Source organism: Arvicola amphibius, chromosome 1 (genome assembly GCF_903992535.2).
Source record: "Arvicola amphibius chromosome 1, mArvAmp1.2, whole genome shotgun sequence".
In the NCBI taxonomy this organism is placed as follows: domain Eukaryota; kingdom Metazoa; phylum Chordata; class Mammalia; order Rodentia; family Cricetidae; genus Arvicola; species Arvicola amphibius.
In genome coordinates this window covers 2,143,520-2,287,698 of record NC_052047.1, presented here as the reverse complement: position 1 = coordinate 2,287,698, position 144,179 = coordinate 2,143,520, and the positions used below count along the sequence as shown (strand labels likewise).

The 144,179-nt window shown below is 43.9% G+C and overlaps 1 protein-coding gene across 16 annotated transcripts; it reads right to left on the bottom strand.

Moving 5' to 3' along the window:
- Positions 1-54,173: 54,173 nt before the first annotated feature.
- On the bottom strand, positions 54,174-126,454 carry Znf644 (zinc finger protein 644). 16 transcript variants are annotated; one of them, XM_038324533.2, is made up of 9 exons: positions 126,195-126,453; positions 125,879-125,982; positions 125,149-125,340; positions 114,220-114,330; positions 98,405-98,465; positions 69,768-72,778; positions 68,988-69,593; positions 56,598-56,700; positions 54,174-55,506 (listed from the first exon to the last, which is right to left on the bottom strand). In XM_038324533.2, the coding sequence occupies exons 5-9, from the start codon at positions 98,446-98,448 to the stop codon at positions 55,314-55,316; spliced, it is 3,957 nt and encodes a 1,318-aa protein (XP_038180461.1). In that variant the 5' UTR covers positions 98,449-98,465; positions 114,220-114,330; positions 125,149-125,340; positions 125,879-125,982; positions 126,195-126,453; the 3' UTR covers positions 54,174-55,313. The 16 variants fall into 16 exon arrangements, with proteins under 16 accessions (XP_038180461.1, XP_038180472.1, XP_038180467.1 ...); XM_038324544.2 differs by lacking the exon at positions 125,879-125,982 and having other exon boundaries at positions 69,768-70,472; positions 70,572-72,778; XM_038324539.2 differs by lacking the exon at positions 125,149-125,340.
- Positions 126,455-144,179: the final 17,725 nt, after the last annotated feature.

Below are 144,179 nucleotides of genomic sequence, written 5' to 3'. Positions count from 1 at the left end.
CCCTTTTCTGGGGCAGAAGAGAAATCTCCTTTGCAGGAAACGTCATTTTAAAATGCACAAACCACTCCATTTCTCCTCCTGCTTTTGAACACCAACCACGAACTTATCCAGGATGCTGGGGGAGGGGTGCTCTCAAGGAGGGGGGCAGAAACTGGGGGGTGAGAAACAGACCCTTGGAAGACAGAACAGACAAACACTCGTGCTGCCCACTTCCCTCATTGCTTCTCGCCCTCCCCTGGCTCCACAGGAACCACCAGAGCCCCCTAGAAGCCTCTGCGTTTCTGCCCTTAAACGGCTCCTTTTCTGAGAAGGAACAAGGTCTGTTTCCCTGACGGGGGCCTCAGGTGCTCTGTTATTGCAACTTAATTTTGTCGTTGCTTCTTTTCAAAGATTACTTGGAATGAATTGTTTCTTTTGTTTACTATCCAACAAACGACTTCTGCTAATCTTATATTTTATCTCCCTAACATATGGAAAAGCTGTTTACTCTAGCCAATCACAATAAAGTGAAGAAAACCCCATTTTATGGAAAGGTATATATCACTAGTCTGTTGATCATTAAAGATATGATTACCCGTGGAAACCCTCAGAAGGTGGCACATTTATGCTCCCAGGAACAGATGGGGACACGCATTTTCCTTGCAAATACTTTTGAAATTGCTCTACTGGTAGCAGTATAAAAATGATATACAGATGCCAGGGCCGGCATGGCGAGGACGCGTGCACCAGATTTACACAGTAAAGCCTTCACACGAAGGCTGTCAGTTCTGATTGATCTCTACTATACCTTAGGAACTTGTTGACTAGGTAGGGAAACAGTGCGAATAATTCACGGCAGCCAGTCAGATAATTCACACAGCCAATCGGTCTGCCTCCCTTCCTGGCTGTGACATATGAGCCTTCCCTGCAAAGATGTATCATTTTCCAGCTTGAGCAATATTCAATGTCAGAGAGGAAAGGCATTAAAACCACACAAAAGGAGTCAGGCTGCTTGCTGCAGGACCACAAGTTGTTTTGGTAATGGGGCCAGATCCTGCTCTCTGACGACTCCTGCCAGAGTATTCGGGCCCAATTGTCATTATCATATTGATTAAAAAAAAAAGTTCATCATAGTGCAATTTTAGGTTTAATGCCAACAGCTCTGGAAAGAGCAAAGAATTATCCCACAAAAGCACAACATTCTCACCACAGGGACGTTTCCCTGTTCCAGTTCATTGATGGAGTTGATTAAGTTTAAATGAAGCAGACACTGGATGAAAGTAAGGGTATTGACCACTGGGCACTACGATCTGGGCTTGAAAGGACCTGATACATGCAGAAAAGCAAGATTTGCTAAATGCTCTAATCTTCAATCAAATCTTACATCAATACAGACAAAGTTTGGTAATGAGAGATTCAATGAAGCATGCGGGAGAAAGAATTAATCCTCTTGGTCTAAACTGGCTTCAACTTTGAAGCTTGCTCCGAAGGAAAGACAGTTATCTAAATGCTAAATAAGAAACTTATTGTACTTTTCATGGCATGCTAATCTTTTGTCTATTTCATCTCTATTATGTGTATGCTCATGGATTGCAGTTGTCATGGTGATTATATCTAGCCACACTCGAGGGATGGTGGTGAGGATCCAGGCACTGAGGTGTAGAGGACCCCCACGCAACTCACACTACAAAAGAGAGAGACAGAGAAGGGAGAAGTAGGCGGACACCAGACCCTTTCCAGGCCTTTCTTCCAGGACTAAGAAGACTGGGGTCTGAAACAGCAAGCAGGTGCCGCTACTATGGCCAGAAGAGAGTGGCAGAAAACGTCAGGCATCTTTCCTACCTCAGTCTGGTCCCCTTTTCAGGCTCCTCACTTGTAATTCAGAGCTTGCCTTCCCCCCTTCACAGATTCCCCTCCCTACAGCACATCCACCACCTGGGAGGAAAGGGTAACTGGGAATGAGACCAGAGAAACAGGACAGCCACCAGTGGCTGCTGGCTAGTGGCTGTGGAGATGGGGTGGTGGGGGGGATTAAGTCATCTGAGCCTGACCATCAGGGGAGTGGCCCACGGAGCCCACAGTCCTGGCAGGAGGTGGAAGCTACAGGGTCCCAGGTCCTTGGTGACCAAAGGTGACCCTGAGCCCTTTATGTGTTTTACAAAAGTTGCCAAATTAAGACAGGATTATAACTGCTCGAGTCATTGTCAGGGCTGAAAGGTTGGGAGCCTCAAATATGCCCCAGCAGTATTGATGAAAAGCTTAAAAAGTAATATAAGGGAGAAAGGAGCGCGGAAAGTAACATGTATAACTCTTATTAAAGAGGAGCGCCACAGCAAGGTTGTGAACTTGAATCACTGTTTGAACTTTAATTTGTTCATTAACAGGATTTGCCCCTCACTGCGAATGTTATTACTTCCCTTTGCCGCCCAGCAACAACTCTGGGTATAATGAAAGAGTCTGGCAAAAAGTTAAATGCCTGGTAATTAATTCATTTAATTGAAAGGGGGGCAGGGAGAGAAAAGGGTCCCCCTCAGAAGCAGACGGCAGGGCTGTAAGAAGGAGCAAGGCTGCCTTCTGATGAGGCCTTCAGCCAGATGAATGCCAGAAGCCCCTGAAGCCCCTCTCGCCAGTGCTGCCTGTCTCTGCACAGGGTTCTACCCACGGACTATTCTGGAGACAGGGTTCTACCCACGGACTATTCTGGAGACAGGGTTCTACCCACGGACTATTCTGGAGGATCTGTTATGGTGGCATGGATGTCAGAAATCCAAAATCAATGCGGCCTCATAAAATTTCCCATTAAAAAGTAGGGAATCTTTGCTTTTTCCCACTTCCTCCCTTGGGTCAGGCCCCTGATAGCTTTATGTTTCTAGATGAGTGGATGGGGACCGTGAGGAGCTGGACGCAAGCGTCCTGTTTGCATCTTCCTCTGCCCTGCACCATATGCCTTCTTTCTTCCTTCCCCTCCTGCAGATGACCTCAGTGAACTCAGAAGATGGGTCCCAAGTCCACCCCATTGCCCTCACTCAGCAACAGCCGGACCAAACCAGCTTGGTTTGCCTGTGATCTCACAGCCTGCGTTCTGTCACCGGCCTCCTTCCTGCACTTGTCAACCTCGGCACAAATGCCCTTCTCACACATCTCCCAAGGCACAGTCAGGCACCTCGGAGCCTGAGGCCACGCTCGGGGCACGATGCTGCCCTGGCAGGTAAACGAGAGGCCAGTAAAGGCCAGGTAATCAGCAGTAGGTCAGGCTATTCTTTCCTATTAACCGCAGTTAGGATTTCCTAATACCTTAAAAACTGAAGTCTGTATAACCAGCACAATTTTTTTTAGAAATATAATTATCCAACCTTGTATTCTCTCACCACAAAACTAGTATGGACCCAAAACAAAATAGCAGGGAGAGAATATGAGACAATAAACACAAAGTACATTAGAACCTCTATTTCCTCAGTTTGTGTTTTCAATTAATTCATTTCTTAACTCCTGAGAGAAAATGGGATTTTATCGTCCAATTAAATTAACACCAAATAAATTCATCAAAGTTGCTGGGATGGGTCCTCTCCCATTTATCCCAATGTGTCTTTTATAACAACACTAACCTTCAACTTCTGACTAATATAGTTGATTTTTCTCATGTCTTCCTTGAAGCTGAGGTACACAGACTCTCAGTCTGAACAGCAGAAAGGGGGAAGGGGCTTAGTTCATGGTTTTTTAAAAGGTGAAAACTACAGGGTCTATTTAGAATCTATAGCTTTCACCTGCTGCAGTGCCTAGACACTAAGTACTCTGCGTCTCCCACAGTTACAGAGATAGTCTGGTTTTACTCTGAACAACTGACACTAAACATTAGAAGACCAACCCTACCACCCTACCACACTGCTGGCCTCTGAACAGCACAGCAGTTTAAGGTGTGCTAACCCTGACCCTAGCCTATCTAGACCCAGACGACAACATGTGTGTGCAGGAAGAACTCCTTCCTCTCTCTGGCAGTCTTCGAGTCCCGAGGTGAACTATTCCCAGCTTCCTTCACTTGAAAGCACCCATGGTTCTGGTTGGCCATTTGCAGCTGCTCCAAGCCCTCGCCCATCCTTTAGGCAGCCACTCATCTGTCGGGTTGATCTTCCACTGCATTCCTACAGGAGGCAGTGCAGCTTTTTAAGAGCTGCTCTCCTTGTCCCTTGGAAGCATCACATAAACTAGTTTACTGAAGGTACCGGGCACTAGGTCCAAACACTCTCCCCTCTAATCCCTTCAGTTTAATGGGACAGGCACAACTATATCCCTAAGGCTACAGGACCTGAATCTCAGGAGTAGGTCTCAGCACTGAGCTAGGACCCTTTGGATGATGAGCCTGGCTTAAGAGCTCGTACTCTCCACTCTGGCTCTACAGAACACTGTGCTGTGTTCTGGTCACTCCTTCCGGTTGTTAGCTACAGTGCCCCTCACTTCCACGCTGTAAGGCTGAGCTCAAACCTTACACAAACTCAGACAGTCCCGTATCTGCCTTGATACCCTGGACCATCACACAAACTCAGACAGTCCCGTATCTGCCTTGATACCCTGGACCATCACTCTGCTCCTTGGCCAACTACTGACCTCTTCAGTATCTACAAGGCATCGCGTGGCACCACAGTTTTCTGCCTGTGTTATCGTTTTCTTTTAAACAGACTCCTCCAACCACAGCACAACCTTCCTGAGGAGACGACCTGGATATTTGTGAGATAGCGCCCCACTGTCCGAAGATTATAACAGTTCTTCTGTCAGTCATTCACTTGGTGCACATACTTGAAAGTACACACTGTCATTGTTACCAGTTTGTACACAAAATGAGGCTCAAAGAGATTAAGAAATTCTCCAAAGGGCTGAGCGATGGTTCAGTGTTGGAAGCACTGGCTGCTCCCAAAGGACCTGGCTCAGTTCCCAGCACCTGCATGCCAGCTCCTCATCTCTCACAGCTCCAGCTCCAGGGGACCCCACACCTTCCTCTGGCCTCATGGGCTGCAGGCACATGTGTGGGACACAAACACAGACAGCAAGCAAAGCATCCATACACACAAAACAGGATAACAATTAAAAGAAAGAGAAGAAATCCTCTGAAGCCATTCAGCTAGAGGGCAGAACATTTCACATTCAAACAGGAAGCGTCTGATGCTCCCTTGCTGCAGTTACTACACCGTGCTGGCTCAGACACACCACAGTGTGAGCTGATGGAACGTTACTGACCAACTTTAGAAAGTACCCTGTTAGGCAGGACCTCCTACTGACAATGGGTGCTGCTTTTGTTGTGCAGTACCTTTGATCCTGAAGCTCACGGAAGGGTGGGTGTAGACCAGGACACTCCAGGACATCTATTCTCCCCGCTTTCCTAGGATCCGAGCTCCAGGCTGGAACCCCAGACCCTCCCCACATCTGTACTGTGTTCCTATGGGACACTGGAAAGAGACTCTTCCCGTGGCATTATCGGTGTCTTCTCAGTACCCGGAGGGAAAGAAGAGAAAATGAAAGCAGATGATAAGATGTTGTGGGGTGGTTCGCTTTGCTTCATTATAGTGCTTGTTTGTTTGTTTTCTTTTTTGGTTTTTTGAGAGGGTTTCTCTGTTGCTTTGGAGCCTGTCCTGGAACTAGCTCTGTAGACCAGGCTGTCCTTGAACTCACAGAGATCCGCCTGCCTCTGCCTCCCAGAGGCCTCCTGAATGCTGGGATAATAGGAGTGTGCCGCCACCACCACCCGGTTCATTTAGTTTTTGAGACAAGGTCTCATGTAGCCCCAGGCTTGACTTCAACTTGGCATTTAGCTGTTGTGAAATATTTACTAATACTGTGTGAAGACGTGTGTGTCACTGTGATTGGTTTAATAAAAAGCTGAATGGCCAACAGCTAGGCAGGAGAGATCATCGGGCTTCCCAGGGAGAGAAGGGAAGAGGAGGAGGAATTTAGGTACACAAATTACACCAGGGAGGCACAGTGAGACTCCCAAGAAGTCAGACCATGGCACAGAGTGGAGGTAACCGAGCCACATGGCAGAACATAGACGAATAGAGACAGGTTAATTAGCGGTATAAGAGCTAGTTTGGGACAAGCCTAAGCTAAAGGCTAAACTTTCACAATTAATAGTCTCTGGGTCAGTATTTGCAGGCCTGCGGTCCAAAGACAGTCCAACAAGAAAACTTGCTATGTGTAGCCAAGGCTGGCCTTAAACTCCTGATCCTCCTTCTAGATACTAGGATTAGTGCTCCTGTCTTGCTAGTCAGTTTGTAAACAGAACTCTCATCTCTGTAGCGGAAACCAAGTGCTGTGGAAAGAATAACAATAAATGTTCACAGGCAGTCACCTGAGGCAACCTGTGGCACGCAAGCCGGCTTCTCTTTCTCTACCTCAGGGTGTGGCAGCAGGGCCTGAAAAACTTGCTGAGGAAAATAACCTTTGACAAGAAAAGAACAAGATCTAGACATCTCAACAGCTCTCTCTAGGAGATGGTTCCTTCTGTACTACTGACATCTCAACAGCTCTCTCGGAAATGGTTCCTTCACTACTGCTACAGGTCTGGACTTAAGGTATTAAGGAAGCTATTTGCTTTCCTTATATGTAGCAGGTCTTTTGAAAATGTGCAAAAAAACCCCCACCCTCTCAATATGACAAGCTATTGTGAGCCCAAGAAAGGAAGTACAGTGACTGTCTTGTGTTAGTCACTTGGCTCTAGAGTCCTTGATAAAATTAGTCTCTTCTCCCAAGTTCCTAAGGATGTCTCATCATTTATATTTTCTTTTAAACACCTGGGTAAACAAACCTTATCTCGACTTACAAAGCCATGTTCCAGCACACAATTGTGCACATCCACAGCACTTAATAAACTAACTAGTTCTGTTTGCTTCCTCTCACAGAGGAATAGACGATGAATATACTACTATATACATTTTGTCTTTCAGGAAAATCAGAATATGCCTCTAGTATTAGAACCGGGACATGATAAGGCCAATCTTCACTGCTGAACCAGGACTTTCTTACACCTGGTATTTTGCATTTCTTAGGGCTCACTTATTTAGGATCTACATGTGAATTTTGTAAACTTAAAGTCAGTAACTCCTCCATGAGAAAGAGATGGATTTCAAGCTATTCCTACCGAGTTTATTACCTTACCTATGAAGTGATAGAAAGTACAACATTTAACATTTAAAAGCATTTGGTTGACTCTTAAATCTTAAAAAAAAAGGCAGACATAATTCTCAGGGTATCTGAGAAGACTAAGGTCTCACACCTCCCATATGGGGTGGGGGTACCAGTTCTTCCCCTTTACTGCTAAAATAAGGCTGTTTTGTTTTCTTAGCAGGTAAACAACACATGGAAGTCCCACAGAGAGAAATTTAAAATTGCCGTTGTCAGCCTTATTCATTGGCTATCAGGTACACATTCCCACTATATGGACTGGGGTGGTCCATTTCCTAGCGGATACAGATAAAAGTTCTGACTTTCACATGGAGCAGAAATAAGGACATTACTTTTGTCTAAATCATGTTCGGAGAATCCTAAGCTCCATTTGGCTTTGGGCACTTACTTGTCCTTTCTCTGTTGGCCAATCTTCCCAGGGATAAGGGCACCAGCATTTGCAACACTCTGTTTAAGCAGAGAAGTTCCTTCATCTTTGTCTAGTACCCTCCACCTTCCCTGGTCACTGGATGTGGTGGTTTGAAAAAGAATGACCCCCCCCACCCCATAGGCTCATAGTTTGAATGCTTGGTCCTCAGTTAGTGGAACTGTTTGGGAAGGATTAGGAGGTGTGGCTTTGTTGAAGGTGTTTCACTGGAGGTGGACTTTGAGGTTCCAAAAGTCCATACCAGGCCCAATCTCTCTCCCTCCTTCCCTCCCTCTCCCTCAGCCTCACCTGCAACTTGCTGATCAGATGCAAGCTCTCAGATACTGCTCCAGCACCACATCTGCCTGCCTGTCTGTCTGCCTGCCTGTCCTGTCTGCCCTGCCTGTCCTGCCTACCCTGCCTGCCTGTCTGCCCTGCCTGTCCTGCCTGCCCTGCCTGCCCTGCCTGTCTGTCTGCCCTGTCCTGCCTGCCTGCCTGCCCTGCCTGTCTGCCTGCCCTGCCTGTCTATCTGCACTCTCCTGCCTGCCTGTCTGCCCTGCCTGTCCTGCCTGTCTGTCTGTCTGCCCTGCCTGCCTGTCTATCTGCCTGCACTGTCCTGCCTGTCCTGCCTGTCTGTCTGCCTGTCCTGTCTGCCTGTGTGCCCTGCCTGCCTGTCTGTCTGCCCTGTCTGTCTGCCTGCCTGTCTGCCCTGTCTGTGTCCTGCCTGCCTGCCTGTCTGTCTGCCTGCACTGTCCTGCTTGCCTGCCTGTCTGTCCTGCCTGCTTGTCCTGCCCTGCCTCCCTGTCTGCCCTGCCTGCCTGTCTGTCTGCCTTGTCTGCCCTGCCTGCCTGTATGTCTGTCTGCCCTGCCTGCCTGTCTGTCTGCCCTGTCTGCCCTGCCTGCCTGTCTGCCATGCTCTTCACCAAGATGATCGTGGACAAAACTTCTAAAGCTGCAAGGGAGCCCTGAGTTTGATGTTTCCTTTAATAAGTTGCATTGGTCATGGTATTTCATCACAGCAAAAGAACGGCAATTAAGACACTGATATTGGCACTAATCACTAATAAGCTCATAGCCCTCTCTATAATACTAAATAAAAGTACTGGACCTGAACTCATAAATATTCTTACTCAGTTAATTATATTTTTTCTTCTAATTATATTTGTATGCTTTTCTTGATTTCCCAGTCTCAGATGGAGTTGAATATGACTTATTTATACAACTTCTAAATTTATCCCTGGGGTTTGGAAGAGCAATTCTAAGTCCTTCCTTCAAAAGAATTAAGCTACTTCAAAGCCCTGACCACCCCCTCTTTGCTTCCTCTCCCCCATCATCCACACTCCGGTCTTGAAGATCCTCAGGGTGTAAAGTCAGCAGGTTAGGAGTCACATGCTTCTGTGCTTTTTGTAGTAGGATGTTATTATTTACAGCAATATATAGTTATTACTACATACATACTTTATGGTTTATATTATTCATAACAAACTTAAAAATTACAAATGGTCTAGTTCACAGTTTAGATCTACTTACAGTCTAAGGACGGCTGAGGGTCGTTTACCCTTGCTCTTCTATAGCTCAAGGACTGTATAATACCAAGGTAATGTAACATTGCAGTGCAACCCTAGTTTAGCTAGGAGATCATGATTTAAAAAAATAATCATGATTTAAAAAACTCAACCACATATTATAGTTTAAAAAATCATGCTAGAATTATGAACTCTTATAAAAATACAAAATCAATTAACCAGTCTTTTTTATTTATTTTCTACTTTTTGAAGATAGGTCCTTACTGCGTAACCAGAAACTCATTGTGTAGACCAGGCTAACCCCAAACTCGCACAGATACCCTGTTCCGCCTCCAAAGTGCTAGGGTTAAAGGTGTGTGTCACTACATCTGGCCCAACCAAAGTCTTCATAGTATAGCTTTCTGATGTAATCTGTCTCTACAGTATATAGCAATGCACTGCTATACATGTACATGACTCATAAATGAATACTTCATTGACATTGAAGACAACTTATAATTTCAGATGAGAACTTCCCTTCGAACTGCCCCTTGGTAACTACTCTCATGCCAAGGATAGCGCCATTCTTCAAACCATATTGGTAAACTAACCGTAGAACTAAGTTAAAAGCCACCCAAGAAAGCAATCCAATTGCCTTTCAGTTTGTTTTGGACTCAGATGGGACTACTCTGGTTCAGTTGTACACTTTCTCCTTCAGGCGCTAAAGGAAGAAATAAGTGACTTCTCAAAGTTTTTTAAAACAAGATGTGAAAGTTCGTGGGTGCCAGGGGAGCGCTGTAGATGTCTGAGTGACAGAAGCATCATTCTAACATGGTGGCTTCCAGCGCAGTTAGCTAAATAAGAGCATACCAAACTGTTCATGCACATTGTAAAAATACAGTTTACAGCCATGCCTTAGTTACAGACTTTCAGCACTATAGCACAGTATTAGGAATAAAATCATCCCTAACTTCTTTCATTATGAACTTAACAAAATTTTACATCAAGCACATCTTTCAGATTTCATACAAAATGTTTTGATAATCAAGGGTGACGTCACTGGTGAGCATGATTTCGAGCATTATCTAAGAAAAATTATAACTAAAGATTAAAGGAGCAAATATCCTGAGTATGCTTCCTATTTCTGCTAAACCAGTTAATTTTAACCAGGTGTGTGCATGACTAGTTAGGATGTGTTTTGTTTGCGTGACTTAATTGTATGCAATTCTTATTTGGAGTTGGGCTTAGAAAACAAAGTTAAGTGGCTTCAATTTTAACTAAAAATTTCGAGCTTTCATTTACATATAGCTAAGCAGACTAGCATACCATATAAGAAGGACCTTTTAGGAAAACTGTATTCTAAAATAGCTAAAGGAATATTATAAGCCCATAAGTCAGGTACATCTTTTAAACTTTGTTTACAAAGTTTGAGAAAGCAAAACTCACGATGCTGTAACGAGGACACAGTTGGAGAGAATTTTCTGACTCCTAATAAGTTTTATTCCCTTAGTGAGCATAATTTCCCATCGGTATAAATGAGAGATCACAGGTTTTAGTTCTTTAATAATAATGTTCCAGGAAATAAGGTTACATTTTAACAACTATTAAACGCTTATAGTGACCTTGCTCATTGGCGAAGCTGAGTGAAGAGTCTATAAGGACACTTAAAGAACAGCGTAGAGGGACGAAAAGAGAAACGTGCTGTGGGGAGTGTTCGTGGAGTTCACAGTAACCCCACCATTGGCATTCCCCAGGATTTGGTCCAAGGAAATACAGCTCTGACAAACAGGTCTTAAATCTGAGTTTAAATGTTCCGGCTTTTCCGGTTTTAGAAAGCATTTGGTATCCTAGCACTCTCTTATCTTCCTGTGGACTGTTCAAGAGGCCACATGACGTTATACCCGCCTGCTCCTTACCTGATATGAACGGAAGAAAAAGAGAAAGGCTCCTTCCTATGCGGCTGCAGTGAGTACACAGATAAACACCTACAAAATGGTAAGTGTTCCTACCTCCTTCAACAACTGGGAAGATGTCAACCAAGCACAAAATATTTTTAGTGTGTGAACTAAAATCTCCTCTGACTGATAGCCTCAGATGTTTCCTTATGAGATTCTGTGTCGAGAACTGGTTTATATATTATCGGTCTTTCCCGAATGCACTGATATCACATTTCATAATAGCGTGGTATGATCGACGGTTGTCGAAGTCACCACAGAGACATCTCTGTCCTAGCATGACGGTATCTAAAACAACAGAACAAAACCGAGCACCTGGTGAGAGGGCCGGTTTGGGGCGCAGGGGTAGACTGAGGGACACGCCATGGGAGCCTAAGGGACTTCTTGCAGAGCGCCTCCTGGGAGGTGCCTGGGACCGTCGAGGGTTCGCGACCGGAGGAGGACAGCAGGCTTCCCCAATTCCAGCCCCATCCAGCAGGTCTACTCCACTGTCACCACGTCTCGGTCCACACGCGAGCTGGGGTGGCTCAGCGGGCGACCCCGCGGTGGCCGGGGTCAAGCGCCCGAGGCGCAGGGGCCGTGGTTCCGGCTGGACCGACCCGGGTGGGTCCGGAGGCGGCTGAGGGCCCGGCATCCCCGAGGCAGCGCTCGACCCCACGCGCTTTCCCGCCCGCGAGCCCGCGTCCGCGACGCCCTGCTCCCCCGACCGCACGCGGGGCTCAGGGTGGGCGAGCCCCGCATGCGAGCACCCGCCCCAAGCAGGGCCCCGGGGGCCACGCTCACCTCCGACACCCGGCGCCGCCGCCTCCTGCAGCGGGAGACAGCAGCCGGGGAGCACCGCGCCCGGCCCGCCGGCCGTGCGGGGACCTCGCCGGGCAGCCGAGCTCAGCCGGCGCCGTCGCCCTGGAAGGGAGGCCTCTACTGTCGGGCCTCGGAGCTGCAGCGGGGGAGGGCGGGCGAGCGACGCCGTCCAGGCCCCGCCCTCTCGGAGGCCCCGCCCCGAACCCGCCCCTCGCTGCCCAGGCTCCGCCCACCAGCCGCCTCCACGAGGCTGCCGCCCCCTCCCTGCTTCTCAGCCCGCCGGGTGTAATCGGCCCTCTTCCGGAGATGAACGCGAAGCGACGTGGAAAGCCTTCCACCAAAATGAGCTGTGATATCCTTTTGATGGCTATAATTTATTCCAAATCGTCCCTGGACTGAAACGATCAATTAGCAGCCCGAAACGCACTGTGAAGTAAATTGTCACACACTCTATTACAGGGTGGTTATCATATATTTATAAGGTGTGTTTTCTGCAATCAGAACCAACAAGGTGTTGAGCGATCAGTCATAAACTCACTTCTTAAAAAAAAGGAGAGAGAGCGAGAGAGGGAGAGAGGCATTGTGTGGCAGAGGAGAAAAATCCTTATGACAGTTATCCCTCCCTCCCCTCCTGACGTTTCTCTTGGCAACTGGAAAGAGCAGCGAGGGCTCTGCACTGACTTCTCTGAGACCCACGCCACCAGGGGAGCAGTGGGGCCTGTGGGCTAGGAGGATGGTATCCCGGAGGAGAGGTTTTCTTACCGTGGACACCGCAGGCTCTTTCCAAGCTCTGGCAGAAGGGTTGCATTCCAACCACAAGCCTTCCTTCTTCCTCAGGCCTCAAGGTCCTTTAGGGGTGCTCAGGGCATGTGGAGTGCCCACTGTGGGAAACATGATATCCTGAATTGAAGTCATCATCAGCCATGAACAACCATGGCAAACAGTTCTACGAAAATCATAAGAAATGCTAGTTCCATCTGGTGGGCTGTTGACACTGGCCCAAACCATGGCCCAAACATATTTTCTTCATTGTCATTTTGAATTGTTAGAACTATACATCCACACATTCTGAATGTCCTTTAGCAAGCTTTCCAGCAGTCGTTAGGAACCAACTATAATCCTTTTTGGAAGGATTGTGGTTTGCATCAAAATAATATTCTTTTTGCTTGAAAAACAACTCTAGGCGCTCCTGTTGACAAGGTACCCCATCCCAACACTCTATTCAGTTATGGAACAAACGGCTGCCTCCAACCCTCAGGAGCCAGTCACCTGCTACCATGACGGCAGGGCCCAACCTTTCAGATAATGCTTTGGGGGTGTCCAAGCCCAGACAGTCTTGGATGCTCAATCTTTTCCCCCCAACAACAGACCAAAAACTTAAAATGATAATGGTCATTGATTGGTCTTTTCTTTTTTCTTGAGTTCATGGATGTCATCTTCCTGCCTCGCCCTTTCCAGTGCTGAGATTAAAGGTATGCACTGCCTAGGAAAAAAATTAAAATTTTAATTTTTTTGGTTTTTGCTTATTTGTTTTTGTTTTTTGTTTGTTTGTTTTGTTTTTGTTTTTTTTAACCGAAACTGTTTTAGTGGGCTAATGATAAAGAAAGAAAGCTGGGCATGGTAGCTCATACTTATAATCCCAGCACCTTGGGACAGGTAGAGTTAGTAGCCAGTCTGGACAATGTAGTGAGTTCCAGGTTAGCCTGAGCCTTTTTTTGGAAGGGGGTGATTTGCAAGAAAAAGCCACAGTGGGAATTCCCTGATCTGGGAATGTCATCTCTTCTTTCTTCCCAAATCCAGAATCTCTTTTTCAGGGTTAGTGCCTGAGCCCACACTGCTTTAGCTAAGGTCAGTGGTGGAGGAGGGACGCGTGGTGGGGGAAGGGGGTAGTGATGGGGGAGGGAGGGTAGTGGAGAGAGAGGCAGGGGAGGAGGAGAGTAGTAGTGGGGGAGGGGGAGTAGCGGTGGGGGAGGGGGTAGTGATGGAGGGAGGGTAGTGGGAAGGGGAGCAATGGGAGGGAGTAGTGGGGGGAGGGGGAGTAGTGGGGGGGGAGTGTAGTGATGGGGAGGGAGGGTAGTGGGAAGGGAGGAGCAATGGGAGGAAAGGAGTAGTGGGGGAGGGGGAGTAGTGGGGGTAGTGGGGGAAGGGAAGTAGTGATGAGAGAGGGAAGAGTAGTGGGGGAGGGGAAGTAGTGGTGGGGGAGAGGGAGTGGTGGGGGAGGGGAATAATAGGGAAGAGAGGGCAGGAATAGAGAAAAGGGAAGGAATGGAGGGGGGATGGGGTGGAGAGGGAGAAGGGGGAGGAATGGGGAAGAGAGGGAAGGCATGGGAAAGAGATGGTAGGAGTGGGGAAAAAAGGGGAGAGCCTATAAAACTCCAGAACTGCCTTCTTGGGAGAAGCCTTAAGTGGAAGGCAGAGGCCAGAGGCCCTTGTCCCAGACACCCAGCTCTGAGAGTGAAACGTGGCTTCCTAATGAACTTTAAATTACCAACATCGCTAAACTCTCCCTTAATAGACTTGTAAAGATCTGCTTGCTACCTTCCCCCCTTCATGTAGAATTTGTAATCAAGAGCCCAATTTTGTCATTTGGAAATACTAATTATCTAATCACGGCATGCTGCATAACGTACTTGTCTGCCCAATTAGCTAGGACAATTATTAAAATTCAGAGGCCTAATTATGTCTCAATTTAATGCTGGCAAACTTGCATACAGAGCAGTAATTAAAATCCTCTCTCTGCCTCTGCCTTTAGGGCACAGGATGATTAGGCCCTGTCAGGGGTGGACTGAACCAAACCAGTGAAGCGTATTGTGCGGCCTGACCCTGCATTGTTAAGTGTGTCAACATATTAACCTGAATTCCCTTCAGCCCCCACATAATCACATTTGGTGCAGGAAGAAAGGAGCTAAAACATGAAGCATTTTATTAAAAAAACATAAATTCTTTTTAATTAATGCGATGAGGGTTCTGGTGAATTCCATGCTTCCAAGTGCTGGAAGACATAAGACTGGCTCATCTAATTACTGGCAAATTTGCTCTTGTTAAAACTCCTTTAAAAAAAAAAAAAGAAAGAAAAAGAGAAACCTCATTTAATGAAAATGATTTTGGGGTAGAATATACTGGGAGGGGGAACCCAGCTAGTCGGCTTTCAGTAGCACAGTCGAATAGTAGCTTTGATGAGCTAACACAAGTAAATGTTGACTTCCAAATGGTTCAGCCCAAGACTGCAGGCATCGAGGGGCTATACTTTAATGGTTGAAAGACGTTAATAAGAGTGGAAAATTAAAAATCATAATATTGAAACAAATTCAAAATATTTATCTTTGGGATTCCTAAAGTTTGATATCTGAAAGCCAACCAGCATGAGGAGGCCTTCACACTGAAAAAGTCTACGATGCTTTGGAAGCCCCTCAGTGTCTGAATCCTGGACAGCACAGCCTGTCCCCTCTGCTGTCTTTATATACCCTGCTCTACAGTTTAAGAGACATACAAAGCCCACTGAGACTTCTGAGCTGTCCTCTGAATTCTGGGTTTCATTCATGGTGGCTTTTTTTTATATATTAAACAAATGAAGGTCAATAATCAATCTAGCCCTGAAATAGCTAATTTACAACAAGGATTTTTTTTTCAGTTGCTTCCAAACTTTTCAACACAAGATAGCTTCTAGAGAGTAAGACAGAGAGACAGACAGACCGATATGCACACGCCCTACGGCGGATTGACTGAGAGATGCCCTCAGTCTTTGGCATTTGAACACTTGGTCCAGAGCTGGCGGCACCATTTGATGAAGGGAGCACCGTTGGGAGCAGGCTTTGAGATCACTCCTGACTCATGCCGGTGAGGATGTGATCTCTCAGCTTCCTGCTCCTGGCTGTCATTCTCCCTTGATGTATGAGCTCCTATCCTTCTAGAACTTGAAACCCAAATAAACCCTTCATTCTGTAGGTAGCTGTTGATCATGGTATTTTATCATGGCAACAGAACTGTAAGGAACAGGCAGCCTGACCTAGCCAGAGCTCTCTAACTCGGTCTTGCTCTGCATCTTACAACCGTGTGATGCAGTAGGCTAGGCAGGGAAGCCTCCATTTGATTGCATAAGGCAGTTAAGAGACTTGTCCCATGCTTAACCACCCTATGTCCCGCTTCTGAATTACAGGCGAGGCAAGGCTAACCTAGCCATCCTGCCTCCCACTGCTTCAGACAGAGGGCTAGAGATTCAGGTATCAGGCAGACCTTTTAGTTTGGTTAAATATCTCCTATTGAGACTAAAGTACGGATGATGTTAGAGTATCCAATAGATAGAGCAGATGCAGCAGGCTTGAGGCCCTTCTATCCTCAGTCGATACCCCTTTGCAACATGCTTACTCAGGTTGGCTACACTGGTCCGTTTTCTCCCTTTTACCTTGTAAAAGCATTGTGTGTACATGTGGATGCATGTGTACAAATTCGTGTGTGCATGTGTGTGTGCGCGTGCACGCGTATGTGCACGCATACGTGCATGTGTGCATGTGTGTGCGCGCGAGTGTGTGTGCATGTGAATGTGTGTGCATGTGTGTGTGCATGTGCGTGTGTGTATGTGTGTGTGTGTGTGAGAGAGTGTCTTCTATCACTCCCCACCCTACTTTTTGAAACAAGGTTTCGTACTGAACCTGGCATTTATGGAGTCATTAAGAATAGTGTGGGGCTGGAGAGATGACTCAGCAGTTAAGAGCACTGACTGCTCTTGCAGAGGACCCAAGTTCAATTCCCAGCACCCACGTGACAGCTCACAGCCATCTGAAACTCCAGTTTCAGGGGACTTACCTCCATTTTCTGGGCACCTTGGGTATGACACACACATAATATAGTTACATACATGTAGGCAAAACACTCAGGCACATACAAAATTAAACCAGACTTTAACAAGAAAGACAGACAGAAAAGCTGGCCAGTGAGTTCCCATGATCCTCCTGTTTCTGCCACTCCAGCGCTAGGATTTCAGGTGTTCACCCCCACACCTGGCTTTTAACGCAGGTAGTTGGGACCAGGGCCTCATGCCAGCACGGTAAGCACCCCCTTACCCACTGAACATCTCTCCAGCTGTCTTCTTTCAATTTTTGTATCCTGCAAGTATGCCTAGCTTCATCAGACTCAGCAACAGAAGGTGCCTTCCCCAGGTCTTGCTCTGGATGCCATGTGGTCTATCCTGAGACAGTTCTGGCTGGTCCCTTCACCTTCTAACAAAGGTACTGACTACAGAGAAGTCATTACAGAAGCCACATGTCCAGAGCCAGGGCAGGCCCTTAGGTGCTTGTGCTAGCAAATCAGGGGGCTTAGGCTGGCCCCAGACCTCCCAAGGAGTGTGCCCTATGTCTTGACAGTGGCCTTGCTCTGAATCTCCTCGGATAGCAGGCTGAAGTGCAAATCTGTGTTCTGACTTGTCCCCGTGCCTGTCAGCATGTTTTCCTCCTGTCAGCAGCAATTGACTGGTCAGGCTCACCCTGTACAGCAATTGTAACAGCTCATTGACAGACCAGTGACCCAGCTGGACCTGATAATGGAAAACTATTGATTTTCGTGGGTTCCAAGAATCTCAAATGAACGACTGATGTAATGTCATCAATTGTCTCAGACTCTTGATAACCCAGGGGGAAAAGTTTCAGGGCTGCCTGGATTTCCTGATGATTGTGCATTGGGAAGAAGCAGCCTGTATCCTGGGTGGTTTTCCTGGATGATCCCCCATTAGTCCATCAGAGCATCTGCCCCAAGGCTTAGACATATATTGTCAAAAGGGGGTTAGCGGTGAAGTAATGGAACTGAAACCTTACACCTCACCCAGTAGACACCTGTGGAGAGACTGAGGGAGGACTGTGTTTGAAACAGGCATTTTCTTGGCTATGAGAAGAACGCAGGGCCTCCCACAGGTAAGCATCTTACTGATGAACCACCCCACCAGCCCCGCCCACTTGTTACAAACCTGACTGGGCTCAGGGGGAGGAGAAGCTGAGGGAAACCGAAACTATATTGCCTCTCCATGGTCCTGATGTACAAAATCATGACAGAATTATTGCCTCCGCTTGCCTTTGCTGATGTGCTTGAGGTAGAAAGGACATCTTGACAATTGTACAGCTGTGCATTTAAATGCCTCGTGTGGGTGATGGGAAGGCGGCGTTTCGATTTTCAATACTTTATTCTTTTATCATTTATAACCCATCCAATGGGCTGGAGAGCTTCCTGAGCCATCAAGAGCACCTGTTGCTCTTGCAGAGGACCCCGGTTCAATTCCCAGCATGGTAGCGGCTCACAGCTATCTATAACTCCAGATACAGGGAGTCCCATACCCTACTCTGACCCCTCGGTCACCAGGCATGCACATAACACACAGACATACGTGCAAGCAAAACACACACATTAAATAAATCAATTTTTTTTAAAAAAAAGCAAAAATAAAAACTATCAAACATTGTCTTATGCATTTCAAGGAGTCATTTATTTTTAAGCCAAATTAGCAATTTTTTCCCCAGAGGAAAAACGGTGGCAACTCCATCTTGTGTGCTGAGCTCTGATGGACAGAATGTCCACTAATGGCCTCTGTCAAAAGGAACTTCCTTTGAAAAGAAGAAAAGCAGGAAAACTATTGAAGCCATTGAGCCTCCGTGTTGACCCAATGCACTGAGTTCACAGTCTACTTGTCGTGAGGACATAACCATCTCATGGTCCTGATCAAATTGAGACACTGTAAGAAGCCAGTTCTAGGGGAGCTAGAGGAGCAGATCAGAGAGTGCGGAGATCACAGGCTCGCCTCCCTGGCTGTGGCTCAAAGCCTGTTGGAGAGAGAAGTCACAGTGGGGAGGCAGAAAACACAGACCTCAGGGTGATGAGCCCACGCCTGGCAGGGTCTTGTTCGCAGGACTTTGCTGTCTTCACACTCTGCTGTAATGGTCTCTCTTCTGATTAGCTTCACCCCTAAAACGCCACACCTGGTCTTCCAGCATCACCGAAACCAACACTGCTCATTGTCTGTCATTTTGTGAAGGCCTACAGGAGGAGGCCTGGGAAGAAATGAAGGTAGACAAAACAAACTCAGGCCACCTGGGCTGCTCTCGGCCACAGTCACTGCTGTGACAGTAGGTCAGAGGTCGAGGCTAGGTGATCCAGGCTCTGGGGCTCTTTAGGGCAGCACCAAGGGTAGACAGTAGGCTCAAGAGCCAGAGACACCTTCCTTTTAAATTGTTTAACTTCTATGGAGGTTGTTTTTTGGCAATTTCATACACAGACAAAATGCATTCAGGGGAATTCTTAGGATGGGCCTTTTTTTTTTTTTTTTTTTTTTAAACATGTTCCAGGAAGTTGTCCTGATTTTACTCCCAGCTTTATCTGCCCCAAGCCTATTCCTAAAGCAGTTGCTGGCAAGAGGAAAAGACTGTATAACTCTGACTTGGTTATTGGATCTCTGCGAATTCTCTGAGAGTAGGAGACACGGGCCTTTCCCAGACTACACACCTAAAGATCAACCACCATGGTGGCGGGAGGGCTCTGTTAGCAAGAAAGAAAATGGCCGTGTAAACTTGGGTCACTGTGTGACAGTGATTAGAAGTGATTGATGAGCAAGCCTGCACCACACAGAGAAGCATCGAAGTGCCAACACACTGCCTTGAGACCTGATTGGACCTTCCAGTTATAGATGGCAAAGGCCACACCAATGGCCACAATAAAAGACCAGAACTGCTCATCCAAGCCCTGACAACATTTTTAACCAAAGATTCTTAAGAGATAGTGCTGGGCACAGTGGCTCACAATGCTAATCTCAGCACTTGGGAGGCAGAGGCAGGCAAATCTCTGAATTCGAGGACAATTCCAGGACAGCCAGGGCTATGCAGAGAGACCACCATCTCAAAAAACAAAGAAATACCAACAAAAAGATCTTAAGAGATTGATGGTTGTTTTAAGGTTCTGAGATTTGGAGTAGTTTAGTTATTACATACCAATATGATGTGGGATTCCCCTCTGAGGGTGTGAATATGCTTTATTACCATTGGTTAATAAAGAAGCTGATTTGAGTCTATGGCAGGGCAGAATAGAGCCAGGCAGGAAATCAGAACAGAGATATAGAGAGAAAGTAGACGAACTCAAAGACCGCCAAAGGACACAGCTGTTGGAACTTTATCAGGTAAGCCACAGCCTTGTGGCGATACACAGAATAATAGAAATGGGCTAATTAAAGATGTAAGAGTTAGTTAATAAGAATCCTAAGCTAAGCCGGGTGGTGGTGGCGCACACCTTTAATCCCAGCACTCGGGAGGCAGAGGCAGGCGGATCTCTGTGAGTTCGAGACTAGCCTGGTCTACAAGAGCTAGTTCCAGGACAGGCTCTAAAGCTGCAGAGAAACTCTGTCTCGAAAAACAAAAAAACAAAAAACAAAAACAAAAAAAAAAAAAAAAAGAATCCTAAGCTAATTGGCCAAGCAATGTTTTAATTAATACAGTTTCTATGTGATTATTTCGGGTCTGGGCGGCCGGGAAACAAATGTACGGTCTCTGTCTACACCATAAGCATCTAAAACATACCAAGATGTGGGTCTAGATCAGGACAGTTTCTACACAGAGGCACTAATGGGTTTGCTGTCTAAGCCTGACCCTCAATACCTTTCCTCATATTGTGGTGACCTCCCAACCATAAAACTATTTCTGTTGCTACTTCATAACCATAATTTTGCTACTGTATAAATCATAATGTAAATATCTGTGCTTTCGATGATCTTAGGTGACCCCAGTGAAACTGTCATTTGACCCCCCTCAGGTTGAGACCCATGGGTTGAGAACTGCTGGTTTAGCCAAAAAGGCAGGGAAAGGGAGGTTATACAAGCAGCAAGCATGTGACAAATAGAATTGGTAGCTTAATGTCAGATGAAAATAAACTTTTAGACCAACACCTTAGTAATGTGTCCATAATAATAAAAGGGGTAAATCCATGAGAGATTTTACAGCTGTGTATCAAAATTAGAGTTTCAAAACACACCATGCAATAAGTGCTACAACAGAAGAGAAATAGAACATTTAGATTTTAATGAGAGATTTAGTAACCTCTCACAAGTAGGCCTTGCCCAAGTAGTTAAGAATGCAGGAGAGATGGATAGCACCATCAAGCCGTCCAGACGTGATTGACATTCACACAACACCGCGTACAGCATAATACCCATAATGCTCACCGTGAAAGAACATAAAATATGTCTCAATAAATGTGAATAGACTGGAGTCAACAGAGTAAGTTTCTTGAGTAAAATTAGAAATCTAAGATCTTTTTCAAAGGCCGCAATATTTAGAAATTAAACGGCAAACAGCTGATCCTTTGTATTAGGGTGTGTGTGTCTTGGAGTCAATCAGCCGAGGTTTAAAAACACTTCAAGGACTTTGCACACGTGCTGAACACACACGGAGAGAGACTGGGGTGTAGTTCAGCCGCTAGAGTCCTTGCCTAGCATTCATGTAGCCATGGGTTCTGTCCTTAGCACTCCATACACTGGGTGGTGGCATCACAGTACCAGCACCTGGAGATCTGAGGCAGGAGGATCAGAGTCTGAGGCATCTTTGCCTACAGAGCAAGGAACACGGGTGATGTGCAAATTCCACAGCATTCCATATTTTGAGCAAATGATGTAATATGGCTTTCGTTTTTTTAAGATTTATTTTTTGTTTTATTTGTGTGTGTGTTTGTATTGTGCCACATCAGTGCAGTATCCTTAGAGGCCATTAGAGGGTATCGATCCCCTGCAGCTGGAGAAATGGGTCATTGCCTCAAGTGCTGCTGGATGAACTCAGTCCCTAGGAAGAGCAGTGGGACTCTCAAGTGCTGAGACCTCTCTCCAGCCCATCTGTAACGTGTGTTTTAACAGAGTGACCGGACTGAACTGTTGGGAATCGGCCGAAAGGAAACAAGAAGAAAGAACCACAGCTTGTAAAGCCAGGTAGTGCATGACAGTGATTTCCATCGGGAGGTTAGGAGTGAAGACAGCAAGGAAGAATTGTATTCTAAAGGCTTCCTCTAGACTCTATGAGAGGTGATCTGTACACAAAGCAGAGCCGCTTAACCACATGTGAGTTTCTGGATGAAGTTGTGCACACCACGCTCAGCCACCCGAGAACCTCCCTGGCATCCTTTGCAGTCAGTGAACTCCATTCCGCCCCAGGCTATCACGGGCATGCTTTGTGCTCTTAGGTTTCTCTCTGTGTCTTCTCACATGTGTTAGTAGCTTACCTTTCCCAAACGCGATTCCATTGTTTGTATGAGCCACAGTCTGTTTATTCACAACTGTTAGTGGATATTTAGGTCATTTACAACTTTGAATTTCTAAGAATAAACCAACTGTGCACATGTGCACAGGTTTTTGTGCAGACACGTTTGCCTATTTTTTATGAAATAAATTATTATTTTTAATAATTTTAATCCACTATTATGGGATATCACGAGTCATGGTAAGATGTTTAAATTAACTTGACAAAATGTTTTAAAGGTGGCTATGTTGTTTAACATTCTTCTTTTTTTTCTTTTTTTTTGGTTTTTTCGAGACAGGGTTTCTCTGTGGCTTTGGAGCCTGTCCTGGAACTAGCTCTTGTAGACCAGGCTGGTCTCGAACTACAGAGATCCACCTGCTTCTGCCTCCCGAGTGCTGGGATTAAAGGCGTGCGCCACCACCGCCCGGCGTTGTTTAACATTCTTATCAGCAGTGGGAGTTCAACTGCTCCTTTTTTTCTTTATTCCAGGCACGGTGATGAGTGTGGTTCGGAATGACATACCCAGGACATTCCCTATCAGACCCTTCTCTAATTCCCTGTCCTTTCCATGCAAGTTGAATACCTGGACTCACTTTTAACTATATCTCTGCAGTCTTGTACATGCCCAGGACTGCTGGATATTATTTTGGCATATAGACATATTGCATTTGTCTAGATACCCCATTGGTGTCCCTTAGGTTGCACAAGTTTCAGGCTATTATGAGAAATGATATTGTGAAAAATTTATCTACAATGTTCTGTGTGAGTTTGTTTCCAGTTCTTTCTTTTCAGGGAACTAACAACGTGTTTCCTGAAGTGGAATTTTTTTCTTTTACTCCTACCACCAATATGTGAGGCTTCCAGGTTTTCCACATCCTTGCCAACACCTTTTATTATCTTTTTAAAAATTTTAATGTTTTTAAATTGTGTGCATTGCATGTGAACATATACCTCGCTACACAAATAGAACTTGCTTGCAGGGGACAGTTTTTGGGGGGAGAGGTTTGAGTCTCTCCTCTACCATTTGGTCCTAGGGATCAAACTCAGATGGTCAGGCTTAGCAGCAAGTGCCTTTACCCTGAGTCATCTTACACTGATTTTTAATAATTTTAATCCACTTTCCATTGTGGCATATAATCTTACATACTGCTCAAATTTTGCAAAGTATTTTGCTGAGATGTATAGGAGATATTGGTGGGTAATTTTAATAATGTCTTTAGAATGAGTTATAAAGTGTTACTCCTCTCCCTTCTCCTTGTGACGACTGACAATCACTGTCAATTATCCTTTGATGTTTGGAAGAATTCACCAGTGAAACCATCTGGTCCTAGGCTGCCCTTTGCTGAAATTGTTTTGATCTTAATAGTTCACATGAACAAATATGCTTAATTTATTCAGGAGCACAACTAGAAACAGGACTGTAAGCGTCATGGTAGATGGTGCTTTCAGGTACGCAAAGGGAGATGGGGGGATTTTTAGGTAAAATGAAGGGGGTGGCAGGAGCCGTTTGGAGCAGTAAGGACAGGTGTCATGGATGACATCGCTCAAGGACTGGCAGGCAGTCTCCAGACAGATGTTCTCACAGGAGCAACTGTTGTGCAAGGCCGGGCTCTGTCGATCTTGTTATCTCCAGGTTCTCCCGTGGTGCAGGATCAGTGGCGGTGATCTCTCATGGCTGATTGTACTGACTGAGCCTTTTCTACTCTCGCTACCTACAGTTTTGACGATGTTATTTAATCTTAGGCATGTTGATTTTCTTTGAGCCAAAAGTGATTACAGTTGTATTGACTTTCACATATCTGTGAATTTCCCAATTTTCTCCTGTTGCTGATTCCTAATTCTGCTCCTTTGTTGTTGGAGAATAAACCTTGTGTGACCTGTTGAGGTGTTTTCTGACCTAACACATGGTCTGTCTGTCCTGGGGGATGCTCTTGTGCACTTCAGAATAACATGTATCCTCTGTTGAGCAAAGAAGCTTTTGGTTTGCCTGTTTTTGTTTTTTGAAAGCAGCTCTTTGTAGGTGAAGACTGCTCGTTCATTTCCCAGTCACCCAGACTCAAATAATCACACAGAAACTATATTAATTACAACACTGCTTGGCCAACAGCTTAGGCATATTCCTAGCTAGCTCTTACATTTTAAATGGACCCATTTCTATTATTTTGCATTTTACCACGAGGCTCATGGTTTGTTAACTCTTGCTTCTTGGGCAGCTACATGGTGTCTGTCTCCTTTGGCAGCTACATGGTGTCTCTTTAATTCTGCCTACTCTTTCTCTGTATCTCTTCCAACCTGGCTATAGTCTTCCCTGTCATAGGCCAAAGAAATTTTATATATTAGCCAATAAAAGCAACACATATGCAGAAGGACATCCCACATCAGCTCTCACTGTGTAGCTCTGGCTGTCTTAGAACTCACTCTGTAGACCAGATGGCTTTCAAGTCACTGAGATCCACTTGCCTGCCCCTGGGTCCTGGAATTACAGGCATGTGTGTCCATGTTTGGCTTTAGTAGAGCATCCTGTAGACCTGTCAACTCAGTGTTGCTCAAATCTCCCATTTCCTTGTTGATGTCCTATGTTGCTGCTCTGATTTTGGAATGTGAGGTACTAGAAGTTTACAATCACTCAATTTTTTCCTTCTGTTCAGTTTCTGTTTCGTGAATTTTGAGATCCTGTTACATATGACCATGTTGTTTATGTTCACAACTGTTACTTATTCTTGATGGTTTCACCTCTTACTCTGCTTTGCCTTCATTAATGAGTTTTTGTCTTCAAGTTTAACATGTGACATTAGCGTATGCTCCCCAGACATATTTTAGTTATTGCTCCCACAGTCTACTGTCAAGAGAGTTTAAGCGCATACCATGGGCAGTATATAGTTGGATCCTGTCCTTTTATCTGCTCTGTGAAAGGTCTTCCTTTAGCGCTTCCTATTCAGTCTGAAAGCAATATAGTCCGTTTATCCAAGATTGTCCTGATCTCCCCTTTTACTCATTACGTGTGTGTGTGTGTGTGTGTGTAAGCCTGTGTTAGTACGTGTGCATCATACATGTCCAGGAGCCTATAGAAGCCAGGAGGGGTGACATCTTTTGGAACTGAAGTTTAAGATGCTTGCAAGCCACCATGTGGGTTCTGGGTACTGAAGCTGGGTCTTCTGTAAGAGTAGAAAGTGCTCGTAACCACTGAGCCACTCGTAATCACAATAAAAAAATTATTTATTTATTGTATATGTGTGAACGCCTGTATGTATGTATGTATGTATGTGAATCACATGCATATCTGGTGCCCAAGGAAGCCAGAAGAGGGGGCTGGATGCCCTGGAATTATAGTTATCGGCCTTTGTGAACCACCTGATATAAGAGCTGGGAGCCCAACCCCTTTTGCCAGATACAGAATTCTGGGGGTTAGCACTTAGGCTCTGTCTGTCACTGCACTGCTCCTGATCTCCACTGTTTCTGAGGACATATCAGATATTAGCGTGATGGGGACCCCTTGCATGTGATGAGTCACTTTTTTTCCTGCTGCTTTTCAGTAACAAGTTGCTTTGAATTTACAGCTTTAAGAATTGCTCTTGTGGATAATGATGTTTATCTGTGATGTGTGTGTGTGTGTCCATAAAGGGTCTGTTGTGTGGGTCTATGAGAATGTCTGTGATGTTTGTGTTTGTGATGTGTGTGCCTATGAAGTGTCTGTGATGCTTGTGTTTGTGGTGTGTGTGTCCATGATGTGTTTGTGATGTGTGTATCTATGTGAGTGTCTGTGATGTGTGTGTCTTTTTGGGTTTACATGACTTGGAATTTTTTAACTTTTTTAAATGCAGAGGCTAAATTTTCTTATATCAGTCTGTCCTTTCTGTCTTTCCTCCTTCTTTCTGAATTCCATGACGCTTTTAATGGTATTCTTTAACAGTGCCCCTGCAACATATTCAACAGAACCCCTTAAGTTTCTGAAGCTCCTTTCATTTTCCTAATTTTTAAAAACAATTTTCTTCCTCAGCTTCCTCAACTGATCTATTTGCTGATTCTCTACCTCAATCCTATCACTGAGTCCTTTCATTGAAATTTTTGTTTGGTTACTGTACTTTTCAAGTATAGTATTTCTGTGTGTTTACTTTTAACTTATTCTCTTTGGTAATACACTCTGCATCTAAGACATGTTCATACATGTTTAAAACATTCTTTGGAAATGGTTACCTGTGAATGTATTTAAAGTAATTGATGCAAAATTTCTGTGTAGAAATTTCAATGTTTCTGCTTCTTGTGGACATTTCCTATTGTTAATGTAAGCACGAGAGTCTTTTCTGCTTCTTTGCATGCTTTGGAAGTTTGTTGCTGAAGACTAGACAAGCTGGATTGTGGAAGTTAGAGAATCTAGTCCCCTTCTCTTCGTCTGCTGATTATGTGGTTGGTGCTCATGGCTTTCTTAACTAAGCCATGAAGCTGCATCTCTGTTGTTGGAAACGGCTACAGTCTTTTTTTTGTTTAGGGCTCAGCTGCTGTGGAATGATCTTTTTGTACAGAGATGTGTCTTTGCCAAGGAACCTTCTGATTGGTTTAATAAACAACTAAATGGCCAATAGCTAGGCAGGAGGTACAGCCAGGTGTGGAACAAGTCAGACACACAGAATGGGATAGAGGTATAAGTCATGTGGTAGAACATAGATTAAGAAAATATGGGATAATTTAAGTTATAGGAGCTAGTTAGGAAGAAGGTTAAGTTATAGGCTGAGCTTTCATAATTAATAAGAAGTGTCCATGTCAATATTTGGGGGTTAATGATCCAAAGATAGCCCAACAAGAAAGCTTGCTACAGCCAACACTAAGATTTTCTTAACAAAAGCTCACCTCTTTGCTGAGGGAGTTGGGATTTACAATTGTGTTTAGTTCATGTTGAGACTCCACTCCCGCGCTCAGTTACACCTTCTAACTCAGGGGACTGGAGAGATGGCTCATTGCACGGCTGCTCTCCCAGAGGACCAGAGCTCAGTTACCAGCACCATATCAGGCAGCTCACAACTGTCTATAACTACTGCTCCATCTAGTGAAATAAACTGCTCGGACCCTTAAAGGACAGGAAGTAGGCCCAGAAATACACTCTGCTGCCTCATTTATCATTGGTTTGTCTGCAATGTGATAAAATACCCCAGCAAAAACAACCCAAGGGATTTGTTTGTCTCACAGTTTGAGGGTGTGGTTCTTCATAGTGAAGAAGCCCTGGAGGCAGGGGGGCCAAGCTTCAGGTCACGTGGTTTCCAGACAGCCCAGGCAGGAGCAGAGAAGAATGGTGTGGACAGCTAGCTCTCTCTTCCCCTCCCAAGTGATCCTCCAGCCTGTCAGGCTGACAGTATTAACTGTCTCACTCACCACCTCTCGAGAAGACGACAGAGAGTCTAGGAGAACCCAGGGACTATAATTGCCACACGGTAACATTCAGCTCTAGTTTAGGTCTTGGTTCGTGCCGGATTTCACAGTGGATGGGACAATGGCTTTTGTACGGCTCCTGTTTCTCCTTCCTGAACGACACGCTCTGTCCCACAACTGTAGGATGGTGAGTGGAGAGATCAGCGCTTTGAGTTCACGTGTGTCTGAGCTGCTTGGAGGGCTCTCTCTTGGGGTCGGACTCAGGTGGCAACTTCTTGACTTTGAGCGGGAGGGCCCGATGCAGATATCTGTAGGGGCTTTAGGGGCGCTGTGGGGACAAGTGAGGGTATATAGGAATGTAGGTGACCCACAGTGTGGTTGCAGTTGATGATTGATATGCTCGCCTTCCCCTACAGAATAGCACAAGATGAGGGCACATACTTCCAGCTCTGACACTAGAGGAGAAGTGGAACACTTTCTTTTTTTTCCGGTTTTTTGAGACAGGGTTTCTCTGTGTTGCTTTGGAGCCTGTCCTGGAACTAGCTGTTGTAGACCATCTGCCTCCCTCTGCCTCCTGAGTGCTGGGATTAAAGACGTGTACCATATATTCATTTTACATATCAACCATGGTTCCTCCTACCCTCCCCTCTTACTCCCCATCCACTCCTCAGAGAGGGTTAGGGCCTCCCATGGGGAGTCAACAAGCCTGGCATATCAAGTTGGCAGGATCTCACCCCTGTATCAAGGCTGAGCAAGGTATCCCACCAAAGGGAATGGGCTACAAAATGCTATCTCATGCACCAGGGGAAAATCCTGGTCCCATTGCTAGGGGCCCCACAAAAAGACCAAGCTACACAAATGTCACCCACATGCAGAGGGCCCAGTTCTGTACCATGCAGCCTCCCCAGCGGTCAATCCAGAGTCCATGAACCCCCACTAGCCATCTCTGTGGGTTTCACCATCATGATCTTGACCCCCACCCCACCCCTGCCCTGCTCATATGATCCCTCCTCCTTCTCTTTGACTGGACTCCAGGAGCTCAGCCCAGTGCTTGGCTGTGGATCTCTGCATCTTCTTCTATCAGTTACTGGATGAAGGTTCTATGAAGACAATTAGGGTAATCACCAATCTTATTACAGAAGGTCAGTTCAGATACCCACTCCACTATTGTTAGGAGTCTTAGCTGGGAATATCCTTGTAGATTCCTGCTGGTTTCTCTGTGTAGCCCTGGCTGTCCTGAAACTCGCTCTATGGACCAGGATGGTCTTGAACTCACAGAGATCTGCCTGCCACTGCCTCCCGAGTGCTGGGGTTAAAGGACTGCACCACCACCGCCCAAAAGAACACTTTCTAACTAGTTGTGACTGTTGGGGTGCCTGACTCTAGGAGCCTAGCAGTGTTGGGGGGAATTTGGGTTCTGGCGAGGTGATGTGAAAACGACCCCCCAGTTTCAGCTATCCTCCCAGCCAACAGCTACCAGCAACTGCCAAGCATAGCAAATGGGGCTGCAGACAGTCCCAGCCCTGAGTCCAAGAGATCCGGGCTGGAGCCACGGTGAGCAGAGGTGGGCTATGCCCAAGGCCACCCCAGTTGGCAGAGATATGTGAAGAAAACATACTGTCATTTTAAGCTGCCACGTTTTGGGCTGGTTTGTCACATAACACTAGACAATTGGAATAAGACGGTGGCGTTGATTTGCATTTCCCTGATGGCTGATGGTACTGCTCCCTCTCACGTGCCAACTGGCCCCTTCAATCTTGCCTGGTAAAGTAGCTATTCACATTTTTGCACATTTTAATTAAACACTTCATTCTTCAGCTAGCTGTAAGAATTCTTTATTATTCTGGATTCAAGTCATTTAAAAATATGTGACTGTCTCTAGACAGTCTGATTTTGTTCCTTCCTACCTGCCCGTTTTTCTTTCCTCCTCCTCCTCCTCCTCTTTGAGACATGGTGCCACTATGTCCCCTCTGCTGACATCAAATCCCAGTCCTCCTTACCCCACTGTGCTGAGGTTATGAGAGTATGCTACCAAACTTGGCTTAGAATTTTTATTTATTATCTACCTATTATATATCTATTTATTTAACATTTTATAAGAAAACAGATTTTAATAGTGTTTTATATATATTTCATTTTAGTTGATCCTCCTCTCTTCTCCCTGCCCCCTTCCTTGCTTTATTCTTTTGGCCCAATTCCCTTTTCTACTTGGCCCTGTTGCCTTCCTAACCCCTCCTTTACAGTCTCTTTGCTCTGACCATATGGGCCTCTTCTCATTTCCTGGCTTGTGTATGTGTTTATATATATTTACGGCCAGAGGCTGGGATCCACACATGTGAGAATGTATAGTATTTATACTTCTGAGCACATTACCTCGCTTAAAATAAGGTTTTGCAGTTCCATATATTAATTTCAAATGTTAACAATTTTATTTTTTACAGCTGAATAAAAGTCCATTGTGTATATGTATCACATTTTCATTATCCATTCATCTCTCGATGGACATCAGGCTGATTTCACTTCCTTGCTATTATGAAAAGAGACCTGTGACATTTAGTTCTGAAAGTTTTGAAAGTGCAAACAATGAAACCACTTGGAAAGAGAATCACAGTGTGGACCTGTCTGGACCAAGTCGGCCTGTGGGCATGTCTGTGAGGGTTATATCAATTATGTTAATGAAAGCAGGAAAGCTGCCCACTGTGGGTAGCTCCATTCCCTAGGCCGCCCACTGTACGTGGCTCCATTCCCTAGGCTGCCCACTGTGGGTGGCTCCATTCCCTAGGCCGCCCACTGTACATGGCTCTATTCCTTAGGCTGCCCACTGTGGGTGGCTCCATTCCCTAGGCTGCCCACTATCTTGGTGGCTCCATTCCCTAGGCTGCCCACTGTGGATGGCTCCATTCCCTAGGCTGCCCACTGTACGTGACTCTATTCCCTAGCTGCCCACTGTGGGTGGCTCCATTCCCTAGGCTGCCCACTGTGGGTGGCTCCATTCCCTAGGCAGAGGATCCTGAATTCTGGTAAGAGTGGGAGAAGCATGCGGACCATAAGTATGCCGCACAACCTTGTTCCTCCTTGGGGCTGTGGGTGCAATGTTCTCTCACATTCCTGCTGCTGTGAGTTCTCTACTAAGATGAACTGCAACCTGGAATTGTGAGCTAAAATAAACACTTTCTTCCTCAAGTTACTTTTTTGCCAGGATGTTTGATCACAGCAATGGGAAATGAAATTAAGATAAACATGGACATGCAACTGTCTCTACAGTAGAATCCTTCTGATCTATGCCCAGGAGTCATACTGCTGGGGTACATGGTAATTTGACTTGCTGGGTTTATTTTTTGAGAAACTTCCTTCCAGACTGATTCCCATCGGTAGCCATAGTATACAAACACACACACACACACACACACACACACACACACACACTTTCCCCACATCCTTGCCAGCATTTTTTGCCATTTGTTTCCCTAGTGACCATCCGTACCGGGATGAGATGGAGTCCCCGAGTTTTACTTTGCATTTCTCTGATGAGTAAAGATGTTGAAGACTTCTAAAAACACGTCAGACCCTTTGTATTCGTTCCTCGGAAAGCGGTGCAGATCTCCGACCCACTTGCTGACCGGAAGCTTTGTTTCTTGATTTCTGCAGCTCTTTATGCATCGTGGATACCAATCCACCTGCAGGCTGCCCACTTATCTGCTTCTGTGCACCAGTTTTCAATTTCATACAGCCCACCTGGGGCTGTTTCTGGTGCTGGCTTTGACTCAGAAACTTGCCTATTCTTACGCCTCGAGTATCTGGTTCACTGTGAGCTGATGTTTGTGCAGGGTGAAGAAATGGGTGGAACGCTACTCTCCTGCAGGAGGATAGCTGGTTTTGCCAGTAGCACTTACTGAAAACGCCTTTTCCCCCAGTGCAGTTTTTCAGTGCACTTTCTTGACGCCAACTTTTGAAAGGCAGAAGTCTTAATGCCCTTATAAAGTAAAAGTCACCAATTTTTAATATCTGTTGGTAAATACAGAAAACTGGTCATGTGACTGCTTAGGGTTGACCTCACTGGGGTAACAGAGAATGAGGAAACAGATACACAGACAAAGCTGGGATTCCGCGGGCTGTGAGCTCTGGTTAGATGCACCAACAGCAGTGGCGATGCAGACACGCAGCACACTTATTGCATGCATCTGAACCAATGAGGCAGGGTTACTGCACAGACCAGAGCCAGCAGGCGGGTTAGCTGGTCTCAGGAGGCCTCTATGGGGAGCAGCGTTGGGCTGCAGCAATCTGGGAGGGGAAACCCTGCTTGATAATTTCTGTACACTTGTTCATCATTCCTACTGGGACAAGGAAAAGGTCTCACCATGTCCCTGGGTCTGAAGCATTAGTGTCCTTGACAAGCCGTGCCCTGTCAACAATGTACCTTCATCCACTGCCCCCCTCCCCTGGCTCACATGACCTAGCAACTAAGGATGAACCCTAGTAGGAGTAATATGACCTGCTCAGACAAAGGTCACAGCTGTTAGGCGGTGGAGGAGTACGGATGCCATCCTGTGCCAGGTGACATTGTGGCAGGAGACTGACAGTAGCATGAGACTTTACAGTCAGCTTTCTCCAGATTCTTCAGTCGGCAACGTTGCATGGGGACAAATTCCTTTTTAGTTAATAGGAAACTTGTTTTCTTTCTAAACTTTCTCAAATTGTTCCTGGGTGTATGGATAGTAATTTGAATTAAAGATCATGGCCATTTGAGGTTAGTGAGTTGACTATATAGGCTTGATTTTTTTCTTTAAAATTATTATCATTGGGTAAACCCATAATGTATGTGGGGTCCACATACCACAACGCAAGAGTAGAGGTCAGAGGACAACTCTGTGGAGACAGGAACCTTTATAAGGGCTCATGAATCCAATCACATTGCCATGTCTGTGGGGCAACCATGTTTACCCATTAAGCCATTGTCTTAGTTAGGGCTTCTGTTATTATGAAGAGACACCGTATCCATGGCAAGTCTTAAAAGGAGAAACATTTAGTTGGGGTGGTTAGCTTACACTTCAAAGGTTTAGTCCATTATCATCATGGTGGGAAGCAAGGCAGCATACAGGCAGACACGGAGCTGGAGAAGGAGTTGAAAGTTATTACGTTTTCTTGTGGCAACAGGAAGTGGCCTGAGACACTGGGTGTGGCTTGAGCATATGAGATCTCAGAGCCCACCCCCACAGTGACACACTTCCTCTAGCATGGCCATACTTCCTAACAGTGCAACTTCCTATGGGGCTCTTTTCCTTCAAACCACAACAGCCACCATGTCAGTACTACATTGGCTTAAAAACAATTTTTCATAAAAATTATTTTTATTTCCTTTGTATGAATGTTTTGTCTGCATATATGTATGTACATCACCTGTGTGCAGGGACTGAAGAGCAGAGAAAAGCAAGTCAGAGCTCTTGGAACTGGAGCTACTGTCATTGCAAGCTGCTCTGCAGGTGCTGGGAATCAAACATGGGTTCTCTGCAGGAGCAGGAAGTGCTCATAACTGCTGAGCCATTTCTCCAGCTACCGTGTACTACATTTTCCCACCATTCTACTACTGTTAAGTCAAGGGATGACTGTGGTTTCACGCTGTTAAGTTTCAAACCTGGGCCTGGCCTGCAGGTCCTCCCAGCATCCCTCAGTCCCTGCCTGGCACAGGGTATGACCGGCACACCCAGCCCCTACCCTGAACTCCACAGCCCAGGGCCTGGACCACTCTTCTCCCAGAGACTCTTTCCTATATAACCCAACCATTTCAGTTATCGGCCCCTTTTGTACCTTTGGCCTCCTGGCTGCTGTACCTGCTTCCCCTCTCCCCCTCACCCCCATGGCTCAGAGTCACGGCCACTCTGGACTCTCCCAGGTGCCTCCCCTCACCCCCAGGGCTCAGGGTCGCGGCCACTCTGGACTCTCCCAGGTGCCTCCCCTCACCCCCAGGGCTCAGGGTCACGGCCACTCTGGACTCTCCCAGGTGCCTCCCCTCACCCCCAGGGCTCAGGGTCGCGGCCACTCTGGACTCTCCCAGGCACCCGACTCTGCTATGAACGCTCTCCTCCACCATCGTAGGAGTCCTTTGCTTTCCTTTTTATTTCCTTTTTCCATTCTGCATTCCAAGTTCTTATGGTTTCTAGATTAAAAAGTTGGTATGTATTCATTGTAAAAAACAGGTTTCATAATGACATTTTAATCCAAGTCAGCCATTTCTCTGACCATATTCACTCACCATTGTCTCTTTATCCATGGTTTCTCTCAACACACACACTCCATACATACACATACACTCCATACATACACACACTACATACACACATGCACACTCCACACACACACACACACACACACACACACACACACACAGAGAGAGAGAGAGAGAGAGAGAGAGAGAGAGAGAGAGAGAGAGAGAGAGAGAGAGAGAGAACAGTGCTTTGTCCATCATATATGGGCACCACGTATGTGCCTGGTACGCACAGAAGTAAGAGAGGGCATTGGATCCCCTGGAACTGGAGCTATGGGTGGTTGTGAGCCACCAAACGAGTGCTAGGAACCAAGCCTGGACCCTCTGCAAGAGCAACAAGAGCTCTCACCTGTGCAGCCATCTCTTGAGCCTCTGGTGGTGGTGGCGGCGGTGTTTTGTTTTGGCTTCAGATCTGCAGGTACCTGCCTGCTTTTGCCCAAGTTCTGGCACTAAAGGAGCACCCACACCCTACCTTTGTTCATGAGTTTCATTGGCCCCCTATACTTGGCCTTTTGACATCTACCCCCTTCTTCACTCACCTGCTGACTTGGTGGAAGCACACAACATCCCCTTCTACTTCCGCATACCTACCGATGCATTTCTGCGGTCTTCTCATCCTGGCAGGCTTGCCTGGGTTTGGAGTGAGCATAAAAATGCATCTCTGGATGTGCATATGAGAGTGGTGTCCAGTTCTGAATGGAAAGAAGAAAGCAAGCTCATTTCCCATTGCTTCCTGTGGACCGCATGTGAGCAGCCTCCCTTGGAGTTCTGCTACCACACTTTTCCTGTCATGCTGAACTGCATCCTCAAACTGAGACAGAATAAATCCTTCCTTCCTGAAGTTGCTTTTCAGGCAGGGATTTTGTCAAAACAAGGAAATGGTAATTGACAGACCAGTTTAATATTTTTTCATTAAGATTTACCCTGGCCTCTTTCCCCCTGGCAGCTCAATGATTATTTCAATCTCTCTTTGAGATCATTTATAACATCTTAGTTTCTAGAAGATCCAGTCATGTTTCAGATCACACTTGCCAAGCCTATGATGACCGTGACCACCATTTACCCTCAAGCTATTTAAGGAAATGGGCTTGGGAGATGGCTCTAGTGCTTGCCTGCAACTGTGAAAAATATGGACTGCTGGAACCCACAGAAAAGTAGGGTGGTGGCCACCTGTAAACTCAGAAGGCACAGATAGCATTCCCAGAGCAAGCTGGTCCGCTAGACTAGCTGGCATTGGCAAGCTTCAGGTTAAATGAGAGACACTGCCTCAATAAAGGAGAGACTGAAAAAGACATCTTAGATCAGCTTTGAGCTTGTGTACACGTGTGTACATGCACACACACAGAGACCACAGACGAGAGTGCATACACACACACACACACACAGAGAGAGAGAGAGAGAGAGAGAGAGAGGGAGAGAGAGAGAGGATAGAGAAATGAGCGCATACGCACACACAGAAACAAGAGACAGACAGACAGACACAGAGAAAGTGCACACACATGCCAAAAAAAAAAAAAAAAAAAAAAAAAAACCAACAAAACCCTACCTTTTGTGAACTAAGGTAAGGTACACCCACCTTGGAAGGGGTATAAATGCTTTTTCAGTCCACACATACCGCCATCTGGTGGTTCTACACCCAACCATGCCGTTGCCTCTGGCCTCCATTTGTAAAATTTGGGATTTGAGAAACAGAATTATGGCTCCAGATTTGGCTGCACTGTTTGGAAAGAATATACCTACAACAACTTTCCCTGGCGGTGGGTGGCCCACCCAACCATGCATTCTAGAATGTGGAACCCTCCAGGGAGGCAATGCCTTTGTGTGATTTAAAAAAAAAAAAATTGTATGTGTTTGCCTTTGTGATTTCATGTGCACCACATGTAAGCAGGGGCCCTTGAAGGCCAGAATAGGGCATAGGGTCTGCTAGACATGGAATTACAGGTAGCTGTGAGGCACTGTGTGTATGAGAACTGATCTCAAGTGCCCTACAAAAGAAGCAAGCACTCTTCCCTGCTGAGCCTTCTCTGCAGCCCAGGATGTAACAGAACTCTTCTTAACAATGTCCACTAAAAATTAAGAGCGGGTAAGAACTGAGGACACTGAGGTCGTCAGGACAACCCCTGAAAGAATAAAAAACATCACCCTGACCTAACACCAAAATTGTTAATTTTATCTGGGCACAAATCCTTTCTTAGTGGGAAAGAGAATTTCAGTTAGTCTAATGTGTGTATCTAACTCTCCCTCACCACAGGAAGCTCTGATCGTCACTCACTACATGAATTCGTCTGGACACTGCCTGAGCACTGTGCAGGGCAGTCGGAGAATGCAGATGAAAATCCAGTATGAGCCGGCACTGGATTTGGACCCCTGTTCTCCTAAGCCTTTCTCCTGATCTTAGAATGTCATCTGAGGATTATTAAAATCAGTGCACAAATGTGGCGATGTGTTAGTATCAGTAACTCATCAGTGGGGATATCGTGGTGATCATGTTCTCAAAATTCATTGCTTTCTCTTCTAAAGTTCAGGGGGAGGTTTTTGCAGCCACTGAATTTTTTTTTTTTAAATCAAACTACAGACAGCAAGAGTTCAAAAGTACATGCATATGCCTGCTAGCTTTATGTAACTTGACACAGGACAGTCATTTCAGAAGAAAGGACCTCAATTAAGATAAGTCCTACCAGAGCAGCTTGTGGGCAAGCCTGTGATGCATTTTCTCGACTGAGAATGTGGGCGGGTTCATCCCATAGAGGGTGGTGCCACTCCTGAACCCACGGTTCTGGATGGTATGAGAAAGTAGTTAGTTAATCCAGACATGAGCACCAAGCCAGTAAGCAGCGTTCCTTCATGGCCTCTGCACCAGTTGTTGAGTTCCTGCCATGGCTTCTCTGGACAGACCACAAGTTGTGACGTGAAACATACTCTTTCTCCACAAGCCGCTTTTGGAGAAGAAGGCAATAGAAAAGACAATTGGGAATTCTCATTCTTACAGGAATGATTTGTAGGTAGGAGCTCAAGCCATTGGGCCTTCCGGCATTAGGGAAACTGCAAGAGGTATCGCTGCAGGCCAAAAACCAGCTCAACCATACTTAAAATAGATACATTCCCAACCGGCCACTAAATGTGTTTCCAGGTAGGCTTTTAATCAGGGCAGTGTTGATCAGTGTGCTATGACTCTTTTAAACACCAGCATTTTAAAATAAAAATAAAACATGCTTTCAAACCTTTCTTTTTAAGATGGGGAGGTCTCCCTGGGTTGTAACAGGAGGTTTCTCTCCCGCCCGCCAGTTCATGAATAACCACTCTGAGGCTTACTAATAATTACAAACTGTTTAGCCTATTAGCCCAGGCTTATTATTAGCTAGCTCTTACACCTTAAATTAACCCATTTCTATTATTCTGTATTTCACCATCAGGCTCGTGGCTTGTTACGTCACACTTGTTTCTCTGGTGACTGCTGGCATTGCCCAGATTCCAACTTCTTTCGCCCTGTATCTCTGCTTGGATTTCCCGACTGGTTCTATTCTGCCTGGGTATGGGCAAATCATCTTCTTTATTAACCAATGGTAATAAAGCATACTTACAGCATATAACAAAAACAGTTATCAAGCAAAAATTACAGTTACCATATTTAGTCTATTTGTATTTGATGAAATTAAATACTCTGTCCTATCTTTGTGAGTCTAAAGTTTCATATCTAATTATCATTTACCATAATAAAAAGCTACAAATATAACTATCTAGTCTTCAACTCCATCAAAACTCCAGAAGGCCATAATATTACCTAAGTAACCAGGAAGTGCATTGTAAGCAATTTACAAAACTCTAGAAATGACAGAGACGTCTGGCTACCTGAACAGTCACCTAAAGATCTTCTGTAATATTGGGGTATCCATCCTCAGCCTAGAAGCCTGGAGTGTCAGGCAGATTTTTCAGTGAGGCAGGAAATTCGAAGGACTGTCCTGCCTATTTTGGCAAAATCCACCAGTAGCTTTCTTTCCATGAAGCAGGAACCCTGGAGGACTGTTCCGTCTTCTTTTAGCAAGTTCAGTAGCCATTTCCCCATGGGTTCTGCACAGCATGTAGTCAAGCAGGACAGGCAAGAGCAGCTTCTTGCCCAAATGGCTAGTCTCACCACATTGAAAGCAAATTCCATAAGGAGCCTCTTCAATGTCCATCATCTTCTGAAGTGACTGGTGCTGCCAGGAGCAGAAATCTCACATCCAAAGAATATAAGTTATTAAAACATTTTAAATGCCAAATTCTGTATTTGAAGTGTTTGAAGATTACCTACCCTGTCTGAAATATGTATCTGCATATCTAGAAAATCTAACTAACATGACAATAAGTTTGACATTATAGATGACTATTAATTTGTATTTTAACTATATATTACATTTCTAAATAAGCTGCATTAACATAATACCTTAAACAAGGATAGAAATAAACATATAGTATAACAAAATTGACTTTAAGTTTTTATCAGTAAACCAAAATCCATACCAGTGTGATGTATTTTGAGATTAAGAGCTGTTTTTGAATAAAGTAATTTAATAATCTACTCTTTATCATTTCTATATCATATCCTCCTTTTTTATTTAGAAAATTGACTATGACCATTAACCATTTTTAACCAACCCTGTTTAAATGATAACAAACTTTCATAAACAATACTTTGGGAATTTGGGCACAGTTCTCTAGGCTACTTCCCGCTGACTGGGGTGCAGGTAATCTAATGGGAAACCTGAGAAAAGTTGGCATTATGGTTAAATCTTGGCTGCAGTAGGCTGTAAAGCTGCACTGTCTCAGCCAGTCGCCCTGAGTGTTCTGGATGTTGGGTCATCTGGGCCATGGCTCCCATAGGAGACCTCTCAGGGGGTCATAGTTGATCAAACCATATTAGCCGGGAAGGAATTCACAGATTCTCATCTTCCTGGAAGCAAAAACAGAACCTCTTTTTCAAAGTAACACATCCTTAGACCTAAATTTTGAAGTCAAGACACCTTTGTTGGCTTAGCTTAGCAGCCCCCACAATCAAATGTCTCTCTGTAGTTAGCTCATTAACAGTCAAAAAAAAAAAACCTTCAAAGAAAACATAACATACATAATCCAGACTCTCTGAATTTCCCATTTTATGTGGCTAATTATAATTTTTTTACTTTATTTCCTTAAGGACCCCAGTTTATCATCTTTAGTCTATGATTCTGTCTAACCTTCATCCTCTCTCCCAAGCTATCCATGTTTATCAAACACATTGTGACCAGTTTACAGCTTTTGTTTTTTTTCCTGAATCTGTTCTTATTGAGTATCTGTAATCCTTTTTTGACCAGGAGAGGTTTTTTTAAAAGCTAAGCAGGCATGGTTAGAACCGACTCAGAGGCTTTGGTTGTTGGCTCTGCCCTATTTAGCTTTCCAACATGGCAATGGTACACTCACCACCAGCTCTGCTTCAACTCTGGGAAGCAGCGAATCCATGCCGCCACCAAGCAGCTTATAGTATGCTGCCCATAAACCCTTTTTGTTTGTATGAGTAAAAGCTAAATCCGCCATGTAGTGCACAGGCTGTGTTGTGCTCACTCTTCAGCCTGCTGCTGTGCTCTCAAGCCCGCAGGCAGCAACTGGGAGCCTCTTTAAGGCAACCTGTGTAAGAGACTGTGGGAACCACCATGCAGCTCAGCCCATGGAGGTTAGCAGCTGGCTCCATTTCTTGGGCAGTTGTCCAGAGATGCGTTTGTGTGGCTCTGTTTCTTTGTGCTTAAGAACCCTTTTAAAGTTTTTGTTAGGTCTTATGTGGATCTATACCAGATGGTGGGTACCATTTGTAACTGGAAGATTCTCTCCTTCCCACCAGTTCCCAAATAACCACTCTGAGGCTTAATATTAATTGCAAACTGTTTGACATACTAGCTCAGGCTTATTATTAACTAGCTCTTACAACTTAAATTAACCCACTTCTATTGTTCTTTATCTTACCCTGAGGCTCATGGCTTGTTACCTCACATCTTGCTTCCCCAGCGGCTACTGGTGTCTGGCTTCATCTTCTCTGTCCTGATGTTTCTGCTTGAATTTCCTGCCTGGCTATTGGCCAAATCAGCTTCTTTACTAACCAATGGTAATAAAGCATATTCATTGCATATGGAGAGACCTAAACTGACCTCACACTGTGGATTCAAGTAATCCCCCTGCCTCAGCCTAAGTGGGTTATACTTACTTTTCTTAAGCATCAGATCTTTTGATTTGTAAAGTCAAAAGGTTTCATTTTCCTCAGTCAGACATGGTAAGGGCTTGGCTGACATTACTACAAGGAGCAACATGAAGGGCTAGCCCCTCCGTAGAGCTGTTAGGAGTTAAAAAGCAGACTTCTGAGAGCCACACCCCTGCCTTGCATCTACCCAGAACGAAACCTTGAGTGGTTTCCTGTTTGTGTCGCAGTGAGACTGGCACTACCAAAACCGACAGGCTCTACAAACCAGGCACCTGTAACCACATGAGAGCACCAGACGGGAAACCACACGTTAGCTGTTTACTAGCACACCACTGCACAGGACTGCAGTCTCCTGACACTATTATTATACTGAATTAGTGATTCTGCAGACAGGGTTTCTCTGTGCTGTCCTGGCTGCCCTGGAACTTACTTTGTAGACCAGACTGGCTTTGAACTTACAGAGATCCACCTGCCTGAGTGCTGGGATTAAAGCATGCACCACCACTGCCCGACTGAATTAGTGATTTCTAACTTAGAAGAGGGCATAGATTGCTTGTATGATGCCCCCAAATTCTAACCTAATAAACCACAAATATCTCCCTGGACCCACAGCAGCAGAAATTGCCCCTGTAGGGCATTCTAGCTCCCCAGATCCAATGTCCTGAGGACCCAAGCCCTCCAAGTCACACCGTTGACACTGACTTTAATGCCTGTAGTTCTTTGTCCTGAACACCTGTGATTCTGAGTCAGTGGACATTCTATGAAAAGTACACAGTTTAGGGGGAAATCCAGTAAAGAAAAAATAAAATTTGTAGGTAAGTGCAGTTCTCATCCCTCATCAAAGAAGCTTTTTGTGCAGTTGGTGGAGACCATTACAGAAAGTCCCACTGGTCAGAATGCAGAACTGACCACAGGGAGCCCATCCCCAGGGGATACATCTACAGCTCAAACCCTACACTTAAGGCCCAGGGAACACTGTGGAGGAGGTGGAAGGATGGTAAGAGCCATCTCTTACCATCGGGATCAGGGAGTCTTCTGTAAGACTGTGTTTTCCATAAGACAGCGGCACCCACGAAATCTAACAATATGGCTGCCCTAAACAAAACCTGAAGAGTGACGGCATCAGTTGCCATGCCCACGTGGATGGAGGAAATCCCTCAAGGCCCTGCTCTAAGGGAAGAGCCACAGGCAATGACTGCTGAGAGGGAGAATCCTGGATGAGACCCTACTCAGTCATCCGATACCAAGTGGTCACCTCTAAACACATCACACAAGCAGTACTAGCAGATGCAGCAGGTTGTATTTATATCTGTGTGGGTCTGTGTAACAATTATCAATATTAAGAGGCCCTCAATTTGAGAGGGAATGGGGGGGGGCACAGGAGGAGTTGGAAGAGAAAGGGAAATAATTCTCAAGAACAACTTCTATTGATGCCAAGTGTCTGTTTAGAAATAGTCTGCAGGAGGCAGTTGCTCACAAACAGTACAGATAGATGGCAATGAGAATTTCATTTAAAATTGTGTCAACCAAGAAAGTTAAAAGTGAAGCCTCTGATGCTCTCCAAAAGCAGCTTCCCAAGAATCTCTAAATGCCAGCCTTAGGCTAACACCACATGCCTCCCCTCCCTTCACTCTTACTTGGTGTCTGTACTGACTGTCCAGGCTACAAATTTTCTTTCTGTATTACTTACCATCCCTTCCAATAGGGTTTCCCATGTCAAAATAAGACAGTGTGTGTTTTAAGGGATAGAATGTTCTTTAAAAGATTTTATAGAAACTTACTTCAGTCACTAATATTCTTCCAATTCTTGGCCCAAATCCCTCATACAAAGCACGCATTCAGTCTTATTGTTTAGAACTCAGGGGAGATGGAGAACAGCTGGTCACCATCTTCTGCATAATGCCCTTCACATTTCTATCTGAGTGGGGTTTACATTCATGGCAGAAGCCTAGGGGCTAGTGTTCAGCTGGTCAAGGCTCTATTCAAAACTATCACCCAGTCTCTTGCTCTTGAATTTTAAATGTTATGAATTTTGCCCCCTACACCAATGTCAGTGGGTCCCATGGCCAAGTGATGTTGCATGAGAGTCTCTCCTGCCATCTCCACTCACACCATCAGCTGGTACCTTTTGATTCCAGTTATTTGGGTTAATTCTTTCAACACAGTACATGAGGCAAGCTATCCACGCAGTTCCAAAATGGTCCAGCTTATGAAGCCGTTCTTCAGGATTCTGTCCTATTTGCTTAATTAGTCACGAGCCTCATTGCTGTTTTCTAATCAACAATTCATATAAAGTAAATGGCAGTAAACCCAGAAGTTGTTTCCTTATATTGGTTTCTGCCTCTCGTGGCAATTTTTAGTCTGCTGTGCTTACAAATGGTTTATATTTTCCTCTGTTTCTGTTAACTGCAGCTCAGCTCCCAAATAAGGCTTCATTCTATTCCAACAAAGGGTCAGCTGCAACAAAATGGCTCACCTTTCCCCTCAGTGTGCACACACTACCACAGCTCGTCTTTCCCCTCAGTGTGCACACACTACCACAGCTCGTCTTTCCCCTCAGTGTGCACACACTACCACAGCTCGTCTTTCCCCTCAGTGTGCACACACTACCACAGCTCGTCTTTCCCCTCAGTGTGCACACACTACCACAGCTCATCTTTCCCCTCAGTGTGCACACACTACCACAGCTCATCTTTCCCCTCAGTGTGCACACACTACCACACCTACGGCATCTATCTTGTCAGGAAGAGCACCACAGACCATGAGAGGGTGTCTTTAGGATTAACTAGGGATCTGCAGACTAGGGGGGGCTTCTTAAATCATAGATAATATAATTCAGCTTCACTCCTTCCAGCAATCAGTAAATCTTTAGCGGTCTGACAGAGGACAGAAACAGAGCTGAAGGAAGAAACTTTCTGTGCAGCAAACCATAGCGCTGCTCCTGACATGTGATACTTTCAGAAAAACCTGAAGGAAGCCCAGAGACTCCACTGAGGGACTGAGACTGGGCGCGAGAGCCACCACTGTAGAGGACACCTAAGGTCATGGTGCCGCAAGGGAAGCTCAAATGGAGGTGTTGGGTGACAATCTCAGCACTCTTCTCAGGAAGGTGCTGCAGTGAGCCAAACACTGAAACTGTTTTGCCATAAAGTTTTCTTCTATATTTTACCTCACAAAGGACAGGCTTTCCGGCAAATGTAAGAGCGATCAATGTTCACAGGTCGATCACAAGTCTTTTTGGTCAGTGTTGTCTTAATCCCCACAACAAAGTTTGCAGAAAATCGGGGCGATGCTCACACTTTGTAGTGGGAGGAAGATACCCTTATGTTTAAGCATATTTGGTGCATCCCACTGGGGTGCGGGCCACTCGGTGGGACGTGTTCTTGGATGGGGACAGATGGTGGCCGCGGTCGTCTCGTGCTAGAATACATTTCCATAGAGGATGATGTCGCATTCAGCTCGGTGTCCAGGCTGACGCTGACTGCAACTCAGTCACGGTATTTAAATCACATTAAGACTCTCTTTTGTTTATGGCTTGCCTTGTGATTTTGTTTGGCTTTTTAAAAAAAAATATCTGCCAGCCTCCATGTGGCGATTATGGCCTGCTAACAGCGAGCCTTTTTATTTTTGCCAAAATGAACTCTGCACTTCTTTCGGAAGTATTGTGTCCAAAAAAGTTACACAAATGAATTATAATTAAACATGAACAATCTCAATTAGACCTAAGTTTAATGAAAAGATCCCTTTTCATAAGCCATTTTAAATACTCTTGATGCTGTTGCGCTGGCCTAATTTTAGAGGAGGGACGAGAATACATGCGGCACATGCCCCACTTGAGAAAAACTAACAGCAGCATGAACTAGGGGCTCCGCGTTTGGCTAGCACAGGGACGGCACAAGCTCCCTCTCCTGGAAGCGTTCTCCCAGCAACTCCTGTCTACAGACTTCTGACGCGACCACTGGCAGTCCGGCAGTCACGACCATGCTGCCCTTCTAAACTGCCAGCAGACAGCAGTGACATGTATTAACAGTGATGCTACTGACTTCACAAACGTTCCACACAAGGACACAACCAGCGTGGACCCCGTACACGTCAACTTACACCAGGGTCCCAAGGCTCGCCTTAAACTTGTAATCCCCCTTCAGCCTCTGGAGCACCAGGACCCCAATGTCTAAGACCACGCTCTGGTTAGCTATTTCTATTTCATGTTTAGATGATATTACTAACATGTAGGATAGCCCAATAAACTACAAAGGAAAACAACCCATCTGAAGCAGCCTAGAACCAGAGAAAGAAAATCAACAGAAAATGCCCTCATGGGCTATAGAGCGGGCTCAGCAGCTCAGAGAACGTGCCGCTCTTACAGAGGGCCTGGGCTCGATTCCAGGACCCACAGAGTGGCTCACAACCGCCCTGAGTTCCAGTTCCGCGAGTCTCTCTCCTGGTCTCCACATGATGGCACGCAACATACACATGAAAATTTAAAATGTCCTTCATAAAATGCTAGAAAAAACACAAACATGAGAGCATTTCAGAAGTTTGAAGGCCTGCACACACATGCACACACACATAAAACTACTTCAAGAAGCTTAGTGATGCTATTTCTAAGATAGGATTTTGTTACAAAAATTAAGAATCCCCCGCTCCCCGTGTGTGCACACGGATGTGCAGAGGCACTAGAGACAGGAGACTAGAGGACATCGGATCCCTAGCAGTGGAGTTACAGGCCACTGCGAACCACCACAGGGCTGCTAGCCGTAAAGTCTGGGTCCTCTACAAGAGCAGCGAGTGCTCCTAACTGTGGAGCCCTCTTTTCAGTCTCTGAAGTACAGTCTCAAGGAGGGCTTTGAAAGCAGATCATTCCGGTAAGCACAGAACTGTCTCGAGTACAAAGCAGAATTGAGGATGGAAGAATAATTAACAGATAACGAGAGTCTTGAAAGGGGAAAGAGGGAACAATGAGGGTAAAGGTTATTCACAAGGCAAAGGCAGAAAATTGTATCTGAATAAAGGAAAGCTTGGAGCCTGCTCACCCAGTTTCACACACACACACACACACACACACACACACACACACACGCACGCACCCCCCCATCATGCGCTACGCTTAGTAAAGCTCCTGAACGCTGAAAATCCTGCAATCTTGTAAACACCCGGCAGAAAGATGAAATTACTTAAGGAAATAAGTCTAACTGCAGCAAAAGAAAAGCAGAAAGCAGAAATGAAACCTCACACAGGATGAGAAAGGGAGACTGGAGAATTGGACAGAACGAAATCAAATGTAAGTTTCATCCAGGCGTGGCCGCACGCAGCCCGGTTAGCAAAGTCATGGAGTGCATTGAAAACACAGCCAGGAGTCCAGTTTTCCAGTTATGAAACTCTAACGAAATAAATGCTGTTCTGATTTCACAAAGAGAAAGAAGGTAGACAGAACCCGTCTCAAAGGCGGAGCCTGGGGTACTGAAGAACTGACTGCAGGACGGGAGTGAACGCAGGTGCTGCTGACGGTCCACTTGGAAGGGGGTTTCTAAATGAGAACCAGCACAAAAGCACCAAAGCCCAGCCATGAAAGGGAATGCCATTTGTCTCAAAGGGAGGGGACAGCAAAATCTACTGCATGTCAGTGACAAAGGGCAAGGCTGGGAGACATCCGACAGGAAGGAGAAAAAGACATCTTTTATTTTGGTATCTAAAATACCAAACAATTAGATTAAATAGCTATGAACTTCTGTTCCCTGGCACACAAGAGAATCACAGTCTTACATCCGAACAGCAAAATCATGAAAATGGGGAGGAACCCTTTATTTACAATAGTAAGAAATCCAAAACAAAGATAACTTAAAAGAAAATGTGTCATTCTCTATAAAGAAAACCTAAGACTTTTCTGAAACATCCTAGCAGGCTCCTACCGTGCAGACTGTGACTTCAGCATCCCGGGTCACAGTGTCCTTCCAAGTGTCTGACCAGGGTGATGCACAGCCATTTGTCACGGGCAGAACAAGGAGAAATGGACTTTACAGCTCTTTAAATTTGCCTTTACTTATCTCATTTGCTTTAACGTTGCTCAGGGTTCACTAGGTGTGAACTAAATAACAAAGATCTTTAAAGAGAATGGAAGTGGAAAAAAATACAAAATCCCCACTCAGAAAATTTTTATAAGGATATCTTAAAATGCTGGATTAATGGGCTGGAGAGACAGCATCTTAAGAGTGCTTGCTCTCCATGGGACCTGACTGATTCTCAGAACCTAAAACAACTTACCACTCCAGCTCCAGGGAACCGAGGCTGTCTTCTGGTCTCTAAGGGAACCTACACTCAAGTTCACATAAACAAAAATAAAGCTTTAATAAATGCTGGATTAGTAAACAAAAATTTAACACAAACATTAAGAACAAGATAGTGAAGAAATACTGGACCAAAATCTAAAGAAGAGAAAGCAGTTAAGCCACCTCTAGTGAAACCTTTGTGTCTTCTTAGAAGACCTAGAAGAAACCTCTGACACTGTATTCTGATAGTCATAGGGCTGATCAAGACAAAACTATACAGAACATAAAAACTACTTGTTACAACGGATATCTTAGTGCCTGACATCTTGAATTAAAGTATTCTAAAGCAGTAATACCCTGAACATGTCATGGCAGTGAATAAAAATCTCCGTGGAGGCTAAGATGCTCTGGGGCAGAAAGCCGGCTCGGGGTCCAGTGCTCATGCTGCTCCTGAGGAAGACTCAGGTTTGATCCCCAGCCCCCACACGGTGGTTCACAACCATTTGAAACTCCAGTTTCAGGGTTCGGCCACCCTCTATTAGCCTCCACTGGCACATATAAACACATGCAGGCAAGACATGCAACCATAAAAACAAACCTTTCTCTAAACGATTTATCTTTAAAAATATGCTATCTTAGGCTGCAAGACAAATAGTTTTAAAATATAATATTCACCATATAGGCAAGCATTCGACATAGAGGAAGACAAGACCACAGCACACGGCACAGCTTGGGACAAGGGACAGAAAAGGCAACTTGCAGTAGAATCTTGTCCATGATCACCTTAGATTCCAGATTTCTCAGTGGTCAAATACAATCTGACTCAAAGGGAGATGCGTGCTAAAACAGTGAAGTGTGTCTGAAGAGAGGACCAACAGATGCTCTAGACTGAGTAACTCTACAGCAGCAGGTGGCAGTGGGTGTCTGAGTAAAACGGGAGGCGGGCAAGAGACAAAATAATGCTAACATGCTAACAAATGCCTGGGTCCACGTGGTAGGAGAAAACACATGCCGTCCTGTGGGTTGAGCACCACACAATCAACACACACAGAAATATTAAAAATGAGGTTTAAAAAATCCCACAGAACACAATGAGAAGGACTTAGCACATATTTACCTGGAATCTCAAAAGACCAAGAGACAGAAAAAAGTTTAGAGATAAAAAATTCCCAGAATTCAAAAGAAATCAAGCAAGGTTTAGTGACACACACCCTTAATCCCAGCACTTGGGAGGCAGAGGCAGGTGGACCTCATTACTTTGAGGCCAGTCAGGTCTACAAAGTGAGTTCCAGGACATCCAAGGCTATATAGGAAAGCCTGTCTCAAAAAACTAAAAGAAAGAAACCCCAAACTTGACAATAGAAAAAAGAATCCCCCATATATTATATATATTACATATATCTAGGATACGAAAACAATTAGCAGTAAAGATAAGTATCTTAGGAGTGGCCAAGACATTTAGGCCAGCCTGTATCCCCCACCACACACACACACCAGACAAGGTTTCTCTGTGTAATCCTGGCTCATTATATAGAGCAGGCTGGCCTCGAACTCACAGAGATCTGCTTGCCTCTGCCTCCTGAGCACCAGCTCGCCCGGACCTACAGCTTATTTTAAAATAACCACCAGCTTTCCTGGAAAGAAGACATGGAAGATGGTGGCGTAATAACAAGCTCAATGTAGAGTATGTGGTAACTGCCAATCGACAATTCCATACCCAGTAAACATATTATTCAAGAATTAAGCTTGGTGGTGGTGGTGGTGGTGAATGCCTTTAAGCCCAGCACTCAGGAGGCAAAGACAGGCAAATCTTTTATTCCAGCCTGTATATACTCGGGTCTCTAGAGAGACCCTGTCTCAAACAAACCAAACCCCAACAAACAACTGAGTGAAGGGCCCAGTGGTGAAGTCACACACTGCGCGTGTGGAAAATCAGTTTCAGGACCAGCACCCACATCAGGCAGCTTCAGCAGGGAGTCAGAAGCCTCCCCAGACACCTGCATTCATGTGCACATAGCACAACCCCAACCAAAAAATAATAATAAAAATAAAACTTAAACGCGTGTGCCTGCAGAGAACAGAAGGGGCATCAGAGCTCCTGGAGAGGGAGCCAGCACGTGGGAGGCACCTCAGACTGACCCTGGTTCTCTGTGAGCACCAGGTGGTTAACTAAGCTTTCTCTCCTCCAGAGCCCTTCAGCATTTACAGCATTTCTGAACATTCCACGTCACAACGAAACAATCTGGGCCACACCGTAACATTGTGGACACTTCTCACTATCTAAGACATCTGGCTTATTAGACTTGTGTTAGCCTCTACACACAACTTAAAATGAGTAGCCACTCCTAAATTATAATTGCAAACTAGATACTTTACTAAGTTATCTATGTATGACACATTGAAATCCTTGATAGAATTTAAAATTAAAGGCACCGAGTTTACTATATTTATAAGGGATATTTATGGTCCAATGGTGGTGGCAGCGCTTGCTTTTAATCCCAGAACCTGGGAGGCAGAGGCAGGCGCATCTCTGTGAGTCAGAGGCCAGCCTAGTCTTCAGAGCGAGTTCCATGACAGCCAGAACATAGAGAATCTGTCTCAAAAAACCACCTCCCCCCCAAAAAAAGGAGGAAAGGAAGGAGAAAAAGAAAGGAAGAAAGAAATAAAAGGGAGAGAATGGAATAAAAAAAAAAAATGGTTTACGTACTTGAGACGCCCTTAAACCGGGGAGCTGAAGTTCTTGCAAAAGGAATCGAATGCACAGCTTAGAATATCTGTAAACTACTATGTTGTCCCAGTTCCTTAAAACAATTGCAAAGTGTGACCTTAAAAGCATAAGAGCGAACTTTCAAATTTATATTTTAAACCATTTATAAAAGAAAAAAAAAAAACCACGGGGGAGAGGTGTTTTGTTTTGAGACAAGGTCTTCCTAGGTTGCCCAGGCAGGCTGGAACTCCCGGTTCACACTCCTGAGTAGCTGGGGCAACGGGTGTGTGCCACTGCAAATTTAAAAAACTCGTGATCAGAAGACACAAACAGTTCACAGTTAATAAATTTCTATGCTGGATCCTGGTCTAATAATAATCTACCTGGAATTATACTTAAAAAAACCTACACTTAAGCCGGGTGGTGGTGGCGCACGCCTTTAATCCCAGCACTCAGGAGGCAGAGGCAGGCGGATCTCTGAGTTCGAGGCCAGGCTCTAGAAACTACAGGGAAACCTCGTCTCAAAATACCAAAAAAAAAAAAAAAAAAAAAAAAAAAAACAAAAACAAAAAAAAAACCAAACCCCTACACTTAGTTTTGAAACACATGGGGCAATGTGTGTGACTTTCTTCACTTCTGGGGTGACACGCTCACTGGCTAACCTGAGCATGTGACAAGTTCTACAGAATACCCAGGAAACCAAACACGGACAACACACACAGACTGGTATCAGCCCAAGTGTCAGAAGATTCTTGAAAAAGCCCCAAGCTGAGTGTCTCGGAGAGGCTAACCCTGAAAGTGCAGTTGATATTACCTCAGACATTTCTTCTAGAAAAATGTTAGGTGCACGGTGCAGGAAGTCCCTCTGTGTACGTGCTGTTTTTATTGGTTAATGAATAAAGACTCTTCCTTGGCCTGTGATAGGGCAGAGTACAGCTGGGGGGGGGGGGGTGGAACTAAACTGAATGCTGGGAGAAAGAAGGTTGGGTCACAGAGACATCATGTAGCCACCACTGGGAACAGACAAGTTAGAAACTTGCTGGTAAGCCACACCCATGTGGCGATACACAGATCAATAGAAATGGGTTAAATGAAGATGTAAGAGTTAGCCAATAAGAAGCTATAGCTAATGGGCCAAGCAGTGATTTAATTAATTCAGTTTCTGTGTGATTATTTTGGGAGTCTGGGCAGCCGGGAAACAAGCAGTCTCCTACAACAGGTGTATTTATCTTAGACCAGAAAGCAAGCACCTTTAACATCCAAAGTGCACATATTACATTTCATTCAGATGTAAACCATTCTCAAAGGCTGCAGGAATGAGTTGAAGTGAGCTTTCTGAGCAACTGGAATGACCACACCCAATGCTATAATGTAGCAATTACAGTACTAGAAATGTTCCCTAAGAAAGCAACCCTGGCTGTTTGTAGCTTATTTACCTGTTCCTGCTTCACTGGACAACCCCACACACGTACACATATGGGCAACACCAACTATACTCAATGTGTTATAAATAAAGAAAAAATGAAGACATGAATTTGGGAGGGAAACATGTTGGGGGAAGTTGGGGAGAAGGGAGTGGGGCAGATATGTTCAGCATCCATCCTTCCCCTGCTCAAAGTTCTCAAAAAACACTTACACACACATTTATGTAAAGTGCTTCATAAAGCAAAAACCTGAGACAAGAGAAAAGGTCAACACACAACCACCCAAGTGTGACATGCTAGAACACTGTAGCAATTAAAAGGATACAGAAATGCTAGGACCATTTGGGGGGAGTATTCGTTGCTAATGTAACCAGTTGTGTGGTGGCAGTCAGCCAATAAGGAATGCTTGCTATTCAGAAAAGAATGAAGTCTGAGTAAGGAGTCAGAATAAGAAAATCAATTCTTAAAGGAGGAGGAAGCATGTCAGATTCCCAAGAGACAGTCACAGCACCCGCAAAGGGCAGAGAGGAAGGCAGGGGACTCGTGGGGGATGTGCGCACACCCAAAGACACCTCCCAAGTCAGCTGGGGTCTTGGTTCTCTTATTTTGCACGACTCAAAGGGCAAGCAGGGCTAGTCCTGAGAGAAGGGGTCAACTGTTTAAAACTGAGCTATCCCGGTAGCCTTAGAAGGGAGACAACCAGAAGACTCAAAGTCTGAATTCAATCTGCCACACACCTTTAATCCTAGCACTCAGGAGGTGGAGGCAGGTGGTTTTGCATTCAAGGCCAGCCTGGTCTACAGAGCTCATTCCAGAACAGTCAGGGCTCCCAGGGAAGCCCTGTGTAATAAACAAGTGAGTGCAGCGGTCTTGTCTTGTAAAGTGAATGAATGAATGAATGAATGAATGACCAACCAACCACACAAGTGAGTGCAAGGTCTTCTTCCTGTACAGATTCTCTCCCAGTCAAATTCAACCTTCACTCCAGCAACAGCCGAAGCAGGGCGTAAACACCGAGTAACGACCTGCTCAGCTCTCAGATTGCCAAGCTCAATGCAGCAGAGGGAAACCCCACAAAACTACTCCGGCAAGGACCTGTCTCCTATGGGCTCAAACCAGCATTTAGGAAGGACGAGGATCTACAAGGTCACTGGAAACTAGCAGGCTCCAGTTTTCTAGGACCCAGATGAATGGATACAGAAGAAGAAGGGAAGGACACAAAGGGAGAGAGGTATGGACTACGGTTTCCTGATGAGAACGGGAAGGGGGAGTGGCAGCATGCTCAAGACACAGTGTGTACATGTATGAAATTGCCAAAGAATAAAAGAAATTCTACTAAAAATCAAGGGACAAAAATTTATTTAATGAAACTATAGCAGGAAAATCTACACACATAAATATAGAGAAATATATATACATATCAAGACTCAAGAGGCACTCAGAATGCCAGACATGGCCAGAAAAGGGTCTCTCCACAACATACTACGTCAAGGTGTTCAACCTAAAACACAACCACCTCAGAAATTATCAGATCTCTTACTAGAGACCCTAAAACTCAGGGAAACTTGGAATGGCATACGTTAAGCCCTGAAAGGAAATAACTACCATCCAAGACTGTAGAGGCTAAAATGATAACACACATCCCTACCTGAAGTGAGGAGGAGAGACCACCTTGGCAAATGCCAAGGAAAGAGTCTGAAAACCTAAAACTGCAAAAGCCTGGAAAAATACAGTAAAAAGCAAAACAACAACAATAAAAATGGATAAACTCCTAGACACTAAGACATAGCATTAAGTCAAGACAATATAAGCAGCATAAATCCATAACAAGCATCAAATTGAAGCAGTGATAGCTTCCCTACAAAGAAAAGCCCCAAATCAGATGATGCACTGTTGAATTCTATAGAACTCTTTTTATTTAATTTACTTATTATGTATAAACACGCCAGAAGAGGGCACAAGATCTCATTATAAATGGTAGTGAGCCACCATGTGGTGGCTGGGAACTGAACTCAGGACCCCAGGAAGAACTCTTAAGGAACAGCCAGCACTACTCCGCCTCCCTTCTTGACGAGGAGGGAAAACACTCTGAATTCATCTCGTGGAGCCAATCATACCCCGACACTACAGCAGGTAAAATCAGTCTGGAGAGGCAACTGCAGCAGAGACCAAGGGAACTCTGCTTCTGGCTTCCACGGCTTTCTCATACAGCCCAGGGCCACCCGTTTACAGATGGTACCACCCACAGTGGGCTGGGCTCCAGGACATCAATCAGCCATCAAGAAAACGTCCCACAGTCGAGTCCACAGGTCAATCAGATGGAGGCGATTCCTCAACGGAAGCTCCCTTTTCACAGGTGTGCCTAGCTGACAACCAAGACAGCCACCACATTCGATGTTCTCAATATAATCAGTGCAAACACATCTAGGAGAACGAACACCCTGACCAATCTGACTTCATCCCAGACAGGCAACAAGACTGGCGCAGCGTATGTAGATCAATCAATGCTAAATACGACATATACTTACAGGCAGATGCCACACAACTGGAGAAACTTTGACAAACTTCCAGACTCTTTTCTGATAAATAAGCCAGGACAGAAGGAACATAACAAAGGGTGTTTACACAAATCCATCCCCAACATTATAAATACTGGAAACCTCAAAGCTTCTCCTTTTGAACCAGGATCGAAGCAGGTGTGCCCATTCTCATCACTCCTATTCAATCAGTGTTCAAAATCTGGGCTAGAGCAGTAAGACAGGATCACAGGGAAGAACGCTTGTCTTGTGACAAGGCAGGCCACCTGAGTCTGACTCTCAACAAGGGTGTTGTGCCTCCTCACACAAATATGTGAATAAATGTTGTTTTTAAAGTAAATAATGAAAGGGAAAAAATCAAAGGGGTAACTAAGGGAAAGACGCTCATGCGTCCGTCCTCTAAGTGTCACGATTCTATGCTCTGGAGGCCCTGAAATGTGTGTTTACACTAATCCTACCGTCACACGCCTACATTGTGATAGCTGCCACGATTAAGAAAAAAATCTTAATTACATCAAAGCGGCTTTCCTGCTAAACTTGAGAATTCTACTTGCTTTGTTAGCATATGGTTTGATTTCAAAAACTGTACTGAGCCAGGCACAGTGCCACACTGGTGTGGTCCCAGCCAGGCCAGAGGCTGAGCTGGGGGGGGGGTTCTGAGCTCAAGGCCAGCCCAGGGAAATGAGTGAGATTTTCTCCATCAAGTGAGCAGACAACAGGACAGGCACAGACTAAAATCTACTCACGGAAACTCAACATGACAGACATCTCTAGGAAGAGGTAATCCATACTAACCCAGACTTGGTATACTTTCACTCAAAAGTAATGCAATGTGATGTAATTCTAAACATTAAATGACCCTGAATTAAGAGTTTAATAACATAACAGGCGAAATTTTTTTTTAATATATAACATATCGACCAATGTAGTGTTTCTAGAAAACCAAAGTAACATGGTGAATATAAACAATCTAAATAAATGAAACAACTTCACGGACTACGTCCCATGATACAAGATGAGAATTGCTTCACATTTATACTTCTTGAAGTCTTTTTATTTAGTGATTTTTTGGTAAGGAGATATCCATAGAAAGTCACTTCACTGGCGGTGAGCTGTGTATATACTCTACCAAAATACCCCTTTGTTCCAACTGTTTTAACGTTATTTACAAATGAAGAAAAGGATCAATGCATATCCTTGGCTGGCCTACATTAGCAACTGCGTGAAATGTCGTGGAATGGGTGCTTGCACACCAACTACTGCTTGTAAGGGATGCTAATTCTTGATCACAGGAACAAAGCTGCTTGTGGAAGCGTTTGCGAGTCATCACGACCAGGACGCAGCACGGTTTCTCCACTCCGCACAGCACATTTATTTCAGTATTCCATGTCGGTCCTTAGCATGAGCATAGTGTTACACAATTTTCATACATATAATCACATCCAAAACAAGCTCTAAGATTGAAATTGTAAACATTCTCATCATATGTAGAAATATTTTGTGTATTAATAGTTTTGCTAACTGATCAAATCTGGAAGATAATATAAATGAGAAAGTCTATTCTAAATTGTGTAGTGAGCCTTGTTTATTAATTACATTTCTACAATGTTAAATAAAGAGACAACCCTGTCCTGTAAGCATGTCAAACTGTACGTAAAACATTACAAAGAAACAAGTCTGTTAACAAAAGTATGTCTTGCAATAAAGAACATTGGATTTGTAAAATCTACTATGGTACAAAGATGGAAAGGGTACAGCATCTTTGTTGACAAAGTAGGAGGTAGCATGGACGCACCACTTCATTGTCTGAGAAATGCAACTGGAGGAAGAAGGCTTCCTCACCGCAGGGAATTTCCAGGACTATGTACATAGTTCTTTTAGAAATACTTGTTTAAACAAATCTCCCTCCAACTTTTTAGTATAAAAAAAAAAAAAAAAAAAAAAAAAAACCGTTCCATGTGATTTTAAAAAAACACTTACACATCCAGACAGATAGCTCTCTGCCTGACCGGGTGAACAGTCTCAAACTATGAAGTACATGATATTTAATGCCCTAAGTTGAGTAAATTTAGTTAGCAGTTCCTGGTATTATACAAAACACTAAATACATACCAACAAAATATAATCTTAGTCTTCTATATAAGTGTGGGGGGAAAAAAGTCTTGATTCTGGTAACACTGCAGAGAACTAACTGTCAGTAAGTCTGTCTGTAAATTCATGTGCAACACTTTACAAATGGCTCTCAGACGTAAGACCTTTGAGTAAACTCAGCCAATGAAACTCAGTAACCCTTAAAAACACATTCCACCCTATATAAAATATATATATATAGGCTACTCACTCTCTCAAGTATTCAGATGCTCTGATGTCCTGTAATTCACGGCCCCCACTGCTCCTACTTTAGCATTTATAAATGGATGTGGCTTACAAAAAAATTTTTTTTTAATTTACATCCAATTAAATTTGCTACTGAAAAGGACTCCTGGTTCTATGAAGCTGCTTCTGCCATCAGTAAAGAGAACGAGGCTTCTGTAATGGAGGCAGGCTTTTTAAGTAGTGACGTGACTTCCACCATGCCAGCTCCAGTCCGTGGAATATTAGCGTTTACAATGTGTCGTTGTAAGTGCTTAATCCAGTCTTCCTGAACAGACAATGGTCCCCGAAAGACTAGGCCACAAAACCTATAAAAGAAGAAGTGGGTAATGGTAGTTCTCTTAATACAACTAATCTATTTAAAACTAATTCACATAAAGCCCCAGTGCAGGAAATGAATCTCATTGCACACTACACAGAGCACTTGTTTAATAAATGGAGGCTTCTCAACCCGTGGGTCGCAACCCCTTGACAGTCGGATGGCCCTTTCACAGGGGCTACCTAAGACTGTCCTGCGCATCAGATTTCACATTACAGTTTATAACACTACAATTACAATACTGTCTTTGGGAAGTAGCAATGAAAATAACTGTATGGTGGGGGAGGGTCAGCACAACATTTAAGTTCTGTTATTAAAGGGCCACAGAATTAGGAAGGTTGAAAAACACTGGTTTGAATTAAGTGGACTCAATTTACACCATTATTAACAGATTTAGTAAATGTCCTTGTAATATTATTTGAGTTAAGATTAAGTAAATAGGTTCCTTAAAAAAAAAATCTAGGTGCACAGATATTTTGTTGGCCTCTAAGCTTGTGCACCATGTGCCTAAAGGGTGCAGGACCCTGAGCCTGGAGTGCCAAGCCTGACCCATGTGGGTGCTGAGAACCAAGCATGGGTCCTCTAGAAGAGCAGCCAGTGCTCTTAGCTGCTGAGCCATTTTTCCTGCCCCACTAAACTCCTCTATAACATCTAAACTCATGCACAAGAATTATTCCGGTGTCTCCAGCACAGAGGCGCACTGCGTCCACACATGTACCCATGGAGGTGCACGGAGGGAGGGAGGTGTGTTACAGAGGAAAAGAAAATGTGTTTTCAATAAGCAGGAACTTAAAGACAGTAGAAACAATCCAAACTAAATTGATCAAATATATAAAGCACAACTAATAGACCACTTCTATAAATTACAGTATAGTACAGGCATTTGGCTGATATACAAACCCAATCTTACATGTTGTTAAAGCAAACCTAAGTATATGATAAAATAAGATTCTGCCTCTGCAAAATCATAATTTATAATTTTTTTTGTCCAGCATGCCACAAAATAAAACTGCCAACTAAGACAGTGGCTATGTCTCAAAGGGAACCTAAAGGGGCGATGTCTGGCAAGGAGACAAATACCTGCACCGGAGAATGTAGACCTCGTCAGCACCATGAGGCAATGTCAGCATCTTCTTCTTGCTTCCAGATCTTGACCTGGACTTCTTTTGCTTACAATCTAAGGCTAAACAAAGGAAGAGAAACACTTAACACTCCTCGTATGTTTAAAGCACACTCATGCAACAGAGAGACCTCGCCACCTATGTCCTATCAGAGGAGTCTGTGTTCCACTCCCCGTCTGCAGGGCATGCACTAACTCGCAGGGCCCCCGCTCCCACAGCGGTATCTTATCTGCACACGTGCTCTGTGCACACGTGCTCTGTGCCGCTCTTTTCAAACACAGCTCTCCGCACACACAGAATGGAGAAGATGTGGCTAAGGAACCGGAGCTCAGCAGGTCAATAATAGCAATATGGGAATCTTTACTTTTGATCACACAGAATTTTAAACATCTTTTTTCCAGGAAAATTACAACTTTTTAATGTTAACCACTTAAATTAGCATTTTATTACTACTCGATTAACTAGATCTAGCAAACTGAGCAATGGAATATCACAGTGTAACGGAAAGCTCAATGAAAAGTCAGTTTCTGCTGAAATTCAAGAGCAAACATAGCTCAGTTTTCATTTTTAAACTCAACTTATATTACATGTACAATCATACAAATGTGAGTTTTATTAGAAAATAGCTACAAATCTGTTATCTAAGTTCACAGCTGGATCCAATGTTTGATGCCAACTACTCTTTACAGTTTTCATCCTATATTTTCTCCAGTAGTTTATTTTAAAAATGTGATTTAAGAAAATACTTTTTTAAGGGTAGACAAAATTTTAGGCTAGTTTTGACATTTTTCCATTATTTAATCTTTACCTTTAATTATTTACTTCAAAGGTATGAGTCAATGGAAGAAAAGAGTATCATCAGTTGAACAGATAGGACACAATGCTCTAGAGTCTCTGGACAGAGTTACGATGCTCCTTTGGACAAAGGGATGCTGGGAAGTGCGGGTGCTGCTTGTCAAACAGCAGGAAGAGAAAGAGTTCATCTCAAGGGGTCCAAGTGTAACAGAAGACAGAACCACTCAGATGGCCTTCGTTCTTCTAAGAGAACAGGGCGGGCTGCTCAATGAGCCTGTGAAGTGGGCTGTTCAAGAGAACAGGTGTTGCCATCACAAAACCAGAGACCACAGTTCCTCATGGCAGACGAAATGCACATGGCAAACTAAAAACTGTAGGAACCTAAATCTCAGTCATGTTTTCCAGCTTTTTGCCTCTTGTCTACTTAAAAGTAAAATCCAAGACTCATGGCTTTTTTCTATTTATTAATAAAACAAGACACCAGTAAGTAAAGAACGATTAGAAGTCAGGCATTGAAGAATAGCTAATTCAAAGCTAAATAACCCAGCTCTAGAAAATTCTTTTAAGATTCTCCTCGGTTATTTGAGATAAGAGTCTGACACTTAGCAGGGACTCAAACGCTCTGGACCAAAAACAAAGCAAAGCCCAGCAATTTAACCATTGGCATCCAGAAGAGGTGGGAACCAAGGAAAATCTGCTCTGCCACAAAGCAGTATGGGCAGCTCCTCTCTGGGGCCACCGCCACTCGTTTGCACACGCGGTCGCAACCACGAGCTCTGCGTTGGCTTTGGTGTTCACCAGAGGTCTTCACCTGACCTAGCAGGAATGAGCCAAACACTACACACTTCTTTCCCAGAGCGGCTACAGTGATGGTCTCGGGAAGTGGAGCTCGGAGAGCTACTGCCAGCTACTCCCTTCACCTATGAGACATGCGACGTCTGCCTCTGTGATGTAGGACACAAGGTTTAGCATTAGTTACAGCCTTTCAAACTTGCCACACTCTATTCACAAGTCCTTGTAGAATGCAGATAAATGACTGCAGGATACAAACAGGATGTATTATAATGACCCCTGCAAAACATCCAAGACTGCAAGCGGTCAAAAGGAGGTCAAGGACTCAGCTCCTCAGACATGCCGCGACACCTGGAGACTGAACAGCCGGCGTCTGTAAGATACTTTACTTGAAGGAAGAAGAACAATATTTTCTGAATTTTGATATTGTAAATACTCTCAGAAGGTGTTTTATGAATGACAATATCTAAGGTTGTAAATGAAGCCATCAAACTTCAGTATTGATATTTGGAGGTGGTATGACATCAGAACACTGGGCGACCATCACTGTGCAGCTGGTAATTTCTGATAACTAGTTTTCCAAGTCAGGTTACAGATGTCCATGTGTTAAGAGTCCATATAAGCTTAAGATTAAGATATTTTAAATCTCACACCCCTGGCAACAAAACCTGAAAGTCTAAAATGTCTTAACTTCTTCATTATTTTAAAATTCCTTAGTTCCCAAAAGCATTGTTTAGTGAAATGAGCACACTGAGCACACAACCGCCCCGTGACGCAGGCCACGCCCCGTGACGCAGGCCACGCCCCATGACGCAGGCCACGCCCCCGTGACGCAGGCCACGCTCTGATAAAACTGTGAACAGCAGAGTAACAGCAGCAGTGCACAAGAGGACGTCCACGCCGCACACAGCATGTTCCGTGGAGAGCGTGTCTGTCACAGAACACTGCTGCTGCAGGAGCACAGAAGCAGGCCTGGCTACGCAGGCCTCACATGCCTGCTCAGACTGCAGAAAATGTGCAGGGAACCAGACTTATCCAAAAGACTGCTTAGAAATCTCTTTAACTCAGGTTATCTGAGTATATGGAAGACGGGCACCTTTTCCTGCAAAACTACTCGCCAAGACAGTGAACTGAGCTACAAGGACATACACAAAGGTTTGACAATCTAACTTTTAGTAAAACAGCTATGTTTTTACTAAATATGGAAAAAACCCAAAAGACCCCACAGTGTTGTTATGAAAATACAGTCCAAAGCACCAAACAGATGACAAGCACACCATTAGATGACACACACGTCCAAAAACAAGCCTGTTTTCAGAACAATTATTTCATTTTATACACAGAAGAAAAAGAAGTCACTTTTGGTACTGATGTAATATGTAAAATCTTTTGCTTTTTCCATTGTTCTGTTCATTGTATACAATAATTTTTCCAAGAAAATTTTCTTTTCTTCAATATACAAATGACTTCAGAGGACGAGGATATATTCGGTGTTACCTGAAGCTTCTGTGGCCAAGAAGTACATCATGGCTGAACTAGTGTTCACCACTAACATTTCAATTGTGCTCAGTCATCCCTGACCAATCCGCTCCTTCTCTGACTGGCGACTGGTCTGTCTATGTGTCTCATGTGCCATCTGCTGGAACAGAACACCGCAGACGGGGTGAATGGAAACAAGAGAAGTGATTGGCTCACAGTCCTAGAGGCAGGAGTGTGGCATCCACTGTGGCAAGGGCCTTCCTGTTCAACAATAACATGGCAAGCAGATGGGTATGTGTTCAGAAAACCAAGAGAACATTGGGCAAACTCATTTTTATCATTCCTATGCTAACTAGCCCATTTGTAAAGTAACAACATTAGCCCATTCATGAGGACAGAGTCTTGTAGCTTCTGATCATCTCTTAAGCATCTGGTCTTCAATAATAAGACAGACATTCTCATTTCAAAAGACAAGAACAAAGAAGAAACTTGTCCTATGTAAGTGTAAAAGCTAGTAAGAAAAGCACCAAGACACACAGCTCTCGGGCTGCACCGGGGAGTCGGGGCCACCCTCCCCTACAGCTTTGTGGATTCCGGCAGGGCAGTCTTCTGCTCTTAGGTGAGTCCTGTGCCTGTGCTTGTCCCATGCTGACCCATGCTGGGGCCCCACTGCAGGGTCCTAGAGGGCTCTGACTCTCACAGCCCACAGCTACCCTGGTGGGTAGCCGTTCAGCCCCCATGGAAGCCATGCTCCTGCTTAGGTTCTGGGGGCTTGGAGATTTAACATCTCCTGGAAACAGCACAGGCTTCCCACTTGTATCTTCTTGAGTGGGTCTTCTAGGTCACATGGTCCCACAAGCCTCGATCTTTACCACACTGACTCCCTCACAGCTGAAACTCCTACACGTTTAGGCTTCTCTCCTGAACACCTTCCTCACTCTGACTCCGGCCTCACTTTCGTGACAATAAAGCTGCAGCTCGTGGCGACAGCTGTCCTCTCACAGCTGACGGCAGCTAAGGTGGACACTCAGCTACCCCATGCTTCACTGTCAGGAAAATGTACCAGAGAGCCTATCCCTCCATTACGTGTTCCACACAATTCTGCCCAATTCTTCACAACAATGTAACAAGGATGACCTTTACTCTTTGGTTCCTAATACCTTGGTCCTCATTTCTGTCTGAGAATTAACAGAGTGGCCTTTTCTGTCCACATTTCTACCACTATTCCAGTCACAACCACGTGAAGAATCTGTAGCTTTCCTCCGATCCCACACCAGAATTACTCAATGTTCTGCACACAGTGGCACAAGCTCTTTTTGTAGCACGCTCACCTAAATCTTCTCGCCTCCACCAATCCTGTAGCTCCAAAGGTGGTCCACGTTTTCAGGTATTTCTAACAGTCCTACTTCTTGGCAACAACTTAACTCTCCAAGTAAACACACTCATAATTCTGGAGCCTGGTGAGTGAGGGCCTTTGTGTTGGACTGACTGCCCATGGCACCAGAAAAGTGTGGGGGTGGGGAGGGAGCAGAGGAAACTGGACAAGCCATTCTTCGTAGAGAAACCAGCCCTTCCTTGACGGCCTGCTTGGGCCATTTTAAAGCTTTTAGACCTCTTAAAGCTACACATCTTATAGTTACAACAGTAATTAAATTTCAGCCCAAGTTTTATGGGGGAATCTTCAAATGATACAGCCCTGGGTCACGGCGAAGCGTAACGGCCACATTATATGGACACCAAATAGAAGCGGTAACATGTTCAATTTGGGAACGCAAAAGCAACTACAGGTTTATTTGGAAAAAACAGGAGGAATTAAGTTGTCGCCCACAGGTAAGCCACCTTTCCGGCACCACTGAAAAGCTGATGAGGATGGCACCGGTGGCAGCTGAGGCGGAAAGAGGACCCACATCCCAAGGATATTCAAGTGTGAATCTGATAAATTCAACTCTAATTACAGCCTCTAATCCTCTAAGGCTCATAAGACTCAACCATATACAAAATTGTGCACACAAGCATTTTCTCTTTCTCAGTTTCAACAGAAAAAGAACTAGGCTTGGGGTTATTTTTGAAGAAATGCTAGCTGGTACAAGACAGGAATTAAGGGAAGCAGGGGATCTTTTACTTTAAAAACGAATCTGTTTTTTCACTTAAGCTTCCGTGTGCACAGAGTCCATAAGACTAGCTTCATAGATGTGCAGCTGTATAGGGCTCCACACAGTTAATTCTGTTACTATAGTCTTGAAATTTTTAACAATTTTCAAACAAAGGCTACTACATATTCATTTTGCATTGGGGCCATACAAACGCACTCAGTGCTGTGTCCTGAATACCTAGTTCCACAGTGGTGCTGTGACTATGAAATAGTAATCGACCCCAAACCAAAATAAATCAAGGAGGGGTAAGTGTACGTAGAAACATTTTAATATCTCACCTGGAAGATGGTGACGGGCAAACAATTTGGAGAGTAGCCTTTAATTACACTTGACGTCACTGTGGAGAAGAAAAACCAGCAGCATCTGTGGATGCCCCACTGCTTTATGCTCAACTCTACCCAGACATGCAGCAAAGAGGACAGCAGACAGTACTTCTCTGAGTTAACATTGTCTGAGGTGAGCCGGGCCCCGTGCTGTTTTATTCCGCAAACCAAGTGTTTGTCAAGAAGAGGAGTTACTCCTCTTAAACTTAGACACGCAAAAAACACACAACAGTAAAACACAGAATAATGAATCTGTGACTCAGCATCTGAACCAGACTCCTGCCCTCTACAAGCTTCTGTATTTCTGAAACATCATCTGAGGGATAATTAAACAGACGGACAACAAGAAAGTCACATTCAACTTCAGGAAGACGGGTAAGTCTAAATGTCACGCCTTTATGGCTTAAGGAGTTTGATTTGGCTTTTGATCATTTTTTAAGACTATATATTCCAACAAAGTTCAAAACTGAAAGCAGACATGGTGCTCATCAGATTATTTTCTTCCAGGGCATCTTCTAGCTGAGATTCTCTGTGTGTGTTACATACATACAAACAACACTGGACAGCAAGAATTCACGTTATTCCTCAACTTATACACAGAACAAAGAAATAGTATATTCTACTTCTGCGCCTCTGAGTAAGTGAGAAAGGAAATCTCCAACAAGCCCTCTCTTGGCCTACTCTCACAAGAGGCAGTTAGAGTCATGTGTATTATACCTTTCTTGGGGGTTCTGTTGCTGGGATGAAACACCACGACCAAAAGCAACTTGGGGAGGAAGGGGTTATTTTGTCTTCCAACTCTCGGGTCTTCACTGAAGGCATGTGGGGCAGGAACTGAAGCAGGAGCCTGGAATGCTGCTTACTGGCCTGCTCCTCACCTTCTGTGACCACCAAGTTAAATAACAGCTTCTTTATACCATCCAGGACCATGGGCCCAAAGGTAGCACCACCCACAATGGGCTGAGACCCTCCTACATCAATCATTAACCAAAAAGAAAAACAGAACAAAAAAACCCACCATAGGCCAATCTAGGTTCTTAACTGAGGTTCCCTCTTCTCGAATGGCTGTAGCTTGTCTCAAGCTGACAAAAAAGAAAAAACTAACCAGGATAATCCCCACACTGTATATACCATATAAGGTCAACTATGGCAGAATGCCTACATTCAGTTCTGGCTAGCAACATATTCTGTAACCATAATCCAGATCATAAACACTCAAGAATTCATGTTAGACGAGGAATCACAGCAGGCTCAGAGAACACAACTGAAGATATTTTGGACACATTAAAAATTATTAACATAAAAAGCAAATCCTAAAAAATTAACAAGTAGGATAGCAAGGATACTGGCGCCAGGCAGGGTACAAGTAAAACACAATCAACAGAATTAAACTTTATAACCAAGGACAAGCACAATAATAATAATAATAATAATAAACTCAAAAGTTTCATCGGCAGGTGTCACCTAGACAGCTAGGTGAGGAGGAATTGCTGGACAAGTGACCGAGGGCAGCTGTCCAAGGGGCATCTATAGACCCTTGCCCTCAAGCCAGTGGCCTCTTGTCCCTTACCCTTCTAACCAATCTGCCACGCATTCTCCTTGGCCCCACAGGCCGTCTGTGTCCCCGCCTCGCCTTCCTGTGTCATTCATTACTCTAGCATATGACTCGTAAAATGAATTTCTCCTCTCCCTAACCAAATCTTTTATTTAAAAAGCATTTTCCAAAGCATCAGATAAATGCTTTTAAAAAGTATTTATAAAAGGGATTTTGAAGCCAACCTTTAATCCCAGTACTCAGAGGCAGATGCAGGCAGATCTCAGTTACAGGTTGTCTAATCTACAAAATGTGTCCCAGGAGAGCAAGACCTACATCCAGAGACCCTGTCAGCACACAGAGAAGAATTAGCTTTGCTAGTCTGCCCCACCACTCCTTAGCTTCCAATGACCTCTACTGAGCTCAACTCCCCACCTCCCAGAACTTCAGGGAACCACCTCACACTTCCCACATTACCCCTCCTTTTCCACGTCCGGTTCCTTTCCTCTCCCGACCCTGACTTCCCTTCTAAACTCGGTCTCCATGAGGCTCACATCAAACTGACACATGCTGGGATGGGGGTAGCTCCTTTTTGGTATATGTTCTTAGCATGCAAAAAACACTAGATTCAAATTCCAGCATCTAATGAGCCAAACCTGGAACTGATACTCTGTAAGAGGCTCGCGGGTGGGTCCGAGTAAACTCGCTACAGCGCGTTTTTTTGCCTCTGCACTTGTGCTGTGCTTCACAGCTCATCCACTTCACGGGTCTGCCTATCTTAGGATCAGGTGCGCCTGTACGTGTGTTTCTACTCCAAGTAAAATCCAATCTGACTATGTAGTGCCTAGCACAAAGCTTGGACCACAGCAGAAGTTGAGGGGATGCTTGCCAAATCAGTCAGCATCTTTGGGTGAAGTGGGCAAGCTGCTCACGCCTTTCCTCGCACAATAGAACAGTTTCTCGGTCCCTTTACAGGTTATGCTAAATGGGCACAAGGCTACATTTCTCCATCTGTTTCACAAGGTGAAAATAACAACCAAATGGCTGGGGGAAGACAAGTCAAGTCAGGCACTAAGGAAGTAATCTCAGAAAATGTACTCAACCAGAGCCAGTCACTTTCTTGTTTGAGTAAATAACACATTACAGCCACATAAACACAGGTATGTTTTTTTTATCCCATCTACCTCATAACTGAGGCAAGTTACAGCTAAGAAAATATGGACACTGTCTCATGGACAAGTCAGAATATCCCGTGCTCCTTTCATGTTTATGGGAGTCCATTTGCATGCAGGGACGTAGAGATCAAACCAGCCCTTCCTTCCTAGGTCTACTCAAAAGGTGACCTGTGCTAGGCAAACCGCCTGAACGCTGGACCCCTATGTTGTATTGCAGGTGCTCTCACCTGAACGCTGGCCCCCTGTGCCCGTACGGCAGGCACTATCACCTGAACGCTGGCCCCCTGTGCCCGTACGGCAGGCTCTATCACCTGAACACTGTGCCCCTGTGCCCCTACGGCAGGCACTATCACCTGAACACTGTGCCCCTGTGCCTGTACGGCAGGCTCTATCACCTGAACGCTGGCCCCCCTGTGCCCCTACGGCAGGCACTATCACCTGAACGCTGGTCCCCCTGTGCCCGTTCGGTAGGCTCTATCACCTGAACGCTGGCCCCCTGTGCCCGTAAGGCAGGCGCTATGCCGTGAACACTGTTCTCCAAGGGCTGCTGTCGCCAAGGACCCGTCCCAAAACTCATTTCAAAGCCAGTCCCGTCGAGAGAATTACCAAGGTTTCTGCCTTTGAGTTAGAGTTGCTTTAAAGAGTTTGAAGATCAACACTCTGCTTCTACCCGACGGGACTGAACGACTGTCTTAGGAGAGAGCACTCCTACAGCCTTTTCAGAGCACAGGAGTGACTTTCCCATTCAGCACCTGGCTGAGTTCGCTGGCACTTGGAGTACTATATCACTAAAGCTGAAAACAGGCAAAATACTCATTTATAACATGCAACCTACAATTGCACTCTAAAAATAGATCATTTTAAAAATAAAGTCTTTATTTTTTGAAAAGCAGGTATTGACAACGAACCTTTTTCTCATTTCTTAATTACGGTGGGCTGCTCACTTTAGAAAACTGGTCCTTGTTTCTAATTAGACTCATATCTAGACTTCCACTTTAAATCCACTTTCATTTTGGAATTACCCAACAGAAAGACTTCTTATATATAGCAGAGAATAGCGCCTGGGGACAGCCTACGTAGGGCAGTCTTGGTCTGACCCCAGCGGAGCTATGAGTAACGTCCAAGTGTGTACAGGAGGAAAGCCTAGACCCAGTGCACGGGGCTGTCCCTAGGTGCCGGGCTTGGGAGTGGCACAGCAGTGACAATGACAGTGACTCCCTGCCCCACCGCCTCCCGTCTTCAGTGTCTACAACTGCATGATCAAGTGCAGGTGCTGAGAGCCAAAGCCACAGCCTGAGCTCTAAGCAGTAAACCAACGCGCAGTTCTCCTTCTCAGACAGACAGCGCTCCATCATCTGCAGACAAAGTCAAGACACAGAGTGAAGAAGCAGAAGACACAGCATAAACCAAGCATAAACACAGCAGACAGCAAGGCTATAGATGTAACTTGTAGAACATGAGGAGGAACAAGAAGCTAGGCAAACAGCTACTCAGGAAAGCAGAAGAGCAAGAGAAATTAGAAAAGATTAGAAAAAGGATTTTAATAGAAAAAAATTGAGCAGTTCTACTTAGAAAAAGAAGTCTATTTTAAGACTTGAGAGAAATGAGATTTACTAGCGCGGGCAGTTAGAAAGAGCACAAAGCAAAGAGCAAAGTGTTTCCCAAGTGTGAGACGTGCATTATGAGTAGCTAAGCCGACATGCTCACAAATATCAGTACAGAGATTGCCTGCAAAGCTGGACCAGCCAACCAAAAATAGCACAGAAATGTGCACCTTAACACTTCTATGTACATCTAGGTTCGGGAACCCTAAATGAAGGTGAGGGGCATTAAAGGAAAAATATTCTTAAGACTTCCCCCCTTGAAGATTCAATCTATACACTAATGAATTATTCTACATATTTGAAATTTCACTGTGAATTCCTTTCCTAATAAAGCATCTTTTCCAAAGTAGCACTATTGTCTTTTTCATGCTTTTTAATCAAAGAGCTATCTTTATTAAAATCTATTAATAAAAAAATAAATTTGGAAATAAAAAAACTAGTCTAGTTTTTAAAAGAACAGAATATAGACAAAAGTTCACCTCCGATGGGTTACTTTCTCCTAACCAATCAGCATGAGCCAGATGAAAACTCGTCACTGTAGTGTGTATTCAAGCGTTGCTTACCAAGAGGAGCTCCAGCTCCCGTCAACACTGGCACCAGAGCACTGCACCAGGTAGATGTGCTGATGTCTGTTCACACGTACCTGTGCCAGTCACAAGTGCAGCGCTCTTCCTTCGTGCACAAGCACGGACGTGGCTGGACAGGCTAACAGCCCTTGCAAAGGTCGCACCGCAATGCACACGTGTTCTAAGCTTCACAGGCACACCTATCATTCAAAGAAAAACTATAATCCAGTTCTCACTTCAGAAAGGGACATTTTCTTAGCTTAATGTGTGTAGAAAAGCACCACAATAAAGATTTTTAAAGCGCTCGTTGAGTTGGCTTAGCTTGAATTAAGGAGGGGGTTAAGGGTTAGCAGTTGGCAGTTAGTGTTCAGAGCTGGGCCGTGCTCCGTGGAAAGGTGGAAGGTGGCCTGACCTCTGAGCTCCTCAGGAAACACCCACTGCCACTTTCTGGCAGACGTCTGTGTTTCGCAGATCATTTTTGAAGCCTACGGTGATGTGAACAGCACAGCTCTGCCGGGGAAGAGTGTGACAAAGACTACTGGACGAAGTGGTGATCAGACTGTTGTGCCCACAGAGCCCTACAAGGCACGACTAAATTCGGCTTTCCGATGAAGGCTGGAGAGGAGGTGGTAGAGCACACCTCTGAACAGCTGGCAAACACAACGTTTTATTCAGGGCATTTTATGTTCATTAATCTGAATGCTCAACCAATAATGCCAAGTTAATTATTTGAAGTTTTTTGCTAAAATCTTTGTGCTAAATAAATGATCAACAAGCCAATACCACCAAGAAAAGGAAACATTGACAAAACTAAGAAACTCTGAACTTTTCAGACAACCCTCACTCCCCGGAAACATTTCAGTAGGTGTCACCAACACCGTCATGGTGGTCACAAGAAATTCTGTATCATGGTGAGCACAACTAACATGCTCTCTGCGCTTCACCCTTCTTAAAAGGAGAAAACTGTGGCCTTTGAAAGACTCTTTACTTGGAATAAAGCAGTCTACCATCCAGAATCCTGCATCAGAGAAAGCACTGTTTCAGGCTATTAATATTCCCTTAAATCAAAATTACAATACAAATATTAGAGATATTTAGTGCTTGGCAAGAGGTGAATCAGAATTACGGCAATCTGATTCTTTACTAATCCACGGGCCAATTTCTATTAGCTAAGACATGGTCAACAGGGGCTCACATACACAAACCTTTCAACACTCTTAACCTCAAAACAAATAAACCCGAAACACCCTTCTAGTGTTTGAGTATAAACCAGACATATCCTTCCCCAATACATTCGAAATATCCCTTCAACAGAAAGAAACTTGGCACACCAGCACTGACAGAGTCACCTGCTCTGCTGCAGAAAAACACAACTGTAAAATCCAAAGGCCAAGCAAACATTTGTTCATATTCACTACAGTTCTCAAAAGTCACACCATCCCATAATACAGTGAGCTTCCAAGAGGAGACGCTTGTTTGGGTTAATGGCATCAGGCACCAGTCCTTTGGTCTAAGAAGTTGTTCTGTACTGCCTTGCCTAAGCAGCAGACACCAGCAGCTCAGTTCTGAACACATCCCTCTGCAGCACTGGCAGAGGCGTGCCAGGTCTTCCCTTTCAACAGTGCAGTGCTGTTACATGTCAGCCTCCCATATTACAGCAGCGCCGGTTTTCCCAGGTCAGCTGGTCTGGTGTAGGCGTGTGTGTGTGCATGTGTGTGTGTGCATTTTGCTTTGTTTCTCGACTTACATTCAGACCAAGACATGAGGCAGAGACTCAGTGCTGCCGGGCATCCACCATAGCCACAGCAGAATAACAAGTGTGCACTCCAAAAGTGCAAACAGAAGATGCTCAGGAGGTACTGCCCAGAGGCTCCAGCTCACAAAGCCACTCAACTGTGTTCAAATAACAGTCACAAGCGTCCTCTTACCTGAGTGCACAGTCAAGTCCATTTTTTGTGGTTGACACATCAAGGGACTGTCGTCGTTTAATGGAAGAACACATTTCTGAACAAACCTCTTCCTTGCCGTCTGGTTATGGATCTTCTGAGGAGAAAGAGCGGAATTCCTTTCGTTCCCCATCCTTTTGTTTCTAAGAAGTTCTATCAGTGTAAGAGACTGGCTCTTCCTTCCACTGGGCAGTTCGGGTTTTGTTTCGTCACATTCGTTTAGGAAGCTCAGGCGCTCTTCCTCTGATGCAGACACTGACAGAGCCTCTGTCTTTAGGCCGTTGCGGTATTCATCGAGAGGTAAAACATCCTGAGACAGGAAGTCATCACCTGATGTGAATTTCTGAGCTACAAACGGTCTGGGAATGATGCGACGATTGTTCAGGGCCTTTAAAATCTTTTCGTATTTCTCTTCGTTCTGCATCATCTCGTTCAGAACACAGATTGGAGACTTGTGAGCATCCCACTTAGTTTTCCCAAGTCTTTTCAGATGGCCTCTGACATGATTTGATAACCCAATCTTTGTGTCAAACCAACCACCACAGAGCTGACACGTGTGTTCAGAAGTGGTCTCAGCCTTCTCTACAGCTAAAAGAGACGGTTAAGAGTGGTATCAGGCTCTTTCACAAATCCCCATCAATGAATTAACTCTGAAATACGAAATTCTGGGATTTCTAAGAAGGACCAAACTCAAACACAATTTTCAACTCCTCCGAATCTCAACAGATTTATTAGCCCCAACATCTCCACATGTGAACTTACCTTTTCTAACACGCTTCACAGGCGTCCCTGTGCCAGTTCTTTTGAAATGCTGCATTTTGTCACTTGTGGCTATTTGTTCTGGCGATACAACATGACGGGCTTCATAGCTTAATCCTGCTCTATGAAGATGCCCTCGGACGTGATTTGACAGCCCAACACCTGTTTCAAATGTGGCTGGGCAGTAAGGACACGACTTCTTCTCCAGGGACAGGTCGGCCCAGTGAAACACGGAGCTGTGCTTTGACAAGGGCGCTTCTGCATTTTCCAAAGGCTGAGGGTCATGTATCTCACGCAAAAAGCTGTCAGTGCCACCATCTTCATAATACTCAAAATAAAAGCCCTCGTCCTGATTGTAACTGAGGGCAGTACTATCCTCAGGACCTTGGCTTTCCATCTTGCTTTTAAATAGAGGCAATAAGTTTACATGTTCTTGACTAAGACCACTGTAGGTTTCTTCTTCCATGGCCTGTGTAGTGTAGTCACCTAGCTCAACATTATCCCAGGAACTGTCATCTTCCGTCTCGTAACTGTCTTTCTTTTCAGCAGAATTAAGCTTTTGCAAAACAACAACAGTCATTTTATGCAGAAAATCAGGATAGCTATCCAAGTCTTCTCCACCAGAACTTTCCTTCCTGGAAGGCTTAACTACTCTTTTGACAGCCACACGCTTGTGATCTGGTCTTTTGGTATCTGGGCAATGAGGGTCTGAAATAAAATTATTATGAGAATTATTTGATGATGAAAACAGATGTAAAGAGTTTAATGAATTAACCTCTTTTCTGAAAGGAAGTGGATTTGATTCACCTGATTTTTTGATCACCCTGTGGTTTTCATACTTGTGTCTATATAAATAACTATTTGCCTTGGCATTAGACTTTTCTTTTGCTACTTGATGGAGATACTTTGGCTTTTGGTCAGTGCTGCTTTTAATCGCAACATCCTTGTGGGGAGAGCTGTTTGGATTGCACGTGTTTACACCAGACTGGGCAATACTTTTCCGGGCTTTTTGTATTCGGTGTGGCCGCTTATGAAATTTTGAAAAATTTGATTGTGAGCTTGATGCAAATGTCCGTTTGACGTCTTGTTTTAAAGCAGAGTTCTTTGGAAACGTGGCTGACTGGTGTTTTACTAATGGCTTAGTGCAATCGAGATCTACAGACTCCTCAAGGACGTCATTTTTTCTTTTGTCAAGTCCAAGAGGATTACCAAATGAGTCAACACATGACGGGGAATGCAAATACTCCATGTGCTTTTTCAGAATACTTCTGGCTGAAGTAGTAAAGGGGCACATTTTACATAGGTACGTAGCTGGTTTTTTGGATGAACCTGTAACAGAGTCTTTTACCAAAGTCTTTTTCTGTGTTTTCCTCTGAGTTGCATCTGAACTGATGACAGGACATTTCACTGCGGCTCCGTGGGCGATGCCCCGATGGCACTCCAGCTCGTTCTCCGTGACTGCCATGAAGTTACACTCCTCACAGCAATAGTACCTTTTGTCCTTCTCATGGGTCTTAGCGTGCTGCACGAACGTCTTAGGGCAATTGGTACCAAACACACACTGAGGGCACTGCAATCGTGCGCTCCGTCCTTCATCTTGGAGCTCTTTCAATTCCCGGATTTCTTCCATCAGCTTCTGTCTCCTCTCCTGATGAATGATCATATGCTTCAGCAGTGAATTGCGATCCCGAAACGTCCGTCCACATTCTCTACAAGCATATGGTCTGGGGACGTTGAGGTGGCGGAAGTGGCTGTTGCCGTCTAGATGGTACATCATGTGCCTGTGGAGGTGCTTTTTCTCCCTGAAGTTCACATTGCACTTTGTACAGGGGTAGAAGGATGGCTCCTCAGCACTGAAGGGAGCGGGTGACTCGGAGTCACGCTCTTCACATTTCTGTTTCACGGTATTTGATATGAAAGTGTGAGTGTGAGCAGGTGAACTGCCTTCTCCACATTTATCCGAGTTATAAACTAGATGCTGAAAAGTGTCCACAGACTCCAGGTCATCAGCAGATTCGGGCTTCACTTTTGATAAAGCATATTTCTGTGCGTCTGTTGCTTGTACCTCCTCATTTTGCCCTACAAAGTCAACCTGTAGCATCTTTGACTTACTGGGCACACGATTTGCATCACTGAAACAGTCCTCTGTGTAGCGAGTGATTCTGCTGACGTCCATTTTCCGCTTTCTCTTCTTCTCTACACCTGCCACTTTGGGATGGACCGGGGCTTTATCCACCGCTTCTTCATTCGTCATAAGAAACTGAATGAACTCTTTCTGGGGATCCCAATTTGTATCATTTTCGGGCCTAAATTCATCTGTACCTGAGGAAATCCCTGCTAATGCACTGGCACAATCATCTTTTGCCAACGCATGTTCACTACCCTCACCCACCTCCACTTGGTTTAGTAAAGTGCTCTCTGACTTCACACTGTTCCCTACTGAACTCGGAACATCACAGCCAACTGAAGCAGAGGTAGGTAGTTTTTTAATGGAATGGGCTGTATTCTTAGTATGTGCTACATCTGATAACAAAAACACAACTTGGTGCTGACTTGGTTTTTGTGGTGCAGACAGCTGAAGATCAGCTGCTGCCTTCAAAGCTGAACAAGATTCTGTCGCTGGCTGATCCACAGGCTGTCCAGTGGTTAAAGAGACACTACCTTCATTCATACTGGAAGTCTTTGTTACAGAGGAGTGTGAAACTGGTCCATTACTTGCTCCTGTAGGCAAGGTAAAGTTTTCACTAGAGGCAGCAGGAGCGCCGGCAGGAATAAGCAAAGCAGACTGGCCTCCACTTAAGGCTTTTTCTGATTTATCCTCTGATGATTCTTCAGACAGAGTCAATGAATTGTTTCTCTGAAATGATGTCTGACAGTCTTTTGGTTTATGAACTCCACTGTCTTTCTCTGAGATAAAACTGCTGTCATCTTGGAGTTCTTCTTTAGCACCATGGACATCGGTGTTTATCTTCAAATCATCCATATTGTTGGCAAGATCACTTAACACATTTAGTCTAGAAAATGGAAAACAAAAATTTAGATTTGCATGGAAGACAAGCTAGTGGCATGAATGGAGAGCTGGATGTGCACATTCTCACTGGCTTTTCTTTATATTGAAGACACTGATAATTTTCTAGGAATCAAAAGCATTTCAAAGAAAACGGAATCACTTTAAAAACTTTTTAAAGCAAATATTATTGTTCGAGCTCTCTAGCTATTCTGTGCTCCACACACAGACCACCTAGGGAAATGCAGCATACACACACAACATAAATGAATGCATTACATGGTGAAAAAAGTTTTAAAAATCATGCATAAATTTATAATAAAAAGACTTCTCTGGCTTGAACAGACTCGCTAAGGACAGTTTCTCTACACAACAGAACTGGAGCATCAACTGCTGTAAAGAACCGTCTTGTTGCCTAGCAACGCATTCCTGGAGCAAAGTAACAACTATTACACAGTAAATAACTTTATTTAGGTCACATATATTATTTGCAATCAATATAAATGGCTTACCTATGTATAATATTGTAATTTTTACTTCTAAAAAACTTAAAACTGTTTTGCTCTAAATCTAAAGTGTTCTGTCAAAATTCTACCAACTAGAAAACTGCTTTATTCATAAGGCTCTAGTCATTCTTTATTCAAGTTATCATTAATTATAAGTTACTAATGTTAAAATTAATCAAGTTTTATGCTAAAATTTCATTCAGTGAGATCTCAAATTCGAGGCATTCCCTAAAAGCAAAGCAGTTACAGCATTTATAATCCGACAGAGTGCAGAGATCTAAAGCTTTGTTACAATGACACGCCATCAATACTGTTATGTCATTCACAATGCAGACGGACATGGCAGAGTGCTTCTGATCAGACGCTGAGCTGTTCTAAGAACGAGCTGAGTGTGAAGAGGAAGGAGGGGGCTGTGAGTCAGCCACGTGTGGCCATCCACGCCCTGCGCACAGGGCTCTGAGGAGTGGACGGTGAGTCAGCCACGTGTGGCCATCCACGCCCTGCGCACAGGGCTCTGAGGCGTGGACAGTGAGTCAGCCACATGTGGCCATCCACGCCCTGCGCACAGGGCTCTGAGGCGTGGACACTGTACGGCGAGGACGCATCCTGGCCACCGTCATGTTTCACAGAACCACATGGCCAAGGTGCAAGGCGGAGTTTGATAAATAAAGGACTATAGTGTTAAGTAAGTAGAAATGCAATTGTAAAATCAAAACTGAAAGAAAAATAGCTTTTTCTATGAAACCTAGACATACAATTTCAACACAATCCTACCACGGCTCTGGATCTGGAGTCAGCAACCGCGACAACGGCTACCACGGCAGCAGCCGGGAGCGCGGCTCACGCGGGCGCCACCTCTTACTCAGCGCCCGCTATGTGCCAGGCACAGCTGCAGTACTGACACACAGTAAACAAGACAGACTTCGTTTTGATTTGCAGATAAAAATCAATCCTTCACAATATCTTTGCAGTATTTAAAACTGGACAGTGAACAATACTATTTGAAGTCAGCAGGGCTCTGAAATTCAATCAGAAACTAAGGTAAGTAACTTTTAGTGGGAGTGTAAATCTCATGCTTTATAGAACATTAACTCTAGCACAAGAATAAAAATCTGTAACAACTGTCTCATTTCATAACTTACAAAACATTATTCTTTTGACAAAATATTTAATACAGCAAAGATTACAAACAAATATCATGAAAGATCTCTTTGGCATTATTTATATCAACAATCATTATTCCTTCTCTCACACATTATACAATTCTGCTTTGAAACTGGCAAACTTCCACAGTAATAAAAATAGACTTCCAATAAGATCATATTCAATGATATCACCCCAAAACGGTGCTAATGCAGCACCCAGCAGGAGGCCGCAGCACAACCCAGAAGTTAAACCGGCAGCACATAAACACTTGCAGGGAAGAAGGCACAAACAGCAAGAGGAAGTGGGGCTGGCGCTGTCCTCATGCCCACTCCTGGTGCTTCTTGCTGAGATCAGGAGGGAAGGAAAAGCCTAACTATTAACTACCACCTCATAAATCTGTGGTGAATGACAGTTTTTAACTAGCCTGAAAGACACTTTGTGTTCCTATTTAGTATAACCACAGAAGTAGACAAATATATGCTCAGCCAGTTTGAAGCCTGTATTAGCTTTTCTCAACAGGAAGCAACGTTGCTAACGAAGTGGTGAATTCAGTGTTAATGAGTGGCTTCACTGTTACCACCTCAGAGGTACAGCCCTCCATGTTCTGTGTCCCACCCATCTGTTGTGGTGTTAGAGGGTGAGGGATGGAGCAGACGCTTTCCATTTAAAGCAGCCTCACTGGTGCCCCCTGCACAGCAGGGGGACAAACCATGAGGATGTCATGTTGTTTCGGAGGCTGCATCCTTGTTACCAAAATGGCTTAATAAGATCCTCTAACTTCACATTTGGAAGATACCAAACCAAAGACATATGAAAAGTACATGTGTAAAACAACTGATCCACACAACACAGCTAGTAATGAGAGAGAGAGAGAGAGAGAGAGAGAGAGAGAGAGAGCGCTGAATTACACTGCTAAAACATAAAATCAGGCCTTTACCAGTCACTGTTTCTTATGTACTTATGAACAACTAGCATCTGCCTAGCTGAATCCTCATACTCTGCTCTGACTATGAAGTGCTCCAGTGTCCTCCGAGACTCCCAGGGCACAGCAAGCGTCATCACTCCATCCCCTGAGTCGTTGGTAGGAGTGACATCATTTCCTTGGCTTCACGGAGGACTGCGGTCACCCAGCTGAAAAAGTGCTGGACTATAAACCAAGCCTGCACTTTTCCAGACAGTTCTCCACCACCTCTATACGGACACACGCAGCTGCGCCACCACCGCAGCGGTTTGTCACGGTAACAAGAAAGAAACCGATGTGGAGATAAGCGATATTTATTTAATTTAAGGAAGTTAATTCAGTGCTAGAGACGGCTCAGTGGGTAAGAGCACTGACTGCTCTTCCAGAGGACCTGAGTTCAAGTCCCAGCACCCACAGAGCAGCTTATACCTGTCAGTGTCCAGTTCCAGGGGATCCAACACCCTCACACAGAGAAACATGCAAACAAAAAACCAATTCATTAAAAAGGTCATACATGATATATAATTATATAACTATACATAATATATTATTGTATATATTACAATATAAAATATATGTAATATATATTAAAAATAAAGGAAGCTAACATTTTAAAACGTACTATAATGGTATAATATTTAAAAGATTTCAATGTATAAGAAAACTTGAATTTGATTAATTCAAAGTACACCTTAAGATTCTTTAAAATAATGTTTAGATGGCACTATTAAAATCCTTCTATAATCACAGAATCACAGACTCTTCCTCTTAACTGAATTTAAGCATGTTCTTTAAACAATTCATACACTTTTTTAAAGCTGCAAATGGGGATTTAGAATCTACATGAAGCGCATTTCAGTTTCTAGAGAAGCATAATGAGCTCTCCAGCTGTAACCGCCTCTAGTTACACTGTGAGCACTAAAAGTACAGAGGTCAGAGCTGTCTTCAAGATGACAGATCATCACTTATGTGCCTCCAGCTAGGCTTATTGTCTCAGAAATCTCAAACATCAGTATTTTTGCAAACTATCAGCACTTGCTATAACACCCTCGCTACACTCCATCTTGAGGTTACTACAGAAGAAACGAGGTGATAATTGCATATTAACATAATTATTCTGCAATCCCTCTGAGCAAGCTTCCTAGGTCACTCAGTGATTCAGATTAGATACAACCTTCCTGTCATCAGATCTATGCTGTCCACTTTCTGTTCATGAATAATTCTTTTTAGATAAAAATTAGCTTAATTTCATTCTCTTATGTACATTATTAATTGTATTTATTGCAAGTAGGTTAACATTCTGTGGTTACTTTTTACATAATGCCAACCTTTGTCATATAGCATAATTTCACATAAAATGTAGTATAATTCTGCCCTCATTCTAAGTTAGTTCATTAGTAATTGTACTACACAGCTATAAATAAATTATAATGCTGCCCACTAGCTGAGCTCCAGCCAGGCTTTCTCAAACCCTATGTTCATTTACATTAGCCCTCGAATACATGACAACTTCAGTCAGCAATCCATGAGACTGAGTCCAGAAGAGAAGACTGTTAACAAACTGTCATCTTAATACAAAATAAATCCTAATTAACTATATTTAAATCACTATAGTAGTTAAGTCTATAAGTGCTACACACAATATAACAACATACAAACCCAATTCTCGCCCAGATTCTACTAGAAGACAAAGTATAATACATATATCACAAAGTACATCAAAGAGACAAGTGTACCACACATCACCCAGGTCACCCAGGTAGTATCTTAATGTGGGTGTCACACTGAATGGAAATACTATAAAAAGCGAATAACACTTATACAAACAGAGGTTAACACTAACCACAATGCTATATAACAACAAAGAGGCGGGTTAGTATGTTTAGCCTCACAACCCACTCGGTTTATAATCTACACTACCTGCCAGGAACACCGAAGAACAGAACCCAAGGTTGAAGGGTTGAAGATCAAGGAAGATAATTCCTAAGGTCCTTCCTTACCTGTACAACACAACTTAACTTAATTACATTACTAAACTGCAACACTATTTGGAAATAGAATGGAAATTTAACTACTGGACTCCAAACACTGACTCCACAGTCGCTCGGAGCAATCTTTTAACAATCACTTGTAACACGTCGGCACAATGACCCCGGGTTCTAGGTGACTGACATATTGAAACTGCAGAGCTACCTCTTAGCATGAAAACTTTCAAGAATCCTAAGGCCAAATGGCAAAGACACAAAGATAACTACAAAAATATGATTGGGTACGAAACTAAAGCAAATATCTAAAAAGGCAAGTTTGTAGTCTTTGTTTCATTAGTAACAGCCCAAGGCCCAATTTAGTGCGTGTTTCTCTGCATGTGTGCTGTGTTGCACACGGCACAGACGTGCAGGTCAAAGATGGCTTACAAGAGTTATTTCTCTCTTCCCACCATGTGGGCTCAGGGGATGGAACTCAGATCTTCAGGCTGATAGCAGACACCTTTACTCTGAGCCCTATCACCAGCTCTCCTTTCCTCAACCTCTATTTCCTCATTTCAGGATTAAGACTCAAAATGTGCATCTGGTTCTGCAAATGTGACAAGACCCTGGGCTCACAGGCCCCAGGACTGAACTCACTGTTATTATTCTGCTAAAGAGACATAGTATCAGGCTGTCCTCTAAAATTTATCTCTGTACTCATAGATTAGAGCAGCTCTCCAAGTAGATGGGGGCTGACAGAGAAACTCAAAATTGCTCAGAGTGTGAGCACTCAGCCACAGACAGAACACCCACGTCATCACCACCACTTAACCGCGCCATGAGTCAGGGAGAGAGGACCACTGCACTCATGAACTGCCTGCACAAGACCTGTAGGAGAGAGCTAGTCAGCAGTTACGCTGAAGGGTCTCCTGGTGACGGCTTCTGTGAGAAGGGTCAATTTTCTTTAAACAGGTGGGTCTGGCAGGTGGATCATGGTAAATGGATGACCTCACACTCTTGAATATATGGGCAGCTCAAACCAGATTCAGTGGGGGTGGATCTAGGAGTTATGAGGAGAAGAGTATTATGATCAAAATGCATTTTGTGAATTTATGAGACTCTCTGGCAGAAATGTTCTCATTTCAGCTGGTCTTCAATTCATACAAAATTGCAAAGTACCCTGAACAGTAAAATTAGTATAAAAAGACAAGTGAGGTGCTTCCTGATTTCAACCTACTATAAAATTATAGCAGCAAGTGGCAGAAAGGCGGGTGTACAGACCGATGGGATGTATTTCAGAGTCCATCCATCCATCCATCAATCCATCATCTACGGCAAGCCAACTGTCAACACGGTATAAAGATTACTCCACAGGGAAAGAACTGTCTTTTGAACCAGGTCAGAAATCAGAAATTAAAACAAAAACAACAGTCTGAAAATCCAGAACTCAGAAAGTAGAGGCAGGTGGATCTCTACGAGTCCAAGGCCAGCCTGGTACACACAGTGAGCTTTAGGCCAACAGGGCTGTACAGTAAGACCCTATCTCTAAAAACAGACAAACAACAAACAAACAAACAAACAAACAAACAAAACCCAAAAAAGTTCAATTTGTAAAGGTTTCAGAAGACGGCATGAAATATGGATTCTTTGGCATCAAAATCATGGGGGACAACAACAATATGGACTTTATCAAAATAAAAGACCTGTGCAGGGCACCCATCTGTAGTCCACACTCAGGAGGCAGAGGCAGGCCTGAGGTCTCCAAATCTGAGGCTAGCTTGGTCTACAGAGTGAGTTCCCAAACAGCCAGGCTACAGGGAGAAGAGCCCCGTCTTGAAAACGAACGGATGAATGACTGACTGGCCTGTATGTCAAGCAGTGTTATTTAAATGTAGTAGATAAATGTTAAATATTCAATCACGATATAGAAACAGGTCAACAAGAAAGACAACCAACAACCTGATCAAATTGTCTTTAAAGAAGATCTACAAATAGGCAAACCTCAATGGAAAAATGTTTCACTTCATCAAAAATCAAAGCCTCAAAAAGATAATTCTTCACACCCATAAGATCCTCAGCTTCCACGACACACTAGAAAACAGCCAGCACAGACTCTCGCACCGACGATGAGAAAGCGAGGCACCGCTGCAGACAGCAAGGCTGGCAGTTCAGAAAGGACGAAATAGACCCACGCGGTCCAGTTCAACACCTAGGATAATACATTCAGCAAAAATAAAAACGTACCTCCAAAGAGATTACGTTTTTCAATGCTGGCAACCGAACCCGGAGCTTAATACATATTAGGCAAATACTATACGCTGAACTAGATAATATCCCCAGCCTCTTGTCTTTACTCATTGAGAAAAGGGTCCCACAGAGCTGCCTAGGCTGGCCCTCAGGAAGTCCTTTAACTTAAAATCCTCATGTTTTAGCTTCCAAAGTAGCTAAATCCCATTAAATTACAAGTTTTACCACCAGACCTGGCTCACAGAGCAACTTCTATTGAAACACTTACAGGTGGTTGCCACGGGCCAGCGGGTGACACTTACAGGTGGTTGCCACGGGCCAGCGGGTGACACTTACAAGTGGTTGCCACGGGCCAGCGGGTGACACACGGGTGATGCGCCTTGTCCAGACAATGGGACCTCAGAGAGAAACAAATGCAAGCTACAATCTGGATCAATATGCCAATGAAAAGTACTGAATCACAAAAGGTCATTAACTCTGACTTTATAAAATATTCAGAAAAGGCAAATTTATCCTGAGACAGAATAAATATAGCAGGTAATGAAGGAAGAGAAGACTAAGAAATGATTATGTAACAGGTACACATTTTACGGATGACCAGACAATTCAGATACTATGAGCTATGGCTGTCCCACTGTGAAGACACCACACAAAGAATCATACACTAAAAACGGTTATATGTTTGTGGATTTCATTTCAATTTTTAAAGAAAAGAACAATCATAAAATATGATTTATTCTGTCAATACCAATGCAGAAGAAATTTTTACTTCCTAAATCTCTCCAAAATCACCTAGCAAACAGCAAGACACATAATGGGTTCTTTGTAATGCCAGGGGCCCCCAAAGTGCATGGTCTTTCTCACTGACACAGCAAAAACTATTTTCAGTTGGGTTTTGCCTCTCTTTCTGGCTAGAAGGTTCTCAACAGAAACAACAGAAGCCGGGACAAAGGACTAATATCCTAGTAAAATAAATGCTAGGAACAGTCAGACAAGGGGGTAGAGCTTAGAGGCGAGTGTCTGCCTGGTGTGCACAGGACCCAGGGTCCAGCCTCCAGCACAAAGAGAAGAAAAAGAACCTGGACTTGGGGCAGGAGAGAAGGGGATGGAAGAACTCCTCAGTGCTACACGAACGTTAGGGTGTTCCTCCAAACAGGAAAGACTGCATGTGGAGAACTGAAAACACAGGACTACATTTTAAACAGGGATTTGAAGCTGCTAGATATGTGGGTGGCCTGAGTGTGTCCCCTCAGCTCATGTGTCAGAAACTTGATTTCTCACACAAAAGCATTGGGAGGTGGGCAAGAAGAGAGAAGATTAAGCAGTGAGGACCAGATGCGTGATGGCATCAACACCGAGTTATCTTGGGAGTGGGTGGATTCTAAGGCAGAAGTCAGGGCACTGTTTTCCCTTTCCCCATGTGAGCTTGAGTCACACCATAAGAAAAGCACTCAACAAAAGCAAGCCACCTAAGTTTTGGCATTCCTAGTCTCTGCTGCCAAACAGATCTCTGTTCATGAACCAACCTGGGACTCTTCGTCACAGCAGCACAAAAACCGACTAGACAATGGGTTAATTAAAAAGAGAGAGAGAGACAGATCCTAATATTTCCTTGATGACTAAACATATCAAGTTAAAACAGGACCACAATGCAAATGCTGAGTAAGGAGGAAGGAATAGAAACACTAGGAAAGTATTTTAGATACTTGCGTTCTCTTTTTTTAAACATTAAAATAACTTAATTAAATTAAAACCTTACAGAGAAGAATGCATTTGTAATCCTCAAGGGTGAGTTTCAAGAGTGTGCTCTGAGGACACTGGAGATCCCGAGGCTCTGCGGAGTCCTCAAAATTAAAGCAATTTCCATACTAACACCTTCCTTGCCTTTTCCACTCGTTCTCCTAAGTGTCTAAGGGAATTTCACAAAGGCTGTATGACTTGTGATAACCCAACACAGTAAAATTAAAAGCAGGTATAAGAGTACATAAAGCTTCAAATAAGACATTTAAAAGATTTTTCGAAATGTAAAATAATGCTACTCTTCTTACTAAATTACAATCTAGAAAGCATATTTTATAAAACTGCACCATTTATGCTAATGTGTTTCGAAATATTATCTTAAAGAAAAATGTGGTTTCTGCTCACATTCAAATACAGCAGCCATCAATTTCAACCGCATGGGGACACCTTGGCTGTCATACTGGGTGAGCACAGTGCAGACAGCTAGGTCGCTAAGCATTTTTCAAGACACAAACACCTTATGCTACCTGGCCTGAAATGTCAACTATACCAAGGTGCAGAAACACCAACACAATCTCATAAACCAAGCAGAGCTTAAAGAGACCTAAGAACAAATAATCTGAGACTCACTGATTTAAACAAATAAAAATGACATTCATAAAAACCGAACAACTTAATACCATATCATGAAGACACTGATTCTACTTCACAGGAGTGAATACATTCAATTTTTATAAAACTGACAATGTAACCAAACATTTATGCAAGTGCGAAGAACAAGAGAAGAGGGCAACACACTCGTCTGTAAAACCTCTGTAATGTGGCACTGGTACCAGGATAAACTGATCCAAGGTAAACACAGAAACAGATCCACATGTGTATGTATGGTCACCTTATTTATGCCAACGTGACACATTATCAGCGCAGTCTTTTACACACATAAAATGTATACTCATATCAAAAGGTGACATGGTATGTAAAACTCAGTTCTGGCCAAACAATAAAGCTGCTAAGACAGTTTCTCAACCGACTGCTAATGGCATTGGCTAGATGACTCCCCCATGTGTTGTTGGTGCTTAGCATCTGGTAGACTAGCTACTGGGTGGCATCCCTAGCCCAGTGCACAGGATGCCAAAGAACTCTAGCCATTCAGCTGTGGAAACAAAAAATGTCTCCAAGCACTGCCAAGTCAGAGATGTGGGATTAAAGACAGAGAACTGCCTGCAGTTGAGAACCACATCCTTACAACAGAAAAAAACAAAAACACAGAGCACAAGAAGCCTGGCTAGAAAGCAAAGCAAAGACCGCCTGGGCTACACCAAGGTCAAGGCCTCTGTTTCACAGAGGGATGGTGGCACAAAGAAAGCAGACCATGGTTCTGTTTCTGTAGGAAATGTAAGAGCAGTTCAATCTAGAAGTAAGCTTATGAAAGGGGCAGAAGACTAACAAAAAAAGGGAAGACTAATTGTAACTAAAGCAGAAGCAAAGGAGCTGGAGGAACAGCTCAACATTCTACGCACACAGGACTCCTGTGAGCCCGAGTTTAGTTCCCAGTTTCCAAACAGGACAGCTCACAACTGTCTATTAACTAACTCCAACTCCAAGGGATCCAATCACCTCTTCTGGCTTCCCTGGGTACTTGTACAGTACACACATGCACACACACATACTCACAATTTTTTTAAATACACACACAATAGGAAGGTTTCATTAACGAGAATAGCTAATTGAGCAAGTAATACACTCAGGCAGGTGCCCAATCAGGAGACAAGACCCCCAGGAGAACAAGAATTAAAGAAGTCAGCAGACCAAGCAGTGGTTAGGAAATGGGAACCACTACAGGCAGCTGGCGAGGGCACACTTGGAAACAATTCTGGTGTTAGCTTCTAATTCCAGCCGAAACACACCAACAAAACAGCATCACTTAGTCCCAAAGTCCTGTAGTAAAAGACAAACCAGTATACTAACTCCAGGGGAAGCCCTGCTATACCTGAGAAATCCACAGACCTCCCCCACACAGCTGATGAAAGGAACCCAGTGACAGGAGAGTGCGCCAGGCATAAGGAGCTGTCTTCTCGCAAGTACTCTGCAAGGCCTAGGGACTGGGAGAGGAACAAACACAGGGTGCTCCGGCCATGGTGTCCTGTCCTGTGGCCTGTGTGTGTCACAGCATGTGCTGAACAATGCACTACAACACTGTACTGTAGCTATCTATGTCTTTTGTTGGGAGTAAAGTACGTCTGGAAAAACAATCCACTTCTCACACTTCAACTACACTTCGTCTAAACACAGAAAATAAAAGATTTTAGAGATCATTACTGGAACCTTTAATATGCTGTAAGACTTCATCAAGAATTATTTAGTTCTCTTTGTTTTCTAAATATGCTTACCTTGATCACCTAAAAAATAAGTGTTTCTTAGCTTCATAAAAAATAAAATGCTCATTTTAAAAAATATTACTAATAAAAAACTGAAATATTTTCTAATATAAAAATTACTAAGGCTGAATGATAAATAATATCTGAACTAATGGAGGTTTCTTGCAAAAAAAAAAAAACTACATACTTCCCTACCCACTTAGATTTTTTAATGGAATTTTAGTAAAACCCTATTCTAGAATGCCAGTAGTTATCTTATTTAAAAACAAGAACCAAAACAACATCAAGTTTCTCATCATAAACAGTTTCTTCCCTGAATGTAATCATGTGTAACCATGTACAGCTAACATCACAATCTAAATTCATTTGTAAGCCATGTAGTGCCACCAAGTGGCAACAATTATTTTTTTCTAAAATACCTCAAGTAATTCAAAGTTAGATTGCAATATTTTATCAAAATGGGGGAATCAATCTTATAATTCTAGTCTAAATTTAGAAATCAAGCAGCGTCTTTTGTTTCTGAAAAAGGGTGCGCACCTTCTGAGAGCTACAGTTATAGCTTGTCTCTCAGCCCAGGGTCTGCGTCTCCCCCAGGCCTCGGTGACCCAGCTCACGGAGGCCCTTGCATTCCAGGGTCTCCTTGGTCTGGAATCCTTTCCTCTCCTCTCCGGCTCTCACTCACACAAATCTAACTATCGTTGTCCTTAACTCGTGGAGTCCTCAGATCAGCTCCAGCCTGGCTGCCATCCGAGCCTTCTCTGTCACACGTCCACGCAGAACAGTGTCTCTCAGAATGGTCTTCGTCCCACTCATGACTACTGATCTGACTTCACTATAAAATCCAAGAAAAAGCTTCCCTCAGGAGGACACAAAACAAGCCTGTTGTATTCACTGCACTTTGAGCCATCAGATGTTATGTTAGACAGCATAAATGGACACACAAAATGAAGTAGGCTAAGTATAAATAAGCAGTAACGGCCTATGATCGGTCAAGAATTAAAGTTTTCTTTGCTAATGTCAGATACACTGAGTGTTTCTAAGAAATCTCTAGCTCCCAGTGTGCTCACAAGCTCCAGCTTATCTGACAGTAAGGAAAACAGGAGAGGACAGTGCACACAATACACTCCACACAATGTACAAAGTCAGGACTTTACTCAGACATGTCCTAACCGGACTTTAGTTTATCAACATGTGATTTACCAAATTCATAAAACTATATGAAATGAACTTTACATGTACTCAAAACTTTGAAGGCTTTGTAATATAATTTAAAACAGTATAAAGACAAAAGACTGTGTTGAGCAAAAAAAAGCAATTTACTCTAAGCTAAATTAAAAATATATTAACGGTCTAATTTCTCTTTAGATAAGAATGCTCTCTAATGTAATTCAGTTGGGGTTGAGTTATTTAATATAATTCATGAGAAACAAGTGGACTTTAGACAATGGTTCTAATATTAACCATAATTTTTTCTTTTTTTTTTTTGGTTTTTCGAGACAGGGTTTCCCTGTAGTTTCTAGAGTCTGTCCTGGAACTAGCTCTTGTAGACCAGGCTGGCCTTGAACTCAGAGATCCGCCTGCCTCTGCCCCCCCCCCCCGAGTGCTGGGATTAAAGGCGTGCGCCACCACAGCCCGGCAACCATTACTATTTCTTGAGAAATAATTTAAATCTTTGTAGTATTCATGCTCTATCGATAGCCTTATAAAACAATCTATGAATTGCCTTATGACTGTCTCCACTTCAAATTTTATAATCTTGACAAATAGTATGTTTTCTTTATGTCAGCATCATAAGAATTAAAGAGGCTCAGGATGAATGTGTCGGCTCAGTGACCAGAGGACATACTAAGCATACTCAAAACCCTGAGCCCAATCCCCATACCGATGCCTCCAAAAATTATCACAGATAGTGAGGTCATACTAGAACTGCCTCAAATGGATGACACTTCTAAACTCTTCAGTATACCTCCCAGACACTGAGAAGCAGACACATATTTTATTGAGCATCGTGAACCAAAGGTTACAAATCTGACCATGGCATTGCAACTGTCATCACATTCTAAAGGTTAAACACATATTCATTACAAAAATCTAAGTAACCTCTTTGGCAGACATTTTTAGTAAGCAGTATCTATATCTAATAAGCAATCCCAAATAGTTACTTCAGCACATATAATCGTTCAGTTACAGGAGAGTATTTTGAACATACTTAATCTGTGTCAACCTCAAATTCACATGCTGAAACCCTGACCTCCAACACCTCAATGAGACAGCTTCCGGAAAAGGTTTTCAACAACTGAAGGCAAAATAAACTGAAGGGCGGGCCCTAACCCGGTTTAAAATATCTCTTTAGGAGCAGATGAGCACACAAAAAGGGGTATCAAGGGTGGGTAAACACAGAAAAGTCCACAAACAGCTGGACAGCGACTGTCTTCAAGTCAAGGCGACAGAATCCAGGAAAAACTACACAGCAACAAATGTCGTGATCTCAGATTGCCGATCTCCAGAAATGTGAGAAAGCAGGCTTCTGTTGCCGAGGTTGCCATGCTTGTGGTATGTTCTTACAGCAACACAACTATACAATCACACTTAACATGTTTGCAATCAGACTTTATATGCACGTTCAATTGTAACGTAAATACATTAGAGATTTCTCTTCTTTTCTCTCTTTTTCCCTGAGGCAGGGCTTCTCTGTGTAGCCCTGGCTATCCTAAAACTCACTAAATAGGCCAGGCTGCCTTGAACACATAGATTTCCTTGCCTCTGCCTCCTGAGTGCTGGGATTAAGGACAAGCGTCAACACACCAGGCTCAATACACCAGTGCTTTCCACCCTGTCACTTCTACCACACTAATGTCGACATAAACGAGTACCTATTAAAACATGTGAACTGATTTGACCAAGGGAAGGGGTGGTCCCTGCCTAAAGTTATCCTTGCAAACCCAAACAGCATGAAATAGATCCCAACTTGGATAGGCAACCACGTCAATTTCCTTAATCATAAAGAATAGCTTAACTTTTAAATATCTGATATAAAAACCTATGAGCACTCTCTTGCCCACAGAATAGAAAACTTGGATCCAGACCCCACACTGAGGTCATTTTCCTACATGGAGACAACTGCACACAGTACTAAAGTCTCCAGGTGTGCTTCAGAGAGAACCTGAAATCTGCAAACGATGGACTGTAGTTCCCGCTCGGAGACTAGAGTCTACGCCATTAAGGCCTCAGACAGCCAACTGACCTCCAACTCTGGGTCCTCTAGCTTCTCCTCTAGAGTACTGATACTCCGTCCTTCTCTGAAAAAAATTACAATCTAAATCACTCTCAAAATGGTGCATATGCATCCAAGTGTTTGTGTGCAAGCTCCTGTGGCAGCAGCTCCAACATCTAAATCTAGGGATGAAGTAATTGTGATTAATGTGAAGCAGGCAGGTAAGGAGGTATTTATCAGAAAATGCCTTTTCTTTTTTTCTTTGCTTGCTTTTCGAGACAGGGTTTCTCCGTGTAGCTCTGGCTGTCCTGGAACTCACTCTGTAGAGCAGGCTTATGCCTCAGCCTCCTGGAGTGCTGGGATTAAAGGTGTGTGCTGGAAAATATCTTACATCCTGTCAAATGTATTTCCCTACCAGTAAAGACTACAGTAAAAGAGTCTACGGCACAGCCTGGTGTCACTACTAAGGTCGTCTGCCAGCCTTACTCAGGAAACCTGAAACGAGTTATCAGCAAAGGTGGGGGGGGGAGCAGCTGATTAAAGTGATTATACATCTTGACCAACTGAAATTAATTGTTGAAATTTAAGATTAGTTTAATATAAAAATTAATGTAGCTCAACATGTCAACTTAAAAAGAGTACACAGCAACATTTAACAGTCTCCTTCATGACAAACACACTCACCAAACCAGAAATGAAAGAAATCTATGAAAAAGATTACAGCTAACTTCACACTCAACTATGACAAAGCCTTTCCTCAAAGAGCAGGCACAGAGCAAACACGCCATCTGTCATTCGGGCTTAACCAGAGAGCAAAGAAGTAGAAGAGGGAGCGCAGGAAGGCACAGGGACACAGAAGGAAAGGTGAAGGCAGAAGCAGAATTATGTTTACACGTGATGTGGTCTTCCATGTAGAAAACTCTAAAACATATCCAAAACTTGCTCAAATAAAAGAATTTACCAAAGCTCTACTACACACAAATCAATACACAAAGACAAGCTGTTTCTATTAGAAACTAACCATAAGCAAACCAAAAAGGAAATGAACACAACAATTCTACTTCCTGTAGTATCCCAGAGACAAAAACACTCAGGAATAAACTCAACCAGCTCACAAGCTGAAAACTGCACAACAGTGCTAAAGGAAATTAAAGATGATAATGAAAACAGAGTTTGTGAGACCGATTATTAAGAAACTGTATTAGTCAGGGTTCTCTAGAGGAACAGAACTGATAAAGTGAATATATAAATATATGAGATTTTGATTATAGCGGCTCACAAACTGTGGTCCAACTAACGGAACAATGGCTGTCTACCAACGGAAGAGGCAAGAATCCAGTCATTCAGTCTGCAAGGCTCAATGTCTCAGCTGGTCTCCAGTATAAGCTGAATTCCAAAGGAGACTCCTATGGCAATGAATAAATGGACTTGCCAGTGCCAGAAGGACCAACTGCAAGGAAAAGGAGCCACCTTCTTCCACATCCTTATACAGGCTGCAAGGAGGTGTGGCCTAGATTAAAGCAAACTGACAGCCAAAACAACCATCACGGAAGTCAATATTACAGAAATAAATCTTCCGATTCAATGCAATTCCCCTTCAGAATCCCAATGACACTTTTGTCAGAATAGAGAAACTAATCCTAAAATACATATTAAAATCTCAACAAACACCAAACAACTGAAACAACCTTAAAATGAACAAGGCTAAATATACAAAAACTAAAAATGGGGCTGAGGACTTAGATCAGGGGGTGGAATGCCTACCTAGCAGGATCAAAGTCTATTAATTGGGTCAATCCCAATTACTGCATAAACCAGGCATGGTGTACCAGGTGAGAGGCAGCAGGACTGATTACAAGTCAAAGTGAACTTCACTACACAGCAAGTTCAAGAGTGGCCTATGGGCAAACTGTGACTCCAAAACAGACAGATGTGAAAAACTGTTCAACAACAGAGTCAGTGAATAGTGAGGGAACCCTTGCAATGAAAGAAAGTATTTTCAAATCAGGTATGTGACAGGAGGTTCATATCCAGAATATATAAAGAACCCAGAAACAACATTCACTCCAATAATAACTGTTTATTTTTAATAAGCAAGGGATCTGACATTTCTCCAACACTAATCCACAAATGTCAAGAAGCACATGGAAGACACTTAACATCCTGATCACCAACCAAGCCTGCCACGAGACACAGGAACGGCAGCTCAACACTACAGAGGCCACAACAGAACCACTTGAAACTACAGCAAGACTCCATCTCAAACAAACAAAACTGCACTGAGCCATCACCTCTTTACCGTCAGGACAGCTGCTATCAAAACGTAACAACACATACCACCATACACAGACACATGTTGGACAACATGAAGAATGAGCAAAGACACAGAAAAGAAGCCTCCGTGAGAAGTTAGAGGCAATGTCACATGTTGCAGCGGCTACAGAAAACAATATGGTGGCTTTCATAACACTGAAAATACATTTACCATGTAACCCAAAATACCCAGAGATATTCCCAAAGAACAGAAAGTAGGGTACCAAAAGAAATTATAAACCTGGTGTGGAGGTCCTTCTGTCTATGTGTTGCTTTTATTGGTTAATGAATAAAGAAACTGCCTTGGCCTGTGATAGGGCAGAACTTAGGTAGGCGGGGAAAACTGGACTGAAAGCTGAGAGAAGGATGGCAGAGAAAGACCCATGGGCCCACCGCCAGAGATAGACATGTCAAAACTTTGCTGGTAGGCCACTACCTCGTGATGATACAAAGATTAATGGGTTAAATTAAAATGTAAGAACTAGCCGAAAAGAAGTCAGAGCTAATGGGCCAAGCAGTGATTTAATTAATACAGTTTCTGTGTGATTATTTCGGGGCTAGGCGACCAGGAATGAACAAGTGGCTCTTCCTCCTGCAACGTAAACCTATGCTCACTGGAACACACATCCACCCATGGAAAAGCTGATAAAATATGGTAGATACACAACGGCCTTAAAAAGAAGTTTGGCAAAACACCACAATATGGATAAACCTTAAGTACAAAGTAAGAAAACCAGTTATAAATAGGCAAAAACTTTATGATGCTATTTAATTAATATCAGTAAAAAATCACCAGTTCATGTGTATAGAAACCAATAACATAGTTTTCCAAAATAACCTGGGGGAGGTGCATAAGCATTTAAATGAGATTAGTAAAAGATTTTACTTGTGTAAGATTCTTGTGGTTTTTGTTGAAACAGGGCCTCACTATGCACCCCAGGCTGTCCTTGAACTCACAGAGAGATCCACCTGCCTCTGCTTCTCAAGTGCTGGTATTAAAGGTATGTACCACACCCACCCCATTTTAAACATTTTATCTCACATCTCTTTTACTGCTATAAATGTGGTATAACACTTTCTATCTCAAACATCAGATGCTTGAGCACAGATTAACGTATATAAAGCACACTATATACTAGACTAGGACTGCACGGCACACATCGTCCTCCCTGACTCTAACATCTACTACCAAGGATAGACTAAAAATAATTTAACTACAATATTAAATTCAGATCACATCAGTCAACTGATACTTTAAAACATTTTGCAGATCAATAGTCAAGGGGTAGAGAGGACCACAATCCTCAAGACTTACTAGATGTCAAATATTAGCTTTCCTGGTCTTCCTAAAAGAATACTATGAAGAAGTCAGAAGAACTAGGTTCTAGCTTTGCAATTACCCACCTAGCCTTAAGCCAGTCACTTACTATTTCTGAACCTCATGATGATTATCTATACAACTGAAATATCTGAATGAAGACTTTTACCACATTATTTTTGGTGAATTCAAAATCAGACTTGTCTAAACAATTTGAAAAAGGCAGGAAACAAGTCACACAATGAATTGCTATGCTGTAGCAGTGTGTACACACCTAAGCACGTCTGGTAACCGGGTATAGTGGCACATGCCAGAACCCAGCACTCGGGCCACTGAGGCACAAAGACCACATCAAGTCTGAGGCCATCCTGACCACACAGTGAGACCTTGTCTCAAAACCACAGAGAAATAAAATACCAATAAATATGGCAACATGAATATCCAGGTAAGTGAAATAAGTGAGACAAAATCATTTCTGAAATTCAAATTTTGGTGGAAACCTCCCTCTGCCCATAACTTTACACCTCCAACCAAGGAAAACAGTTCTTTTTTCCAGGGTCCCACTCAGAAAAGAAGAAACTGAAAGTGAGGGACATCTAGAAACTGTTAAAGAGAAAAATGAGTCTAAAATCCATAGGTATGCAAATCAAGAAGTTAGAAATATGCAAACCAAGCAGTGTCAACAAGAAGACCACACACTTTGCATCCAGAAGGAAACACAAGTTAATCGAGGTTGTATGTTCAACAGGAACAACAAAACCCTTGTAGAGAAAAGAACAGCAAGAGAGGGGGTCAGTAGCCTACTGTGCATCCAGCCTTTATTGCAGAAGCTGCAATGAGAGAAGAAACAAATTGATCCCAGTGGGAAAGAACCTCTTCTTGCTTTGGACTTGCTAGAAGGCAATCTAGTTTCAGGCATAAAACCCCCAGGTGACTGCAATAGCCAACCCAACTAGCCAAATTTCAGATACTAAGGAGGAAAAAAAAATGTCAAATGCTTTATATTTTTAAAAGAAAGCATTGTGTGTGCAAGTATATATATACACATATGTGTATATATGTTTATAATGCTAAAACAAGAATGCTGATGGCCAGCTGCCTACGCTACAGTGATCAATACCCACAGTTCCAGACCACAGAGCTGCAGTTTCCCCATGTTCACCCTCAGGGAAACGTGGGCACTCCCTTCACCTCTACAAATGTGCCCAATCTTTCTGCTTTTTAAAACTTATTAGCTGATGTGGGAGAGTCTTCTGTTTGTGTTGATTTCATTCATTAATAAAGAAACTGCCTTGGCCAGCCCTTAGGTGGGTGGAGTAGACAGAACAGGAAGAAGGAAGTGAGGTAGATGGCTCAGACAATTGCCTCGCTTCTCCTAGGTGAGGCAGACCGCCATGCCTCTCCTCAGTGAGATGCGATGGAGCCAGCCACCAGGACAGACGTGCTGAATCTTTTCTGGTAAGACACCACTCGTGGTGTTACATAGATCATTAGATATGGGTTAGTCAAGATGTGAGTAAGAGGCAGAAAATAATGGGCCAGGCAGTATTTAAATGAATACAGTTTGTGTGTTGTTATTTCGCGTGTAAAGCTAAGCATGCGGGAGCAGGGCAGCGGGAATCCGGCCCACAGCTCCTCACTACAGAATGGTGCCCACTTGGATAACTGAATCCACAAAAAGCTTGAGAAAGCTTGGGAAAGAATAAAGCATGGCTTCTTGGTAGCAGCAATTTCTCGGGTCTGAACATGTGTTTTTTGGTTTTCAGCCGTAGCAGGAAAAAAGCTGTGCTGTTTTAAAATGCCGGCTTTCTGGGCTGTCCTGCCAGGGCAAACTCTGACTCTTTCAAGCAGGCGGTCCTGACTATGGAGCTTTTGATTGTTGTTTAATACTGTTGCAGCTTGCTTGCTAGCAAGGACCTTGAAATGCCACAGAGTTGTGGTAATAAAAAAGGCTCTAGTAAGTACCTCTGCCATGAGGCTGGAAAGCTAAGGAATGGGATGGATCTAGCTGGTAAAGCCACGGCTTGAATCCTACCCATATTGCTCAGTAATTTAAAGACTCATGTAGTCAGAAAAAGAGAGATATACAGTAAAAGAAAGATTCAAAGTCGAAGAAAATGTCAAAATGGTTGACAATGTGTTGAAAATATATGCAACCTAAAGGTTAAAGTTCTTAAAAGTAAAAAAGAAAAAAGGAAGTAGCTAGGGTGTGGTGGTGCACACCTTTAATCCCAACACTTGGGAGGCAGAGGTAGATTGACCTCTGTGAGTTCAAGGTGTGGTAGCACACACCTTTAATCGCAATGCCTGGGAGGCAGAGACAGGCAGATCTCTGTGAGTTCAAGGTGCACTTGGGAAGCAGAGACAAGACAGTGGATCTCTGTGAGTTCAAGGACAGCCTGGTCTATAGTTATTCCAGGACAAAGATATACAGAGAACCTGTCTCAAAAAATAAAAGTAAAAATAAATGAAATAGAGGTTAAAACAAAGCTGCACAAAGATGGAAAATACACAGAGAACCTTGATACTGTATGCTATTATGCTCTCTGAATTGTTTGAATGCTGAGGAAGAAGCAACAGCTGCTAAAAGATATTTGTTTACAAATGCTGCTGAACTAATCCAAGATAGATATTTTGAAAATACCTTGACTTCAGATCCTTTGGATCTAAGGATACAATACTTTGGAAAAGAGATTCTTCTTTTATTTTTACAGAAAATGAGACCCTATGGATTGCATCTATCCCAATATGGTATGATAGACCACGGCCTCCTGAAAGGTTGCTGTGAACAACTTCAGAAAATTACTTCACTCAACTGATGACTGAGATGAACCTGGCACACAGGTTACACCATGAAAGATCTGATTAACAGCGTCCCCATTCAGCAGGAAGCAGTTTGGAGAGAAAAAACTGCGCCCATATTCCCAAATATTGCTTATAAATGTTCTTTAAAAGGGGGAGATGATACAGATATAAATAAGTTGGATTGTTATGAATCTTGGTTACTGATATTAATTTAAGGTCAATCTTGTTATATGTATTTCTGATCTTGATTAAGGTATTGTGATTGTGTAGTTCATTTTAAAATGTAATGTATAATTAGGAAATATAGGTTGTTAATGGATAATCATCAATAATAGTCAAGCTTGTTGTCAAGTTAGTTAGATTTTCTAGATATATAGAGATATATTTCAGTTAGATAGGCATTCCTAATATCTTTCAAAGACTACAGAATATTCCACTTAAATGTTTTAATAACTTAAGGCTTTTCATGATAATGAGACACGTCAGCTCCTGGCAGCACCAATCTACTTCAAGAGGAAGATGGGCATCAAAAAGGATCCTTATGGAGTTTGATAGCCACTTGGGCAAGAAACTGCTCTTGCCTGGACTGTTGGCATAAACTGGACACAAAGACCCACAGAAAGAGGACTGATGAACTTGCCTAAAGGTGAGATGATCTTTCAGGGTTCCTCATACATGAAAGAGTCTGTGAGACATTGTGCAGGACACAGCAGATACTGACTGAACTGCCTTTGGAATTTCCTGCATCATGGAAATGTCTGCTAGAAACTATGGGCCTGAAGGCCGAAGATGGATGCCCCAATGGTACAGAGGAACTTTGGGTGACTGTCCAGGCAGCAAGATGTCTCTGTGATTTCTAGAGTTTTGGAAGTAGCTTACTTCTTGTTCATTTAGGTAATATTATATCCTTCAGGAGTCTTTGATGGAGTTGAAGAATAGATAGTTATAGTTTTCCTTAGTTATGATAAAAGATAAAGTAGATATAAATACTGTAACTGTAATTCTTACTTGATAACTGTTTTGTTACATGTAATTTTGCTATGTTAAAGCCTTTTTTTTGTTTAAACAGAAAAAGGGGAAATGATGTGGGAGAGTCTTCTGTTTGTGTTGATTTCATTCATTAATAAAGAAACTGCCTTGGCCAGCCCTTAGGTGGGTGGAGTAGACAGAACAGGAAGAAGGAAGTGAGGTAGATGGCTCAGACAATTGCCCCGCCTCTCCTAGGTGAGGCAGACCACCGTGCCTCTCCTCAGTGAGATGCGATGGAGCCAGCCACCAGGACAGACGTGCTGAATCTTTTCTGGTAAGACACCACTCATGGTGTTATATAGATTATTAGATATGGGTTAAAGCAAGAGATGTGAGAATTAGCTAATAAGAGGCTGGAACTAATGGGCCAGGCAGTGTTTAAAAGAATACAGTTTCCGTGTAATTATTTCGGGTGTGAAGCTAGCCGTGTAGGAGCCGGGCGGGACGATAAGCAGACCTGCCCGCAGCTTAACACTACAATTAGCAGCACATCTTTTTAAAGCTTCTGATTAAAAAATAACTAGTGAAAAAAAAAAAAGAATATTCTGTCAATTCCTACAGAACAGATTTAATACCTTTGTGTGGAAACGGTAATCAAAATCAATGATATTCGGAGACTGGAGAGATGGCTCTGGTGTAGGAGGTCCTTTTGTCTTTGTGTTGCTTTCACTGGTTAATAAAGAAACTGCTTTGGGCCCTTGATAGGGCACAACTTAAGTAGGCAGGGAGACAGAACTGAATGCTGGGAGAAAGAAGGGCGGAGTCAGAGATAAGCCATGGATCCGCAGCTAGAGTCAGACTCAGAACCTTGCCAGTAAGTCACAACCATATGGCAACACACAGATTAATAGAAATGGGTAAATTAAGAAGTAAGAATTAGCCAATAAGAAGTTAGAGCTAATGGGCCAAACAGTGATTTAATTAATACAGTTTCTGTGTGGTTATTTCGGGGCTAAGCTAGCCAGGTGGCCAGGACGAATAAAGCGCACCCCCACCACCACATGGCTCAGTAGTTAAGAACACTGACTGTTCTACCAGAGGACCTGAGCGCAATACCCAGCACCCACGTGACATCTCACAGCTGTTGGTGACCCTGGTTCTGGGGGATCTGACCCTTTCACACCAATGCACATAATAAAATAAACGGCGAACATTCACTGAGTGTGTGCCTATTTCCAGGGTCACATGAGATAAATGAGACAGGATGGTGTGTATCTCCCTTCTACAGGGTCACAGGCAGGAGGACATGATGGTATGTATCTCCCTTCTACAGGGTCACAGGCAGGACATGATGGTGTGTATCTCTCTTCTACAGGGTCACAGGCAGGAGGACATGATGGTATGTATCTCCCTTCTACAGGGTCACAGGCAGGAGGACACGATGGTGTGTATCTCCCTTCTACAGGGTCACAGGCAGGAGGACATGATGGTGTGTATCTACCTTCTACAGGGTCACAGGCAGGAGGACATGATGGTATGTATCTCCCTTCTACAGGGTCACAGGCAGGAGGACATGATGGTGTGTATCTACCTTCTACAGGGTCACAGGCAGGAGGACATGATGGTATGTGTCTCCCTTCTACAGGGACACAGGCAGGAGGACAACGTAGTATATGACTGAGAGTGGCCCCCACGGGCTCACATACTTGAATGCTTGGTCTGTAATTGGTAGAACTGTTTGGGAAGGGTCAGGTGTGGCCTTGTTGGAGGAGGTGAGTCATTGTGAGGGTAGGCTTTGAGGTTTTAAAAGCCCATACACCCATTCCCTATTAGCTCTTTCTCTGCTTCACTGTCTCAACAATGTGAGCTCTCAGCCACTATTCCAGCAACACGCCTGCCCTGTCTCGCGCCATGCTCCCTACCATGATGGCTGCGGATTAACCCCATGGAACTGTGTGCTCCAAATTAAATGCTTTCTTTTATAAGTTGCTTTAATCAAGGTGTCAATTCACAGCAACAGAATCAATCTCAGACAACACCTACTACAAAATTCCAGGCCTGGCTCCAAGTTTATGAGACAATCCATGAAATAATGACTATTTCTGAAAAAAGGCTATACCTAGTGGAAGGAATATTGGCAACGTCTCTTAACTGTAGGCAGGCGGGCACAGACAAGTAATCATATATGATACAGAGAGCTTACACTTTCTAAACGAACAGAAGTAGAGGAGTAAGAAATGAATGCAAAAGCTTATGAACAGAGCACACAAACAATGTGTCACATTCATACAGGAGAATATTCCTCAATAGTAAAAATAATAAATAATGGTATTCTCACAATATAAATAAAACAAAAACACCAAAATAAAACTTTTTTTAAAAAGGTACAAACTATATAATTTTGTGTACATGAAGTTCAAAATTAAATTTAAACCAAGTTAATGAAATTTAATGAGACTTACCTCAGCAGAAAGCTATCATACTGAAAAGAATTAAGGAACTTTTGGGAATAATCTAGATGAATAGTTCAATGTCAATTACAAGACAGTCATCAATTCTGTACTCTAGGCTCACACACCACTAATGGCAATTATAGTGTGACAAAAGGAGAGCCCATCCCCCTCTGCAGAACTTCAGATTAAACAACCCTGGGACACCACAAACATGCAACCAAGAAAGAGGGCTCTAACACACTGCAGATTTAGTTAGCCACCGAGACACTGACAGGCCCTTAAAGTACAGTGCAGGCTGCTGCTCTGCGTCAAGTCCTCAACCTGACAGGTGGGCTGTTCTTTGTCACTCGGTATTTTAAGGCCGTGTTTACTGATAACGTGTTTTTATCATTTCAAAAGCTTACCATTTAAAAAGCATTCTTTCACACATCAGACACAAAATAACATCAAAATTCAGTTTTTTAAAAGTCAACCATCTTTAGAAGGCCAGTCAGAATGGAGTACATGAAAAAGCAATCCATGGGGAGGCCCTCAGGAGACAGAATGCTTGCCACCACGCAAGTCTGGGCTCGGAGGGCAGGCAGCTGGCTGGCTGGATGAACCTCACCACACACATGCACATGTGTGACCAAAACATACAGGCTCTCAACATCACAGTAAGAAGTCATGGCTTACAAATTCTGTTAAAGGAAATAAAGCAAAGGCCACAGAAGAGAACTATGTTCTCTAGACCACAGAGAAGACAAAGCAGCCAACACATCTTGCACTAACTAGTGAGAGATCAGCAACCGTGGTTAACACAACACTAATCTGAGTTTCCAACATGGTCCAACAATATTAGGACAATTCCAACAATGTTAGCTTTAGCCTCAATACTAAAGAAAGAAAATTAAGATTGTTTCATGTTGTAGAATATTAGTTTAAATGTATTACATTCGTTTATGCTATGGAATATTTATTTAATGACACAAAGATGTGCTGCATTCTTTAATGTTGCATTTGTCTAACTCTGTAAAGTTGTGTGACCTTTGCCTGCCTCAAACACCTGATTGGTCTAATAAAGAGCGGAACAGTCAATAGCTAGGCCAAGGATAGGCAGGGCTGTCAGGGAAAGAGAATAAACAGGAGGAGATATCTGTGAAGAGAAGATCGAGGAGCGAGAAAAAAAAGGTGAGGAGAAGGAGAGAGGAAGCTGGGGCCAACCTCCCAGCCATACAGCCAGCCACAGAGCTAAGAAGGAAAGAAAGATATACAGAATAAAGGTAAAAAACCCAGAGGCAAAAGGTAGTTAAAGAGAAACAGAATAGTTGAATTACAAAAGCTGACTAGAAACAAGCCGAGCTAAGGCCAGGCATTCCTAAGGAAGAACAGCCTCCGTGTATTCACTTGGGAGCTGGGTGGTGGCCTCCAAAACACCAACTACAGCGTCACCATTGTGTGGCTACTTCTTTACTCTATTAAGTCAACTGAAACAAACTGGCCAAAACGTTAATAGAGCATATTGCAAAATTTTATTAAAACTAATTCTAGACTTGTAGGCATGCTTTCAAAATATAAACTATTTTTTACTATTCCTACTTTAATACGTGACATTTAATAAAGTGTGGTCTACTTACCTAAATTTTGGCTTATTAACATTTCGATGCAAGAATAATCTCATCCAAAATTAAATCAATCCTAAAAGAACACATGCAAAAAACATCGTTTAGTTTTGTGTTTCATTCAGATAGAACAAACTGTATGCACAATACACTATTTTAAATTAAAAACTATAAACTTATTTTATTCATAAAACAACATCTAAGTGTTCAACAACTTAACTAATTAAATGCTCAATAAACTATTAAATACCTTTCAAGGAGAGCGATAATCTATCCCAGCAAGAAACTTAAAATTGTAGGTGGCTGGAGAAATGGCTCAGTGGTTCCAGACACTTGCTGCTCTTGCAGGGGACCCAGGTTGGGTTTCCAGCACCAACAAGGCAGCAACAACTGTCTGTGACTCCAGAATTTCCGATGCCCTTCTGATCTCTGTGGGCACTGCACACACAGCACACACGCACATTCAGGAAAAACACTCACACACCTAAAAAAATATTTTAAAAAAATATAATTTGTAGTTTTTAAATTTTTATGTAACTTGCTTTCTTCAATTTTAATAACAGCGATGTTAATTCTGTCTATAACCCTTCAAGATATGAACACCTGCACTTGGTCAGATCCCTTATATAAAATGGCTTGATCTTTGTGTGTAACCTATGTCCATTCTCACATGCAGTCTAGATCACTGTTACAGTACTGATACAGTGCAAATGCTGTAGACACTGAGAGACTGGCAACAAGACAAAGGCAGATCTGGACACACCTGCACAAACACAGCTTCCCCCAACAATTTTAACACAGGGCTTTAAATATTCATTCATTCATTCATTCATTCCATTCATTCATTCATTCATCCATCCATTCATGTTTTTCTCTGTAGCTTTGGAGCCTGTCCTGGAACTCACTCTGTAGACCAGGCTGACTTCAAACTCACAGAGATCCTCCTGCCTCTGCCTCCTGAGTGTTGGGATTAAAGGCGTGTGCCAGCACTGCCTGGTTAGGGCTCTAACTGTTGTAATAACAGTGCTTGTTAAATTCATTTATGCACAACCCAGGTATAAGGAGGTTATAGGTCAGGTCCGTGTTTATCCAATAATGTATCCGTACCATATAATAAAGGATACAGGGACAGAATGGCATAGAATACATCATGATAAATGGATAGCAGCTAACAGAGACTAAGCATCAAGACTATGGTAAGCACCATTAGAGACTTAGAAATCAATTTAATATAACACTTTTGACTACTAATTATCCACTAAAAATAGACTCACCAAAAATCCATTTCTACCAATTCTGAAACTCAGTATTGCCTTACCCAAATTCGATAATCTCTTCCCCTACCAAAGGGATCTATTATTTTTAATTTATTATTCTCAAGGTGGAGGCACCACACTTATTCCAATTTCCAACCCAGATTACTCCCACACCTACCAGCATCTAATTCTGCCCTTCCCATGACTACCCCGCCATTGACTTCCACCACACTTAACTTAGCCATGCCTTACCACATGGTGGTCATATCCTGGTAGACTGGTTTTTAATCCCATCGGCTGTGTCAAATAGGGTTTTATCCGTTATTTCATTGAATTATAAAAACCTGTATAATTCTAAAATAGTGAATGCTTTATGTGTGCTTGTATAGTTTCTGACCTACAGTGTAAACATATTAGTGACATAAACTCACTTATTTCAGTTGAGGACTTCAGTTGGTTGGCACAGTCTTTGGCTTTTTATTTTTGTGGTTTTTTGTTTTGGTTTGGTTTTTCAAGTCAGGGTTTCTCTAGTGCAGCCCTGACTGTCCTGGAACTCACTCTGCAGACTAAGCTGGCCTTGAGCTCACAGAGATCTATCTGGCTCGGCTTCTCAAGTGCTGGGTTACCATCGCCCAACTGGCAGTTTTTAAAACCCTAACGATGCAGACTGAATAAGATTCAAATTTTGGAATCCCAACTGTTACTGGATATTTGTACACTATGTGAAAATGTATTCTGTGATTGGTGTAATAAAAAAAAACTGAATGGCCAATAATAGCTAGGCAGGAGAGATCGGCTGGAGTGAGAGGCAGAGCGGGTGGAGGGAGAATGCTGGGAAGAAGGCAGAAGAGTCAGCTGAATGCAGCGGAAACAGACACGCAGGAGGAAAGGTGAAAGCCAGGTCCCGTGGCAGCACACAGATGAACAGGAGCTAATGGGACAAGCCTAAGCTAAGGCTGAGCTTTCATAACTAATAAGTCTCCGTGTTGTTTTTTTTGTGAGCTGGTGGTCGAAAGAAAAACCTGACTAGACCCTACATGTATCTGAAATAAAACCACCAAGTAAAACTCAGAATTTAGTTCATATTTCAAGAACTAAAGAAAAACTGACTTGCATTTCTAGACACATTAGCATAAGAAATAACCAAAACTACTCAAAATGAGAGCTGACAGCCTCACCCCAGGGGCGTTAAGGGTGCCGTCCATACAGAAAGCCTGTGAGCAGAAATCCTGACCTGACATTAATACTAAGCAGCAAACACTGGGCGCCAACTGCCGTGACTCAGGATGCTGGTCTCAAGAAACGTGGCAGAGACAGCAACACTTCCATAGCTCCAGATGCAGAGTTATGGGAATGATTTCTATACGATGTGGTGCGTGTGTGAGGGGGTAGACAGACTGGATCATCTGAGTAGGTCCTAAAGTACTGTGTAAGTAACTGTGTAAGGAGGCAGGAGAAAATCAGAACCATGACACAGAAATTTGAAAACACTGGCCTTGACAACAGCCACAAGCAGGGACATCAGCAGCAGTCTCATGAAGAGGCAAGAGACAGACACTCACTGAGAACCTCCACAAGGACTGCAGACCTCTGCTCCCTCCGTATCACTAGGCACTGCACAACCCCCCACCCATGCACACGCCAGTGTGCATGCGCACGCACACACACTACACTGAACCTAGAACCTCATGTTCTAGCACTAGGCACTAACTTACCTCACGCTCACACACTGGGCACCGAACCCACCGCACACTCACGCACTAGGCATTGAACTCACAACCTCACACATACACCAAGTGTTTTGAGCTAGAGCCCTAGGTGGTATGAGTTTGGTTGTTTTACTTTTTTTTTCCTCCAGCTTTTCAAACAAGACACTAAGCTCCTTAGGCTGGAGTCAGATTCGCTTAGCCAGATCTTACCTTACCATCTTGACCCCAGCCTCCCAGCTCCCAGCCTCCAGAGCTGGCATCTACTCTTTCCCCAAACGTGACTGTGTGAAGGAAGAGCACTTCAGGAAGCAAAGGATGACATGGGGTGCTGAGGGGAAGCCACAACCCAGTGGATGAGCTTCCTTACACAAAAGACAGGCCGGTTGTCCCTACAGGGGGAAAAGACTACCTGCAAGGAAGGCCTCTGTAGGGAAAAAAAAGCCTGCACATTCATCATGACCTTCCAGTCTCCGTCACTGTGAGCAAATGCATTCCTGTTGTTTAGAAGACCCACTGTGGGGTATTTTATCACAGTAGTCCAAGTAGATTAATACACATAAAAGGGTACATATGGTTATCCAATATTGTAAACTTGCTTAACTACACATTAAAAATTCTTAAAATAGTAAATTCTGCTATATACATGTACCATAATAAAAAATAAACGGATTTAAACACCATAACACAAATGAAATAACTCCTGGATATTTTTATCTTGTTCTGCTCAAAATCAGAAAAGAAAAACTTTTCAGATGTATCTGTTTACACAAAATAATCACACCAATATATTTTAGAAATACTAAATTTTTTTATGTTTTTTAATTAACAAATAATAATTGTACATATTATTGCTAGGCAGTTGATATGGAATTCCCCTCTGTATGCTGTGAATACCACTGGGTAATAAAGAATTGCTTTGAGCCCATAGCAGAGCAGGAGAGCAGAGGCAGGCGGGGAAGGCTGGACTGAATGCTGGGAGGAAGAAGGCGGAGTAGAGAGAAGACATGGAGCCGCTGACAGAGACAGATGCCAGAACTTTAGCCAGTAAGCCATGTGGCAATACAGATTAATAGAAATGGGCTAAATTAATACATAAGAGTTAGCCAAAAAGAGCTAGAGCTAATGGGCCAAGCAGTGATTTAATTAATACAGTTTCTGTGTGGTTATTTCAGGGCTGTGCAGCCAGGAACCAAGAAGCGGCCTCCTCCAACATAAAAGAATCTGCTTCTACGGCAGGGCAGAATAGTCAGGCTGGAAGAGATATAGCAAGAAAGTAGGCGGAGCTAGGAAGAAGCCATGCAGACACTGCAGGACACAGGTGCTGGAGGCCACAACCACATGGTGATACACAGATTAATAGAAATGGGTTAATTTAAGATATAAAGAGCTAGCCAGTAAGAAGTGTGAGCTAATAGGCCAATCAGTGTTGAATAACACAGTTACTGTGTGGTTATTTCGGGTCTGGGCGGCTGGGAAATGAACGAGCAGCCTCAGCCAACAGGCAGTGGTGGCTCACACCTTTAATCCCAGATAGAGACCTTGGATCTGAGTTCAAGGCCAGACTCATCTACGGAGTGAAGTCTAGGACAGCCAGGGTTACACAGAGAAATCCTGTCTCAAAAAACCAACCAAACAAACAAAAACTTGTGCATATTACTGACAGGGTACATGTCTTGTTTTAATTTGGGTTTACATTGTCAGATGATTAAGCTATAATAATAAGTTAGCACAAACTTAGGTTTTAGTGGTGAAACATTTAAATCTACTCAGAACTTTTAAACATACAAGGCATTTCTATTATTCACTGTACTGTGTAATACATTGTATCTCTTATTCCAACAAAATGATCAATATTCAATGCTATCACCACCTCATCTATACGCAGCCCAAGGTAAGCCCTATTCTGTGAGTTCACCTTCCCACAATTCCTTATTATGCAAGGTCACATGGTGCTGTCCTTTCATTGGCTGATTTTACTTCGCATAAAGTCCTCCACATTCACCCACACTGCCCTGGGTGACATGACTTGCTAAAGGCTGAAGAGCAGTTCGCCCTGCGTGTGTGCACTTCTTACTTAGCCATCTAACTGATGATAGATGACTGGCTTTCAGTTAGATGTCTTTTTGGTTTGGTTTGGTTTTTCAAGACAGGGTTTCTCTGTAGCTTTGGAGCCTGTCCTGGAACTCAATCTGTAAACCAGGCTGGCCTTGGACTCACAGAGATCACCTGCTTCTACCTCCTGATGGCTGGGATTAAAGGCATGCACCACCACTGCCCACTTCACCTATGCGTCTTAACTGTGGTGATCAGGACTACAATAAGCTGAGGAGCAGACAGCTCTTTGCATTCTGCTTCTTCATTCCTGTGGAAATACACCCAGCAGCATATACACTGGACTGCGCTGACAGTCCTGTTCCTGTCCCCTACTCTGTACTCTTCTCCACAAAGGCTCTATCAAATTAATTCCCCACCACAGTCCACAGCATCCACTTTTCTCTGCACCCTGACAAAAGCCAACAGCCCCTACCTTCACCACTTCCTGTTTTGAAAGGATCGTGTAAGGAAGTCTGATAGACAGTACTTCCAAGATCACACTTAACTGGATGTAGAAGGAGAATTCTAGATGAGCACTAGGAAGGGGACACAGGAATGAGGAAAGCAAGAGAGGGCGGCACAGCTCATTCACCTTAGCAGAGTTTGGGAGGAGACGAAACTGTCAAATACATCTTCCTAGTACCCTCTATACCTCACTGCCCCCTACATCCCTAATACCCTCTACACCCCGCTGCCCCTACACCCTGCTGCCCTCTACATCCCTAATACCCTCTACACCCCGCTGCCGCCTACACCCCGCTGCCCTCTACATCCCTAATACCCTCTACATCCCACTGCCCCTACACCCCGCTGCCCTGCTACATTCTAACCCTGAGAAAACACATTCCAACAGAGATCCTCTGAGGCAGTCAACCAATACTCAAAACTGAAAAGTCATTGAAAACATGTCATGAGCATCTACAGAAAATGGCAACCAAATGTGAAGGGCTACACTGAACAAGAAAGAAATTTGGGAGGAAAAAATTAAAGAAACGGGGGGGGGGGTGTCTTTTGTTAATATTATGTGACAATATTGGCTCCGTAATTATAATAAAATCTGGTATGAAAAGGGAAAACATGCTGAAGAAACAAATATATTTTAGAAAATGACATATTTCAGAACAGTAATCAGACATTCAGATACACACAGCTACAAGTGTCAAGAATTTCAGAGCCTAAAAGCATCTGTCTGACTTTAATACAATGAAACCAAAAGCCAGCAGCAGAGGGAAGCAGGGAATTTACACACCAGTGGGAAGTTAGCATCTTGCTCTCTCAGAACATTCTTTGAAGGATACTTTTAGGATAATACCTTGATGTGTAGTCTAAGCTACCTCAAATGCTACAATTACAGGCATTTGCTGTACCATGGAGCCAATGCTCACTCCTAATCAACGCTTCAAAACAGATTATCACTGGGAATTTAGAAACTATGCCTCAACAAACTAGAAAAGAGCTAAGCTAAAACAAGTTAGAAAAGGGGAACGATAAATATTAAGATACAAGTATTAAAAAGATCCACAAAACTGAGAACCAAAAGAAGACCACTGGAAACAGAAATGAAGAGTATCCTGCAAAGGAACTCGTGAGGAATCAGAAGGGAACTAGGAACCACAATGGCCAACAAATAAGAAAACCCAGAATTGAACAGATACTTAAAAACATAATTACTTTGGATGAGAGCAGTTAACAAAACTTGCTGCTTTTCCGGAGGACCAAACTTCAGTTCCTGGCACCCAGTCTGGGTGACTCACAACCACCTATAACTCCAGCTCCAGGGAATACAACGCCCTCTTCTGGACTCTGCAGGCACCTATACCCACAAATGGCACACGTGTGCACACACACAGAATATATATGCATAATTAAAAATAAACCTGTGTGCCACAAGACAAGGAAAACCTGAATAATTTATAACTAATAAAGGAGATGAAGTGCTATCATGGTTGAATCTGAGCTGTCTCCCAAATGCTTGAGCTGTGGCCCCCAGGAGTGGTGCTATTTTCAAAGGCTGTGGGACCATTGTTATGTGGGGCCTGACTGGCAGAAGTAGCTCACGTGAGGTGGGCTGAACCTCTAAAACCATGGGCCATCATATCCTTGTCAAGTACTTTGGTCCAGAGACACGAATAACACAGATGCAGCCATTAAAAGTTTTCAACTAGAGATAGCTTAGTGCGTCAAAGCACTGGACACTCTTGCAAAGGACCCAGGTTCAACGCCCAGCACACACAGTGGCTCACACTATCTACCTCCAGTTCCAGGGGATCTGACATCCTCTCTTCTGGCCTCCACAATACACACATATACATGCAGGCAAAATACCTAAACTTATTAATAATTTTTTAAGTCTCTCAATTTTTTCAAACTAAGAAAATCCCAAGACCAGACACCACCTCTAGAAAATTCTCCCAAAGAACTGAAGAATACTTAAAACTCATTCTATGAGGTCAATTATATTGAAACCGAATCAAGACAAAGGCACAAGAAGAAAACTAATCTAGTATTTCTAACGAAGAATGTAAATAACGAGTAAAGTATTACCAAAACAAATCCAACAGTATAATAAAGAACTACGTACTGCAACCAAATGAGTCATTTTCCTGGACGGCACGCATAGCTCAACACAAGAGCAACTACTGTAATCGACAGTAATGGGGGAGGGGTCAGAACTTCATCTCAGTTGATGTACAAAACCCACACAACCAAACTCAGCACTACTTTATTATAGAACTAAATACAGAAACCACTTCAACCTGATAAAAACTACACAACTAAGGGGTGTCCAACCTTTAGACACCACTGTCATCTACAGACACCCTAGCATTCACAGCTGTCCTGGACACTTGCTGCCCACAGACCTCAGACTGGAATGCTCACATATGTGATAAGCCCACAGGAAACAGAGGAGTAAGGATTGAGTGTTCTCTTAAGTCTGAAAACAAGACAGTGCTCCCTTTTCTTACCACTCCCATCCACTGCATCACCAGAAATGTGTTCGTAGAAATTTGACAAGTAATAAAAACGCATTCAATTCAGAAAGAAACAGGAAAATTATCTTTGCCTATGGATGATAGGTTGATCTTAAATGAAAAATACTCTACAGAATTCAAAATAAAATCCTATTGGTGCTAACTGACAAACTGAGCAACGTAGCAGAAAAAAAGTCAACACATTAAAAACACTTGCTATTCATATACACAAAAAATTAAAAAACTGAGAAAACAATTTCATCTATAATAGCATTAAAAAATATTTAGGAGTTAACAAAAAAATTGTACTATGAAAATAAGAAAGGATTAGAGACATTCAAGACATGAATAAACACACGTGGTTAAAATGGCAAAGTCAGCTAATGCACAATTTTGTAGAAAAGGAAACAGAAGTCTGAGACCCCAAAGAGTCAAGACAATTGTCAACAAGACTTGACACTTCCTGATTTCAGAACATACTAAAAATCAGTATCATCAACAGAATGCTAGGACTTACTGACAAACCCATGAAAACCAATGGAACAAAACAACCCAGAAAGAAACTCCAGAATAAGGTTAAATAATTTTTCATAATGGTACCAAGAATACACAGTGGGGGAAAAACATCTCTTCAAGAAAAGATCTTGGTAAAGCCCAATACCCACATGCAAAACAAAAAGACAATTCATACCACATACAAAAATTAACTAAAAATTAACTAAAAATCAGGACATAAAATGTAAAAACATGAAACGCCTAGAAGAAAACTAGAGGAAAAGTTCCAGGTTGTTGGCCATATAGGGCTTCGTCACTGCAGAACTTCTGCATGCGGCTGGGCACAAGATGTAATGAGAGAACACGGAGCAACTCTCAAACTACACAGAGGATTTACAACAACAAATAACAAATGGCCTAACTTTTTCAAGGGCAAAGGACTTGAAAAATCAATTCTCTAAAATCAAATAGAACGTGAGCCTAAGAAAAGATGATTTAACATCACTTATTAAAGAGAATTAGAGGTCAAACCCATGTTGAGATGTTACCCCCAATCAGTAGGATGATTACTATAAAAATAAACAGAGAGCAGCACTGTAGGGACACAGAGAAGCGGGGACCACTGGTACACTGTCAGCAACAGAAAAAGGTGTGGCCATTCTGGTCAACAAAAGCAGTACCTCAAAAAACTTAGTAAGATTAGCATATGACTAGCAAATGTATTTGCATCTCCACAGCTAACAGTATCCACAGCACTCACACCACAGAAGCAACTCAGCTATCCACTAATGGATAAATGAACAAAGAGTGTATATTACAGATAATGAAATACTATATAGTATATCACAACATGGACAAAACTTGAGGGCATTATTCTAACTGAAATTAGTACAAAAGTTAATACAATATAATTCTCCTCCCGTGAAATCTCTAGTCAAAACCACAGTAAAGAAAAATGGTTATCAAAATCCAAATGGAGAATGGACATAAAAAACAAGAACTTAATGGGCATGGAGTTTTAGTTTTCTAGTACTAAAAGTTCAAGAGATCTGCTTTATAAGGTAACCAATCCTAGTGAACGTCAACAGTGAGAACATTTACGATGGATTTGCCTTAACGTTATGTGTTCCTGGAGCCGGAGAGATGGCTCTGTAGTTAAGAATGCTTGTTCTTGCAGAGGACTCAGAGGAGCCAACATGGTGGCTCACAACCAACTGTAAATCCAGCTCCATAGGATTCAATACCTTCTGGTCTCCTTGGACACCAAACACGTACATGGTGTACAGACATACACTCAGGCAAAGCACTGATACACACAGAATAAGTAAGTCTTAAAAAAAATTTAACATGTTGCATGTTCCCTAACGCAAAAAAAAAAACACAAAGGGGAAAGAACACATATAATAGCCTAGGTGGAGTAACAGAGATGAACTTTACTCTTCTGCAAGAATAGCCTAAAAACCAAATATATACAAATGCAGCACAACTGTCTTCAGGGTGAGCATAAAAGGGAAATAAATGAAGCAACAACCTAATGCCTGAGGAAAAGACACACCCCATCACACAAAAGACTGAGCAGCGAGCCCAAAACACATAACCAGCAACTTCAAGGCAAAGTGTACAGGAACTGCAAAGAAACAGAACACCTACCTGTAAATGTCCAGCCGTAAGTTATGCAACCCTACACTGAAACCAGTCAAAACTATGTCATCCCAAAGGGTGATAAGGAAGACTGCCCCTGACTCAACAAGAACCAGAGATCATGCCCATGACATTCAGACAGAACAGAAACACCACTGACTAGCTAACCATCAGTACGGAGCAGAAACACGACTGACTAGCTAACCATCAGTACGGAGCAGAAACACCACTGACTAGCTAACCATCAGTACGGAGCAGAAACACCACTGACTAGCTAACCATCAGTACAGGACAGAAACACCACTGACTAGCTAACCATCAGTACAGGACAGAAACACCACTGACTAGCTAACCATCAGTACAGGACAGAAACACCACTGACTAGCTAACCATCAGTACGGAGCAGAAACACCACTGACTAGCTAACCATCAGTACAGGACAGAAACACCACTGACTAGCTAACCATCAGTACAGGACAGAAACACCACTGACTAGCTAACCATCAGTACGGAGCAGAAACACCACTGACTAGCTAACCATCAGTACAGGACAGAAACACCACTGACTAGCTAACCATCAGTACAGGACAGAAACACCACTGACTAGCTAACCATCAGTACAGGACAGAAACACCACTGACTAGCTAACCATCAGTACAGGACAGAAACACCACTGACTAGCTAACCATCAGTACAGGACAGAAACACCACTGACTAGCTAACCATCAGTACAGGACAGAAACACCACTGACTAGCTAACCATCAGTACAGGACAGAAACACCACTGACTAGCTAACCATCAGTACGGAGCAGAAACACCACTGACTAGCTAACCATCAGTACAGGACAGAAACACCACTGACTAGCTAACCATCAGTACAGGACAGAAACACCACTGACTAGCTAACCATCAGTACAGGACAGAAACACCACTGACTAGCTAACCATCAGTACAGGACAGAAACACCACTGACTAGCTAACCATCAGTACAGGACAGAAACACCACTGACTAGCTAACCATCAGTACAGGACAGAAACACCACTGACTAGCTAACCATCAGTACAGGACAGAAACACCACTGACTAGCTAACCATCAGTACAGGACAGAAACACCACTGACTAGCTAACCATCAGTACAGGACAGAAACACCACTGACTAGCTAACCATCAGTACAGGACAGAAACACCACTGACTAGCTAACCATCAGTACAGGACAGAAACACCACTGACTAGCTAACCATCAGTACAGGACAGAAACACCACTGACTAGCTAACCATCAGTACAGGACAGAAACACCACTGACTAGCTAACCATCAGTACAGGACAGAAACACCACTGACTAGCTAACCATCAGAAAGGGGTCCTGACGCAATAGAGAAGGAGAGCAATGCTGAAAGGCAGGCTGTGTGAAAGTAGGGAAAAGTGGGGAGGGTGCTAGAGAACAGAAGAGTTTCAAAGAATTACAGGGCACAAACTTTGAGGGCACTCAGCTGGCACTGGGCACTTAGTCACCAAGAGATTAAGCCGTAGAGCAGGATGTGCATGCGTTAAATGCTAATACTGTGGCATTGCATGTAAGACACCTGAACAGCACATGTTCCAGAAACTTACAAGGACTTATCACGAACAGACCGCAAGTAAGTGTGTGCTTCATATCCTGTTTCTACACTTTCAACAGAACGGGCAGGAGATTTGAAGTATCCTTTATTTCACTGCTGAATGACTAAGTGTATGAGGATATACGGCATCCTTTGTCACTAGCTACAATAAAATGCCACTACACAACTTTAAAACCAATCATTCTGAGGGCTGGGGAAGTGCAGATCTGAATCTCAGTATGCTGTGTGAAAAACTCCATGCAAAAGGATTCTCATTTCATTTACACAATTGCAGGGTATGCAAACTATTCCATAATGACAATGCAGTCCGTCATTTCCAGGACAAAAGGGACGTACAATAGGAAAGGATCACAACCATGGGATGTAAAAAGAGTCCTGAAAGAATGAGCATGCTCATTTGCATGACATAAGGACAAGTTCATGTGTCTACAGTCACCAAATCTGTCCAAACTTTATGTTTAAACGTTAGAGACTTGACAGCTATCTGTCCATAACTTAAAATAGCCACAACATACCAAATTTGATTTTAGGGAAAAAAAATTCCAATTTCAAATTAGAAACGTTATAATGGCAATAAATTTTCGAAAATAATGTAATTGACAATGAAGACGAAATACAAATGAATTACCAACATCTATATAACTGGTAACTCAATATATAAACAATGCTTCTGAAATCTCATAGCATATTTTTATGAAACAAACATAGCAGAACCACCGATACTATTAAATGGACAATGCAGTTTCTGTTAAAGTAATAAATAACCTGCTTTTACAGGCTGACTCAAATCACAATTCAGGAGCTAGAGAAATGGTTTGCCAACTAAGAAGACCAGACTGGCTACCCCAAAGGCTCTGGGAAATGACCTGAGCATGCCCTCTTTGAGGACTAGAAGGCACCATGCAAGCTTCCAAGGCATGGGGGGAGGGGATACCCAACAGTCCTACACAGCTACAATACCTACAAACTATATCAACAACCAGCAGAACCCTAAGGGAGCAGTAAAGGCGCACATACTTTGGCGGTAACCAACAACACTCTCCAATAGGACTGAAGACACATTCAACAAGAGGGGAATTATGCTTTGTAGTGTTGGAAACCTAGCTAATCACCCTCACAGTTATGGAGGACAATCTATAACCACTAATTTATTAGGCACCATAATACTAACTACTTTCTAAATATTTGTCCTTATACCTACAGGTAAGGGTAGTCCTCAAAACCCTCAACTAGGGAACTTCTCTTTGTAACAGATAGAGACCAACCACTACAGAAAACCACAACCAATCAAAATGCAGAGTTGTGGAGTCCAGCCCCAATGGACACATCTACAAAACACTCCCACACCTAAGGCTCAGGAATCAGAGGGGTTGGAAAGACTGTAAGGGCCAGAGGACCAGGGAGTTTACTGTGAGATGTGCCTCCTTGTAATAGCGTAAGTTGGACCCATAATATCTTACCAACACGACTACCCAAACATTACCTGAACCAGGATGATACCAGTGGACATGCCAAAGTGGACAGAGAAAAACCCAGGAGGCCTTAACCCTACAAAAAGAACTCCAGGCAACTGGGGAGAACTGGGAGCAGGAGAGGTGGCTGCCATCAAGGAAGAGCACGCCAACTGGCCATCCAGTGCCAAATGGTCAGCCCTGAAGACATACATACAAGTAGCATTCCATGGCCTGAACAGATTATATTTAAGAATATATATAATATGTAATATGCATGCAATAACAGTGAAAAAAGGAAGTTATGAATTAGAAGAGCAGGGAAGAACACACTGGAGGGTTTGATGGGAGGAAAGAGAAGGGAGAAATATAATTAAATTATAATCTCAAAATATGATTTTAAAAAAAGAGGACTGATTGTTCTTCCCATTACCCACCTACAGGGTGACTCACACCCACCTCCAACTCCAATCCAGGGAATCCAATGCTCCCTCTGGCTTCCTAGCATACTGTATGCAGACATACATGCAGGTAAAGCACCCAAACACAAATACAAATAAAATAAAAACATAGTTGCTAAAACAACCAGCCTATATTCTGTATCACACGCTCACTGGTCTCCTCGCAGCCCTCGTAAGGAGAGGCAGCGGCTGTCACAGGACCACACACTTCCACCTTTTCAGGATCCTGCTGCCACCACTGAAACACACGTACTGGATGAAGTCTGACAGGCTATCTCAACTGTCTCTCTGTTGTCTCAGCCAATTCTAGAGCAGCTACAGCAGAAGGCCAGAGAGCCAGGTACCTTCCTGATCTGCTGCTAACCGAACTTAGGAGCAAGCCTCAGCCAAGGCCCCAAACACTGCCTGGTTGACTTGGACACTTGCTCTTGCACATAGTAAGTTACTTCACAGTAATACTTACCTAAGCCTCTTACGTTAACACGGCCTCTGTACAAGGATGACATGCACATTTGTGAGACTTTCCTACCAACAACTGCCCAAACTGACTCAAGATATGAGAAATCTTAGCAGACCTTCCAGAAAGGAGTCAGTGTCTCTCCTCGCACTTCCTAACTTTCCCAGCATGATACTCACATTCCAGAGCAGACAGTCATTGAAGAAATTCAGCTACCCTACAAATACAGGTCGCAAAGCTTCTACAAACAGCCCTAGTCCAACACTCTGAAATCTAGAACCTCTAAGTCCAAAACTTTGGGGGCGTCTGATGCTGTTGGTAAATTCCATTTAAATATTCAAAACAAGCAAACAAACAAAACCCTCTGGAATCTAAAAACGTTCTGGTTCCAGAGTCTTGACAGAGGCTCAGCAGATGGGAACACTTGCTGCTCTTGCAGAAAACCCAAGTTCAACTCCCAATTATCTACACTGTGTGACTCATAAGCATCTCTAATTCCAGCTCTAGAAGCATCAAAGGTCTCTGACCTCTGGAGGTGCATGCGTGTGCTTGTCACACACACACACACACACACACACACACTTAAAAATAAGACTTGAAATAATTTAAGCACTGGTTCGAAGCATTACAGCTTCTGGTTTTACCCGATGACATACCACATAGAGCTGTTCCTTCTCCTGCCCCATATTCATTTGGTTACTCTCCAAACCCTTGCATTCTTGGTTCTTCCTCTACACCTCTCTGGAGTTTACCCCAGCGTCTTTTGTGCAGCACATGCCTTTCAGGAACTCCCTAAAGCATCTGAAGAAGACTCTAAGCAGTTCTGGACTCTGGCTGGAGTGCAAACGAGCCACACACAAGCAGTTTTCCTTCAGGACTGTGAAAGCATCACCTCATCAATTATCTCCATGCTGGTTCATAATCTTTTTATGAGCATTTATCACCTCCCTTATTCCTGGTGTCTAGAACTGCAACGTGGACATGTTTCCAAACACTGCATTGTGTGTGTTCCTGGGGACTGAACCCAGAGCCTCAGGCATGCTAGGTAAGTGCTCTATCATCAAGCTACAGTCCAGCTCCTGACCCCTCCATCCTCCCCTTCCCCCTTTTCAATTTCTGAGACATTGTCTTGCTACACCACCCAGGCTGAACTTGAGCTAGCCCAGGCAAGTCTCAAACTGGCAATCCTGCTTCAGTCACACTAAAGCACAGGTGTGCACTCCACAGGTGTGCACCTCGGCCAGGCTTCCCTTACGTAAAATTCAACTGGGGTTCAACCACTAACTTCTTCCATTCATTCTCTAGTCTGTAACTATCTTTCCTGTGCTGAGCCTCCACACAAGTTCTGATTCTATTTTCTCTACGTCACATCCCTGACCATCCAACTTTCTATTAAGATTCTGAACTAACTTTTCTATTAAATGTTCAGTGCTCTGGACTTCCCACCCTATGACTTCCTACTCTAACCCCTAAGCTCTCCCTTGTTCTCTGTAGATGTCAGAGGCCCTGATAGCCTTCCTAGCTTTCCTGCGGCACCGCTCCTTCCTCCTCCAGCAGTTTCTGTTATTCTCAGCATTGGGGGTCCTCAGGCCTAGGATCAGGTATTTAAAAGTCAAGTAGGAATTGTCTGTTGGCAGGAGCCACTATAATAAACCAATCTGAGTCGTTTACCTGGGTCTTCTTCTGTTATCAACTGAGCTTTTGTTTTTCCTTTCTCACACCAGCTTGCTGTAAAGGGATGAATTTTCCAATCTTGCTTCTGGGAATAGGATCCTGACAGAACTGAGGAGAAAACAGGCTGGTGTTGGTTTCTAGTTCAACATGCAGTTATCCTCCCTGAGTTTAGGTCCACACCCTTACCCTGAGCTCTGCTTAGTTATTCTCATCTACACAGATCTTCCACTTCAGTGTAAGAAAAGAAAACTGAAGGTAAAAGATCCCAAATGCCTCTTGTGGCCAGGCTTTTCCTCGTGGCCACGCCCCTGATCCTCTGGAGTCCCAGTGGGATGCCGACAGGGCATGGCTGTTTAGCCCACCATGCTCACATAAAGGCTGATCACCTTTTCTTTTTCTGCTCCAAGTCTGAGCAAAGCACAGCAGCGAAGTCTCAGTGGCTACTCTGGTTACTACGGCCTAACATCAAGTTTTACTGCACACTATAGCTAAACATGACCTAGAGGATTTTTCTTGTACAAAACTAAAACCCCTTTTGAGGCCAATATAAAATCTTTTAAAAATGATTTATATGCAAGATCAATATGTGCTCTTAACCCATGAGTCATCTCTCCGGACTCCAATATACTTTTAAAAACATTTTTAATAAAAAGAACCACAGGAATTTGAGAAAATAAGTACTCTATTGGAAATATTAGGAATAATCTATCAAATAAAGCACTGCCACTCGACTCTAACCAGTCTTTAGTTGCTGTCTGACTTGATTTATAAAATCCTAAAAGGTGAATTAAGACCCAAGACTAGTGTCCCAGCTTCTTGAGGAAGTTAACTGTTTACATCTCAAAGCTATCTGTCAGCCACACAAATTTAAGCCTAACGTTGTGTTTAGTACACGGAGCTTTTTAATGAAACAATCCTTTCTTCATTCAATTGTTTTGGCATACAAGTATCATTCATCTTAGTATTTTTTTTACATTTTTTGTTTTTATCGTTTGTTATCACTTTTTAAAGACTCAGCAAGGCCAGGCAGAGTGGGGCAGAGTGGGGAGGCCCTCAGTTCCAGCTCGGGGCAGTGGATCTGGGTTTGCAGCCAGGCCAGCCTGGTTCACGCGGAGCAAACCAAAAGTGCAAAGCAGAGCCCGGCCGGTGCTTAGTGAAGGTGAGCAGAACCGTACGGAGAAAGTCTCCAGGAAAACTAGCAAGTCAAAGTCAGGTTTGGAAAGCAAGGCAAGCTGAAGGCAGCCCTACAGTCCCCGACCTGGCGCGTCTGGGTCTCTAACTCTACGGCACTGCTACCCTGACAGCATCACACACTCTTCACCTTCCACTGACGGGATCTTCACAGCAATCAGCTTAGGGCCCTGGTGTCTCTGTCCTTGCAGGCAGCCACTTCAGCACCCACGGCCAGACACCACGGCTCAGGAAAGCACCCCACACTACAGGAGCCTTTCTGCTGTCTCCGCTTCTCACCATCCACCTACATCAACTCCCAGGCCCTACTTGACAGCAAAGGAAATTTTTTTTTTTTTTTTTTGCTTTAGCTTATTTGAGGGATGATCGGCAACCACGATAGGAGTCAAATGTAACTATTCTCCCAAGTTTCCAAAAACTCTGAGCTGTGAGCTAATATTAACTATCAGAACGGCTAAAACGTAAACTTCACACTAACTTAAAACTGTAAAACTCCATGTACCCCAAATGTTGTTTAATTCTCTAAAAAGCAGGAAATATTTAAATTTTATTTCTGCTGTAATTTTCATGTTTTTCCCAATTCCACTTCAAGAATGACCTACACATTACATACTTCCAGGTATCATCCAATTAAGGGGCCTTAGACATATAATCATATAAACTATAAAACATGTAAGCCAGGGAATTGAGCCTTTAGGTGTATCCCCCTCATGTTCAGTACAAACTCTCTCTTGAAGGCAGAGCTCCTGCCTGCCAAGCAGAAGGGCCTGCTTTCTTCCCTAGTTCAGGGGAGTGTCTATAAATGTCCCAAGTTTTTAAAACAAGTACCTATTTAATAACAGAAACTCACAGTCCCGACAATTAACTTAATTACTACCTGGCTTCCTATCAGCTCTTACACCAATTCTCTCTTACACTATGACTAATATATACTGTTTTCATTCAAATTCAGTGTTGTATTCCACTGAACTCAAATATTTCATTCAAAATCCATCCATTCCATCACAGCATAACTTTCTTGGATTTCAGTGGTTTTTGTTTTGGATTTTGAGAAAGGTCTCTCCATGGCCTTGACTGTTCTGGAATTCACTATGTAGGTCTGGCTGACCACCAATGTTCTTACAACAAACTTAACAATAACTCAAATCACCAAGTTTCTCATGGAAAAAGACTCATGTGTTATAAGATTTGTAACCTGTATGTAAACTTTACCAACTAAATTGTTGGATAGCAGAAGACAGTAGCCTCGTTCCACTTTGTGTGGTATATGTGAGTGTATGTGCGCGCGTGTTTATTCACAGTGCCTGACTGGAGGCTGGAGATGTCCTGCAGCTGGCCCGTGAAGGACCAACTGTCCCCCCACATCCCCACCCCGCCCTCACTCTGACCACACCCAGCCAGCCATGTCTCCAGCACACATGCCCTTCCCATGCAGCTCTGCACAACACGGCAGCAGTCTCCGTACTCCAGGCCGTCAATGTCTCCCTCTGGATGTGCGCAGCGACTTTAAGCCCAGCCCTTGGGAAGCGGAGGCAGCAGATCTCTGTGAGTGTGTTATACTGTCCCCCACCAAGCAGACAAGCTCTGCCTGACTCAGGTCAGTCACTGCCCCAAACACACTGTAGCTACATTTTTTCCTACCTTTTTCATGGAATTCTGGCGAATCAATGATCAGTGAAACTTTTACTTCAAATTTCCAAGGCAAACTTCAGATCCTTCCAGTTCATGCTATAATCTTAAGTTTATTTGTGCTCCCTTTATTTTAAAATTGACCAATCAAGGACAACGCTTGCAATCCTACAATTCCCAGCAGTGTGATTTTCTTTTAACATCAATTTCTCCCTGATAAGTCTATTTATATCTATCCATAGCATTTCTTCAAAATTTAGGTGACCACTGTTTTTACGAAGCAGCTCCCTGACCAGCCCAGTGCGCACTAGTGGCCTCCAAGTCACCGGCTCTTTGGAGCGTTCCTACCGATGCTGAGACACTAAGCCAACCGTACAACCAGCCCAGGTAAAGCAGGGGAAGAGCAACTGTGGTTTGCATTGTCTTCTCGTTTTGTTAATTACTTTGAGGTTTTTAACAATTAGTTGTTGAAAGAAATTGTTGGTTTTACTCTAGAGAAAAATTACCTTTTAGCCTGGACTTCAACCCTGCTTAAATTTTTTGGAAAGTATAAGCATAGACTGCAAATTCCACTTGATGTAAATATATATGTGACACACACAGGTAGAGTAACTTACTGTATCACTCCAGATTCAAACCCCGTGGCAGCAGATGTCACTGTAAACTGTACCACTTTTAATGACACTGTCATTTTCGGCTCTACCATGTTCACAGATGTGCTCTGCGGTTAGCCGGCCTGCTATCTTGATTATGCTGTTGAGCCTCCTGCCTGCTTGTCAAGGCAGGCTGCTCAGACTCACGCCAATCATGGTGACACTGCAGCTCTAGAGCAGTGCCAACTGAACAATGCAACACACACTGCAGTGAAAAACAGTTGTTTGTGATATTTTTTAAAATAAAATTTCAAAAGGTTAAAAAAGACATAAAAAGTGATGCATGCAATCAAACAACAAAATGTTTCTAAAAACAAAAGCAAATTCAGTTATCAAACTCAGCACCATAAACATGTCCAAGTTTACAAAGAAGTGGGTTTCCAAAAACTTAAATGACATTCTATTACTTTGCGAATTCCTAAGTGCAGTTTTTTTATAAAGACTTAACATTTTGAAGTCTTTTTTCAATGACTAATCTGCCCAATTGTGCACTTGTCCTACTGACCTAAGACAATCCTGCAGATACAGCTGCTATCTCAAGACAGCTATGCAAATTCCCATGTTAAATACTTATTTAAAACAAAACAAAATTTTTCACATGGAATATAAATTTTTATTTATTAGCTCAAACACATTCATTATCTAAATGTTAATAAAATCTTTTCATGGCAATTTTTACAGAACATGCAAAACATATCCATTCTTCAAAACTAGATATAATAAAGTGTAAGCTTCATACTTCTTTACTGTACACCTTTACAACTCTAAGTCCTTAGAGTTCATGGAAAAAGAAACTCTCTGATTTAACGTTATACAAAAAGGCTTCCACTGCTTAGCAGTAATGCCTAACAGTGATGTAATTACTGGTTCCAACAGAAGGAGGAAAACGTCAAACATTCTAAGTAAAAATCATGACCAGCAAATACATTTCTCCATTTCTTCTCTCTGTGGAGATGAGGGGCAGGGAGGAGGGTTGAGGCAGGCTCTCACACAGCCCAGGCTGACCTCATTAACCTTGTAGCCAGAAGATGACCTTCAACTCCTAATTCTTTTGGTCCCGCCTCCCAAGTGCTAGGATCGCAGGCCGGTAGCACTGCTAGGCAGCATCCCATCGCAATTTTCAGTTGGTAAAGCCTCCTCTATAGGCTTTAACCATTCAGAATCTTCCAGTAAGGTAACACTCAAGTTACTCATAGGTTAACAAATACCAGAATTTTTTAACTTAAAAAGCGGATGCTTAACTGTAAAAACAAGTATAATTTATTACTACCTCCACAATTACAGTAAGACATCCTCAAATACCTCATTAAGCAGCCTGAAAAACCTGAACATTAATCTAGAAGCTGCTATTAAAAAGTCTCCAAAAGGCAGCTGTGTAAGGGGACAATCCCACACTTCTTGGGAATACGCATAAGAATACTATACTGAAAGCAGACAGTTGTTCTCTGTGGAGCCACTCAAATCTCTATATTCTAAAACTTCCAGGTCCTAACACTAACCACTACACGGCTGCTGTCAGTAAAAACCAAGGAGCTGCTCTCCAGTCTGGGCACAAATCACCAAATCAACTCCCATCCCATCTGACTCCTCCAAACTCATGCAAGGGCAGAGACAGGCTCACTCGCTCCTCCCACCCCTGGAAAGGAGAACATTTATGCCATCACCAAGTCCAGAAACAAAACTAACCTAGCGCTGCTACATCTGACGGGGAGTCACTACAAAACACCTTTTCCAGTGCAGAAAATGTTGTGTATTACTTTTTGAAAGACGCGGTTCCCCATGTGTAGCTCAGTCAACCTTGAACCCAGAGATCTGCCTGCCCATAAAGCGGTGCTAAAACTGGGGTGGGGCTGAAAGACTGCATGTGTGTGTGTCCAGAGTGTGTACGAGCAGAGTCCAGATGAGGGCACCTGAGTTACAGGCAGGTGTGAGCCTCCTGGTGTGGGTGCTGAGAACTGAACCCAGGTCCTCTGGAAGAGCAGCAAGTGCTCTTGACCATCGTGCCACCTCCTCAGCCCCCAAAATGTTCATTATCATGATCTAGATTCTAGGGAAAGGACCTGTGTACATCGTTTGGTGCTGGATAGACTTGTGGTATTTCCATGTGTTTAAGCTTTGCCTAAATAAAACATTTAAAATCAAGTCACTATTAGCTAAATCTAAAATCCATTCCTCAGTTTCCAGTCTTCTTGACCAATCACCATATACTGCAAACCAAACAATATCCCAATATGGGAAATCTCAGAAGGTCCCAAACCTTCAGTATTTTCCCAGCATTTTTCTTACTCTGCATGGTATTAATTTTCCTAAATATCAGTTCACTGTTCATGAAGCCCTAGTGGATTATGTGCACACTCCACAGAGTTATTAGTCTGTGTTTCTATTCCTCTCTCAACCCAACCCAGAATTCCAATCTACCAGTTGGGTTCAATGTATAGTTGCTTCAATTTCCATCAAATTTTAAAGGGATATTCCTTTTTCTCAAGCATTCTTTAATTAAATGTCAACTTTATACTTTCTCCAGCACCCTAAAAAGGACTTTCCCTACGTGCACTGTCCAATACAGTAACTATGTGTCTACTCTGAACTGAAGTGTGCTTTGTCTATACTAGCACGGGATTTTACAGATTTGTTATGGATAACAAATGTAAATATTTCAGTTATAATCATACATTAAAATAGCATTCTGGATATACTGAGTTGAACTATATTTAGATTTTTGACCTATTTCTTCTTTCAGTGTGGCTACAATTTTAAACTGAGCCTTGCAGCTCAACCCAAATGTCTGCTGTGAAGCACTGACCTCCGCAACCATGAGAAATGACTAACAAGTCAATTCTGTGTCACTCCTCTCTAGCTAGGGTCAAGACGCACCTGAGCTCAACCGGGATCTGTTCACGACAACGCTTGAACTCTGAGGAGCTTCCTTATATGTAAAACATGACATATGGCTCATTAGCATTATAAAAACACACAATAGACAATTTAACTTTATATTAACTACAACTACATTATGGTACTAGTATCAGGGGTAGCTTCTCAAGTCAGAAATGATGATGCAAGCCTGTATTCCCAGCACTTGGGAGGTGGCAGAAGATCAAGATCACCTTCAGCTATATAATGAATTGGGAGCCAGCATGAACTACATGAGACCCTGTCTCAAAAAAAAAAAAAAAGGATGGGGACTTTCCCTAAATGAAACAGTATTTCATGTCAACATACGTCCTTCTGTGAAATAAAAATTTCACCAGCCTGTACAATTTTGTTTAGTTTAAGAATTTGTGTTGGTGATGAGGAAAGAACGGAGTATCAAGGGGGAAGTGACCATTACATCCAACACATGCATGTGGGCACAAAGGACGAAAGGAAAACAGGCAAAGGAAATGCTCCATGTGGAGATATTAGAAAATCCCAATGAAAAGATCCCATTTCCTAGGATCAGACGGGGTACATCTGCACATCTCTCACTGAACCTGAGCTCCAGGGTTATAAATCTTTACTAGCCCAGGGCTGGGGTTGACTCCGTGGCTCATGCCTCGGCTGGCTTTACATGCATACTGACAGTCTAACTTGGGGTCCCCAGGCTTGCACAGCAGGCACCAACTGAGCCATCTGTCTAGCTCCTCTCGCTGTTACCTAGCATTACATTCAAGCACACAGAACCAATCCACCTTCTCTCCTCTAAAGGTCGGTGTCACATGGCCACAAAGACGCTGTGAACCAGGCCGTCAGCATGGAAAGCACTTACTCCCAAGTACATCTGCTCACCCACTTCCAGTTACAACAATGGGCGCAGTGAACGTCACACTTTTGTGCCTGCTTCAACATTCTTTAACTCTCAGTTTTAGATAGAGCCTAAAGACAGGGCACTTACAGAAACAATTCTAAAGCCACCACAGGAGAAAAGCTGATTTACTGTCGGGAGACTAAACCATGACAATAACCACTGTTTATTAGGTACCATTTACTCAGAATTACGGTCCAGAAAGCTAACTTGATGTGAATTCTAGACTTCTAAGAGGGCACTGCTGTTATATCCAACTCAGTGCTCACCGCTAAATTTAAACATTACCAGTTTCACCTGAAAGTTCCCGTTTCTCAGCTTTGCCCCTTCCTGCCTCCACTGTGGTTTGTATGCGTGCTGACATGCGCACTTTCTACCTGCCGGTATTAGCAAGTGAAATCATGTCCAACTCCAGCAAGGCTTTCCTCTACCTTCACACCATTTGCAAACAATTCAGAATCGCCCTCCTCCTCTCCAGTTAACGGTGATCTAAAAGTGCCAATTATAGCTAACACAGTCAGGAAACTGATAAAATGCATCTATGTGCACATTTGCAAATAAACACTCTGGAAGAATATTAAAACAGTAACCTTTAAAAAAGTAAAGCAACTGAGCCAGGACTGGTATTGTAGGCCTTTAATCCCAGCACTTGGGAGGCAGACGGATCTCTGTGAGTTCTAGACCAGCCTGGTATACACGAGTTCCAGGACAGCTAATGCAAGAGGGACAGACAAGAAAAACAAAAAACAAACAAAAAGCCCACAAAAATGTAAAAATTCAGTAACTGACAGAATAGAGGATGCCATGTTGGGCAAACGGTACTTTAATTGCAAAACTCGCCCACCTTGGTCTCCCTAACACTGCTCATTAAATGGATGATGTATGTGCTGAGACACACACAATACATAAAACCTGTATGCACCATTTCAATCAACTTCGGTTCTACCACAGCCTACACGAAGAGAACTGAGTTTCATGGACTAAATCACTTATCTGCACTGTTATTCACAAAGCCGCAGACCCGAGAATCCTAAATGATTCCCTACTGACAGGAGTCAAAGATTAGCACAAAGGTGATTTCTCAAGACAAACTCATCCAGCCTCCCTCCCCAACCTCAGCTATGTCCTTCTCTTTCCTCTTGAAACCCCTACTCCTCCTCCTGGAGAGCAGCAGTCACCTTGCCAGAGTGCTGTTTTTCTTGTCAACACCGCTCAACTGGGAGAGGATTCTGGAGGGTGGAGGGGCTGAGGGTCTTACTGTATCTGTAACCCAGGTGGCCTCAACCTCACCACCCTTCCTCAGCTACAGCTTCAAGTGTGGCTTCCAAGCCTGGCAAGTCTCTAATCTTGGAAATCTTCAATTAAAAAACACAGACGCATACAACCCCATAATCACACAAGAGTCAGGTTAAGTTCAAACAAGAAGCAACCCCACAGGTCAGCTTTGGAGGGCTGAGAAAAACCTAAGGAGCAGAGAAATTGAGGCCTTAAAAGACAAGAAAACACCCTTTCACATGGACTCCATTCCTAGTGGAAGACTTAACTGAACGTGGTGGAGTTCCACCCTCTGTCTGGGAGGGCAGGAGACACTGCAGCCCACCAGCAGCGTGAGCTACTGCTGGAAGCAGTCATTTAAACCCCAAACTGAAAGGCCTAAGTGGCGCTATTAAAAGAAGCTATCACCCTTTACTTAGCCCTAATCGCAAACAGCACTTTCAGGACAACACCTCATAAACTGCTCAGTGTTTACAGATTTCCCATGTACCAAACACATCTCCGCACCATATAAACGCAGAAAAACACGAAGACCTATGAATATCCAAATCACGACATCCACCATTCACTCCAATGTTTGATTTTACAAAGACACCAATTTAAAATTTTTCTTTTTTAATTTTCTATAAGGACTGCTAAAAACTCTGTGCTCTGCGGATTCGGACTGACAACTCGACAAGCCAATTTCTACATGTACTACGGCCGAGTCCTCATTTGCTCAGACTAGGAGCAGCGTCCTCCCAGAGTCACGTGGCAACACAGTCCCAAGCACTGATCCGCACAGCCAGCAGGGCCTTTGGCATGGCAGACACACCGCCATTTTCTGCTACCCATTAGTCTTTAACTCCAACGCTCTCCTAGAACTTGAACAAACCAAAAAACCTGGAAAGCATTCAAGACGTGCAAGTGACACTCACTTTATAATTACAGCTCACCATGCCGGAACCCTAATTACCACAAGACTAAGTGTGATTACATCTACTCAGTGTTGAAAACTATCAACCAGCCCTTCAAAGCTCTTAGGGGGAAAGGGTCAAAAGCATTTGATATGACCCCTAAGAGGCTTCTGCCAATTTCAACTGTCTCTGCGCGCTGACAGACGCGGACCGGACCGGAGGCCTCAGCACTTGTCGCTCCCCCACACCTGTGCTAGCAGCAGCTGGTCTGAAAAGGTCATTCTGAACAGCAGCCTAAGGGGCTGTTTACCCAACCAAACAACTTTACAAAATGAAGGGCACCAGCACCTATTTCGTTTTTTAGAAATTTCTAGCAATAACGGCAGTTATCTCCAACTTTCCAAGAGTTATCAAGCACATGGCTTTGGTTTTTTGTTTTGGTTTGGTTTTAATTTTTACATAACTGGGTCAAGTCTGCTTTGAAAAAAGTCATATTTTGACTTTGGAGCAACACTGCTCCAAAACTACGTAACAGTACAGGTATTGTCACAGGTGACCTCACTAATAGCACGACTTAATTAACAGCCTCCCCAGTAATAGCCTTTGTTTTTAGAGCCTCTAGCAGTGGCTAACAGCAGGACTAGGATAGGAGTTGAAGACCATCTTCTTACACCACGCACTCATACTCAATACACTGCTAAGAGGCCGGGAAAGGGTAGCAGCTCTCTTAACAGTTCCTCCTTTGGTAAAACTGATCCAGGAATACAACTGATGTTAGCTGCTCTGTATGAGAAAGAAACTAAGGAAGGGAAAATACATAACTGCAAAGAAACAAGGAAAACAAAGTTTTAAGTAATGTTGAAAAGTTCAGATTTAAATGATCTAAATGTGTTTGAACATTCCTTCGGGTAATTACATTAACGGCAAACACAAGGCACCAGCTCTTTTTTGAGATTCACGTCATTTCTTCCAACACAATGCATGACGTAAAAAACTTACAGCCATACTTTTTAGCAGCAGTTTGCAAACCACTGCATTGGTGCCAGTCAGGCACCCTTATTTCACTGACCTAAGTGTCTACGCTGAGTTATAACTTCATTATAGCAGCTCAGCTTCTTTCTTACCAAGCCTACCCGAAATACAGGACGACTGACATAAATTCCCTGGACACAGACACATGGCACTGAAGCAAGTTTCCTTGCTCTGCGGAACTTTAGTTGTTTAGGTTCTGAAATGCTTTCCAAAAACTAACTAAACTACCCTACGACACATTTAAGACAAACCCAGTACATTCCCCCACCACTCCCATGCAGTAAGCTTGGCATCCATCAGTACTTGCCAGTACAGAAGACGGTGTTATGGAAATTAACTTGTACACAGAACAAGACCATCATTTCAGGGGGCCCCCGGCAGTGAGTATCCCCTCATTGAGTTTATCACATAAAATTTGAAATCTACTATAAAAGTTTTATAACAACTATATTTAAGTCAGTATTACTTTAACAGTTGAAGAAAACTTTTCCACTAATGTCGCTAAACCATGGATGGATCCCAACACGAGAGTCTCCAATCCCGGGGAAGGGTCTGGGACAACTCATCTTCACGTTCTCGGGAGAGGTGGATGGAGCAACACCTGCTTTCCTCGGGCAGAGATTAAGCTCCCAGGGACACAAAGGCCAGGGAATCAGACCTGGAGAGGCAAAAAGCTTTAGCTGGATACCCACCAATCATCTCCTGGCAACCCAAACACTTCGAGTGATTTTTTTTTTCTTTTTCTTTTTTTTACCTCTTGGAGTTACTTCCCAGGCACTTAGCGGCACAAGATGTTGCGGACCAGTGGGAAGAAGGGGAGGGCTATGTGGTCTGGTCCCAAAGTCAGGGGAGGGGTGTGGACAGTTAACGCCAGAGCCGGAGCTCCACGGCCAGGACGCAGCAGTCCCGCACCGAGCTAGCTCCGGCTGAGGCGCTCTCGGCCCGCCCCCGTTACTCGGGGCATTACAATGGCGACCGCCAGGCTCCCCCCACGGGGCCTCACCGATCTCGGCCCCCTTCCCCCTACCGCTCACTGGCTGCTCCGCTGCATGTGACTAAACAAAACCCCCCAAGTCTAGAGCCCGGCTCAGCCCCTTTGTGTCCGCCACCGGATCCTCCGCCGCCCGAGCGGAAAGAACCCCCCCACCCGCCCGCCCGCCGCCGAATCCCGCCCCGCGGCGGCCGCCGCCGCTCACCTAAGGTTCCGCGGCCCCCCGCGGCCGCCGCCTCCCGGACCCCGCGGCCCGGGCTCCTTGTGCAGCAGCAACTCCGCCTCCTCGGCCGCCGCCGCCATCTTAGCCTGTGCGGCAAAACGCGTCCTTTTGGATGGTTGGGAGCCAGCCTAGGGCGTAGCTCCCCGGGCCCGAGCGCCGCGGGCCGGGTCCCCCCACAACTTCGTCCGCCACCCTCGGTCCCGCCACCGCCGGAGCCCGGACGCCCGACACCCGGCCGGGAGGGGAGGGGAGGGGGGGCTCGGCTGAACCCGACCAGAGAAGACCCCCCGAAACTCACAGTTTGGTGCCGTGTGCGTCAAACCGGGGCGACGTTGGGAGCGCGCGGCGTCCCCGCGTCACACGCCGCCCTGTACGCTGCTACTCGGCTCCAACGGCCCCCCTCCGCTCCCCGCTTTTCGCCTCCGGCCTCGGTTCCCACGGCGCAGGCGCGCGGCTTTCCCGCCTCTGCCTGGCCGCGGGCCGCCGGGGGAGGCCGGCGAGGAGCACCCGGGCGGTCGGGGCTGCGGGGTAGGGGAGGGTGGGGGGCGGCGGGAACAGTGCACCGCTGTTCTCGGGTGCCAAAGAAACCAAACAAGGTCACCTCCCCCAGCGGTGACCTAATCACTCCCAAGGAGGTTCCCGCCCCAAAGTAGGCATGCTCCAAATATGGTGGCGACCAAACTCTGCAAGACCCAAGGACTAGGCATGCCTGGGCCCTTTAAGGTGGAACAGGCCCGTCTTTGGTTTCTCCAATCACTAGTTGGCCAAGATTCCGTTTCTCTTCTTATCTATTGAAGGAACCAGCTAAAGAATGCAGCATTTGCCAGCTCTGACCGTGGAGCCCTGGCAAGGAGAGGTTTTAAACGGGGCCACTCGGAAGATGCCTGGTGGCCAGGCATCAGGTGTAGCCACTCAACTTTACCCAGTCAAAACACCCTAAAAGAGGCCGAGGATGGGGGCGACTTGGACGCTGCGGAGATAGTTTCTGCCTTGTGGAGAGGGAGCATGCCTGGATTGTTCAAATTGGAGTCACACAAAGAAACATCTGATACGCTGGTTACCTCTTCAGATAATCTAGATTCCCCAGAGGGTCTTCCGAATCTCCCTTTTAACAAGCATTCAGCCATAGGCTTCTGGGGGAAGCAAAGCACTAATTAGACTTTGCTTCTGAACTGAGCCAACAAGTCCCTAACCTGTTGAAGGTGAACTAAACCTCCTAGAGCAGTCTATTAGGCTTGCCCTACTAAGTGCTTTGGTTTCTCTGAACTTTTTTCTCATGGAAAAACTTTAAAAGTTTTCCTTGGTTAAGCAATAATCATGAACTGTGCACCTTCAAGATATTATTGACATTCAGAGGAATATTCTGTAATTGCATTCATTTGGCAAGAATGAGAGTCTAGTGGTATATTATCTATGTTTTACTAAATAAAGTTTGCCTGAAGATCAGAGGGTAAAGCAGCCCTCTAGTCACACAGTCACATAGGCCAGGGAGTGGTGGCACACACCTTTAATCTTAGGACTAGGGAGATAGAGGCAGATGGAGCTCTGTGAGTTCAAGGCTATCCTGGGCTGCACGTGGTGGCTCACACCTTTAATCCCAGTGTTTGGGGGTAGAGGGTGTCACACACCTTTAATCCTAGCATTAGGGAGGTGGAAACAGGAGCTGTATGGCTGGGCAGAGAGAGGAAGATAAAGGGGAAGAGACAGGAACTCAGTGGAATCTGAGGATTTGTGGCAACAGGACCTTGCCCCTTCTGTTTGAAGATTTCGTAGAGGTGAAATATCTCTCTAGTAACTGGGTTCTTTGCTTTTCTGATCTTCAGGTTGAACCCCAATATCTGTGAGTTTTTATTACTCATGCAACATGAGAGTATCTTTCCCCTCCAAAAAATGGTACCTTCAGCAGCAGCAAACATATTTCAAATAACAGATATTTTACTGTCCACACTAATTATTTCACTAGCTAATAACTGCTGGTACTTGGATGCTTGCCGTGTGTGCATCAGGCATTATTCTAACCTGTTCAAGTCAACTACAACCTAAAGGGGCAAAGAGATTAGACTGGCTTCTCAAAGTCATGTGACTCTTTGGGATGTTTCAAAATGTAAACTGGCTTTCCTGTACATGAATGGATAAACAGAATATAAATGTGTATATATTTTCAGTCAACTGGTTAGGATGAAACATTTTAAAGATTTACTTATTTTTATCTCACGAATGTGGATGGTGGTTTTGTCTGCATCTATGGCCGTGCACCATGTGTCTTTCCTGCTGCCCAGGAGCCCTAATGAGGGGGAAGGGGAGCCACTAACACAAGCTACAGATGGTTATAAGTAGCCATATGGAAGATAGGACCTGAGCCTGGGTTCTCTACGACAATATCAAGTGCTTTTAACCAAATCTCTAGTCCCAAATGATTTACTTTAGATTAGATCCATTAACCTGCAAAATTCAAAGGCCCGGTGACTGGAACTAAGCTTTTTATACATGAGTCTTCTGGGCACATTTCAGATATATCTATATAGAGATAGATATAGATATATAGATGTATGTGGAGAGCTCCTATAAATACATTCTGTATATCTTAAAATATATATATATCTTTAAATTCTATATAAATATTCACATTATATAAACAGTGTTTAATAAATGAGTTTCTATAGTTCAACAAAAGTTGTCTTTTAAAATATCAACTCTCAATTTATTGGGGATTGGGGGTGAAACAATAAATATTTTAAGATTATAAACAAAACCTCATGAGAGCCAGGCATGATGGTGAACACCTTTAATCCTAACAAACACCCAGGAAGCAGAGGCAGATGAATCTTTAATTCAATACCAGCCTAGTCTATAAAGAAAGTTCCAAGACAGCCAGGACTATACAGAGAAGTTCTGCCAAGATAAATAATAAATGAATTAATAACCTCATGAAACACAGTAGAAAATAGATTCAGTATACAGATGTTATATTAACTATAATTTTATTAATTATATTAATGTTGTATTAATTATAAATTGTATTAATTATATTAATATTATATGTAGTCGGGAGGTGGTATCGCATGCCTTTAATCCCAGCACTCAGGAGGCAGAGTCAGACGGATCTCTGTGAGTTCGAGGCCAGCCTGATCTACAGATTGAGTTCCAGGACAGGATCCAGAGCCACAGAGAAACTTTTTTTCTAAAATTTAACCTGAGCTGGAGTTGGAGAGAGCACAAGCTGTGAACGTGCAAATGTGAAGACTGGATGGAGTTCAGATCCCAGACACATGGAGAAGCTGGAGAGATGTGGCATCCATAACCCCAGCCTGCGAGAGGCCGAGGACAGGGGATCCCTAGGTTCAGCAAGAGATGCTGCTGAATATGAGGTAGAAAGCCATGGAGGAGACGGCAGCACCAACATCAGGGTCTCCACAGGCATGCGCGTCTGCAGATGCGCACCTCACACACATGTAATCACTTACTCAGACACTGCAGAGAAAAGAAATACATCTGCTGATGGTGAGATTATATGAGCCTCTGAGAGAGAAAACAGTGGATCATGCAAACTTACTCTCAGATATTTAAGGACTGTGTAGAGAAGCACATGTTAGCTTTATATCCCTTAAAATACCTTAGAGAAACAACTTAAGTCACAACCTTACTCCATGGCTATCTGGCTCCACTGCTGGATCAGAGAAAGGCAGAAACATGGCGGGATGTCACAGGGAGGGAAAACCACCTTACCTCGTCACAGCCAGAAAGCAGACAGAATGAAAATACAGGGCGGTCAAGATATACTCTTCTAAGTATTCTAAGCGACCTACTTCATCCTTCTAGATCCATCACCTATCAATAACACTTTCAAATCATGAATTCATCAATGGGTTGACCCACTGACAGATTTAATCCTCATAATCGAGTCAAGTCCCAAAGGCCTATCCTTGTCGAGCAAGCTTCTGATACCTGAGCAGTCGAGGGACAGTTCGGTTCCAAAGAGTAACAAAGCACAGGAAAATAAACAAAAGGACACAGAAAGAAGACAGAGAAACAGTAGCTCCAAAGGAGCAAAGGAGCACTTCCTGTTATGACCAACAGCCCCAAACATCAGGGTTTTCCTCGTGTCACACTCCAGTGCAGTCCATCGGGAGAGCAGGGGAGGCCTTGGGAGGGAGCTGCATTCTCTGCAGCAGACGCTGGCAGGAAACACGTCCAGGCATGTGGTCAGACTAGAGAATGTGGTTTATCGTATGCCATGGAGGTAAGTGAGACTTCTGGGAAACTAGGGACTCTACTTTGCCCATCGTTGGTGACTCTAGTAAGTGCCCTGTGAATGACTCCAGTGCAGCGGTTTTGGTAGCAAGTAAATAATTGAGGGGAGGGAACTGGGACCGCCAATTATAGAAAGTTGATGTGTTGGTTTGAATAAAAATAGTCCCTATAACCGTATAAATTTAAATGCTTGGTCATGAGAAAGTGGCAGCACTTGAGAAGGATTAGGAGGTATGGCCTTGTTGAAGTATGTATGGCTTTGTTGGAGGAAGTGGGTCGCTGGGTGTGGGCTTTGGGGTTTCAAAAGCCAAAGCCAGTTGCAGTGTCTCTCACTTCCTGCTGCGTGTGAATCTGGATGTAGACCTCTCAGCTCCTTCTCCAGCACCATGTCTACCTGTTTGCTGCCATGCTTCCCGCCATGATGACAATGGACCAATTTTCTGAAACTGTAAGCCAGCCCCAATTAAATGTCTTCTTTTATAAGAGTTGCCATGATCATGTGTCCCTTCACAACAGAACACTGCCTAAGACAGTTGATGAGATCAAGCTGTTGATTCACCCAGCTGAGACTCAGATACAAAGTTATAGGTAAATACTTCTGCCCAGAGATTCTCCACAACGAACCAGCCAGCCCTCTCCTGGTAAAGAGCTACCTTCACTACACTTTCATCAAATTTCCACACACATAAAGCTTGACATACTCCTTGGTTAGTCTTTTTTTTTCCAGTCAAAGATTCCAACTGCTCTGTAATATTTTCTTGACATCCATCAAAGGAAAGAAGGCATCTGTAATTTCAGCAATTCTATCTGCTTTATTAAAGAAAAAGAGCATAGCCGGGCGGTGGTGGCGCACGCCTTTAATCCCAGCACTCGGGAGGCAGAGGCAGGCGGATCTCTGTGAGTTCGAGGCCAGCCTGGTCTACAAGAGCTAGTTCCAGGACAGGCTCTAAAAACGCTGCAGAGAAACCCTGTCTCGAAAAACCAAAAGAAGAAAAAAAAAAGAAAAAAGAAAAGAAAAAGAGCATAAGAGAGTAAGGCAGTGAATAAGATCACAGGTACTGATTTTTCTTGTAATCAAAAATGGGGAGATACTGTAGAACAAATACATTCCTTTAACCCCACAACAATAACCTGAAGTTGGTGGTGTAAATATAAAAAATTAAATCCCTTCCAAAGGAACATGGACTCTCCAAACATCATTTATACTAATTTCTTTATTTGTATTTGACACAGGGTCTTTATAAGTCCAGACTGACCTCAAAATCCCTTTGCAGTCAAGGATGACCTCACTGTTCAGACCCTCCTGCCTCACCCTCCTAAGGGCTGGAACCATTTCATTTGCTACCACATCCTGCTTAGACAGTGCAGGGAATTGAACCGAGTCTTTGTTCATGCAAGGCTAGCACTCAATAAGCTGACCTATATTTCCAGACCTCTACCAAATATCATTTACTTAAAATTCTGTAACCATGTTGAAAGAAAGAGCGATAGTTGTAACCTTGAGTCCTTGTGACTATTACTGCAATAAAGCATCACGACCAAAGCAGCTTGGGGAGGACAGGGTTTGTCTGGCTTGTGCTTCCTTATCTTAGTCCAGCAGCACAGAAACCCAAACTGGGCAGAAATGCAGAGGCAAGAGCTGATGCAGAGGGGTGCTGCCTACTGGCTTACTCTCCCAGGCTCACTCAGCCTGCTTGCTATAGAACCAAAACCCACCAGCCCTAGAGAGACACCACCCACAATGGACTTGGGCCCTCTGCAGTCTCCAATTAAGAAAATGTTCTGCAGGCTTGCCCACATCGAGATTTTACAGAGGCATTTTTTTGATGAAGGTTCCATCTTCTCGGATGACTTTAGCTGTATCACGTTGACATAAAACTAGTTAGCACAACCTATCCCTTGTCAGCTTGACACACAAATACATCACTGTTAAGCCACAACCTTTCTTCTTCATCCCGATAGTCACTCATTAATAAAGACATAATAATATTGTCATAAACATGACAATATAAAACACTTACAAACTTAAAAAGTCCCATGGTCTTTAAAAAATCAAACACTTAAAAATTCAGTCTCTTTTAAAAATCCAAAGTCTTTTAAAATATAATGTCTCTTAGCTGTGGGTTTCTATAAAATAAAAAGTAAATTAAATATTTTCTTACTTCAAAATGGAAGAATCCATGCACAGCCACAATCAAGTCAAAGCAAACCCAAGCTCCAATTGTGTAAATAACACAACGTTCAGTGTCTGGGACTCACGATTTTGGGGGTTGTCCCCAAAGGGTTTGGGTCACTTCTCTGGCTCTGCACTCTGCAGTACACATGGCTTGTCCTCTAGGCCCAGGCACGCTCCACTCCACAGCTGCTGCTGTCCTGGTGGCGTCTCCAGAATGCTAGATCCCTTCTTACAACTGGGCAAACTTTCACCAGAAGCCTCTGCTAGGGTTTCCTCAGGACCTCCAGCACAAGGCTTCCACTGCTCCCCATGACCCCTTCGTGCCTTTAAGACCAGCACCACCTGAGCGACTCTTACACTACCAAGTTTGGCTGCCCTGTGGCCACCTCTAGAGCACAGCTTCTGCATATGGACTCGGAAGAAACACTTCCCAGAAGATTTCACCTCAACGACGCTGATCCTCTTAATCCCCATCAATATCTGGCTTCAGCTGACCAGCTATCTATTATCCCAGTAACTCAAAGGCTTTACTTCAGTGGTTCTGGTCTCTTGTTAATCACAGCTGATTCTTCAGCCTGAGCTAACCAGAACCACAAATTCCTCACTCAGAATAGCAAATGGCCCTGATAGCTTAAACTTCCCTCTGAAACAGAAGCCGGGCCTCCGTCGTCGGCGCTGCTCTCCACTGTGTTATCTCTCAACTACAGAAGAGCCCAACTGAGCTCCCAATACTCAAGGGCTTTTCTGGCCCCAAAGTTCTAAAGTCCTTCCACAATCCTCCCGAAACCATGGTCAGGTCTGCCAACCAATAACCCACTTCTGGTACCAAAATCTGTATTAGTTAGGGTTCTCTAGAATAACAGAACTTGTAGAATGAATATCTATCTATCTAATTTAATATTATTTATTTTTATATATTGTAATATATTATGATACATATTAATTATAAGTACTTATTTAAAATGACCTACAAGATGTGGTCCAGCTAATCCAACAATGGCTGCCTATGAACGGAAGGTCCAAGAATCCAATAGTTGTCTAGTCCATGAGGCTGAGTGTCTCTTTTGGTCTTCAGTGTATGCTGGAATCCCAAAGAAGCAGGCTCTAATGCCAGTGAAGGAATGAACCTGCCAGCAAGAGCAATACAAGCAGGCCAAGATCAAAAGCCTCCTTCTTCCATGCCCTTTATAGAGGCTCTCAGAAGAAGGTGTGGCCCAGCTTAGAGATGGGTATTAGTGCCTCAAAAGATCTGGATTAGAGGTGTGTCTTCCCACCTCAATGCTCCAGATTAGAAGTAGATCTTCTACTTCAAATGATTTAATTGAGCAAAAATCCCTCGTGTGTGCAACTGTTTTGGAGTTTTAATTAATTCCAGATGTGGTCAAGTTGAAAACCACAATAGCCATTACACCTTTGAAGAATAAATTTAGTAAATGTAGTCAGAAATAGAAAAATAGGTCTAACATGCTATTGTGATATTTTTTTCACGTCCATGTCTCTTTATTTCAGAATGATAAATTTATCTTACAAACTATCAAATATCTTTCTGGTTGCCTTTTTAGCTTTACGGCATGGTCTCCACGCAGCTAATGAATGGATTCTTATTTCACCCCACGCTTTTGTCTAATACTCGGTGCCTATAAAGATGCACACATCTCTGACCTCCAACACTAGGGAAGAATAGATAAAAAGCCTTATGCTTAAAAGACCAGGTCAGCTTGCTATGTATAGCTAATGTCTTACCTGTCACTACAGTTTGGATCTGGAATGTTTTGCAAAGTCTCATGTGTTGGAGGCTTAGTCCATCTTAGTGATGTTGAGAACCGGTCCAAACGGCACAAATGACACTTCGTGAGAACTCTTCCCATTGTTAGCGTTGTGCCCTTAAAGTCATAGTGGAATTACTGACTCTCCTCCTCTTCTCTTGGTTCCCCAGGCATAGAGTGAGATCTTCATCTCCCAACATGCTCCACACGACCCACAGCAGCAGAACCAACCCATGAAACTGTGAGCAAAAATAAGTACGTACGTAAATAAATACATTTTCCCTCTTTCAAACTCATGGACTCATGTGTGCTACATTACAGCATCAGCAGGTCTGACAATCGTCTGGTGATGACATCTCGAGCCAGTTCCCTCCAGGACCCTGACAGTTGAGAATCAGTTCAGCCAGGAGTTTACCAAGTTTGGGTAGATATAAAATCATAAGAGAGTAATGCATACATCATGTGCTAAGTAGCATGAATTTATGGAATTTTTTTCTGCCAAGCTCAATGAAGTACTCAGTCACACTGATGAAAATATTTCGTGCCTGTAGAGAAGGGTTATTCCTGGTATAATGCCCTGGTATTAGTAAGGGCTCTCTGGAGGGACAGACCAGACAGAATATGCTGACGTGATGCATTCTGGGTATTCCAGGAGGCCGGCTGAGCTGGTACTGCAGCTGGAGGAGTCCCGCAGCAACCCTGGAAACCTGAGGCTTCTCCCTATCTCAGCAGAGGAATGCAGCGCTTGTCTGGACAGTGAGAGTAAGCAGACAAAAGCAAAAGCTTTCTCCGTCACCTCCTTTATATGGGCTGCACCAGAAGGTACCTGTAGCGTGAATCCTATTAAATAAAAATCTGGAGTCAGATATTAGGGACTGAAAACTGAAAGATCAGAGAAACAGAGCAACCAGCCACTAGTTCTTACCTCTATGAAATCATCAGAACCAGTGGGGTACCCCGTCTTTAGAAGTCCTCAGACTGAATGCTGTCTCTACGAAACCTCAGACTGAATCCTGAGCTCCTGTCTCCTCCCGCTTTATATTTCTCTCTCCACCCAGCCATGTCCCTTCCTATCTCCGCTTCCCTGATGCTGGGATTAAAGTGTGAGCCTTCACAGCCTGACTCTCGTTTCTCTTTTTCTCTTTTTAGACTGATTCAGTCTCACATAGCCCAGGGTGGCCTTGAACTCACAGAGATCCCTCTGCCTCTGTCTCCCATTGCTGGGACTGAAGGTGTGTGCCACCACTGCCTGGCCTCTAACTAGTGTGGCTAGCTCTGTACTCTGATCTTCAGACAAGCTTTATTTGTTAAAACACAAACAAACATATCACCACAGCTACCTTTAAGGTGGGTCTTCTCACTTCAAATAACCTGATGGAGGAAAATCCCTCAGCGGGATGCCTAGCCCCTATTGAGTTGGCCCCAAACCAATCTAGTTGACATCCAGGCTGAATCTGCACACCTGGGAACTTGCTCAATACACACCAGAAATAGATGAATATGATTTTAGCAGATGGTTCAACAAGTTTAAGTTCTTTTCAATGATTTTATTTTATTTTGTGTGTATGAATGTTTGCCTGCCTGTATGTTATGAGTAGCACATATGTGCCTGGTGCCTACGGAGGTCAGAAGAGTGAGGTTGGAAGGGGGAGTCTGATCTGGAACCAGAGTTACGGATGATTGCGAGTCGTCGTGCGGAAGCGGCGGGGGGAAAGCAACCCCAAGTCTTCTGCAGGAGCACCAAGTGCTGTTGACTGCCCAGCCATCCTATCTCGAGACCTGAAAGCAAGTGTGCTCTACCATGGCCCTGATCCATTAATACGCTCTCACAAAGACAATGACTTACTTCCCTTAAAGATTTGCAATAATATGTAAACAATATATCATAAAGTAAAAAATCCATGTGTACTTAAAGCTATATTTTATCATTTTTATAATACTTGTTTACTATTGTGACATCTTTACAAGTTATTTTAAAAGTAGTTTGTAGCTCACATTTTTTTCCCTTTCCAAAGAATTAAAAAAAAAAAGACACCTCTTTCAAGCATCAATATCAATAGGGTCACTGCTTGGCATTCGCAGGAAATCCCTGTGTTCTGTAGATTGAATCCTGGGAACTTTACTGTTGTCTGGCTACATCATTACTTAGACCATGGTAGTTCAAAACTTGTGCCAAGCTCAATTCATCAGGCATCCTTAACAGAGGTAAGTCCCGAAGGGAGGCAGGACACCAAGGACTTCCGGCACAGTGCATCCTGCTGAAGTGCAGTTTTCTTTTCAACGCTGAATAGCTCATGAGAGGTTCTTATGTAGCCTTCAGGACCCTTGATCCTTTCTTTCAGGCTTATTTTACCTTTTTTTTTTTTATATAAATGTTATGTCTGTATACAACATCCATGCCTGGTACCTTTGGAGGTCAGCAGGGGGTGTTGGGTCCCCTGGAACTGGAGTTAGAGATTATTGTGAGTCACACTCTCCAGCCCCTCCCCCATACTTTGATGTAGGGGCTCGTGGATCCTCTCTGTGGAGCAGAGGGTGACCCTCGAGCATACCCTTCTGCTTCCATCTCTGGAGTTCTGATTAGAGGCCCGCATCACCACACCTATCTGGTGCTGCAGATCCAGTCCAGGTTGCATGTGTGTCAGGACAGCCTTCTACCAGCTGGGCTATAGCTCAGTCCCAGGAAATTCTATTCTTTGCCCTAAGAAATAAGTCTTCCACCTGACAAATTAATAACCCAAGACTCATTAATTAGGAACCTTTCTAGAGTTCCATGCTGCAGGCTCGGGCTGGGGGGGGTTCTGACACAGCAGGTCATTTCTCTTACAGCATCTCATCTTCAAGACTCCTTGTAAGATACATAAAGACAACTTTAAGAGGTGAGGACACAGCGGTGAGAGATAAAGTCACTCCTCTCCTGCAGGAAGCTGAAGGCAAGACTATAGGAATGAGAGACAGTGAGGCCAAGGATGCTCAGACCAGGAAGTCAGGCAGGCAGGTCAGGTGCCCTCATCGGGGAACAGAAACTGTGTGCCTGAGCATGACCGGAGAAGGAAGAAGGAGATGCTCCCCAAAGGGCTGGTGAGAGAAAGAGGCAAAAACACAGTCCTTCACAAGCTGCCGGGAAGAGATCTCATCCCAAACCAAGACTATCCTGACATCACACAGAGGGGATGCAGACAGCGCTTTGTCTCCAGGGAAGAAGAGGCTAACAGGGCAAACTCCTACCTTGTCCGTTTTACAAACATTGCTCAACGCCTCTCAGGTACCTTCCTGCTGCTGGTTGCTGGCAGCATAACCAGGCTGAATGATCAACTCTCCCTCTCAGGCAAGGTGGCAAAATTGTGCTGAGGGCAGTCTGTCTGCTTCTCAAATCATGGACTTTTAACACCCATCTGGATTGCTAGAGAAAACACCTGATTACCTACTGATGCAAACGCCCACGTGGTGTGGGTGCTGGGAGTACTGCATCTTGGTGATCTCACTACTCATCTATCTATCTATCTATCTATCTATCTATCTATCCATACCATTTAATCCATCGATTTATCTATCCATCCATCCAGATATCCATCTATCTATTTATTATCCATCTATCATCCATCTATCTATAGATCTATCTGTATCTATCAATCTCCTATCATCTATCCACTATCCATCTATCTATCTATCTAGCTATCTAGCTATCTAGCTAGCTATACATCTATCTACTCTATCTACTTATCTCTCTATCATATCTATCATCTATCATCTTGTACTTCCTTTCTCCTCTCTGTCTCTCTGTCTCTCTCTCCCTCTCTCCCTCTCTCTCTCTCCCTCTCTCCCTCTCTATCCCCCCCTCTCTCTCTTTCTCTCCTGCTCTCTTTCTTTCTCTGCTCAAGACCCCACACATCCTGGGGAAATGATTCATCGCCCTTTGATTTTATTTTGAACGATATGTAGAAACTTAAAAGCTATACATATATTAGAGTGTCATGTGGTGTTTTAGTATATGAATGCATCATGTAAGGCTTAAAAAGTAATCATCTCAGGCCTGGTGAGACGGCTTTAGCAGTTAAGAGCACTCACTGCTCGACCATGAACACCAGAGTTGAGATACCAGCACCCTTGTAACAAGTCGGCACCTAACCACACACCTTTAATCGTATCCTCCCATGACTCCAGAAGAATTGCTGGGACTTGCTGGCCTAGCCGAGGAAAATGTAAACCCTAGGTTTAGCAAGAGACCCTAACTCAAAGGACTAAGTGGAGCATTATCAAGAAGGTACCTGACATCTACTTAAGGCTTCTTCATGGGCATGGCACACACATGTGCACATACTGTCACACATGTTGACATGCTCATAATAGGTAGATACCATATCTATCTCCTTAAGCATTTATCGTTTTCTTCACAGTGAAAACAACATTCTTTCTTGCAGCTTTTAACACCCGAAACATTACTATGTCTAACTGTCTGGCTGTGTGGTAGCACACCAGCACTTCTTACTCCTAAGTTACATCTTGTCCATCAACCTCCCTCATGGCTTCTTTCCTTGCTTCTCTATCTCAGATAACCACCGTGACCACCATTCAGTGGCATCAGCTCACTATAGTGCCCATATCAGCAAGAATGTGCAATGCGTGCCTTTCTGAGCCCAGCCGGAATGTGGGGGGGTGTAGATGTGTGTGACACGCATCTTTCTGAGCCTGGCCGGAATGTGGGGTGCAGATGTGTGTGACACGCATCTTTCTGAGCCCAGCCGGAATGGGGGGGTGTAGATGTGTGTGACAGGCATCTCCTGACCCTGACCGGAATGTGGGGTGCAGAAAGTGTATGACAGGCATCTTCCTGAGCCTGGCTGGAATGTGGGGTACATATGTCTCTTCCATGTTTTGAAATATTTTTTTTGTCGTAGTTCAGATCTGAGAGGTCCTGAAACTTAGGAGATGTGGCTTTTTAGAAGAAGCAGGCTATGGGGGGCAGCACACAGGGGCTCTCTGGGCCCCAGGTCGGCCTTTGCTTTCATCACCGGGAGGGACAAGGCTCTACTTCCACTACTCCTCTGTGACGTGCTGACACAGCCGAGCTGAGCCACGTGGACTGAAAAACTTAGAAGCCATCAGCCAAATAAATCTTCCTTTCTCCTCTCTGTGAATCTTTGTTGCTTTGTTTACAGAGAGTTTACTGAATTACACTGTAAAAGGGCAGTGGGCGAGGCGAAACTAGGACCCTTTCTGCAGCCGGTCCTTTCCATTCTAAAGATGATTTTCCTTGGGTGTTTGTGTCTCGGTAGGAACCTGACACAGTCTCCTTGGCTATATAACCGATTATACACTGGAATTTTCTGTTTCTATACAAACCGTTAGGTACCGTTTTCTAGTTCTTGTGAGGGACTGGAGTTCTAGTGGGGAGCTGCACAGTCAGTGTTGGGACTGCTGGGTATCCCGCCTTCCTCTCCCAAGAACATGGCCTGCCACGCCTGTTCTGTTGTTGTTCTACCTCCTGAGTCCTGGGATTAAAGGTGTGTGCTCCTATGCCCAGGTGTGTGCTCCCATGACCAAGTGTTTGCCCCCATGCCCAGGTGTGTGCTCACATGTCCAGGTATGTGTTCCCACGCCCAGGTGTGTGCTCACAAGCCCAGGTGTGTGCTCCCATGACCAAGTGTTTGCCCCCATGCCCAGGTGTGTGCTCACATGTCCAGGTATGTGTTACCATGCCCAGGTATGTGTTTCCCATGCCCAGGTGTGTGCTCACAAGCCCAGGTGTGTGCTCCCATGCCCAGGTGTGGTGCTCCATGCCCAGGTGTGTGCTCCCATGACAAGTGTGTGCTCCCCTGCCCAGGTGTGTGCTCACAAGCCCAAGTGTGTGCTCACAAGCCCAGGTGTATGCTCCCAAGTTCAGCTTCTATTGCTTTGTTGTTATTGTTTGTTTGTTTGTTTGTTTTGGGGGACAGGGTGTGCTCTGCTGTCCTGGAACTCATTCTTGTAGGTCAGGCTGGCTTTGAACTCAGAGATCCACCTGCCTCTGCCTCCGTCCGGATGCTGGATATTAAAGTGTGCAACTGCCATGCCTGGCTTCCTTACTCTCTCTCCATTTTCTAACTTCAGGGTACTTAAACCCTTTGAGTCTCTTGAAGTCACAGCGGAAACAGGTCCTGTTAATCACCCAGCCCCCATGCCCAGCCCCCCGTTTGGCAGGCTCTGTATGGTAGCCTCTGTGAGCCTTCTGCTGGCTCTCCTGCCATCACAGACCAGGAACCTGCGCAGCTGCAACTTGAGACCTGAGGTAAACTTGCCCTCAGGCAGTTGCTGAACCCCCCCCCCCCCCAGTCTGAGCATTTATTTTCATACACTGGTCTATAGATATTTGACTATTCTATAGAGGAATTAGGGCCCACCGTTCCAACTAAGTAGCCCTCCCCCAGAGGGGCTTTCTCTCCGCCTCACACTCATGTAGCACTCGGTGCTTCTGTTACACTTACTTACTTAACGTTGTGTGACATTAAATCCCACCATACTTAAAACTATGGGCTCCATGGGGCAGCACAATCCAGCCAGTCCTCTTGGCAGAGTATGGGTGCGCCAGCTCTGAAGTTGTGGAGCAGGGGAGAGCTGCCCACATTGTTCATCTGTCACATGGTGGCCTGGGCAGAGGAGTGGAGCCTCCCTCCCTTGCCCCCACCCACCAAAGCCGAGGCAAGAGGGAGAGCTGGCCCTGAGGTCGAAAGGTCAGGATAGTTGTCCTGGTCCTCCACCACCTGCAGCACTTGGGGAGGAGAACAGGTTCTGCTCCTTGCCTGAACACTCTGACAGAGGCAGTCCTCTGGGCGGCAGTGTGGGCAGGTCAGTCCCAATATCGTGAGCATGGAAGAGCTGCAGAATGGAGAGGGGGGGGGGTCCCCCACCGCTCACCAGCACACTGAGGCAGGACTGGAGCTGGCTCTGACCACAGAAGAGGAGAGCTCGCCCTGTCCCTCATCGGCTGCAGCTGCAGCGCTTGGGAGTGACCCTACCTGGACAACACAGCAGAACTGGTTATGAAGGTGCAGGGTGTGGAGATCTGCCCTGAGGATAAGAAAGCAGGCGAGCTTGCCCCGCCCCCTCCTCAGGGCTCCACAGGGTGCACTCACCGAGAGAATGCTGGGTGGGGGGTAGCTCCTCCTGGAGCTGAAGACCAGGGAAAGCTGGTGGGTTGACCAACGCTTCAACTCCCCAGGCCTAGAACCCAGGGTATGGGTTGGCTAACGCCAATATCCGCCCCATCTGTGTGTGATCTGCTGGGGCACAGGAAGGGCTGGTCCTGCAGACCCAAAGCTGCAGGACCTCCACGACACAGGGCAACTGCAGGATAACCAGGAGGAGTCCCAGTGAGGGCCCAGCATCCATAGTGTAGTAGAAACCAGAGGCCGAGGCTACAAACCAGACCAACGACTTCGGCAAGGAAAGATAGATGAAGAAAAGGATTTCCTGCAGCTTCCAGAATGAGATTCCCACATACCTATTTCCTTTTTCTTTCTTCTCTCACATTTTATCTGGGGGGGGTGGGATTTTTGCAAGGCCAGAGAGTGGTTATGCAGGGACAGGAAATGAAGGAATCGAGATGCAGGACACGAAAGACACAATAAATAAAAGAAAGTTTTAAAACATGGGCTCCAGGAATTCAGTTTCAAAATGTACAAAGTCATTTCATTGCGAGATTAAGGAAGTGTTTGGAGTAAGTCTGCCTAGCAGCAAACTGTCTTCTAAATACTGCGCCTATACCCACAGACAAAAGCAGTTTCCAGCCTCAATCAGAGAAGCCTCTTCTAACAGACACAGTGGCAAACGCAGAAACTCAGGGCTGCCTAAGACGCAGAAAACAAGCAATGGCTGTAGACCTCAAACAAAGTCACTGACACCAGCTACTTTCACACTTGGGCACACGGTGGATGAAGGGGGTGGGAAGTATGTGAAGACCAGAAGGACAGGCCGAAAGGTTTGGAATATTATTGTTTAGATTCCAAGCAAGTGCCGAAATCATTAACTCCCATCAGCTGTAGCTAACTGCCCTGCACCCACACAGACAGTCAAGGAAGGGGAGGGGACCCGGAGTCCCACCCTTAACAGCTGAACTATCAGCGCAGGCGAGATTCTAGGAGAGGGAGCATCCACATCTTTAGCTGTGTGCCCTCCTAAAGAGCCCACCAGGCTCTAGCAGATAGTTCCCGAAACCCACAATAATACAAACGGGCCTGATTACTCTTGCTGGGGAGGGGTTGTGGGTGGATGCCACAGACTGAAACAAGCAGACAAGGGTGTGTGTTGAGCGCCTTGGGAGGGAGAGGGTGGTCAGGGTTGACAGGGAGGTGGGAAGTGAAGCGGTCAGTATGGAAGGTGTGCAAACGTGAGACTGTAAACACTTAGAAGTGGCTCTCAGAGTTAAAGTGAAGCTTAAGGGTTTTATTTTGTTTTGTTGTTGTTGTTTGTTGCTTTTTGGTTTTGTTTTAGGGGAAAAAAAAAAAGTTTGTTTTCAGACAGACTGTCCTGTTACTCAGGCTGGCCTTGACTCCTAAGCCCAGCGTGCCTGTACTGAATGGAATCCAGGGCTCTGTGCACACTAGACAAGCATTCTCCCAACCAACCTACATCCCTAACCTTTGTTTAAAAATGGATGTTGGGGCTGGAGAGATGGCTCAGTGGTTAGGAGCTCACTCTGCTCTTGCAGAGGACCAGAGTTTCAATTCCCAGCACCCCAGGTCAGGTGAGTCACAGCCACCTGTAACTCCAGCTCCAGGGGTCCAACCCATCTTCTGGCTTCTGTAGGCACTGCTCTCTCTCAGACAAACATAGATGCAAATAATTTTTAAGTGTTAAATTTTTATCTCACAGCCGGGCGGTGGTGGCGCACGCCTTTAAATCCCAGCACTCGGGAAGCAGAGGCAGGCGGATCTCTGAGTTCGAGGCCAGCCTGGTCTACAAGGCTAGTCCAGGACAGGCTCTAGAAACTACAGGGAAACCCTGTCTGAAAAAAAAACAAAAAAAAATTATCTCACCCAAAGTTAGGATAACAGATTGTTTAGAAAGTTCCTGCATATCACATACCTCATTATTATGCATCAAATGGGAGTGACAGGTTAAATTATCCATTTGTCCTCTCTAACGAGGGATGTTAGGTGCTGAAGAGCTGTTTTTATGTACTCAACCTACTAGAGTTTCTGGGTTCTACCCCAGTGATAGAGACAGAACAAATACAACAAGCTTTTGGAACCTGGTAGGAAGCCTCACGTGAGATGGTGGTTCGGGTAGGAATCTAGTGTCTTGTGGCCAGCTAGTTGTCTGTCCAGTTACTGCCTACCAAGGTAACCAGAGTGAATTAGAAGCAATCAGAAAAAAAAAATAATGTGTGTTCATATCTGTTGGACATTCCCGTCCTCCAGCAGGGCAACCTGCGTCTACATGAGTAGACGTGCAAGGGACCCCACAGCTGGGCTTGGGGACTGAGCTTCACAGAAGCAGAGCCAGGAAAGGTCATGGGACCCCAGCCCGCCCGAGTATCCAGCCAGCTGTAATTAATTCCGCCCTAATTGCAGGGTGGCATGGTCTGAGGGATGGCCTAGCATGCTTAGGCTGGGGGGGGGGGGCTAAAGGGAGCGCTAGTGCTGCCTGTGGGGAGCCATGGTCCGCGCTGGGTGAAGACTTCCCAGCCCAGCTTCCTGGACACCCCCATCTTCTTGTCATAACCCCTCACTCATGCGCTGAAAGACCCACGTAAAACTCACTGGTTCCCCTAATGCGGAACTTGGTGAATGGAAGCAGTCGGTTATTGTTAGGGATCTACAGAAGGGAGATAGTCCACATGCTTAGTCTCCCTCCTACCCCACCCCATTCTGAAGAGAAAATTCTAAGAAACAATATTCTTTCCTCTTCAGTTGTTAGTCAAAAAATTAAAATATGCACAAACACATAAGGGGATAATTCTTTTCGTAAGGAGGAAAGGTAAAGGGCATACATATCCCAAGGTTGGGAACAGAAATGGATGAGTTGTGCAGGAGCTTATGGAATGAGCAGCAAGAGCAAGATCTGACTAATAGAAGAAGAATGTTGCACGGAACCAAGAAAGCAACACAGT

Excerpts from the sequence above, each read along its gene's own strand:
- Znf644 (XM_038324533.2), bottom strand. The coding sequence starts at position 98,448 with ATGAGATTATTCTTGCATCGAAATGTTAATAAGCCAAAATTTAG. Across the intron at positions 69,594-69,767 it reads TGTGAAGCGTGTTAGAAAAG|CTGTAGAGAAGGCTGAGACC; the intron begins GTAAGTTCACAT and ends CGTCTCTTTTAG. Across the intron at positions 55,507-56,597 it reads GTCTACATTCTCCGGTGCAG|GTTTTGTGGCCTAGTCTTTC; the intron begins GTATTTGTCTCC and ends CTTCTTTTATAG.